The 144,179-nt window shown below is 41.7% G+C and overlaps 1 protein-coding gene across 1 annotated transcript; it reads left to right on the forward strand.

Moving 5' to 3' along the window:
* Nucleotides 1–3,308: 3,308 nt before the first annotated feature.
* EPB41L2 (erythrocyte membrane protein band 4.1 like 2) lies at nucleotides 3,309–108,543 on the forward strand. Its single transcript, XM_084261810.1, has 25 exons — nucleotides 3,309–3,342; nucleotides 7,219–7,300; nucleotides 48,928–49,412; nucleotides 50,787–50,969; nucleotides 60,487–60,591; nucleotides 66,335–66,377; nucleotides 73,664–73,739; nucleotides 75,173–75,391; nucleotides 75,811–75,898; nucleotides 77,239–77,391; nucleotides 78,476–78,573; nucleotides 82,655–82,827; nucleotides 85,328–85,503; nucleotides 87,043–87,690; nucleotides 89,574–89,606; nucleotides 92,705–92,851; nucleotides 94,215–94,319; nucleotides 96,952–97,098; nucleotides 98,116–98,169; nucleotides 98,378–98,920; nucleotides 100,797–100,919; nucleotides 101,447–101,545; nucleotides 103,036–103,116; nucleotides 105,750–105,888; nucleotides 107,313–108,543. The coding sequence occupies exons 3-24, from the start codon at nucleotides 48,942–48,944 to the stop codon at nucleotides 105,855–105,857; spliced, it is 3,873 nt and encodes a 1,290-aa protein (XP_084117936.1). The 5' UTR covers nucleotides 3,309–3,342; nucleotides 7,219–7,300; nucleotides 48,928–48,941; the 3' UTR covers nucleotides 105,858–105,888; nucleotides 107,313–108,543.
* Nucleotides 108,544–144,179: the final 35,636 nt, after the last annotated feature.

The raw sequence follows: 144,179 nt of genomic DNA on the forward strand, positions 1-144,179 counted from the left end.
TGTTTCACTACTGTGCTTATGAAACTGCCCACATCCCTCCACTCCTCAGGCCACGTATGTCCCACAGCAAAGGAGTTAAGCAAAAGCACACACCAAAAATTGATTGTATTACACCCCAAACTGTAGCTTTTTAAACCCATGAAGCTGCTAGACTATTTCCTTTTTCAAAACTGTGTATCAGAGGAGAAGAAAAGTTTGACATAAGGCAACAGATTGTTCCAGAAACAAATAGCCCAAAAACTGTGAGAAGAGACATCAAATTAACCTCTTGGGGGGGGGTTGGGTCGGGCACTGCTAATTGGTGTTCTCAGCAGAGGTGTCTCTCTGAGCAAGGGAGCAAAAAAAAAGCCAAGTCTGAAGAGGTTTCTTTTAAAGTCATCCTGAATTTTCTAAGCTGGGGAAATTTCACTACAGGCATTTCCACTGGTTTCAGCAACATGGAAAACCTTATTGAAGACAAGATTGTTGCAGGCGCAGCTGGTTTTAGTCCTGTGCCAATTAAACTTGCTCAGGCCAATGGTATTAAATACTGGCAGCCACACAAGTACGAGCAATTAGAAAAAACAGTTTGGATGGTGCAAACTTAGGTAGCCTCTGAACGCTGCAGAGACCAAGAGCCTCCCATTATGTCTGTAAATTAAGCTTTTAAAAGCCGTAGTTACTGGTTTTAGGTGGGCATGTGAAGCTGCTGTATCATTTTATTGAGGAACTAGAGCATATTCTGCTATCATTCCTTCAGGCTTCCTTCCTCAGATCTTAGAGCATCTAAGGAATGAATGAAGGCAGATCACAGCGAGTTTTAGACACTGTTCTGCATATAAAAAGTGTCAGAGATAGAATCCTAACCCATTTGGTATCGTGGTAACTGTAGCACTTGCTATGTCAAAGAAAGAACCACAGCCACTAGCTTTCCTGAAAAATAAAACCATATTCTACCTCCTCCTTTGGAGGCTTAGTGCTGGTTTTGAACATGGAACAAGAGACACTGAAAAGACTTCATTAGCTTTATTTAAATCACACACTATAATGAATAATATGTAAAAATTACAACATCAAGCAATATAGCTAGTAAAATTAAAACTGCTTGTGCACATGCATTGTAACTCCTTCTGTGGTTCAGTCCCAACCTTCTTTCACTGGATGCAGAGTGCACAACGCTGAATTAAGCACAGATACCCAATGTTGCTTGCTCTCTATTCATTGCCGACTCGTTGCTCCTCGGCGTGCTTGCATTACTTTCCTATAGCAGCACTTCCATGAACTACAGGGTTGCTTTTACTTCTGAAGCACCAAGATTAAAGATATTCATCAGTGTCTAACAGGACTTGATTTCACATTATGAAATACCCAGAAGATTTATCACATGTTGCCTATTGACTTCATTTTCAGTAGTAACCTACTCTAAACAAGACCCCAGCATTTTAAGATTGGTATCATGAAAACACATCCCTCAATCCCTTCACAAAATCAGATTCAAGTAGTGTGGCACGTGGCATCCCAGAGAAAATTTTGATAAAGAAAATTTATTATCTTCCAATTTCTGTAGAATTCTGCAAAGAACACTCAGCAGCCCCAGTCACGAGACTCTCCCATCTGTAATTTTCTAATTCTAATCCTCTCCCATTCTCATTTTCCTAGAAATGACACAGGGATTACATAGAAAAAACCCTTATTTTATAGCACAGCTCTGCTCCAAAGTAGGAAAATCTATTCTGTGTGCTAAAAAAGGCATGGCTCAGTGTGCTTATGGGGGTGAGGTGGGAAGTCTGTAGTTAACTTTAGGTTATAATGCATGAAAAGGGATGAGCTGAAGGTGTACATGCAGCATATACAGTGTGCTGGATTCTGCAAATTCAGTAGGAGTGCATGGAATGTATGTAATTTTCTTATTGAGAAACGACTCAAAGCTAAAAGAGGCCTTGCTTTCTCAACCAGAGAGCTGTTTTGCTGACTTTTTGTGGGTTTTCGTTGGGGTTTTTTACCCCTGCTAGTGTGTTTACCCCATCTTGCGCTTTCCTTCTTGTATAACTATGCACAAATTACAGGCCAGAGCATCATCCCCTCTTGATCCAAGATCTGACACACCTTTCACATGCTGCAAGAGTTATAAAGGGAATGAAAAGCCTAATACCTGGTTTAAAGGAGAGCCCAAGGGTCACCCTCAGGTGGGGAAGGAGCCACGGGCAGACCACCCACAGCACTCCCTGGGCCTGCAGCCTGGCAGCCCAGCAGCCGCTCCCACACTCCATCCAGGCCTTTCAGCAGCTGCCATCCGCAAAGGCATCGGAAAGACAAGGTGGAGGACAGCCCCCGCCTCGCCTGTGGATCTTTAGGAAATTCAGGCTGTAAGGAGGTCTCCTGACCAGCCTCCTGCTCAGGGCAGGGCCAGCCGCCTGGTCAGGGGGTTACTCCGGGCTGCGTCCATTCGGCACGCCACTCCCCGGCCCCGTCCTCATCCCTCGCACCCGGCCTGAGCCTCCTGTCTCACCTCACGCCCGTTGCCCCTCAGCGCCCCACCGCGCGGAGCCTGGCTGCCGCTCCGCGCCCACCTCCCCACGGGGTCTGTCAGCCCCGGGCGCCGGCCTCTTCCCCAGGCTGAGCCGGCCCCGCCCGCTCGGGCACCCCGCTGAGCCCGCTCCGGCGAGCCCGTCTGCTTCCCCGGCGGGGGCCCAGCCGCCGGCAGCGTCAACGCGGGGTCTGAGCTCTGGGCTTAGAGGGGCAGCCGCCTCCCTCCGCTGCCCGCCCTCCCTCGCGGTCCGACAGGACCTCATTCCGCGTACCACCAGCGGGCTACGAGTCTGCGTGGGGACAGCGCAGCGACAGGCGCTGCGACGGCGGCGACGTGACACGGCCCGCGCGGCCGGCGCTGCGCCCGGCGAGCCTGCGGCACAGCGCGCCGTTAGCCTGGGGCCCGGGCTCGCCACCGGCGCTCCCCGAAACCCGGGTGCCCGCACAACCGCCCAGCTCGCCCAGCCTGTCCCCGCCGCCCGGCTACAACCGCCTGACGGGCCGACCCACCCCAGCCCTGACGGACAGTGGCGCTGGCGGCGGCGCAGGGAGGGGGCGGGGCAAAACTCCCGCTCTGGCGATTGACGGCCGCGTTAGCCAGTGACGGTGGGGTGAGGCGCGGGGGCGGGGGCGGGGGCGGAGCGCGCAGCCGGCGGGCCGGCGCCGGGGAGGACCGGCTGAGGAGGGGCCGGGGGCGGGGCGCGGGGGCGGGCGGGGCGCGGATTGGCCGGGGGGCGGGGCCGGCGGGGGTTTTCTCCCGGGCTGCGCTGACGGCTGCGGTTGGCGAACTTGGGTTCTGTATGTGAGCGGGAGTGGCGGGCGTTTGGCCGGCAGGTACTGGCGGGGGGCTGGAAGCGGGGGGCCGGTCCCTGGCCGTGCGGCCCGGGGCGAGGCCTCCGGCTGGGGAGCGGAGGGGAGGGCGCCGGCAGCCGCCGGGCTGCGGGGGGCTGGGGGTGAGAGGGCTGCGCCCCGCGGGGCGGCCGCTTTGCTCGGGGCCCGCTGGCCTTTTCCCGTACTGCGCTCCGGCCGCCGCGGGTCGCGGAGGCCGCGGGTGGGGCCGGGCCGGGCCGGGTGATCGTCCCGCGGGCAGAGCTGCCCCCTCCCTCCCAGCCTGGAGCGGCTCCTGGGCCGGGAGGTCGGTCGGGGGGGCTGTCAGAGCTGGGGCCGGCCGCGGGAGGAGCGGGGTCGGCAGGGGGCGGCAGCGGCTCCGAGGAAGCGTGTCCGGAGCGCCGGCCGCGGCGGAGATCCCGTCCCCGCTGCCGGACCCGCCGCAGCCCCTCCGCGCAGTGGGGCCTTTCCCCTTCCCGGGCGGGCAGGGCTCTCTGGAGGGGCTGGCTCGTCCCTCGCTCCCCTCTCTTCCCCTTCCCGGCGGGGCCAGCCGCCCCCAGCCGCCCGGTTTCGAATCTCCCTCGCGGGGCCGGCGCTGCCCGCAGCCTCCGGCCGCCGCCCCGCGCGCTCCCCCGGCCCCGGGCGGGGCTGGCCGTGCCCCCGCCGCCCTCCCCGCGTCTGCTGCTGCGCCTGTGGGTCTCCCGCTTCCTGCTCGGGAGCTGCGAGGAAGGAAAGGGGTATTTCTCCGCCGGTAATGCCTCCCGATTTCTGCCGGTGGCTGTCCCGCCCCCGGCCTGCGAGTGCTCCGCGAGGAGAGGGCATCTAGCGCTTGTCAGCACCGCTCCTCGCTGCGGTACCTTCATCCGTCTGTCTGCCTCTGGGGCTGTTTGCTTCTTCCTCGGGGCTGCAAGGGAGAGAGGGCTGAAAGACTGGGCTAAACGGGCCCCCACACTGGAAGCCTTTATCAGTAACTGGCCGGGGGATGGAATCGGGGAAGACTGTACGCTCCTGATGGCCTTTCTCTTCGGGGTCAGGACAAAAATCAGTGTAGACTCCTATGGATCCCAATGGAATCCTAGTATCAGAATAATCCTATTTAAAAAAAAGTCTGTTTGTCAAGATGTGATGAGCTGGCCTCAGTGTGAACATTATGCACTGAAGTCTTCCTAAAAAATTGAGATGTTATTTATAAATTTAAGTCCAAAGTTCTTTTCCTATTACTGTTCTTTGGTAAGGCTCTGATTACAGTACTGTGAACTCTGAATACTCTTGAAAGAGCTATTAACACTGTGGTAACATTTCTAGTGTATCGTTTTTCCACAGGTGATGATCCCACTGAGTTGACGTTAATCCCTTTTGATGTTAATAGTACTGTGTATGCGTGTGTACGGGTAGAATGGGCTTATAGGAGGCTACTGTATGAATGATTGCTGATTGACATCAAGGGAGCTGGTTTGAATGTCTGTCGTCTTAATGATTATGATTTCCAGAAACAGCTTCTGAAATAAATCACTGCCGGGGAACAAGTAATAGCCAGCTAAGGAGTAAACTTAGGTTAAAGTGCTTTGATACCAGTAACGACTAGCAAACAGTTCAATTAGGATGTTTTTTCTTCTTGTAAAGCTGTCTAAGACCCATTTTTAATTAAAAACACGTAATTTATAGCTCTTTCACTGACATATAGTGCTTTGCTTAGCTTTACTGCCTCATTTTCCTGTCTGCTAGCATGGGTGCTTCCAGGGTGTTAGTGAAATGCAGCAAGCACGTAGCTCTGCAAAGCATAGCCTTCAGCAAATTCTCATAAACTCGCATTTTTTCCAGAGCCGGAGAGTTTGAAATGACAAAGTACTACTTTAATGGGAATTAGCTAAAAAAATATAGCTGCATCCTTCGGCATCTTATTTTCAGATTTCAAACGGCAGATAAATCCAGTCCCGAAGCTACAGAGCCAACTGGTTACAGAACAGACCCAGCTCAGAAACAGTTTTGTGGCACCCTGGGTTACGCAGGAATGGCCCTGAAAGGGTGTTTGACCAGAGTGTTCTGCTTCAGCTGCTACTCTCCCCTGTTCCAACAAGTTTTCACTTTTGCTTGCCGTGTTGCTTTGTCTGGTGTTTAACCTCTCTGGTGAAGAGCGGAGCGGCTTGTTCTTGCTTAAATTGCAGCGTTCTGCTGACTTTGATTCCCTTTGGGCTTAGAATGTGACCTTCCCTTCTGCGTTTCCAGAGGGTACAGCTCTCAGTTTGTATCAGCATTTTGTACCCATGGCAGATGAACTTCATTGTGATGATGTCAGTTGGAATGGTCTAGATGAAACCTTGGAAGACATACGTACTCTGTGCGTGCATGTGTTGAAAGTAGAGAAGGACAGTTCAAGCTTCTTAACAGCCAGAGCCATGTAGAATAGACTTCCAGGCTTCATTGCTTTGGAAATACGTCTTTTGTCCCACTTATTTGATAAGTCTCCAGCAATCACAGTCAATTAATGAGAAGAAAAATCTAAATTTATTACTGCTTCTTGATATAACTTGAGTAGGAGCTGGCAGTTCCCTGAAGCCTGTTGGTGTCTGTTAATGGGGCTTCAGTGGAAACATTGTGGACTGAATAGCTCTCACTTAGAGATGGTAACTTGAAGAATGATTGGATTAGTTATGTGTACAATATAATTGGAACCATGTAGTGTGTGTGGATGTAGGCAAAGGACGCATTTCTCATGTGTCATGCATTTAAGGGTGAGGCACGTGGGTTGTAGGTGGAGAATGGGAAAGTGTTCTGTGAAGCACAGACATTTGAAGGAGGTGTCGTGGGTTGTGCTTAATAATAACTTGAACATAAGTTCTATAAGTCATTGTTCAAAAATGAAACTGGGTATATAAACTGCACAGATAATGTGACAGAGCAATCAGATCTTTCTGTAATTGGTGCTTATGGGATTCCTTTCTGAATTCTCTGTTCTCTCTTGGCATTAAGCTTTAGAAAATTGATAGTAATAACCCAAAAGAATTTTAAAAGTTGCAAGGACCAGAAAGGATGCTTATTCCCTTCCTTCTAATCCTCCTTTTGTACTGAAAATACAATGGTGATAGGTGTGTAGCTGTGTTATGGGCAAAAGCAGGTAGTAGTGGCCATGAAAGGTTTCAGTCACAGGAATGGATCTAAATGGTTTACACTCGGAATGGTGTTGGCTGTAGCATACAGCACTTCTCTAATTATTGAAAGAGAATGAATTTTCTACATTTTAGTTTACCCAGTGTAAATTTCAGTAGGGCAGCAATGATCTTACCAAAGGTTGTAGTGTACAGTCTATTTAAATATTTTTAAAGCAAGATTGAATGCTTTCCTGAAAGATTTCAGATGGCAGCTTCATTTTTTAACTGATCTGAACTTGGGGCAGGGGGAGGACAGAGGGGAAAATGGGCATTTGTCCTCATTGCAGGCGAAGTTAACCCAAGAAAAGCAGTGTTGGAAAACAGCACATTGTGTGCTGACACAATGGCTGGACACCAGAAAGGGGATGGAAGCGAGAAAAGAGGATGTGGGAGTGTGTGATTGTGTTATAACCCAGTCTATACAAGAAGTCAAACTGCATCGTAAGGGTTTTGGGATTTTTTTTTTTTGACCTTGTAAATTGAAAGAAAAGCCTCCTCTTGACTTAAGAGTGATAGACTTTAAACTGCCACACTTCTGTTTTTTTTTTTTTGAGGGAAAACTCTAAGTGTAAGTTACATGATTGTGCATTTTCCCCTTCCTATTTGGAAGGGTGTTCACATTTAAAAAATTTCTCATTTAAGCCCAGTTCAATTTCACTTTTCTGACTTTTTTTCATTTACTCTACAGAAAAATTTTGGTGTAATCTGACTGTAAATTTAAACTCTCTTGTAGGTAAAGAAGGTACTGTGCAGTTATCCAGTTGTCATAGTTGGTTGCATTCTACTAATCTTCAGGACTTGTTTTGGAGTTAAAGGTAAATTGAGATTGTATTTCTTTTAATACCAGAAAATTCACAGAAGTTCTGTGTATCTGTGTGGTTGATGTGATAAATTCCCATGGTTGTAGTTGTCAGCTCTTGAATACTGTACAGGGAAGAACATAGTAATGATACGTTGAATATTTTGATTTGTAGCAAATCTTAAGTTCTTAATTGAAAAAAATGCAAAGGTAATTGTACTAGTGACTTGTTTCCTCATACACTTCACCTTGTCTTGGAGTGCTTTGTAAAAATGTACAGACTAAGTGAAGGCCATATCAACAGAGCATTTACTAACTACTACTGGGTTGTTCTGTGTATGGTGTGAGATTAGACTTGAACGTAACACAAGTGGGACAGCTCAGCAAGAGCACATCCTTGTTTACTGTAACAGACCAGGGGGAAAAGTTTCCTTCCCTTGCAGCAGTGTCTGACCACTACAGCAACTCTGCAAGTGCTGCTGCCTGCCCATCAAACTGCATGGGCATTGCTGACATTGATGCTGAATAGCACTCTCTCAGTTCACAGCTCAGGGCTTGGTTCCTCCAGTTCATAGTCTTTATATAGTCCCTTCCATCTGATGTACTACTTGGAAATCAAAACAATCAGAACATACTTATGACTTGATATAAAAAACTTCAACCCCAACAAAGCTCCAATGCTGTTTCCTCTCTCAAATAATCCTCTCTACCTTCTTGCCTTCCACACTCCTACACTCTGTTTTTTTCCTAGCTCTGGAGGAAAGCTGGGGCTGAATCCTCTCATTCTTACAAGAGAAAAGGATGCAATTGCAAGTAATACTTACGAGGTTTCATAATGGAGACCTTTGCATGCCTGCCCTTTGCACATCACAACTTTGATGTCATGATGTTTTGTGACTAGACTTAAGTATGAAATACTTTGACGGCCTGACTTCCATGAAGTTTGTCTCATATAAAACTGATTGGCTGGCTCTGAATGCTCTCCAGAGTGGGGAGTGGTGTTTTGTTGGGCTTTTGTTTGGTTGGTTTTTCCTAATGGAAGTAAGATACTACTGCTGTTAATCTATGTATTGCCTTTATTACTAGTGTCCTGGCTCTTCAGAGCCCGTGTTGTGAGGGAGCGTTGCAGGAATATCCTCTCTGTAACACTGCAGGCTTTTTGTCAGTGTCTGCAGGATTAACTGAGTCTTCCTTGATGCCTACCACAGTGCTCATATTCACCTGTGTCTTGAAGACCCCCTTTGGGTATTATATGGCCATCTTTGACTTGCTGTTACAAATTGGTGAAACCTGTGTGCTCTGTAAGGTTGTTATTAGAAGACTTTGGCATTGAATAATAAAGTAGGGTTAGCTAAGGACAGTTTAAAAGGAACTATGGATTGCCCTGGTGCTCCAGGTTTGAATCTTCCCTTTTACTTCTAACATTGTCCATGTGGTTTTGTGTTTGCAAAGCAGTAGTTCTGGAGAAACGTTCTGTAGGAAAAGATGTTCAGTTACCAGAACATAAAAATAGACTCCAAAAAAAGAAGTGTGGACTCTGAAAGATCAGTTTCATCTTAAATTGCTTGCACTGATGACAAAGCAGAGTTTAACCAAATATTTATTGTCAAAATGACTCTGTAATTAGTAGTGTTGTACAGCTAAATGTAACACCAGATTTTACTGTAAATTACTGCTATCCCATTACTGTGGCTTGAGAAGTATAGACTGTAACTGTGGTATTCTTTTTAGTGGCCTGGACAAGAATTTGACTACAACATTTTAAGAACGTAGTTTTTATTTTTAATAACATTCTTCAGCGTGCATTTAAAATGCATGATGTGATCTCTTACCACAATGGAAAATTAGAACAGCTTTTTCTAATTTGAAATACTTAGTTATCCTGTATATGGGATTTAAAATATATAATACTATTGCAAGCTTTTGGATTGGTAATAGGCAGACCTTTAAATTCTGATTGACTCAGCATGTATCCTACTTCTGAAAATAACACTAAAATCAAAGTCTGATGTTAAAAATACAGGCCTGGGTTTCACATTTGCTGAAACGTTTTTATTGCTTCCAGCTACTCAGAAAAACAAGGATTCATTAATAAAGTATTTTAGAATATACTTAGTATGTTCTGCAAACTCCTTTGAGTGTGACCATTTCAACTGGGGATCTGGTAGCTCTTGTTCGTTTCCCAAATACAGTATTTAGTAGAAACTATTTGTGAATGAACAGTTTGCTGTTTACTCTGTTAAAAGGAGCTGTCTTATCCCCTGTTTGGCTCACAACTTTTTAAAGTTGTGATTAACTAATGCTATGACTGCTGTTGTGACATCATCAATCAATTTTAAAAATTTGGCAGAGTAGTAAGGCTGTGTAGCACTGATCTCCTGGATCCTTTCTCTTGTAGGGCTCTTTGGGTATCTTTCCTGGTAGGATATTGCATTATTGGACAGTGAATCTAAAACAAATCCAGTGTCCAGAGGAAAAGAGGAAGGGGTGGGAAACCCACAACCAAAACCCCAAGACTGCCATAGCATAAACTTCATACTGAAGTAGGTGCTTGGTCTTCGAGCTGCCTTGTCCCCTCAGTGGTCTGTGCTTTTGTGTTGTGCTAGTCCTTGACAAGAGGCTGGCTGCGTAACGGTCAGAAGGGACTGCTCAGATCAAGCCTGGGATTGCTGTGCAGCAATGCTGCTGCTACTTTGCAAACCCCAATTACAAGTGATTTGTAGTACTGAACCTGTTTCAGACCTCTAACCAACTCATGTTAATTAACTGAAGCTCTTTTGATATTTGGGCTGCTTCACTTTTTGTGCTTCAGGATGTTTTATGGAAAGCAGTTAATGTTTAATGAGATTTGTGCACTTGCAGATGTATTTTTCCCCTCTCCTCTGGGTATGATATTTGCTTACATGAGACCACTGTAATGTTTTCCAAATAAACTGAAATGTTTTCATTCAGAGGGGTAAGACACATTTCTGAAGACTGAGTTCCATATTCTCAGTCTTTGTCTTAATTCCATTCAGTAGAAAAAGTGAAGTACAGCCCATAGTGAAACAGTATGTTGTTTTTGTCACAGATGAGTTTAGTCCCAGTGTCATTTCAGAAAGTAAGGATGCTGTATAAGCTCCACAGTGTAACTGTGGAAGAGAAGAATGACTTAGAGACTGAATACTTCAGATGTTGGGTGGAAAAGGTTTACCCTGTTACGAGCTCACTGTTCCTGTACTGTGGCAGAAATGAAACTATACGTATAGGTGAACCTGGGAATACTTCAGTGCTGTGGTCTACGTGGAAGAGTACTTGAAGAAAAGATGTCTCTTCCATAAAAATGCTGTGTGAAGTGGGTTACGTTGCCACAGATATGTGTTTGAAAACCTCATCCAAACACAGGATTAAATCTTGCTATAGAACACAGTAGTGACTGACAGGTTTCTGACTCGGGAAGAGTGCCAGTCTGATATAGTCAAATCCTGTTTTAATAAGCTATATGTAACAAATTTAGTTATTCCTTCTTTTGGAAGACCTGAAGGGACTGCACTGCCCCCTCATACACATTTGCTGTAGCGAATTCAGTGCATACTTCCACACTCTACTTTAATCCTTGGACCATTACAAGCTCAATCCTGACTGAGTATTTGTAGTCCTAACTAGAAACCAGGGAACCAATGTGCAACATCCTTCTGGAACAAAAATCTGTGCAATTTCAGCTCTGATATGAGGATAGTGCTGGAAGCTGAATTACTTCTTGTCTCTTATGTATTCTGTGCTCTTGTGTTTCAGAAAGTGCAATGAAGTTTTATAAAAATACACACAGATTAGCTGAAGTATCTTTTCCTGTGCTGACTTATTTGAAAGTCTAAATGATTTTGCTCTATCTTGGGCCATGGTGAGACTTAAAGCACTGGGCTAAGAATAAAGTGTTCTGCTTACTGCCTGCAAATGTGAAAAACACAAACCATCCTCCTGATGTGCTGGATTCACTTCAGCCATTTTTTGCTTTCATAAATTGCAGCTCCTCTTCAGTTTTCAGCTCCTGTGGTCAGTTTTGTATGATTGTAAACTTTTTCTTTTCATTATCTCACCTCTAATTCCAAAGCAACACCTACTATGAAAATGGTTGGCTTACCATTGAACTCCCTAGCTGTTGGTTCTGTTTGTGTCATTTGCTTTAGGTGAAGGGCAAGACATTTGTCAGATGTAGCAGCATTAAAACTTTGGAGTAGGACCAGATGAAAAGAGTTTTTGTTGGCTGAACTGTTTAGTCACTGTCATGAGCCCTAAATTTCTGGCTGGAAACATTTTGTATCCATAAACTGTTAAATGATGTGGGCAGGCTGTATTTGCCTGGTAAAGCTTCCTTTTTTAAAAAAAAAAGTTAAAAGCTAGTATGTTGCTATTTAGATGCTGAGTTTATTGAAGTTAACATCAACTTGCTGCTTTTTTATGGCTGAATGGTCTTTCCTTGCTTGCAAAGGATACTCTCTAAACATCCAGAGAACTTTTTTCTTGAAAAGCTTGCATGGGTGTTACTATTTTACTTGTTTTAAAAACAAGTAATTTTTTCTTTAATTTTGTTGGTTAAAAGTTTTAAGACTGGTTAGCTGTGTTCAAAGAAATTTTTCTGCAAGTATTATCTCTCAAATTCTAAGTGGGTTTTCATGTTGTATCGTTAACAAGGTTAACAACAGTATATGATGCTGGCTAGAAGGATCACTATATAAGCAGTTAACTGCACAAGACACAAGAAGTGATTTTTACTATTCTGTATATAATATACATATTAAATACAAAATAAATATTCTATATTTTCAGACCTGTGAAGAAGGTAGAAGTGTAGGTATTTCTTTTGGAAGAATGCAGTCTTCCTCTGGCCCATTCTTTTGTTTGGTGATGTGTTTTCTTTCTTGTGGGGTGGGTTGGTTGTTTTGTTTTTTCTTCTCCCTGACTAGAGCTTTGTTTCCAGTGTCTTAGGCAGTATGTCCACAGGTGTCTCTCAGTAAACTAATTGAATAGTAGCAGCTCAAAGTTTGTCCTATTCAATGTGATTTTATTCTTTGCTTACAAAAAAACTCTCTTTGTCCAGACTTTAGCACAATAAAGTGATGGCTACAGCTGTTCCTGGCCAGGAGATACTGTATTCAAGGAATGCTTCTGATTTTTCAGTTAAGTGTCAGGAAGCTGTTAGCGATTCAGAAAAATTCTGGAAGGAAAATTGTCACTTAGGGGTAGGGCAAACAAGTTTTGTGCCATTTGGAGTGAGTGGGAACCTAACAAAAAGCTGATTAATGTATTGTAAACTTTTTGTAATTTCTATTTCATGGGTCATCACTAGGAGTTGGATAACTAATACTTATGTTTAAGACCTATAAGATAGGCTGGTTGGTGTGAAAACAGTGTTGATAGCTGGTAGAAGATACAGGAAACTATATTCAAGTTTTTTTGATGGTGTTTGGGTTTTTGCTTTGTGGTTTGTTTAGCTGCACGCTCATGTTGGAGGGGAGTTCTTTGCTCTCACTGTAGTCCTGTGTTATTGGACTGCTTTTGATCGGCTGCTGTGTCAGAGCTGAAATTGCTGTACGGTCAGCGATGGCAAAAGTTAAAGCAGGACTGGAGTGCTTGGGTTTTGTGTGCCAGAATTTGTACTACACAGTATGTGAAGAAGTTATCCTGGGTCTTGTAATGGGGAAAATGCTCTAAGCTGCAAGCACCAGCAGTGTTATAAAATACATTGATGCTGTCATGGGATGATTTTGGTTGCTTCTAACCTCAGTAAAGTCACGTTGTCTTTAATTAGGAATTCATTGTGTTTTCCTTGAGTGGTATTTTATTTTGGTCTACCTTCTATTTTTTTGTTGACACTCTTCTCTATTAAATTTGAATTTATTTGTAATTAAAAGTGGGAGGGTTTGTGGTGGCTTGTCTTGCATCACAGTGCAAATGGTGGTATTTAAAAGTGGAAAACATTGTTGAATTTTTAATTTATTAAATTATTTTGATCATGTAATTAGTTGATTTGAAACTTAGTAGTGCAGCAGGCACTTAGAGCTTCTTTCAGAAGAATAACCTGCTTTATCAGTCCTCTTGAACTGGGCTTAGGTAGTCCTGCTGTGCTACCCCTGGCTTCTGCAACATGTCCAAACTGGCTCATTTTTTTCCATCAGCCTCACTTTTTTAGTGTAAAATAGAATAATGACAATCCATCTTTTGAGGAAACAAAGTGTTTTATTGTTTGCTTGTATTCATGGGTCTGGAGTCTTTCATTTCTCTGAGAGCAGCTTCTGCTGGCAAGCTTTGGGTTCTATGTCCCACCAGTGTGCTGGAGCCAGTCGCTGCCTTCGGTGTGCGGGGGAGTCTGGATCAGTGCTGTGTTGTGGTGGCATTGGTGATGCTTCAGTTCTTGAAATAACCTCATCCTGATTTGAGGAACTTATTGCACATTGTAATGGTGTTTCATGGCAAATATGACTTGGTTTATCTAGTTTTGCCATGGAAGTGCAAAAATGCCTGCCTTTGTGCAATTAAATATTTTTTCGCTTTCAGAAGGTAACTGATTTCAGTAACTGTGTGGAAATTCTTTTCTAGAAGTTTCTTGGGATTGTAGAGGTTTGAGTAAACTTCTCACAAGAGAACAATGTTTATTTTTTCATGGAAACAAAGTTGGGAAGCTTTGCAATGTATATTTCTTCTATGAAATGAAAGAAACAAAATCATAAAATAGCAACTTTGACATCTGTCAAAACAAAGCTTATTAGAGCCCCAGCACTTTGCTATAGTGGGAATTCCACCTGTGCCGTTTTTCTAGTCGGTGGTGTGCTATTACTAGGGCATTAGTTTTTCATTGTTTTTTTCTAGAAGACAAATCATGCTTTGCCATTGGATTTTTGCATGCTTACTACAATTATTTCTACTTTCTTGTAGCACAAAGTGAAATTACAGAAACTTGTTTCCTTTAAAAATTTTTGTGGAGTGCTTTTAGTCCAAAATACTATGTGAACTATGATGGCATGAAGGGAAAATCTACCACTGTGTAGGAGTGAATTGGAACTTTTGACTATGATTCATTATTTCCTTGTCTGGTTTGGTGAGCTTAGAGTGTGACTTCTGTACTTTTGATCCTGTGTATCTTATCATATTATATGTATGTATATGTATCTTGTATTTTTTCATTAACTGGATTGTAGTTTTTCACTATTAAATTTGAACTTACTAAAGTAGTGATACCAAATACTATGTGTCCATGGATTGTTCAAGGACACTGTTGCTCCTATGATGGGACCTTTAAAACAAGAAGGTACTTAAGTAGATGCCTTTAAATTTTGAGTTTGAGGAGGTTGAGTATTTGTAGTCTGTTTGGAGATTACATTAAGCAGCTGAAGCTGGGTTTTCAGCAGTGGATGTACTGTTTTGAGTATGGTTTCCCACCCCTCCATTTCAGCTTAGAATTCTAAAGGCGGTTCCCTGGGTTTTCTCTCCCTTTCATCTTTTCAACTCCAAGCCCTTTGTAACCTTTTCTTCCCCACTTCATTTTCTTCTGTTCTCTTGGTTTTTTTGTTCTCCCCTTGAATTAACTCTAAAGTAAACACTACTGTTGTTTACCGAGTGCTGTACTACTGAAGAACTGAAGACAGCTTTTGCTCTGCCTGTTGTGGCTAAAGATGAGTAATGGGCTGAGAGTGTTCTGCTGGTGATATGTGGTAAAGGTACACAAAGCTCTTTATCTCTGCAGTGAGCAGTAAAATGTTAGCTGATCCGCAGCTGGGATTTTGAAATGCCATAGCACAGAAGTATGAGATGCTGGTTGTTGCCTTACATGAAGGTGACCACATTCGGGGCTTTAGCTGAAACTGAAACAGCTGCTTTGGTATTCCTTGTTTAAAAATGGGCAACATAACTGTAGGTGCAAGTGAGAGTCTAGTGTAGGTCTTACATCAACGTGATCACAGTATAAAGACTCTTCTTGTGAATCATGTGCTCCCATGCATGGCTTCTGACCACTTGTTCTGAAAACAGTTGATGTTCCTTTCCCTCTACTGAAGGAGAAACCTTGTTGTCTTCTGAGGTGTACCTTCCTTTGCATGAGAAGCCTTCCACTCACTGAGCTGTTCCTGTGCTTGAAAAGCACTGCTGTAGGCTACCCCCTACTTTTCAAGAGTATGCAGTCATGCACATAAAACTGTCTTTGCTCATACCCTGAAGGGATAAAATATTCCACAAGAGTTTTGTCAGCAGCTGAGCGTTTTTCAGCCAGGAGAGCATGTGCCCGTGCTGTCAGTTTTCTGGTTTGATCCACTGATCTGGGTGTTACTCTTTTAATCATTTGTGGTGTTTGTTTTGCTTATTACTCCTCAAAGCATACTTGCAAATTTTAGTGTAGATGTTTTGAGGAACCAAGGGGAAAGGCCAGACTTGAAATCTGTAGCGTGCTGCTGTGCTGGGAGAAGAAATGGCAGGAGAAGAGTCGCTACCACATGTGGAGAGCATAGGTGCAAGCTCCTGGGCCACTGGCTCTCCACTTCTGGCTACTGTACAAAAGAGGGCATAACTTCAGGAGTGAGAGAAAAGAATCATCTAAAATTGTGTGGTGGCTTTTTGTTCTGGTTTGTGGGGATGGTTTTTAATGTTTGCTCGGCTTTCTGTTGTTCCAGAGTCACCTGTGTTGTGGGTTTCTGGTTCTGCAGCCTGTGGTACCCTGTTGGGATAAGGTGTACTTACTCCCACCTCATGGGCAAACGCTGCTCGTCTTTCTTCCTACAGCTAGTGGGCGTTGTGGCTGTTTGTCTTGCATCACAGTGCGAGAGGGAATGTTCAAAGGTCCCTCTACCAGCTACTTCTTAAACAGCGTGAAGTAGAGAAAGTGAGAAGTGCAGAGACTTGCAGTGTGATGTAATGCAGTGACTCTGCATTACTGCAGTTCTGGGCTCACCAGATGTTCGGGTTAGTATCTGACTGGTCATACATTGCTGTGCTGCTTTGTTCCCTGTGCATGGCTTTATTTCCTCTTACGTAGGGATTTTTGATGTAAACATTTGCCTTGGTCTGTGAGGATGTTTTAGAAATATTCAACATTACTAACTGGTTTTGTTGTTGACTTAAAAATGGATAAGGAATAACAGGAGTATTAATTAGCAGAACTGATCTCTTCACTTCTAATACTGTTATTGTCCAAAGTAATATAATAATTTTTAACTGTGTAAGTTCTCAGTTAAAATTCTTGTATCACAATGGTTGGCTGCCAGCAGCTGGCACAAGAGAGGGTGTTGAAATATAGCAATTGATAGACAGGTAGAAAATTTTTGGTGAGAGATATTATAGTGAAAATTAAAATTCTTTTACCACAAATTGAAAAGATGGATGCACTAAGAGATTTCTGAAAGCTCAGTTTTTCTTTTTGTGGTCTTACGACTATTGTATCTGCTTTGTTGTGTAGCTCACCTATTAGAAGGCTAGAGTGCTAAGTATGAGGTATCTCCTGACCTTTCAGAAAAGGTTGAGATGCCCTTATGAGAACTAAAGATCTGATTTCTTGTAAGAACATGCAAAAGACTCTTTACCATTTTTTTTCTTCATAAGTGTCAAGAGAATTGTAACTTGATTTATACTTTCTCTCTTCTTTCAAGTCAAGAAATTTAATTAAGCACCTTAAGTTCTATACAGGCTGCAAATGAACTTCTCTGATGTATTTAGGGAGATACATTTAAGATAGACCGTTGAACTTGTGTATGTGTGTAAACTATCACTGCAGATGTGAAGCTCAGAGCTTGGATCAGAAGTAGATGGACTACCCAGCCATGAGTAAAAGTAACCTTTTGGTTCAGGACATGCCACTTCTGTTGTGCTATACAGTGGTGGTGCTCTCTGCTTCCAGTTTGAAGGTCACCGTGCCCAATAAAGTCATCTGAAACCACATTCTGTGCCCTTGTACTGGAGGTACAGGAATGATGCTTTGAGGGGTTTTTTGGCAGTCTGAGGAATTGCTGCTGCCAAATGGACTGTCTAAAGTTCTGTTTTTGCAGATTCCAGATTGGTCAGGCATTGGAACAGGCTGCCCAGGGAGGTGGGGAGTCACCATCCCTGCAGGTGTTCAAAAAACAAGCAGACATGGCACTTGAGGACATGGTTTAGTTGATGTGATGGTATTGACCTGACAATTGGACTTGATGATCTCAGAGGTCTTTTCCAATCTTCAAGATTCTATGGTTGGTTGGCAGCAACAGTTGAGGTGCATTGATTGTCGGTGTGAGCTAACTCTGTTTTAATACTTGCAAAACCACCATGAGTATTTGACAAAAATGATCGAGCTAGCAATTTGGGAGACTGATTTTTATTTTTATCCACATCATCCTTTCTGTGTAACCAGTTTAAGTACCTGGGGCAGGCAGAGCTTCACAGCACTTTGTTCATGATTTTATGGCCATCTAACTGTCCGTATGTTTTGGAGTGCAAGTTCTTTACTTTAAAGATAACTTAGCTTGTATTTGAAGGGGGGAGGGGGTAAGAAACCCAGAATGCAAAACTCTCATCATGAGTGCAGCGAACTACAGAAATTGAATTTAGAGATCCTATCTATCTAATATCAGTTAAAATTAGCTTATGTTGCTGGATTTGATTCTGCTACTTTCATTAAAAAACATTCTAGTAGCAGTGTAGTAAAAGCAGAAAATTAGCAGTAGAATGGTGGTAATTAAGTTTTCATGTATGTGAAATTTTCACTCATGTTCTTTTTCTTTTTTCCTCTTTTGCTTTGATACTCCACTATTTAATATCCATTAATAATTGGAGATCGTAATATGGGAATACTGAAATGCTTCTCTTAGCTAGTAGTGCCAGATGTTGTTGACATTCTTGCAATTCTCCTCAGAATTCAAGTTTACTTGAAAGCTTCATGACTTTAAATATTTAAAACTGAGTTCTAATGAAAGAGCTTGGGGGTGTTAGTTGATGAAAAGCTTAACATAACCTGGCAATGTGCACTTGTAGCCCAGAAAGCCAACTGTGTCATATTAATTTTAACTAGACTTTAAGTTGTAACAAATCTCAACGTTATCCATATAACACAGGCTAAGTTTGCACATGTACCTAATCCATTCAAAAGAAACTAAAATAATTCCAGGCAGAAGCACACACACTTCCAGGCAAACTTTGCACTGACATTGCTGGGTTTGCAGTTGCATTGCAATTCGTGGGGTGTTTTTACAGAATACAGATGCAGAGTTCCTTACCACTAGTTGCTCCCAAAATTCAATTCCTTTGCAAAGTTCTGGGGCCGGGGAAGGGAAGTTGAGTGACATCATATACTATTCCCTTATGCCAAACCTCCTTCCACTCCTGCCATTTTGAGCTGCCAGGGTGGTAGCAGGAACCCTTGCTGGCAGGGGATGGGGACAAGAAGCCCTGGAGCACTCCCATCTTCCCCACATACACAGGACTCAGTTGTGAATTGGTGTTTCACAATGCCACTTGTGTAACTGTGATCAAACCAAATACCAAAACATCTTCACAATTGTTGCTCAGCTACAAAAATAAAACAAACAGGACAAAAAAAAAACCCAAAATCAAAGAGAAGAGCTAGCAAGACACCCCAGTCTGCTTCCTGCCCCTGTCTGCTGGTTACTGCCGCAGACGTACTGAGTATTTTGTTTCTATAACTTGTGAAACACTGGTTTCTTTTAGTTAGTATTGCTCTTATTTCTAAACAGTGGTAGCTTTTTTCTGTCACTATTCAATGTTTCTGTCCTGTCAGTATCTTTCCTTTGTGCTTTTCTGTTAACACCTAGAAGATGTATATGATGCAGATCCATCCAGTTATCACTAGGTAACTATGTATTTGTTTTGTTGTGAATGCTGACTGTAAAGCTGCTAAGACAAGCAGAGCAAGTTACTTAAGAGTTCATACTAGAGACTCTTCAACAATTTGGTTTTTTTTTCCTGCAAGTTTTGTGACTTCTGTAGGAATTAAGTATTGAGACCTCTGGACAATTGTTAAATTCAGTTAAAATTGACCACTGAACTTAAACAGGTGAACGGGCATTGTAATTGTAGGGGTCTTATTTCTGTAGGAAACCAGGCCAACGTTAATGTTTCAAGAATTCTTGTTGGAGTTCAGAATCACAGAATGGTTAGGTTGGAAGGGACCTTAAAGATCATCAGGTTCCAACCCCCTGCCATGGGCAGGGACACCTCTCACTAGACCAGGCCCCATCCAACCTGGCCTTGAACACTGCCAGGGAGGCTGCAGCCACCACCTGCCTGGGCAACCTGTTCCAGTATCTCACTACCCTTATAGTGAAGAATTTCTTCTTAAAATCCAATCTAAATCTACCACCTCCCAATTTAAAACCATTCCCCCTCATCCGATCGCTACGCGCACTTCTAAAGGCCCTTCCCTTTTCCTTGTAGGCCCCTTCCGGTACTAGAAGGCCACTATAATGTGGTGTTGTCATCCTATTCTGAACACATCTGTTGATGGTTGGTATCTCTTGGTCTTGTTTTGGTTTGAGGTAGGGATACTAGTTTTATTTTTGTGAAGCACTTTGCATGTGTCATAAGAGAATAGAAAGGCAGTATTTTTGGGTTTTTTCCCCGTTTCCTTTGAACACGAATAGTCATTTTATTTGTGCCAGGAGTTACAGAATCACTGAGGTTGGAAGGGGTCTGTGGAGACTGTCCAGTCCACCACAATCTTCTCAGTGTAGGGTCACAGAACCTTGTTTAGTCAGGCTTGAATTCTTCTGCGAATGGAAACTCCAACTTCTTTGGACAACTTTTTGCAGTGTTTGATGACCCTCAGAAAAAAAGATACTTCCCCCCACTGTTATGTTTAAGTGGGATTTCCTGTGTTTTGATTTATTCCCAGTCCCTTGAATTCTTTCTACCAGTGAGGAGCCTGGCTCTTTTTCAATACCTCCATCAGGTATTTTATACACTGGGATAAAATTCCTGACCTCAGGCCTTCTCTTTCCCAGGTCAAGCAATCCCAGCTTTTTCAGCCTCTCATATGGCAGATGCTGCAAGCTTTTGTTAAAAGTCTTTGCTGGACTTGCTTCAGTATGTCCTCAGCTCTCTTGTACTGGGGACCCTAAAACTGGATGAACCTGTAAACCATAATGTGCAGCAGGGGCATGATGCCACAGAACAGTCTACTGTGAATCCATAGGTATCTCTGGGGTATCGGAGAGGGTCCTAATGGTTTGTCCTGTAAAGCTCTGTCACTTATGGTCTGTGTACATTGTGCCAATGATTGCCTTGGCACTCCTTATATGAAAACAGACTTCGTATTTGATTGTGAAGACCTGCTTTCAGGTTTGTATCAGGTATTTCAGAGGGTAGTTATAGGGTAAGAGAAGATTATTTGAAAGAGGATCAGTACTTAGAAGTAAACCCATTCTCAGTATGTATGTACATAAAAAGTGTGACTAGCTCATGTTATGAACTAGTAGCTAAAAATAAAAAGTTACATGCCTCTAAAAGGCAAGATATTTCTTTTTTTTCACTTTGATCATTGTTTCTTTGTACAGATATGTCTTGATGTCTGACAAGGCTTAAACTCTGAGAGACACAGTTGTTAGGCAGTTAGGGAAATCTTATGACTTGGATATTATTTCCAATTTCAGTTGAGAACTCTGATTTTCTTTTGCAAGATTCCCCCCCCCCACTTCTGTAATAGTTTTCCTGCTTTTTACTTCAAGAATAGTTAATAGCTCTGGTGAAACTGAGTATTTGTTGATGGCTTTTTGCTGGCAGGCCAATCTTGCTTCTATACAAACTCACTCTGTATGGTGCTGACTTTTGTCCCAAAAAACCATGTTAACTCTTTTGCCATATCCTCTGCAAACATTTAAGTTCACTCAGCTGAATGTATCTTATTTAGCAACTGAAATCTCTGACAGCTTGTCATGAGTAAAAGGTCTTATTTCCTCCTCTTTTGCAAATAGGAAAATACATTAGCAAGCAGAAGGATGTTGCAAGTTAGGGAAAACACAGTCATTGTTACCTTAGTAACACTTCAGTCATTTGCTGGGCATCTTTCAGTATGTGGACAGCTTTTCTGTTAGAACTGAGTGACAACTGATTCTTCTTTAGAAGCCTTATTATGAAAGTAACATTTTTAAATGTGTTAAGATAATTTTTGACACTGGGTTTTAACATAGAATTACAGAATGGTTTGGGCTGGCAGGTACCTCAAACACCATCTAGTTCCAACCCCCCTGCCTGAGCAAGGACATCCTCCACTAGATTGGGCTGTAGCTCCTTCACATTTGTTCTTCAGCTAGATCTTTTGAATTTATTGTTAGCTACCTTTAGTTTTACTTCAGTATTCTCTTGAAATCCTACCCTTGTTTTTTCTAATATTTTATTGGTATCACTCATGATATAATACTAAATTAATTACTATAACATTACCATGCTATAGTAGTGAAGCAAGCAAAGTGCTTCAATGCTGTAATGCTCTCTGTTACTTGATTCCCTGACCTATTTATTTTGCTTTACATGCTATCTTCCTACTGCACTTTTAAGCATCAGAAACTATCCATCCTCCATCTATATGTATCCTGGTGTTTAATTGAAATCACTGGTATGGAACGTTTGTAGTAAACTGGCCCCCTCTGAAGAGTTTAACCATGGGTAAGCCATAATTCAAGTGTGGGGGTGTTGGTCCTTCAAGTATTGCTTTACTGTCTCAGACCAGTGGAGAACCTACTAGTAGACCACACAGAGTGGGCCAGGCAACAACTGGGGCCATATTCACCAAATAAATCTAGTCCTCCAGCATGTTTTGAGGTGTTGCATGAGTAATGGGAGACAGACTCTGTGCTAGATTCTAAAACTTGTCCTTGTGATTGTCATCCAAGTTGTTAGGAAAATAGAGATTATGATCGATCAAATGAAGCTGAGCGTTCCAGGCAGAGAATTAACTGAGCTTTTCAGATGTGGGTGCTGTGCCATTTCTTTTTCTCTGACCTTAAGCATGTGGGAAAGAAGATAGTTTTTAAGCAAAGGGAAAAGGAAATTGTCTCATATTTATTAAATCCTTTTCCTATCAGGAAGTATGCATCAGGATTATATGCTTGGCAAACAAGAGTACATATTTTGGCACATACTTCTCTCTTTGTAACTTTTAACAGCCTGCCAGCATTGCAGGCAGCACTAGGAGCAGTCTGTGTCCCAGACAGTTTGGATTATAAATCCTAGTGCTTGTGGCAGGGGAAAAAGCTCCATGGGGATGGCTGCTATTTGGTCTCCTTGTCTTCTTTTCCCTGGCTAGTGTGCTGGTCAGAGAATATGAGTGATAGCAGGAGGATGCAAGGTTATGGTTATCCTGGTAGTAACTTGCACTGCATTCTAGTTAAGTATCCTGTGAATACTGCCTAAATTTGAGGATGTTCCATGCTTGTTGTGATGGAACCAATGGTCTGCAATCTAATTGTATCTGAAAGATCTTCTATAAACCATTGTTTGAGTGCACCAACCCCCAGAATTACAAATGGCATTGCCCACACAGACATTCCAGGAATTTTATATACAGTCTTATTTATCAAATGCAAAGTTGATTGTTATTTTCACTTCTTAAATACATGGCTGGATCATAAATGTAGTTTGCTGCCTGAAGACTGAAGTTCCCAATCAGACCTGTATTGACAATCGTACTGTTTGATGTGACAGCAGCTTCCCCCTTTGCACAGGAACAGTGGCAAAAATAGTTGAGCACAGTTATGTTTTCTTTGTGTGATAATGATGATTAAGCTGTTGAAATAGCTTAGATATTTAAAGTAAAACCTCTGAAGTATGAAGAGAATAGATACACTTGTATGGGAAACATTCTGAGGGAAAGGGTTGATGTCCGTTATCCTTTAGTTTTTGGGAAGAGTTTAGTATCTTTTTATGCATTCTATTTTCAGAAACTCCAAATTGTTAATATAAGCATGTTTAAGGCTTCATAAGGTAGCTGAAGTGTTACATTTACAAAGTTTGAATAGTACATGTAAACTTATTCTTTTAAGTAATGTGAATAGAACACAATTCTGAAGTTTTATTGGAACATTCAATCTACAAATACATTTTATCATTGCTTTGTGGAATGAAGAGTACCAAATCACAGAATATCTCTTCAACTGAGGTCTTCAGGCCAATTTTATTGTATTTAAAACTTGTTTAAAAATGTGTAAAGCTCACACTTTAAAATCTAGTATGTTCCCCATACTATGAAAGTTAATTCTTTGGGGGGCTAGAGATAAATGTGAGGAATATTTTGTCTGACTTGTTTGACAGTAATATGGAGCAGTTAAATACATCTTCTGGTTTTAGTTAAGAAGTGAGGGGGTTTTGTTCTGGTTTTTTAGAAGGATTTTTAAAGCCAGTCAGTTTTCTCAAATACTAAGGAGCTATTTAAGTTTTGAATAGCATCTAAACATAAAATGGAAACTTAGGCACTGACATTTTTTTTAACTTCAAATAAGCTATGTATTGTGGTATATTTTTGTGGCATATAAGTTCCCTATCTACTTTTGTGACATGTCTGACAAAAACAAATTGAGCTTTTAGCTCAATTTTATCACATATACCTGTTAGTCTGTGCTTTGATCTCAAACGTAGCTTTTAAAGTCTGCAACAAGGAAAGCCAAAGCTACAAAGAGTGAAAAGTTTGGTTACTGTGCACATAAAACCCGCTCTCCATAATTCAAATGAATTGCATTAACACAACAGTGTATTTGGTTTTCTTCAGGGGAAGAAGGGCTGCCAATAGAAGGACTATTGCAATAACTCTAGGCTTCCATAGTTTGTTACATCTACTGCATGCAAACTGGTTTGTATCTTACTAGAATCAAGGTATTTAACATGACTTAGTCCTGAAGATAAAGGAGGGTTATTTTTTATCTAGTTTGAAGTCTGAAAACTGAGTTTGTAACATCCCTAATATGACTATGGTGCTTCCTGAAGATATTTGTAAGACTAGATGTCTCTGTACAGAGGTTCAAAGGGGATTCCCAAAGCCAATGCCACAGCTTCTAAAGGTTGAACTTTACCTTTGGATATCTCTTGAGTCAAGGATTCTGAGTGTTGTGTCTGAGGACTTGGTATTTCCCAAGAGACTGTAGCCATAGACAAGACAAAGAATACATTGCTACTTGCCTTAACCGTATCCTATAGTTCATTCATTAAGCTGATATTAACTAGCAGCAAAGGGCTATTGTTGATGTTGTGGATTAAGTCTCTATTGTCTTTATAGGATAAAAGCAAAAAGAAATGCTTGGTCAGTTGTTAGAATTCTTTTGGCAGCAGTTCCCATGTAGGAAACTCCTGACACTGTGTACACTTCCTCCTTCCCCCCTCACCACAGAAGAGGCTGCTACTTCACCTTTCCCCACACATCCTATGAAGACAAAGGTATTGTCCCTTGTTTATTTTAGCTAGTTGCTTAGGTGGCTTCTCCATAAACTAGGAATGTGAAATGGGTAATTTTAGATTTCAGCTGGTGAGATGCATCTTAAACCAAAATTGTGGTAGTAGCCTTACGAAGTGGTACCCAACACCCTCCTCCATAAGGAACTGGTGGCCATTTGAACTGTTCAGGTGCTTAGGAATGGGCGTAGTTGATGTGCACTGCAACGAAAAAGCGAATGAAAGAGCAGTTACAGTTTGCTTTAGGGGTATCAGAAGGTGCAAGGTGGATATCATAGTTTAGAAAATGGTGATATTTTACCTACCAGTGCAATTATACACCTGTTCCTTTATTACTGAATGGAAGTAGCAATGGTTATTACTTCAAGACACAAAAGAAGCCCTTTGAAGTTTGTGTTCTGACTAAACTCTGAAGCTCTTGATAACAGATTGTGGAGAATAGTTTTCAAACACTTCAGAAGGCCCATGGCTGGGAAGTGCTGGCAAGGTACAGATACCGCTGATACCAAGATCAGCGTTGAGGGAAAATGCAGGTGTCATACAATAATTCTTACAGTTTATATAGCCCAAGTCTGTAAAATGCAGGTAGCCAATGGCAGCAGTTCAGTTAAGTGTAGCTGTAAATGGAGGGACAGCTGTTATGGGATGAAGAGTTTCTAGTACAGCTTTGTAGAGTAATTGCAACCTGAACACAAAAGAATGTCTCCTGGGGCACTTCAGGAGGTTCCAGTCAATTCACTAACTTAGCTGTAGCTGGATGCAAACTGATTTTGTTTTGTTTCAGCAGCAGTGTTGGGCTGATTTTCTACTCTACCCACTCTCACCCTCCAAAAAATGTTCAACTTACAGGGGTTTAATTTGAACTAAACATTTGAGAGCTGATAGGAATGATCACACAGGAGCTTGCTGAACAGATGTGCTTTTTTTATCAAAAGCTGATGTCAGGGGCAAACTTAGTTTCCAAAACTCTGCCTGGGCATCTTGCTCCATCCTGTGCTGATGTGCATTAGCTCTCTGTGAGAAATGGAGGCACGCTGGAGTGAACCTTAATTGCTGTGGTATCTTTACCTCTGTTTCTGTTCCCCTGGTTGGAACTGGCAGATTTCTGGGAAGCTGTCAAAGGTCAGAAATTTGGAGAGAGAGGAATAAGGAGCACTGTATGAGGGCAGAGGGACTGGAGTCATTCTGTGGTGAGGTCACTGGGGCTCCTGAACTATGGGAGGAAGGACGGAAATGGGAGCTAGTGCTGCTGCAGCACAACTGAGTTGGACTAGAAAAAGTTAGTCTTGTCAGTCAGTACTGCTGAGAAGACTTGAATTTGTGCTGCTCTGTCCCTAAACTTTCAAATTAATTAAATGGTTAATGGGCTTAGTCATGTGACTGGTGCCTTTTAACAGAATAGACAAATCTTGAAAAACTGTGTTAGCCCCATGTTTCTAAGTGTCTTTGATTTTGCTTTTGGAAATGCATTGATAGGAAGTGCTATCACGCTTTAAAATGCTTCACTTCAATTCTGTTTCTAGAATTTTGGTATGTCAAGGTTGCAGGAATCTTGAAAAGCTGTAGTGTGTCATTAACACGTGCAAAACTTAAAGGTAATTTGAGAAACAAGGTGCTTGACCTATGATACTGCACTAGCTTGCTGTTGGAATCAGATGAACTAGCCAAACCAGTAAATCCACTGTGTAGAAAACAGCATTGTGGAAAAAGACCTCCTTCAACAAATATTTTATAAATCAAGTCTGTTAACTAGAATGGAAATCTTTAGTTTCTTGAAAAAAGTCAATGCAGAATAACTAATTTAATACTGGAATGAGGATGGTTGTGCTATGACAATAGAAAACTTTTGCCAAGTGAAATTTCTAGTAGTAATTTGCTACCTCCAGTACTTCTGGAGGTACTGAATGTTCACCTTAAACTGTTTCCTACTTGGTCTATAGTACCATCATTTAAAGAGAATTTCTTATTAGCATTTGTTGTGCCTGATCTATTACTTGCCCCCCCTCCCAATGAGTTCTGAAATGATGAAATGCAGCCAGTAACTTTAATGCATGTAGTGCCACAGAAAGATATTTCCCAGTTTCAGCAATACAGTGTACCTCAAGCTGGAACTGGTTTTATACTGACACTATATTCCAAAGGCTAGAGATACTGACAAGTGAGGCATAGCAAAGTAAGGTGCTATGTGCTGTTCCAGGATAAAAGTTTTCCTTGAAAATTTAATTTTTGTGGAATTACTTGCTCATTGTCCTGTGGAGTCTGATGCAAACATTTGCATTGTGTCAGTCTATTATAATTTTGAAAAGTAGATGAGTAGAATCTTTTATTTCCAATAGCCATCACTTTAAATAGGCATTGAAACAGATCTGTTTAGCAGTAGGAAATGGCTGTCCAGGGCCATCCAAAGTATCACTGCTGGTGAAGCAACAGTGAACTTTGGTGCCATGTGAGTTCACACCAAAATTTTTGCCTGGCTGAGAAGCCAGAGTCCACATCCTGTCTCAGAAGAAGTAACCATCAGCAGGAGCTAATGGGTGGGACTGCTGAGTGCAGTGGATCCACATGGACCCACTGTGCTATTACTGAGTCTCAGGATGATGCTGCAAGGTCCCTATGGCTGTTGGGGATTCAGGTGACCATGTTTGCACCAGACACAGCCTGGTATTGATAGTTAACTCAAAAGGGGAGCCACTTCCAGGCTGCCAGAAGTCATGTTTGCCATAGCTGTGGAGTGGCTGGGACCATGTTCTTGCTTAAGAGTAAAGTGGAGTTAACTAGTTAGGCTCTTACAAATCTTAAGCATAAGACAGCTGTATTTATTGAAATTGAGATGCTTCTCAAAAACAATGAGTTTGAGTTAAATCTGAAACCTGAGACTTCTGTACAAGTGACAACTGTCAGTTTCTGAGAGTTACCAGACACTCTCTATCAAATGCCTGTGTAAGGTGTGTGGAGTGAGGTGCAGAGTCGGGCTGCTGTTGGTGCTGTGTGACATGAAACAACTTGCAGAGCAGGTAGTGGAGGTGCAAAGTTAAAAAGTTAACAACCAAATCCCATCTGGATGGGATTGGTGGGGTAGATTGGTCCCTTTCTTCAAAATTTACATCTATTAACTGACAAGTGACAGACTTGCATTTTCAGTGGATGACACCCAGTCATGAGTATCTTTGAATTAACAATTCTACCCCTGGCAGAGACTTGATGTATTTGCTTGTTGAGGCGGTAGCGTGTCTGACCTAATTGGGTAGTAAATTCCTGCCTTTGTTCTCAGGCTTTTCCAAGTGCTGAGCAGACTTCAAAACTGAATGTTGCATGAAAAATTACATCTCAACTCCTTTGGAAAATTCAACAATAGTAACCTTTGGAGCCTGAAAAGCTTGCCTGTAACATTGTCTTGAATTGAAGTTACTTCAGGTCTTTCAGGTAGTTGCAGGGCTGCTCTATTGTTTTACAGTTTTGACACACAGAAGTAGAATGATACAGTGATTTGTAATTTAGTGAGAAAGTAAGTAGGAGCTTTGCTATATTGGTCTTTTATTTATAAAGAAATAACTCAAAAGTATCTAATTTTCAGTTAACCAGAAAAAGTCCTATTTCATCATCTCAAATACTTCTAGAGGTTAAATTAAATCTCATTAAATGGGAGGGAAGAAGCCCGATGCTCTTGATAACCATCTTGATGCATGTGTATGCTTTCTTAGACATCTCTGATACACTGTGGTTTTCTTATGGAAGCCACTTACTGAATTTCAGTGTGAAAGCAGTTGCATTCACAGCAGGTTTTCTTCTAGAAGCCAAAAAGTCACTTTCCAGACAAGAAATACGTAAGCATCTGCCTAGTACATTTGCTCTATTAATTAACTGGAGTGCATTGTATTAAGTGATTGAGTGTCTGCGTGGAGGATTAATTGCTCTGACTCATGGTCAAATCTTATTGCAATAAACAAGAAACTTCCTTTGATTTGTCTGGGAGTCTTTTCTGGCAAAGTTAGAGGAGTACCCAGTCTCTGTACACTGTGAGAATGCCGTTGCTTTTTTGGTCAGGTACATTGGGGAACGGACACAGCATAATACAAACCAGAGAGCCTTCCACACTGTCAGCATCTGCAGTGTTTCTAGATAGATCTGTGGGGCTCTGGCAGGGTGTCCAGTGGTGTCTGCCATGTCTCCCATGTAGGTCACCCTGTAGCTTCATACTGCTGCCAAAAGGATGGGTGGGTGAGGCTTCTGTAGTTTGCCAAGGGCCTTCTGTGGCTGAGTGCTCACAGCAGAGCACTCTTATTCTTTAGCTGGATTTCTTTTAAAACTTGGTGGTAGACCATTTCTAGATTTTTCTGCATATCCTGACTGAAAATGTTTGGAGGTTTGGGCTTTTTTAGCACTACATTTTTAGTCCTATCCACTTTCTGAAATGGAAGAGGTGAGAGAAATTTGAGTTCTCATGAGAACTGAGATACAATGAGAGTATTGTGCAGGTGTTCTGCATGGTGCACAAACAAGGCAGGATTTAATGAGTTACTGCATGCAAAATTATTTTTTAACCATTCATTTTCAACAATTATCAGTTGAAAATCATTACAAGGCTTTAGGATTTATAATAATCTGAATGATTTTTCTGACTGATCTTTATTGTAATGTGACTTTACATGATGTCTCACGTAGGAGGATATTTTCTGGGGAATCCTTGGCTGGTTGAGAGATCACAGAATCACAGGGGTTGGAAGGGACCTGGAGAGCTCATGGGGTCCAACGCCCCTGCCAGAGCAGCTCCCCAGCTCATATTGCACAGACAGGTGTCCAGACGGGGCTGGAATCTCTCCAGAGATGGAGACTCCACACCCCCTGGGCAGCCTGTCCCAGGGCTCCCTCACCCTCAATGGGAAAAGTTCTTCCCTGTGTTGGTGTGGAACTCCCTGTGCTGCAACTTGCAGCCATTGCCCCTTGTCCTGTCCCCACAGACACTGAAAAGGGGCTGCCCATTCCCCCTGCATCCCATACTGAAGATACTTGACTGTAGTTGAGTCCTTGGTGTGTGTGTGCGCACACATTTGAAGGTGTGTATGCACGTGTTTCTTGTGGAGCTTCTGTGGAACTCCTCAGTCTTAGTTACTAACTACTAATGCATAATGGTGATTCTTAGATTAGCAATATCACTCACAGTACTATCTCATAGCTACTACTGATACTGCTTACATGACTTCATTAAGCTCACTTTGAGTAGTGATTTTAAATGTGTGCGGGTGTATTGGTCTGACTGCTACTTTGCAACTCCTGACTGTTGCACAGCCTGATACCTCCAAGTCTTAGTGTACCTTCTACAGCTCCACACAATTCCAGCTGTGCTGCTTACTCTCAAAGCAAACTGCTTATGTCAGAGGACCTGTCAGCTACTAGGTTATCAAGATGACGTTTTCTTCCATGAGCACCTGACGTGAATGAGATGCTATTATCTATTTAATACTGAACTATAGTTCAGGATTAAAATTTGAGGTTGTAATTAGCCTGCTGTCTTTGAGCACTTGTTGAAGTAAGCAAAAACTATTGCTTGAAGGCTTTCCTTTGTTTCCCTTGTGAGAATGGTACGAAGGACCAGGGGACTTTTAGGTTTAGCCTATGGATAATCAGAGGAAAGCAACTTGTTTGTTCACAAACTCTCTGGCAGCTCTGTAATGGATCTCTCGTGGCTGTTCCATGTGACTATGTTGCTCATAAATTGACCATGCTTGAGCGCACTGATGATAAAATAAATGAGAGGATTATTTTTCACAATAGGCTGTTATGACTGACAGTGATTAAATTATGAGAGATTGCAGAACACATTCTTTGAGTAGCTACAAAGAGAGTTGCCTGTTCAAAGCAGCAGAGAAAGTACACTGCGTTTCTGTGCCCCTGTTCTGAAAGAGGAAAGCGGTGCACAGAGATGCTGAGTGCTCCGACAGCGGTGTAAGTTGACAAAGTCCTAGGTTCAGTTTTGGGAAGTGTTAGGATGTCTGGATTGCTAGCTATTAAAGATTCAGAAAGGGTGCCCTGCGACATGCAGAGTTGGAAGTGAGCTCATTTATTTTGAGACCTTTGTAACTGCCATTGTAAACTTGGTTTGGTTTGTTCACCTTGCTACATTTTAGGGAAAGTGGCCTTAATCTCATTCATCTGATGTATGGAAAACCACTGGTATTTAATACAGTAAGTCCAGAATTTTATACCTATTCATTCTAATATCAGGATTTTACAACTAGGTCATTTACAGTATCTTTCCATTAGTGTTAGTGTATAGTTCAGGTTTCCTTATGCAGTGGGAGGAGAACTCTGAAAGCTCTTCCAGCTTTTGTATTCCAAAAATGTTTGTTTGTGTTTAACATGCTTTTCTTTTATGGCAATATAATTTTTATTCAGAAGTAATGTGATACCAAATATTCTGTAAGTGAAACATGCTTACATGTTTCAGTGGGAATTGGCATTCATCACCTGAAATGTCTTGAGCTGGTTTGGTATTTTTTCCTCATCTTTGCACAAAAAGAATGTGCATGTTATTTTGGGTAGTACAATATATGATCTGTTAATTAATACAGATTGCTGTGATGACTAGTGAAAAAACATGACAGTTACCATTCAGCCTTTATTTGTTGGTTTTTATTCTCTCTTCTCTGGAAACAGAAACAGTGTGAAGTGGGGAAAATACTGCAGTCTGTTAGTACAAAGTATTATGTGCGTTAGAGAGTAGACATCAAGTTAGTTGATATGGTTTCCCTAGAGTGATATTACTAGTACAGGTGTGACTTAGTTTGCCTTCTCAGTAAGTGTTAGTAAATCTCCTTCTGTTTCCACATCTAATTTTTCAATGTAGAAGACAGGGACAAACAGAATGGTGTTTGCATGTGCTTCTCTATCAAAAGGATTGACTGAAACATGAAAAGGTGTTTTAGATTCATGGTAAATCACTTTTAGTGTGCTTTCTGTCAGTGAATTAGCATGTGTTAGGTACAGCTTTCTAACAAATCTTTCTGTTCTTTTTGTATGCTGTTTGAAGTGTCAGGCTTAATATGCTTAGTGAGCTTCATGTATTACTCTCCTTGCACTGGGTCTTGTGTAGGCTGACACAAGATGTCCCTCCTACAATAACTGTTGCAGTTTATGGGTACATGCTCAGTTCAAATGGTGTAGGTCACAGGTATGCACTACCAAACCTGTGTATTGGTTGCTGCTTGGGGTGACCCTGGGGTGGCCTGGCACAGCACTCTGTGGTGCCTTGTTCTGTGTGTCAGCCTCCATCCCCTTTCAGCTCCTGCAGCAGAAGTGATGGAGCAAGAGGTGGGCTGTGCTGTCCTGCACCTTGCCTTTCAACTTACCCTCATTCCTTGGCAGTGGCATCTGTGTGGCACTGGAGCAGGGGCTCAGCTGTGAGGAGAGGGACCTCCAGCCCTCCTTAGGGTTGGATTGGAGTCACTACCTGAGGGTGCTGAAGTGACGTGAATGGAGGGAGTATGGCAAGGAGAAAGAGACACTCACCTTAAACTTATTTGTTTGATGTTATTAATGGATCTGGTGGGTTTGAAATATATTTTGATAGCACTTTTGGAAGCTTTAAATTACATTGCATGTTGCTAATAAGCAGGGACTAGTCTGTCATCTTCTGCACTGTACAGAGCACTAGAACAGGTAGGTTGTTTTTTTACCTGGAACTATTTGATTGGGGAAAAAGAATCTTAACAGTGAGGTATTGAAAAAATGCCAGCTTAAATAAAGGGTTGTTGGTGTTTAGTCATAGTTCATCCTATAGCTCCAATACAGAGTCACGTGTTTGAAGTCTTCTGGCAAGATGGACCTACCATATGTGCTTTGTTATGGATAAAATTGTTCCTGTTTTACTTCTATGCCATTCAGCTGTAGAATTTATATGAAAAGTTTTGCTAGAAGGGTTCATGATCCTAAATTACCAAACCAGTTGACTTTGTGTGATTTGGATGAAGTACACTACCTGGGAAATGAGATAAATGTTCTATTGAAACTCCATCCTGCTCACTAAGATGCTTTCAGGGTGGAGACTGGTTCAGTAAGTGTCTGGTCATTATTTTTCCTTTCACTTTTTTTCTCACTGAAAGTACATACATGATTTAAAGTATGAGAAATCCCTGTATTTAAGGAAGAATCTGAAGTGCTGCTCAACTTATTAAACTTGGATAAGATCGGAATAGGACAATTAGAGCAGTGTTCTGCTAAAGTTGGGGTTAGAGCAGTATGAAGATTTGATAACTTATCCTGTAGGGATCAGAACTTACTGGCATGTGTAACTTCCTACTGGTGATGCCTGTGTTACTAGGGAGGGTGCGTTACCCATCTATGTACTGGTCACACTTCATTGGAAACAGATCTGTTGGCTCACAAAGGGCACCTTTTACTCATGAATGGTGTCAAAATTCCCTTATTTCTGTGTAGAGTTAGTCTCATTGCCTGTTTGTTGATTACATATTTTTAATTTCATAAGGTTAAGGAATATAGCTGTGTAAGTTGACCTCCTCAGGTCCCTTCCAACCCCTACAATTCTATGAAGTTTGTCAAGGTCTCTTTCCAGGGCCAGGTTTATGCTATTTTGGATGTGTTAATGTGGTTATTTTACAGCTAAAAATGTCTGTAGCTGCTACTGATACAGCTAGGTGAATTGGCTGAAATACCAAAAATGCTGCAACTTGGGCTCCTGGACCCAAAATGTAACAGCTGTATCTGAGTTTTACAGTTCTCCCTTTATAATCGTTGCTGGGTTCTGACGTAGTCTGGGTGTACACAGCACACACTTGCTACTTTGAGACACTGGAGAAAGGCAGCTATGAGAACATTAATTTTCTAGAGATACATCATTTTAAAAAGGAAAATTTTGGATAAGAAATCCTTGGTTTTGGCTTAGTTTCAGCAGTAACATTCTTGAGATATGGTTAGGCCAACAGAAAAGTAGGTAAAGTATTGATGTGATTCACTAGGTGCTAATCTAAGTGCAGGTTCATGTGCTAATGGAAGTGACCAGAATTCTGATACAGCATCTTCTGTTTGAAGCTGTATGTAGCTCAGTTTGGGAACTAAAATGCTTGTTGTTAACTAATGACATAAATACAGTTATTTGGGCACAAAGCTTGGCTTTGGAAGAGGGATAGCTCAAATTCCTGTTGGAAAAAGCTGCATTAATAAACCAACCTACGTCAAGCCTCTATCAAGAATCCATAACACCTCATCTCACCCTACACAACAGGGTGACAGGTTGTTAGTGCAGTGTCAGGACTGTAAAGGGCCAGTGAAACTGTCTGAAGGTGTACAGGACACTAGGGAGTAAGAGTGGGAAAAAGACCTTGCTGCTCCTTTGAATCCTGCAAGTGACTGTGTATTAAAATGCTGTTAGCACTTTCACTGTTGACAACTTTTAAAAGCATGCTGAAAAGTGGAGAGAGAAGAAAAATAATCTTAAAGCTCTTACATAATGTATTTTTTTGGATTTTGAGCTGTTAAGTTTTATCAAAAGTAATTTACAAGGGGAAAAATACCTTGGACCTGGAAGCTGCCTAATTCCTGAAAAGTGACGTCCTCAGAGTCTGGTTAGAAGCTGGACTTGACATATTTAACTAAAAATGGTTGCTATTTTTTAGCAAGCATGATTAGCTTTGAAATCAAATTTGAGGATAGCAATGCTTTTTTGTACACACCAAACCTCCAGTCAAACTGTGTATCTTTGCAAAATCTTTTCTCACTGCTGTCACTTTAGTGTACTGTGCTGTGTTTTGAAAACAAATTTCAACTACATCGTAAATAGTATGATCCATTAATCACAGAGAAAAATAACTCTCAACATCATTAAGTTAATAATAAAAATATTATAGGTTAATAACTTGAATGGGTGGCTAACTTTTATCACAATGTTAGCCTTGCATTCTGCTGAAATAAATCCTTTTTAACAGCTACTGAACAAAAGAAATAGATATTGAGAAAAATCATGGAAACATCTATGTGCAGGCAGGTGCACACAGTTTGATAGAGCATTACTCCTAGCCAACTGAAATCGGGGGATGTACTTCAGGTAGTTATTAGCACAACCTGTGTTTTTTTTTAGTCAGTCCTGAGAAATAATTTCTTTCCACAGGCTGTACTGACTTGAGAGATAACAAATTTTTCATACCCTTATTGATGGACTTGATCAATGAATACTGCCTACAGAGCAATTGATTCAAAAGTAGGATGTACAATATACTGGGATACTTATTCTAGTTGTTTAAGAAGTATCACAATAAATTCTGTTTCGGTCCATAAAGTAGGTGGTTTTAGCTCTGTTTAGAACCTAAGTCAGATTTGGCATCTAATCTTGAAGTTTGTGTTGCATTGCCATACATAGAACTTGAGGGTTATCATTTAAAAAAAACCAACCCAAAACAAAACCCAACCAAGCACGCTGCTCCTGAAAGTTCAGAATGAAGGCTTTCAAAGGCCTTTGCAGAGGTCTCAAATGACAATTTCCAACATTTTTAGGAACTGACTTTAGAGAATTTTATAGTCAGCTCATTAAAGAACTTAGAGCTGTCAAGATCTGTTTGAGCACCTGTGGCTAAAGCAAACTGAAACTATTTAAAACACAGTGGTACAAACAGAGCTATTTCTTTACAAAATTACCTACTTTGTTTCTAAACAGTCTTTATAGCTATTAGCTTTTTTCCATTTTTCTCTCTCATCAGAATGCACAGAAGAAGAAGAAAAACTTACTCCAACACAGCTTCTTCAAATTCGTTTGCATTCTTCTGATTCTTGCTGTGCTTTCCTGAAGTGATTAAACACTAAGTGGAAGAAATAGTGTAAAGCTTCCAAGAGACCTCAGTACTTTTTCTTTTTCCACAGACCTGTAACGCTAGGAATTAGTGAGAAGACAAACGGCATCTCTTCCTCTTACTGTTTTTCTTTTTGATAATTGATTTTTGTTCCTGATGGGTTTATTTTCATTTACTAAAGGATATGCTAAGGATTAGTTGGAGCCATATCTTAACATACTGTCATGGTTGAATTGAGAAGAAAGAATGATGTTTCTGCCTCTGCATGAGGTCTGCAAACAATAAAACCTGCTCCAAGTAGTTTTCCTGAAACTTTTATATTCATTCTTTGAGTTGGAAAACTTTACTCCTTAAATAAACACAGTCCTCGTAGAGTGAAGATGAGGGATATTCTTTGTCTGCCTGGTACAAGCAGATAGCAGCTCTGTCTCTTAACTTGTAGACAGATTAACGTAGCCTGTGCAGTACAAAATGCTGCTTAAACCCTGGCTCAGATTGAGCAGTCATAAAATGGATTGGTGACTTAGGCTATTCATCCCAGCCAGGACGGTTTAAAGGAGGTCACTGGCAACGTCAACAGAGCGTACAATCCTTTTCTTCTAGAGAGGCTTTGCCTTGGGTTTTTTGTCAGGCAGATTCTTGCAGAAGTATTGAGGCCCTCCACTTTCATCTCCATTTATCAGGGGCTGTTCTGGAAGAGATTCCCTATGAAAGAAGCTCTAGTGCTGGGTTTTGATGCCTGTAATTCCCTTCAGTTAGGGAATGTAGATGTCTCCATAGACTGCGGATCAAGAACATCATCAGTCCATGTTTTTCAGACCAAGACTCTTTGGGAGATTAGAGCAGAAGTCTTGTGATTTTATACCAATCTTGGAGTTGAAATCTGTTTAAAGAGGATTTCTGCCATTTCCTCAATTACTGGGCATGTTAAGAACACTAACTAGAATATATGTTGTGATACGCGGGAAAGGAACTGAATTTTCTCTGTTCTAGTCTCCTAGGACATCTTTGAGATATTTGCTGTAGTGTTTTCCAGTTGCTTTGGGCAGAAACAGATCCCCAGTACTAGGGACTTGTATAACTGATTTAAAAAAAGAAGAAAATAGCTGCAGAAACTTGTTCTCTGTGAAGCTGTTTCATTCATATTAAAAATTTGCCTGTGGCACAATGTGTGATTAGTTGAACAGCTCCTAAGAACTACATTTGTTTTGATCAGTTAGCAAATACAGGCATACACAAAGTTTTGTGAACAGCTTAAATTGTTTGTTCTCATGTGGATATGATTTGAAAGAAAAATGCAGCTTGCATCTTGAATTGCTTATGTTCTTTTAGCTCAGGTGAGACAGTAAACTGGATGGAAACCAGGCTTTTGGCACTTTGGCACCCTGGCTTTCTAACAATGGTGGTGGAATTAGGAGTGGAAGCCATAAGACTTAATTGATAAACAGGAAGGTTCTAAAAAAAGTAAATAAGATTAAGTGAAGGTACAGGAGGGGAGGGAGAAGAGGATGGAAGAGGTGCTTGTACATGAAGCCAGTATGGAATGAGCAGGGTGTGCTGTGTGTTGCGAACTGTGAAGCCCCCACATCATGGCTTGAAGCAGCCTTGTTGCTGTGTTGGGAATTTCAGGACACCTGTCTCTTGTTACAGGATTGTGGAACATTGTGCTCCAACAAGTCATTTTTCACCATTTCTATTTAAATGTCTCTTTTTTTCATATGGCAATATATAGGTATATTTAAAAGGCTTATCTATGCACCTGAGCATGGGGTAACACAAGCTGATAATACATTTTCAGAATAAGAACTGTATAAAAGCCATTAACTTTTTTGAAACTTTTCTTGATAGATTAGTACACTTTACATTTTATGTATAGGATGGTACAATATTTCAGTACATAACCTGACTTAGTGGAGGGTGTTCCTGCCCATTGCAGGGGGATTGGAACTAGATGAGCTTTGAGGTCCCTTCCAACCCAAACCAGTCTGTGATTCTGTGGTTCTGTAACATTTGTGGGATGAAAAATTACTTTGTCTTTTCAACAATTTGAAACTCTTATTTGGAAATCACATGAAACATGTTATATTACTTCTCCATATTTTTAAAGGAATGCTGTAAACTACACTTCTGTTTCTCTCTTCCTGTAAGCTTACTTTAATCTTTACAGGTTTTATCTCAGGTTTTGCAGTGTGTTTTGTAGCAATGCACACTAAAATCCATGGCCCTTTGTTAAAGACAGCAACATTGTTTTAATTGGCATAAGGAATGTATGAGAAATGCTGCAGTTCTTTGTGGGGAAAAAGGCTGCATACTTGTCTTGGTTCAGGTATCGAATTGTTTCTGTGTTAATGTGGTCATGGTGATTAATGAAGTTGCAGGGAGTCACTTGATGACAGTAGTACCTCAAAGGAATCTGCTGACACACAATGCTTTCTTCACCTGATGTAGATGAGGATTTGGTTCATTTGTGCCTGACTCTGAATTCTAGTTCTGTTGTACTGGAGCCTATGGTCAGTGTATTTGTCTCCTTGGAATTGACCTCAGATCTTTAATGATGTCATAGAAGCATGAATTGGCTTGGATTGTTCGACAGGAAAATGTTATGGCACTGGACAAGAACAAACTTTTAGCTTGTACAATAGTTATTTCAGTTGAAATTGAGCTGGGAATACTTCTGTTCCAGGTTATAATTTTAAAAGCAAAAAAGCTCATTTCATAACTTCTTCTAGCTCTTGGAACTCCCACGTAGCCCAGGACGGGCACTCTGTACACCTGTTGTGCATGCCTAGAGGCTCTAATGATGTAAACAGATGGAAGAGACTTGTCTCCACTTTCTCTCTTCTATATGAAGATTGGGGGTATTAGTGCTGTCTGAGCAAAACCGAACATCTCTGGACTGCTGGCCATGCCTCCAGGTTTCAACTGATCTCTGAAAAATGTCACTTAAAACAAAGACCTAATAATAAAGATGTTCCATGTCTCCTTACATGGAACATACCAAAGCACTTGATGTATCTGTGTAGGAGAGGAGGCCCTGAGACTACTTCTGTTTTTGTTCTGCTACTGTCCTTGTCTCTTGTATGTCACTTTCTCCTTATAGTGCCCAAGTTTCTCTCTGTAAAATTATTTTTTGCTAATATGAGAAATAATTGTATAAATTAATAACTACCACAACACATGTGTTAGAGGTGTTTGAGCGTTGCTACAGAAAGTAAATAATCTATGATGTGTTTTAAAACCAAAAGGAAGCTTACTGTGTAGGGACTGGTGAGCTGAATATGTAGTTAAATGGCTGAAATACTCCCTTTCTATTACTGGATATACAGATATGCCTGAAAACCAAAAGTGAACTAATTGGGAATCTGTCATTGTAGGGATGTGGGGATACATTAACCCTGCTTTTCCAGGAAGTCCAGCTTGTTGCTTCCTCCATTAGACTGTCCAAAGCAAGCATTTGCTGCGGGGAAGCGAAGCGAAGGAAGCAGCACTGTTTAAACCCTACAGCAGAGGAACAGGCCTTGAAACTTGTGATGAAATTAATGTGCAAAAATAAAGAAGCTCCTGGAAAACTGTTAGAGGTATTGCTTCCTGTGAAGTGTTTGATTACACAGGAAAGTGACTCCAAGCTCTTGAAAATAAACTCTTCTGTGGAAACAAAACAGTGTGTCGTAAGGGCAGTGGGTTTAATTTAAGGGGTTTGCTTTTCCCAGTGCTGTAGGTGTTTGTTTACCCTTTCTTGCACAAATTGTTTCTGTGGCTAAGTGCCTTTACTGGGAAGGTTTTTATATCTGAGGATGAAATAACAGTGTCTGGATCTCCTGTGGCCTAGCACTTGAAGGACCACCACCACCACTTGGGCATCTTGTGCTCTGTCCAGTAGCCTCTGTGATGTAGCTCAGCCCATGCTGGGGATTCTGGTGTCTTCCTGTCCTGCCCCCTCTCTGGCCTCACTGCAGTTTTTTGGCTATTACACAAATCATGACATTTTTTCCTGTTTTGTCTTCAGTGTCTGTTTCCTGTTTTTTTCCTTCCCTCCCCCACCCCATTTTTTTTACTCCTGCTTTTCTCTCCAGTGATGTCTGTACTTTCTTCCACTGTTACATTTTTTCCCAAAGTTATTCTTCACAATAAGGAGAGACTTGACAGCTACAGCATGAGTGCTTTCCTCTTACCATGCTTTTGTATCCACACTTCTTAATGAATTATTTGAGCATTCATCTGCATGTTTATTGCTGTTTCCCAGATCTCAAGGCCACCCCAGGGATGTATTTCTTCCATCCTACCACAGGCACACAGATGTACACGTTTTCTAAGTGCTAGAAGTTTTCAGTTGTGTATTTGCTGAGGATGATGTTTAAGCAGACTTAAAGATGCACAGCCCAGACTCCATCCGGACCAGAGCTCCTGGTCTCTGACATCTCATTCTGGAAACTGTTGTTCAACTGTCATCTTGCTTTCTGAGGGAACATTATGTAATCTTAAATAAGAGTCTGAGAGTCTCTTTGTTAGTCTGTGCTTCTTATGGCTTCCACATAGGAATGTGCTCTTGCAAAAAAGAACAGTTGTTAATCAGTCCTCTCTGGTCAGGAGAAGTTTGAAGTGAGTTTTGTCTGTGTCTCTGCTCACACCAGTTTTCCCTGTTGCATTGCTTTGTATTTCAAAGTACTTCGGAGATGAATCCAGAGTTAAGGAAAAATTAGATAAGATGAGGGGATTCCACAACTGTGAAGTCAAACGTGGTCTTGAACTGGAGTTTAAATGCAAGAGCAGCATACCCAGAGAACTGCAGGGGGCTGGGAGCTAAGGAGGCTTTCAAGCATTTGGTCAGTCAGCACCTAAACTGATGGGCCCCAAAGGAGGCAAGGAAACTCCCAACCAAATTCAGATGAGAAATTTCATCCAGACAAGTCTCTTTGGCATGGAGCTTGTAATGTGGTGCTTCTTTGTATAAGAAAACTGTTAAATGATGGATTGCTGTCACCTTGGGTTTGTGTGTTGTGTAGGAATGCTTCAAAACGTTGAAACCTCTCTGGGTATGTGGACGGAGAATGGAGAATGGAGCTGGAGAAGACAGGATAAAACCTCTACTTAATTTGGCCTGAAGACTTACTGTAATAACACACTATCCCCATTTGTATGTGGTCATTAAAAGGCTTTTCTGCTCTGGGTGAGGCTGCTTTGGTGAACTGCAGCTTGATGTATATTTATATGGGAATGTCATTGCAGTGGTGGTTTGGCAAAATCACCCTCTGTTTTTCCTGGTCTGCAGGGCAGTTCTAAATATTCTTCCCCACCCTGTTCTTGGTGTTCACAAATGAATTATTCCTTTAAATCTTTCTTATCTGTTGTCTTTCCCTAACTCTCCAAAGAAAACTTTGTTTAAATAGCTACTCCCTTGGGACTCTCATGCATATCCTGTTATCTGTTTTATATTGCAATCCTTCATGCTGGGAATGTCCTTCCAAAAAGCACAAACAGCTGAAGCGCTTAGATGACAAGGGACATGTTAAGTGCTGAAGTCAGGCACAAAAACAGCATTATTAGCATAAAATAGTCTTTTAACCCCCACCATTAGTATTCTTAGACTTGTTTCTGACCTGCAAGGCATCATTTCACTTTGTCTAGCCCAGAGATGTTGCGGTGGTTGGTATGTTGTTAGCGAAAGCAGGAAGGTTTTAGGAAGTTGCTGATATTTTCACTCTTGTAATCAAATACCAGCACTTAGAAGAGCCTATGGGAGTGATGAAGCTCTGGCGGCCAGTTTTATTTGCTCAGCTAAGAGGCATCTCTCCTTCCCTGTGTTTTGTTTCTCGGGATTGGCAGTGTTACGCTCCCACGGGAGCAGTGGATGCATAGTTTCCCTGAGAGCAGCAGTATCTGTAGTTTCAATATGTTGTTACATATTCAAGTAAACCAAAGTATGTAGGACCATGTTTGCAGTGTCCTGCTTAACATATATAATTTTAGCTGTGTTATAGTTACTCATGGGTGGGGGGAACACTGGGCAAAATGGTTCTGCTCTTTCAAGGGAATCTTTCTGTTCCAGGAGCACGTGGAAGGCGAAGGCTCAGCTAGCTTGTGCAAGCTGCAAACAGAAATCAAATAAAAATTAAAACCATAAAAATTAAAACACCAACACAAGGCATTTTGAGTGGCTATCCTCTGAGGTTCGGGGAGTATGGGGTAGCTGGCACATAGGATGGCATTTACTCATTTCAGGAGCAGTTGTGAATGACTGTGTTTAACTAGTTTTCATCTGTTTCTTTTTGATAGAATACCCCATACAATTAATAGGCTGGACTTACTTGCTAGTTTGTTTCAAGATTTCTGCAGGTCTATCAACAATGGATTGACATGCAGGTAGTAACATACACAGCAAAGACAGCTGCAACTGACCTGGAGAAATCCAGAAATACTTCATTGTGTAGTTTGAAACTTTATTCTTGCTTGGAATTTTTATTGATCTTGTTCAAGTTTAATTGCCAGGCTTGCCATTTAGCATTTGAAACTGACTTCTCCTATATAGTGCTTATAGTTGACAATAGCAACAATGATGTGGAGTTTAAATTTGAAATACAGAACTGGTGTTGCTGCCAAAAAAGGCACTTCTGTGACTGTGTTTACACCCTGAAGCTTTGTAAACAGCATTTGTCTATTGAACTCTCTTCTTGCACATGACAGAGCCAACTGTCTTACTGCATTTGTCAGTTGGTTTCTGGCCATTGTTCATAAGTTGGGTTTGCTGAAATGAAAAGCTAACAGGCATTTTGAATGCAATCTCAGTGTCTGCATCTGTATGACACTCAGCACTGACACACCGCTGAAATAAAGTTACTGGATATATATGCTTATGAAAATGACTTGCAAATGTGTTCTGCTCTTAGGGCTCTACCACTAGTGTTCTACCCAAAGCACAGGTTAGTCGCCTCTCACTTTTTCCTGACCTTGAATCCTGGTATTGCATGTTGTTGTACATTTCCTAAACATGTGAAATGGTAATAATTCTCTGTATGACTTCCACTGAAGAGGAAATGGGTACTTGTCAAAACAATGATGTGCGCCTGCGATTCCAGCATCCAGGAGCTTTATTACTCTCAGTTTGTAGTAAAAGAAAAAAAAGTTCTAGGGTTCTAGTACATTATTTTTCAACCTGAATTAGAAAGAACTTTGATTAATCATGTACTTGTGATGTGCCTTGCAGACATACTTTATGCAAGAGTAAACCTAATGTTGTAAGTATAGAAAGACTCGTTAATCTTGCCAATAAATGGGAAGAATCAAAGTTGGAAATGAAAAATTTGTTTTCATCCAGAAACCAATCACTTCCAAACCAGAACAAGGTAAATAATTTACAGAAGCCATCTATGTTTCACTCACTCCCCAATTTAAGAACAATTGGAAAAAATGAAATGTTTGCCTGTTTCAGTGGAATTGTGGAGCTGTTATGGAAGCAGCCATTTGGTGAGCTGGGATGGAAACACAAAATCAGAGTGGTTTGGTTTGGAAGGGACCTCAAAGGCTGTCTGATTCACCCCCCTGCCATGGGCAGGGACACCCTCCACTAGACCAGGCTGCCCAAAGCCCCATCCAGCCCGGCCTTGGACACTGCCAGGGAGGGGGCAGCCACAGCTGCTCTGGGCAGCCTGTGCCAGGGCCTCACCACTTGCACAGTGAGGACTTTTTTTCCTCTTCTATCTCAGAAATCTACCTTCCTTTTTATTTTTTTGTTTAAAGCCATTCTTCCTTGTCTCATCACTCCATGCCCTTGCAAATAGGCCCTCTCCAGCATTCCTGTAGGCCCTCTTTAAGTACTGGAAGGTTGCAGTAAGGTTCCCCTGGAGCCTTCTCTTCTCCAGGCTGAACAAGCCCAACTCTCTTAGCCTGTCCTCACAGGAGAGGTGCTTCAGCCCTCTGATCACATTCCTGGCCCTGCTCTGGACTTGATCCAACAGATCCATGTCTTTCCTGTACTGGGGACCCCAGAGCTGGATGCAGAACTCCAAGTGGGTCTCAGCAGAGCAGGGGTGAAAAATTGCCTCCCTTGACCTGCTGGTCACACTGCTTTTGATGCAGCCCAGGGTACAGCTGCTTTTCTGGGCTGCAAGCACACACTGCCAGCTCATGTTGAGGTTTACATCCACCAGCACCCCAAGTCTTTCTCCTCAGGGCTGCTCTCAATCCATTCTCTGCCCAGCCTGTAGTTGTGCTTGGGTTTGCCCTGACACATGTGCAGGACCTTGCACTTGGCCTGTTGAACTTCATGAGGTTCCCATGGCCCATGTCTCAAGCCTGTCCCGGTCCCTCTGGATGGCACCTCCTTCCACACGCACAGCTTGGTGTCAGCGCAGACTTGCAGGGGGTGTGCTCGGTCCCACTGCCTGTGTCTAACAGATGTCAAACTGCACTAGTCCCAGTGCTGACCCCCAGGGAATACTGCTCATCACTGCTCTCCCTGCTGCTCAGAACAAGGGAGTGCTCAGTGCTGGTTTTAATCTCTAAAAAATGTGGTTGTCAAGAGGGTTCCATGTGAACAGTCCTAACCCACTGTAAAGTTGCAATGTTGATTTTAGAGATAGGGCAGAGATTTCTCTCAAACCCTTGTACGTACTTCGTTGGAGTGATAACAGGAAGAGAGCTGTCTGTTGACCCACGTTCACTTTCTGGCTGCTGGAATGAATTTGGAACTGCATCCCGGTTTTCCACTGAGCATGCCCTTCTGCAGCAGTGTCAGGGCTCGGGTGGGGTCACTGGGTGGATACAGCTGTTCAGAGGGACGCTTGGGTTCTCCTCGGCTCGCAGGGCGCTTCCAGCACACAGCTAGCTGCATGCACAGATTCTGCACGTGCATGTGTGCTCCTGCAAAGAGTCTTCCTGACTTACGTTGCCCTTTGAGAGTTTTGGGGTTTGTTTTGCCTTGATGTATCAGAGTATTGGTAGACTGGAAATACAGAACAGATTCCTGGTACCTCAGGCTACGTTGCAGACAGCGCTGAGCTGAAGGATGTGTATTTGCTTCAATGTAATATCAGAGAAACTCCAGTGTGGGCATCGTAACGTGGCTTCATGCAGCACTTGAAAGGTATTTGTATTCTGATTTCCTTAAGCTTTGGGGTTGGTTCTTTGGTTTCTGTGATTAACTTCATGTGTAGTATGTGTGCTGTTGTTACCTGGGCCATGCAGTTATCACTGCCTTCCCTTTAGTTTGGGAAGCAGCACATCCTACTACTTGCTCTGTTTTGTTATACATTTTTAGGCTGCTGCACAGTGTCAGGAGACAAATTTTAACGAAATGTTTACAGAAATCTCACTTTTAATTTGCCTGGCAGTGTTATCTTCCCTTTGAAGAGAGTTGTATCCCTTCAACTGAATTACCCTTCACTTTAAGTGAATCCTTAGGTTGTATAAGCATTGCAGTGACCAAGCAGTGCCCCAGCCAAAATATAGCTGGCCTGCAGCAAGTGTTGTGTGAGAAGTTGGGAGCACTTGAGTGAGAGGGAATAGGTGTGTGTTGTGCTGCTTTAGCAGGAGAAAGACTTTGAGAAATAGTCACATTCCCAGATTTTATTTTGGCTTTACAAAGAGGTGAAGTAACTTCCCTAGAATTGCCTTACTGACATTTGTTAGCAAATCCAGACAGCAGAAACTGCTTTTGCAATTTCAGACAAACAGCTGTCTCTCTCACTTAATTTGCTGTCTAAAACCTTGATTCTCTTTTTTTTACTTCACTTGTACTAATTTTGTACCACTACAAAAATTAGTTCTAGAGTCTTGTCTTGATGGTATTTTAGTATTTTATACCAGGACACAACAGTTTTCATCTGAATGCAGGGAGGCGACTGCATTTTGGAGGGAAACATATGCTTGCAAATATTTAGCAGCATGCTGGCATGTGAAGACTAGCAAAATACATGCTATTTTAAATAGTGACTTTGCTATCTCTGTAAAAGAAAGTGTGAGTATTGTTGCCACGGAGGGGCTGGTAGCCACCATGATGCACCTAGAATTCTCTGGAAACTGGGTGTGGTAGTCATATCTGGTTTGTGATGTTTTTGCTCTTGGAGATAAGCTTAGGCACTAAGTGAATATGTGTATCTATTTAAATACACATTTGTTTGTGTACACGTGTAACTCTTAATTTTTCACGGAATGGGTTGGAAGGAACCTTGAAGACCATTCAGCTCCAACCCCCTGCCATGGGCAGGGACAGTCTCCACTGGAGCAGGGTGCCCAAAGCCCCATCCAGCCTGGCCACGGACACAGACAGGGAGGGGGCAGCCACAGCTCTTGTTTTCATGGAGCAGTAATTAGTTGTCTGGCTCTGCAGTTACACTTATTAAATTGCTTATGTTAATATTTGCGTGGAAACTTTCAGTTCCTTATCACAACTTGGAAACTAGTGAAGTTGAAACAGCACCTTTGAAATGTGCCACTGATTTTTAGAACTATTATGGCACCATCTGCTGACCAATACACAGACTGGCAATGACTGTTCGCCCACCTTGTTCCCTCCTTGCAAATAAATCTCCAGTTTTAGGAGGCAGTTGGGGCAAAATCACAAGGAGAAAGGCTGACTTTCTTTTTTTTTTTTCTCCTCATTTGGTTTATGTTTGGTATAAATACTGTTAGGAGGGGATATTATTACAGTGGCAACAGTCAGAACTGTAACACGGCTGTAGTTGTCGAGGCACTTGGATTATTGCTCAAGGCACCTCCGTGCACTGTGAAGCTTTAAGAGAAATAATGTGAAGTTGTGGGGTGGTATTTTTCCATATGTGGGCTGGGATTGTGCTCAGCATTCTGTGTATCCATGCGTTACTTTCCAAGCCTACAAAGAAGAGCTGTGACAGCAGGAGATCATTCCAGGCCCCAGCTTTGGTGGTCTTGTCACAGCGTGGGAAACCGGTGGAGTCTTGCAGGGTTCTGCCCTGTGGCGACTGCTGAGACTCGGAAAGAGCAGAGTGAGTGTGCAGCCTGGCCCCTCAGCCACCTCTGCAGGGTGTGCAGCCTGGCCCCTCAGCCACCTCTGCAGGGTGTGCAGCCTGGCCCCTCAGCCACCTCTGCAGGGTGAGTGAGTGAGTGTGCAGCCTGGCCCCTCAGCCACCTCTGCAGGGTGAGTGAGTGAGTGTGCAGCCTGGCCCCTCAGCCACCTCTGCAGGGTGAGTGAGTGAGTGTGCAGCCTGGCCCCTCAGCCACCTCTGCAGGGTGAGTGAGTGAGTGTGCAGCCTGGCCCCTCAGCCACCTCTGCAGCTGGCCTTGGGTTGTTGTGCACACTGATCATGGAGGAAGGAGGAAACCAAAGCAGTCAGTGTGTAAATACTTGGGTCTGGGCTCAATTGCCAGAGATGATCTTAATTGTTTGAAAACAGGTGATTAGATTTCCCACATACATCATGTTTTCCTGTGGGTTCTCTGCTGTAACTCCTTTTCAATCTGTTCAGTAGTTTTCTGTTGATGTCTGACTTGGTCTCACTTCTTTTCAGGAATATGCTTAAAAATTAACTTAATCTAGGTCATTAGTTCCAGTGGTCAGTGTGTGTCTGTATACATAGTCCTGTGTGTGGACAGATACAGAGAAGGATGCAGGTTCCCGTGGGAGAACCGGGCTTTCCTGAGCTGCTGTTTGGCTGCACACCAGTACAGTGTAAATGTCACAGATCAATGTAACTGAGCCAATTTCAGGGATGGTTTTGCTTCCTTACAGCTGAAAACTGTGTTCTTCAGTGTTTAATTTATTCCTTTGCATTTAGAGAGCTCGGTGTCCTTGCAATTGAAGTGTTCCACCTAAGTAATGACTGAATGGTGAAGTTAGATTTATTTTCCTGGCTTGTCCCCTAACAGAACGTGTACGGGTTACACAGGCATCTTCAGCCGAATGATGCCGCACAGAGGCATGTGATGCCATGAGCTGGCTTGTTTACATACCCATGATAAAATACAGGTTTTAAATTTTAACTTCTCCCCTGCATTCAGCTGAGAACTCTGCACAGCATTAGCTTCTTGGTAGAAGAAAAATGGGGAGGAAGGGATGAATGAAGAGGGGAGTGCTTCCTAGCCAGCCCCCTTGCTTGGGGAAGTTGGTAGAGTTAAGATTAGGGCAGGATATCTTCCCCACCCCCCCACCCCCCCCCATAAGTAAGACCAGTTTTAAAAATCTTAATTCCCCTTCAATTGTGCTGTTTTTCCCAATCCTTTGTGCCCCACTGCTCCCATCTTGGCCCTTGCAGTTTGGGTAGATGCTTTATCTTCATGAGCCCAGTTTTCAGGAGGATTGCAAGAGAGATGGACACTATCACTAGTTCAGTGTGCATGGGTTTAGTGACAACTGGAAAACATGCCAAGATTTTTTCTCTTTATTCAGACCTTGGTAACCCTTCCATTTTGAGCATCTCCCTAAGGTTCTTTCTCTGTTCACTTACAGCAAGATCCTCCCTCTCATTATTCTTTAAAAAAGGAAATATAAATTTCATGTTACCTTGCAATGCAAAAGAGGTGAGGCAAGGAGAACCTTATTGTGCTGCAGCCATTGCAGAGCTCAAAAGTAAATCAAAGGGGCAAAAACACTTATGTGCTTATGTTGTGTAGTAAAAGGAAATGTGAGCTTACAGTGCTTTCTTGGAGAGAGGAGGGGGAGAAAAGATGCAGGTAAAGCTTAGAACTAAATTTTCAACCTAATTTGTTTTCTTTTTTCCTGATCTCGCTTGAGACAAGTTGTCTGCTGCTTATTTCTCTTCTTTCTGATATGTTGTTGGCTGTTAAGACAAAGGGCTGGATGGGATCTTGCAAGGTCTTCCCTCTCAGTCATTCTTGCCTTAGGAGCCTCAGTTAAGAGGTCTATACTGTTAGACCTTGTGTAAGTCTTCCATCCTTATCATCCATACCTTTTCAGCAAAGAAGCTCAAAGGAGGTCTACAGTTAACAGTAGCAGAAGATACTGATTTTTAGTTGGGGAGTCACAGCTTTAGTATTAAAGTTTTACTTTTCAAATGCAACAGATCTGCCTATAATTAAGGGTATATTTTCACAATTCCTTATCTCAGTCCACAGTGAAGTGGAGAAGTGAAGATGACTCCCTGTATAAAACTTCTGTTACAATGATGTGTCACTGAGCAGTAAGGGGGTTGCACCTACCAGTTTAACTAGAGAAAGTGGATGCTCTTCTGAAGCTTCAGCTTCAGGATCAACTGAGGAGCCCAGTAGAAAGAGAACTGGAGTTACTCATGGTACCATCTTGGCTGATAACGGTAGGAGTAGTTTATAATAAAACAAATACATTTCAGGAGCACAACTAAGTTTGTATCAAGGTGATGGAAACTATTGGCAGATCTCTCAAGTACTATTTTTGAAAATCTTTTATCTAGAGAGCAGTGAGTTTTTGCTTACTGGTTTTATGAGCTGAGAGTTTGAAAAGAAGTATTTCTTTTAATGATGTTATAACAAAACTTTTTATTGTTTTTAGTGTAAACTGTGACAATGACAACTGAAGTTGGCTCAGAGACTGAAGTAAAGAAAGGTTCTGAACAGCTGGGATCAGACAAAGCCAAGGACAAGGCCGAAGAAGCATCAGAGACTCCTGAAAATGAAAAGTCCAGGGAAATATCCTCTGAAGATGCTCAAGATTCTTCTTCTGTCCCAGCACCAACTAGCCCAAGCAGTCCAAGTAGCCAGAAGAAGGAAAAACCTTCCCCTGAAAGCAAGGGTATTTCTCGTTTCCTTCCCCCCTGGCTTAAGAAACAAAAGTCATACACCTTGGCAGAGCCCAAAGATGAGACCAGGAAAAGGACCACAGGGGATGAGCGAGTACTTGAAGAAAGTGAATGCCAGACACCAGAGGGGGTGGCTCAGCCAAAAAAGAGCTTAGAAGAAGGAGCAGCTGAAAATCAGCATAATGCTAAAACAGATGACAAAGAAGAAAAATGCTCTGTGAATAGTGCTGAAAGACAGGTACGTGTGGGAAGGCCAAGAGATGCTCTGGAGTAACTTCAATGAGACCTGATTCATAACTTATGTAGTTCATGTACAGCGCTGGTAGGATCAGGTCATGGAAGAAGCGACAGCTGCTATTTGGCATCCTGTGCAGTAGAGTTGATACAGTTAGGAGTAGCATAGCTGGTTTTGAAGATTCCTGCTCTGTGGCAGATCTTTTACTCTAGTTATTCTAGATGTCTAATTTTAGTGTAATCTCACACTTTGGCATAGTTCAAAGGGCCATTAAACTGTATCACTGTGGTAGAAATGAGCAGGGATAAGAGGAGAAGCTCCTTAAGTCTGCTTTGTCTCTGAAGCAGTTGGGTTGCACGAATACCTCCTTAGTGACTTAATCCATTTGTTGTGGTTCTCTCTGAGTCCTTATGATCTCTTTTCTTGTTATCCTTTACCTAGAAACCATGGTCATGGTCACTGTTCTTATTGATTCACTCTGGGAGGTTGGTGCTGACCAACCCCACCTTCTGCAGTGCTTTCTGAAAAGCTGCATGCCAGTTATTAACACCCAAACCTCACATTCTAGAAAACAAATATCTTTAAAGAGAATAGAACATCTTTCACATGAGGAGAGGCTGAGAGCTCTGATGCTATTGTATTGTACACCCCCCTGTAGAGAAGGGGCAGGAGAATATTACAATGTGTATGTACCTGAAGGGAGGGATGGAAAGGAGACAGGCTCTTCAGGGGTGTGCAGTTCAGTGATGAAAGGCAATAGACACAAACTAGAAACCTGGAATTCCATCTCAAATCACACGGGTTTTTATTCTGATGGTGTGTCAAACACTGGAAAAGGCTGCCCAGAGAGGGTGTGAAGTCTCCATCTGTAAAGATATTCAAAACCAAACTGGGCAGAGATCTGGGAAAACTGCTCCAGGTGTTCCTACAGGGGCCTTAGGGGCTTTGGACTGGATGATATCAAGAGGTTCCTTCCAACCTCATGTGATTCTGTATAACTGGAGTTTCATAAGCACTGGTTTTTAGCTTTGTGAAAGTACAGGAGCTTCTTAGGTTTTGGATTTTTGCTTTTGGTTTTTGGGAGGGGAGCGGTAGGTTTCTTGTTTTGGTTTGGTTTTTTTAGGGGAAAAAAGCCAATTAAACATGTAAAATTTATCTCCTTTCACCACGAAAATGCATCTTCTGTGGTTTTCTTCTTTTGGTCCCCAAAGGAAGACCGTAATGTTTACTGTGGTGATTATGCTTTTGTACTTGAAGCATACTTTCATAAATGTAATGAAAGCTCATTGTCTTATTTATTGATAGCTTGTAAAGAGAAATCAAGTTAAAAATAACCACCTTCCAGAGTTTCAGTTATTGTTGAACTGTTTTTCACAGCCTGCCAAAGAAGATGGTAAAGAAACAGAAGTAGAGAAAACTGCAGAAGAAAGAGAGACAAAAGAAGTGCAGACAGCTGAAATTAAACCAGAAAATATTCCTCAGAAGTCTCCCAAGAAAACAAAAACTGTGCAGTGTAAAGTGATGCTTCTAGATGGCACGGAATACAGCTGTGACCTAGAGGTAAGGCAACAACTCTTTTTATAAAGAGGTCTCTTTCTATAGTGAGAGAGAAAATTTGCTTTCATTGCACGGAGTTTAACAAATACATTTTTGTATATCTAGTGAGCTCTTTACAATGTTACATTCACAGTGCTATCTTTGGGGACCAGTCAACACTTCACTTGAAAATCCCATCCTTAAGACCTTATCAGTCTGTAAATACGTATACTTGGTAATAGGAAATAAAAAAATGTCCTTGTTTTCATTGTTGTATTATGAATTCAGCTTTTGGCAGAACCCTGTCTCTTTCTAATTGCTATCTTAAACCTTCATGAGGGTTCAGAATATTTCATACAGTATTTCTTGGAGTGTGTTTTGTTTGAATTGCAATCCCATTCTTTTTTTCTTCCTTGTAGAACTGAATCAATTGGTAGTCAAATAACTTCAAAGGAGTGTGATTAAAAACCATAACATGGCCCAGCATGCCAATTGGTGCTGCAGTTAATGGAAGGTGATGGGATTCTGATCAGTAACTGAATACTGGAAGTTTTGTGACTGGTAGCTACAATACAGCTGTGTAACCATAATATAAAAGGACTTGGTATTTGAGTTCAGATACTGTATACTTTAGATTCACTCAGGTACCAAGTCCTTTTCACTTGTCCATCTTGTTCATCTCATCAGTAAAAACCTGAAGATGAAATACAGAAATGAACAGAGGAATGGAGGGTTAGGTTGTAGCACTGAGGTGAAACGCTGCTTCTGACTGAAGTACTTTGGTGCAGTACTATTCCTCACAGCTGTGCTCTACAATTGGCACTTCAAAGATACTTTTGCAATGATTTGGAGCTTGCTGAGAATGTGCTATTGCTGGAAAAATGCAAATGTGAGAACAACATCAAATGAAGTTCAAAATATTTTGAAAAGCTGATTAGGTTCTGGAGGGAAACTCCACTATTTCTTCTCCATATCTTCTGAGGGTCTCAAAATAGTGTTGTATGTGGCCCCTGTCTCACAACGGTCACTCCTCACGTCTCCACTTGCAGGAAAACACAGTTCCACAACATTTGAGCTGTTTATCATTGTTGCCCAACTGCTGTTTCTCTCTAACTTTCCTAAGTAGGACAAGAAATCTCTAAATAATGAAGAACTTCCTCAGGCTTGCCTGACACTGGTACGATTTGAAGACTAGACTTTGAGACTTCACTGCCTGGGAGCAGAGGAGTTCAAGCATAACATCCCTCACAGTCCCATTAAAAAGCTTCTAAAACAGCATCTCTCCCTTGTTACTGCTCACTGAATTCCATGATCTAGGCCAGTTGTTTAGGCTGAAACCTGTCTTTATTTCCCTCTAATTTCATTTATTTTAAAAGGTAATCTTAGTATAGCTGAAGATGTAGCTGGCTGCCCATTCCTCAGGTCTGACAGCTGTTTACTCATTTCCATTCTTTTTTTTTCTGTCCATCTTGTTTATTTCCCTGACAGAACAGAATATCCACTGACAATAGTCTGTGTGCTCAGGGTGAAATGCAATTTCAGTAGACTAGAAACTGCTCTCTAAGCTGCTGTCCACGTGGTACTTAGATTTCTATCCTGCTTATGTTCCCTTTTGCTTTGTGAGCTTAATTTAGCTCTAGACATACTTGTGGCCACACTTCTGCAGCTCCACTGCTTAAAAACCGTTCTAACATAGTTAATTTTTTATAATATAGATTTTGAATTTCAGATATTAAAAGAATTAAACCTTTTTCATATAACACCATGTACAGAAAAAGCTGCCTTGTTTGTTTTTTTAACTGTTGAAGCTTGTTTCTTCATTTTGCAAAGTGACATTTGGTACAAATTAAAATAAAATGAATTAATCAAAATTGGTTGGATGTAGAAGAATTTTTTCAGACTTAAAAAATTGGTATTTCAGTTCAATACGATGCTAGTGCCAAATTTGGCCATTAAACTGTCTCAGATTCTTTGACTGCAATTCTTTAAGTCAGCCAGTGATCATTTAGCTCAGGTGAAACAGCTTTATTCTGCTCTCTTGATTTTTTTTTTTTCTTATGAAAGATGCCAAGATGAGAGTCCTTGAGAGGGAAAAAAGTCAGGAACAGCATAAGCTTGTATTGCACTGAGTTAAGGATATTTTTTTAAAGCCTTATCCCACTGAATAGCTTGTCTGTGTGTTTTCTGGTGTATTTGAATGGACAACACCACAGGTTGTTTTAAATGCTACTTTTTGTTTTTTGAACCCTAAGAAAAGTGAGAGTTGTTCCTCGTCTGAGGAAGAGCTGTGCTCCCCACTTAATGATGGGCATTGCTTGTCCCATGCCATCCTCTCAGGGAGGAGCTGTGTGTATAAACTAAATATCATTGTTTGCTTTGCAGGAAAAAACCCCAAACATTCCAAACTTTGCCTTTTAATTTTTGTTGTTGCTGACGACTTACAAGGGCTGGAATAGGAGACGTACAACTGAGGTGCAAACAGCGTTTGTCTGTGGCAGCAACCAGCAGACAGGGGCAGGAAGCAGACTGGGGTGTCTTGCTAGCTCTTCTCTTTGATTTTGGTTTTTTTTTTTTTGTCCTGTTTGTTTTGTTTTTGTAGCTGAGCAACAATTGTGAAGATGTTCTGGTATTTGGTTTGATCACAGTTACACAAGTGGCATTGTGAAACACCAATTCACAACTGAGTCCTATGTATGTGGGGAAAATGGGAGTGCTCCAGGGCTTCTTGTCCCCATCCCCTGCCAGCAAGGGTTCCTGCTACCACCCTGGCAGCTCAAAATGGCAGGAGTGGAAGGAGGTTTGGCATAAGGGAATAGTATATGATGTCACTCAACTTCCCTTCCCCGGCCCCAGAACTTTGCAAAGGAATTGAATTTTGGGAGCAACTAGTGGTAAGGAACTCTGCATCTGTATTCTGTAAAAACACCCCACGAATTGCAATGCAACTGCAAACCCAGCAATGTCAGTGCAAAGTTTGCCTGGAAGTGTGTGTGCTTCTGCCTGGAATTATTTTAGTTTCTTTTGAATGGATTAGGTACATGTGCAAACTTAGCCTGTGTTATATGGATAACGTTGGGATTTGTTACAACTTAAAGTCTAGTTAAAATTAAATTGATGTAACATCTGCCTAACAAGGTATTTTCTCAGAATCTATACTTGGTCAAACCACAGTTTGGAACAAAACCTGGTGTATCTCCATGTGCCATGCAGAAAACATTGAGAGAACTCAGCATAAACAAACCCACAGCCTGTAGCTGTGCTTGGGATTGCCCTGACACATGTGCAGGACCTCACACGTGGCCTTCCTGAACTTCATGAGGTTCCCATGGCCCATGTCTCAAGCCTGTCCCGGTCCCTCTGGATGGCACCTCCTCCCACACGCACAGCTTGGTGTCAGCGCAGACTTTCGGGGGTGCGCTCGGTCCCACGGTCAGTAGGTGTTGCTGCAGGAGTGCAGATACATTCACACTCTTCTTCCTTTGCCACTGGTGTGTTTTCTGTATTGATAATAACTTTCTTGCAGCCAGCTGGTGTTGTGGCTGCAAAATTCCATTTGATTCTGGAATTTTCTGGCTTGTTTTACAGGTCTTTCCCGTTGCCCGGGGCACACCTGACATCCTTGATTTTTGGCTTTCAGTATAAAGCACATCTCAGATATTTCTCTCTTGAGGCTTACTTTGTAAATTAATCTGTCACCTCTGAGTCAGTTATTTGTTCTTTTGCCCTTAGAACTCTTTATTTTGACTTAAAATCCAAACTTCAAGTTCATACCAGTCAGAAAGCCTATTAAGTCAAGAACTCTTTTCCTTCAGAACTGTTTAAACATTATTTCAGGTTCTTGATGATTTCATTTTTTTCTCATCAACTTTTGATTTGCTTTGATAGATGCAAATTTGAAGGACATGGCTTGTAGGCAGCTTCTTGAGTATAGTTCCTCAAATATGCTTCTCTTAATGCCAGTGTAGATACAACACTTCAGGTATTGAACTCTTGCTCAAAGTAGTCCATGACCTGTCTGCATAACGAATCCAAGCCTTGTACAAGGTGAAATCTATACCTCAGTTCACTGTAATTTGAATTTCTTATTCTCTAGTTTTTGAGTCTGACTTCATTTTTTTTTACCCACCCTCTACCCTGATATTATCTCCAGTTGGTTCTACTGCCAGCATCTGTACTCACTAGTACCATGGATAGTTTATAAAGTGTGTCCCTGTGGCCTGTAAAGGATTGCTCTGCATCTTGGCTGCTTGCTCTAAGGAATTAAAAACTTCCAGTGGGATTAGTGTTAGGAACTTTCCTCTCAAGCACCCTTCAAGCTTGTTTTATTTTGGTTTTTTGGGATCTCTGAAAGTTTTGTAAGGAAGAAAAGTAGCCTCTACTTAAATGTTATGTTTAAGCCCTTTAACATGTGGCCTGAAAAGTATAAACTTTAAGTCCACAGGTACCATATTAACAAACTGAATCTATTTTATGTGTTCTGAGGCTTTAATGTAAGAAGGTCCAAAGCTCTCTCTCTGGGGAACTTCTGATGATTTGTGTAATGAAATATTATGATAAACAAGATTAGTTACATACACAATATGCACATACATGAATAATTAATTTATTGTTACCTTAAGTCTGTTGTAATTCTTAGAGATAGCATCCATGTTGGCTCTTCAGAGTTAAGTGTGAATGCCTGGAGAAGAGGAAAGAGGAAGAAGCTATTGTTGGAATAGTTCTGGAGGAGTGTGACTTCAGACAACTTTCCCAGCCTGTGAAAGTTAGGGACTTTCAGTCAGCTCTTACTATTTTCTTTAAAGAGAGTTCAGTTTGCTTCTAGGGATAAGAACACGCAAGTGTATCAGACTTGTCAGAGGGAGTGTTGTGTGGCACTTGCCAAAAATTGTAAATGGCTTTGAGCTGACTGGAAATGACAGGACTGTATTAAAGGGTAAGATAGCTGATGTTCAAATGGCAGTGGAGTTTTAACAGCTTCAGTGAGCAGACTGCTGGGACGTTTGAGACTTAATTTCTATAAGCAATTTTAAGTTTTTGTAGCACAGTGCAAACGACCAATTTTGACTCTTTCTGGATAGCTGTTCCCACAGCTGTCAGTTCATCTCCTGGGGTGATCTACATGTGCCTCTGGCTTTCATGGAGGGAGGAAAACCCAACCTTTTTCCTGTTCTGTCATGTCTTAAGCAGTTGTGAAGACATTTTGCTATTAATTCTGGGATCTTGCTTTGGAGCACAGGAAGTTCCACACCAACATGGGGAAGAACTTTTCCCCAGTGAGGGTGAGGGAGCCCTGGGACAGGCTGCCCAGGGGGTGTGGAGTCTCCATCTCTGGAGAGATTCCAGCCCCGTCTGGACGCCGCCCTGTGCAATATGAGCTGGGGAGCTGCTTTGGCAGGGGGGTTGGACCCGATGAGCTCTGGAGGTCCCTTCCAACCCCTGTGATTCTGTGATTCTATGATTCTATGATCTGTGACAGACTTGTCTCAATATTCTGTGTTAAATATAATCTGGGGTTTAGTAGAGGATAATGCAGTTTAAACAAATAAAGTGCTAGCTGCATAATGATTACTAGTTAGCAGCAAATGAAGATCCTATTGGGTTTGTTTACTGCATTCAATCAGTGGTCTAATTAAATATTTATAACAAATGGCTTTTAAAGGATGCCAGCATTGGCTGTATTTTATGCATGTATGAACAAATGAAATATATTGGGGTTGACACAGGTTTTATGGTTACTTAGTTTGCTAAAACAAAATAAAAATACATTTGCTTACTCTGCAATTGAGATCAGTTTTTAACCCTGAATTAAGAAATGTCTGAATGAACTTGATACAGAACAGATGTTTAATTGTAGTTGAGTTTTGATTTGCAAATCTTTATTTCCTGATTGGTAAGATGTGTGGACTAGTGTGTAAGTAAGCAGTGGTCTGTTTAAAGTATGATCTCTTCTAATGAAAGTGTCACACCTATTTTCATTTTTCTGTGTGACACATGTTAAAAATACTGGTCTGGATTCAACAGACACCACTGGAAGTGATGTTTGTGAGAAGTCCTCTCAAATCCAAAAGGTTCTCTCTACGTCTCTAAGTTCATGCAGAGGGAACCAAACCCTTTTCTTTCACCTCTGACATCACCACAACCACATTAATGTGCTATAAATGCCTTTACATAGTCTGAGTGTACATGTAATTTTGTATGTTAGTGCCATTTGGTAAGAGTGGTACCTTTCCTGCTCTTTCAGTACTCCAGATACTACTGAAGGAAAAAGATTTCCTGGGGTTTACATGGGATCTGAACATCTGCCCACGAATGGAAGTAGACACTCTCAGGTTCAAGTCACAAATCAGGTCTAAAAGTTTTACCCTGTGCCTGAAATGGTTTTGTGTCAGACTCACAGAACAGGAGGGGTTAGAAGGGACCTCTGGAGATCATCTAGTCCAACCCCACTGCTAAGCACGGCCACCTGCCCAGCTTGGTTTCAGTGACAGCAGCAATGGGCTGTTAGCACAGTTTGGGAAGAGTCATCCTTCACCTCACTGCTTTGGGCACAGATCCAAGTGTTACAGGTCTGAAAATGACCAACCCTTTCACCACACCAGTGGAACTTCTGCTTCTTGCTTCTCAAAGCTTGTGCTGTTTCTGTGGAGGTCTGTTCACACTGTCCATCACGAACTATGGCTCTCCTTACACTGTGGCTTTCCTCCAGGCTTTGGCTGTGAAAATCCCCTCCCTTACACCCCCAGGAGGGAGAGGGTTTGTGTCCTTGGCCCTTCTCATTGTGACACCGGTGTATGTGAGCTGTGGTGTGGACAGAAGACAGCTAATAAGGGTGGTCTCTGACTTTTGCCATGGCCCAGAAGACTAGTAACAGCATGATGCTTCTCCATGGGAGCTGAGTTGCAGAGCGTGCACTGGGGATGCCTGGCAGCTGTGCCCAGTGCATGGCCACCAAGGGCAGGGCAGCACTCCAAAGGCCTTCCTCTGAAGGGATGCTGGGGGTAGGGAGAGGTTTGCAGGTAAGGCTGGACACAGGGGCCCGGTTGCCCTCTGTCACACTGCTCTTGGAAGCCCCTGAGATGGCTCCAGGTTGAGGGAGAATTGGGCTTGGGCATCTCCTGGGAGGTGTGACCAGAATGAGGCATCTTGCTCATATTTAGGGAACAGCTGATTGTTAGTTCTGGGATCAGAAAAGACTTTTCCCCTGGGACAGATTGGCACTGGTCCCCAGGGGTGTTTTGCCTTTCTCTGCAGCATTGAGCGTGGCCTATTGCCAGGGTTCCTTTGAGCCACTGTGGTTAGGTTCTTGCCTGCTACTCTTGCACATCCAAGGTGTTGCTGGTGCCCTGGCACACTCAGGCTCTCTGCCATTTCAGGTTTGTAGCAGGAGTGAACTCTGGTATTCCTTTAGGTAGCAATCCATTTCCCCAGGGCTTCTTGCCCATGCTAAACAGCTCCTGCTGGAAGGGCTCCAGACTTGCTGCACCATCAGGAGCTGCTGCTTCTTGGGGCTCCAAGTGTGTAATACAACTTGATGAACTTTCATGAACTTGATGAAAAACTACATAATTAGCAGTGGATTCCAGATACGGACTTGATGATAGCATGTACTATTTCTGCACTATCTATAGATTTCCTTGACAAACTTGCCTTTGCAAGGTACTGATGGATACCGTGATTCAGGGAGAAAAATGTTATCTATTACATGCATTTAAGCAGGCTAAGGTTCTTCAAACTCTGTCTTGCTTATACTTTTCCTACTTTTGATTTAGCTCTTCTCTATATAATTGACTTTTTTATCAAGCTGAAGGTGAGGCTGTTGAGAAAATGAAGTGGCTGTTTCAGTCTGCTGGGGGAAACAGGCACCTGTCTTTCTGAAGGGTATTTCTGAATGCACCAGACAGCTCCCCATTTCACAAGTGCCGGTGACTTCCAAGTCCCTCTGCCTTGCTGTGATGCCTGGGCTACTAAATGTGCTTGTTTGATAAGCGTTTATTTGAATGTTTTTCTGATCTTTGGGACTGTAATATCTGCTGAACAATGAGGTCTTGAATAAATAAAGCTTTGGATTTTTGGGAAATAAAAGTACACTGTCTTCACTGTTTGCCTAGTGTGTATCTTTTCTCCCTGCTCCCTCCTATCCTGGTCTTAATGTTCTGTGCTGTGGAGCTGAGCTCCAGGCAAGGGCCAAGCTGGGACTCCTTGTGATGGCTTTGCCACTGTCTGCCACAGACAATGGCTGCAGTGTCCCCAGGGCCTACACAGGGCAGATGATGGCATTTCTCTGGAATGGCAGTGGTGTGTGGCATCCACTGAAAGCTGTAGGATAAGCAAATGCAAAAAATTCTTTGAAGCTTGCAGGCCTCTGAAAATGCTGTGTTGTGGCCTCATGGACGAGTGCCACAAATAGCAGAACAGGCACGAAGGGCTTGGTTCAAGCAGGGAGCCTGCATGCCATTCATGTTCAGATCCTAACTGTGGAGGGAAATGGTCATCCTCCCTTCCCCTGTGTGTGTGCTGGGAGCTGTCTGCTCTGGAACTTTGTCCCCTCTCAGCTGCCATTGCCAGCACAACAAAGCTTCTCCCTGAACCTTGGTGCACAGAAGCAGGGCCTGGGCCAGCTTTTCCCGGGCAGCGCTAGGAAGGTACAGGCCGCCCTTGTGAATGTACCAGTCCCAGGAACAATCAGAACAGGTCAAACTTCAGGACTAGTTGCCATTTGCTTAAAGCTTCAGTAATGCTGAGCTGCAGCACACAACCTTTTGGGGAGTATCTTTGACTAGCTCTATAATGTAACAGCCTTTGTTGTTACAGAGCTCTACAAATGCTACTTTTAGGGGGAATTAAATTCTTCAGGACTGGTTTTTATTTTTTGAATATCCAGTGGATTTGTTGGGTGCTGAGGGAATTCAGACCTGCAGAGAGGAGGCCAGCCTCGTGTTTCTGCCCCTCAAAACCCCTGCGGTGTAGACAGCTAGACACGTTGCCTGTCCTCTGATTACACTTGTGTGCCAACTCTGCTGCTCCAGTCATCAACTTCTAGAGGTCTCTGGAAAATAACATGCTTTCTTTTTTCCTGAGTTCATGTAATGTGATTTGTGTACATCATTGAGAGGCATGCCAAAACGCTAGAAATGCAGAAAAGAACAGACATTAACACTGTTGGAACTATACTCATTTTTAGAAGATAATAGTATAGAAAAAGATGGCTCACATGAAGTCTTCCATTATTTTCAAAACAAAGATCCAGGAAAACCCAAGAACTAGTTAGTGACATATAACCCTGCAAAATATTTAAGTAAATGTAGGTGCTGAATTTCCCTTCTGCAATCAGGGCAACTTTTGTGATAAACTGAAAAAAAAAATCTAAATGTCTTCATTTCTGTGAGTGATATGTATAGATTTCAAAATATGGTGAACAGTGTATTTCAAGAAAGCTGCAGCTTTATAATCAGTTTTAATAATATTTTAAATCTTCCTAATACTGTCTAATTGAAGTACTATAATTAAGGGTTTACTTACAGCACTTTTTTTCCCCCCCTAGAAAAAAGCAAAAGGCCAAGTCCTGTTTGACAAAGTTTGTGAACATCTCAATTTACTGGAAAAGGACTATTTTGGGCTGCTGTTTTATGAGAATTCAGAACAGAAGGTAAGCCTGTATGGGGTTTTTGTTTGATTTTCTACATTGCTACTAACTTTAGTAGTTTAGTGACATATGCTGTATTAAATGTATATGCAACTAGAAACATCTGAGTAAACATTGCTGTAAACTTGCAGTGTATCCAAGATACTGACTGGTAGGTTGAGATAACAGATGAGCACTTTGTTAGATATTTAGTTTGGGGGAACATTTGAAATATCTGCATTTTTGGAAGGCTAATTGAGTAATTGCTTGTCTTTATAGTACAGCAGACAGTATGCCATCCTTGCAAGTGGTTTTGCCTTAAACATCTGACAAGTCTCCAAAGTTTTAAATGGTTTTTTTTTCCACTTTTACTAAAGAAACAAAACTTTGGATGGTAAATAACACAAAAATATTTTCTACTTGACTTTCCAATGATCAATGATTTCACTGCCTTTTCTCATGTATGTTTAAGAAGAAAAGCATAAAGGAAACCTTGCCCCTCAGTCTATAGCTATGAGGCTTCAGATTTCCTTTTTTATTAATTCTAAGTTTAAAGAAATGTTGGTATTTGTAAGGATAAAAGCCTGGATTAGTGCCCAGTTTGTATCTTTTTTTTTATTTTCCTCTTTTATAAGTATCCTAATGTACTTCTAGTTTCCTTGGTCTTTCTCAGTCTGTTAATAGAGGCACAGAGCACCACACCTTAGAGTCCATCACTTCTTTCTTTTGTGCATCTACACGTATGCATGCAGCTGCCATTGATACCAAGCTATAGTGTATGTACTGCAGGAAGTATAGTAGTGTACTTCACTCAAATGCCCTTCAAAGTCTGAGAAGGAAAAGGAAGGAACATGTAGTTGTGGGTAGGGAAAAGGGGATTCTCTACCTAAATGCACCAGTTTAAATGGGTTTAGCTTTTTTGTTCTTTCAGTCTCTACAACATTTGATACCTGTTAAACAGGGAATGTCTGTGTGCCCATTGTTGAATGATTTGTGAACTTTTCATTGTAATTTGATTTCCAGAGCTATTGCAGCAGCTCATGTTTTATGCAAGGTATATGTATTTTACAGATTTAGATATGTGCATGTGATGATAACTGTTGCATTCTTCATTAGTGTTTTGGTTTTGTTGAACTTTAATTGGAACTGACTGTCTGGTCTTGTGTTATTTCTGCAGTACTTCACATTCTGAGATCACTAGAAATATAAGCAGCAATGAAATAATTAAAAGTTGAAGCTGTTTATTGGATCTGGCTGCTGTGCAACATATGACTGTGTCTAGATAATGGGCTCTAAGTCTGGCATACACTTTAAATGAAGAGTAGACCACTTGTCACCTAAATGATGGATAGCTGTAGGCTTTTAGCTGGTTTGGGGTTTTTTTGAGAAATCTGAACCAGTTTGTTTTGAAGACTGAAAATAAGCACAGTTGTTGGCTTTTGTCATCTTCAGTAAGTTCTTCATGTTATTTGGAGAAAGATAAATTCCTGGCAGGTATGCATTTACTGCCTCCAACTTTCTGTTGCAGGTTTAAGTTTAATTTATGTTGAACTGCAGGAGCTACAAGACTTTGAATGCCAATGGGTAACAGTGAAGGGGACTTTCACTTTAGGTACTTCCTAACTGGATGCCCATATGCTCTAGATTGTAACCAAAGTGACACTACGTGATGGGCCTGGGGGAACCTAATGAGGTTCAACACTGCCAAGTGTCAGGTCTTGCACTTGGGCTGGAGGAATCCCAGCCACAGATACAGACTGGGAGAAGAGCTGCTGGAGAGCAGCCCTGCTGAGAAGGACCTGGGGGTCATGTGGGATGAGAAACTTAACATGAGCCAGCAGTGGCTCTGGCAGCTGGGAAGGGTGATGGTATCCTGGGCTCCATCAGCAGAGGGGTGGCAGCAGGGACAGGGAGGGGATTGTCTCTCTCTGCTCTGCCCTCCCCAGCTGGAGTCCTGTGCCCAGAGCTGGGGCCCAACACAAGGAAGATGTGGGGCTGTTGGAGAGGGGTCAGAGGAGCCATGGAGATGCTCAGAGGGCTGGAGCAGCTCCCCTATGGAGAGAGGCTGAGGGAGCTGGGCTGGGTCAGCCTGGAGAAGAGAAGGCTGTGGGGGGACCTCACTGCAGCCTCCCAGTCCCTGAAGGGAGCAGAGGAACAGGAGGGGAATGGGCTTGTTAAAGGGTAGATGATGGCAAGACAAGGGGGAATGGATTAAAACTAAAGGAAGGAAGGTTCAGATTAGATATTAGGGGGAAGTTTTTTCCAAAGAGAGTGGTGAGGGGCTGGAACAGGCTGCCCAGAGAGGTGGTGGATACCACATCCCTAGTTTTCAAGGCCAGGTTGGCTGGGGCCCTGGGCAGCTTTGTGCAGCTCCAGGCCTGGAGGTTGGTGTCCCTGCCTGTGGCAGGGGGGTTGGAGCTCTGTGACCCTTGGGGTCCCTCCAACCCATGCCATTCTAAGATGGTACTATGCCTGTGATGCAGCTTTAAGTTGTGATTGCCAAATGAGTGGGAATAACCCACGTTTTCAAAGAATTTGAAAACATGGGCTTTGGCATGACCCAGTCACCTGGCGCAGCACTCCCAGGCTCTGACAGGCTGGGCAGTCTGTACTGTAACATGTGCATGGTTGTATAGGGTGTTTATTGTTACTGCTAGGGTCACTCAGGTTCCCAGAATCACTAGGTTAGAAAAGACCTTTGAAATCATTAAGTCCAACCATCTAATGTAAAGCTACTGCTTTTTTACACCACCATGTTTGGGAGTTATGGTATGAGCTGATACTGTGAACTGCAGCTACTACTACTAGTGTTTAATTTGGCAAAATTACTGGCTGTCTGCTGAGAGTTCCCCTTCTCCAGCTGCCTTTGCTCTCATGCTGATAAGTTTGAAATTGTATAGCTAAGCACAGTCTGTGCTCAGTAAGATTGCAGTGTTCATTTTTGTTATTAAAGGGGTTTTTTTAATAGATGGATGAAGAGTGTTTGAATTGTTTTCAGTATGTTAAATATTTGTGGTATGTTTTTAATGAATCCTGGGACTTGTGTCTCAACTTGCTCTCATTCTTTTTCATTTTTTAAAGTAAAGATTTATGTTTTGATTTGGCTAATAGAGTTGTGTAGAATCATAGAATGTGTTAGCTTGGAAGGGACCTTTAAAGGTCATCTAGTCCAACCCCTTTGCAGTGAGCAGGGACATCTTCACTAGATCAGGTTGCTCAGAGCCCCATCCAGCCTGACCTTGAATATCTATATCTTGAGTATTTATGTTCAGCAGTAGCTGCTAAAGAAAGAACTTTGACTGGCTTTAGGGCCTTCTCCTTTGTTCACCTCTGTAGTAGTAAGGGTGAATTTTTTCCATCTCAGTATCAGTTCTTTCTGATGCATTTTTTTCTTCTGTTATGACTGTTGTCTCTTCAGATTAAAATGCCACAAATCTCTGACCTCCAGGCCAGTCAGTACTAAATACTGAATGATGTGTTTTTTCTCATTCTTGTTTACTCATCACAGCCACCCATTTATGAGCCAGCTGTTGAACTCAATGACAGCTGTAGGGCGTGGAAACTGAATGCCAGATACTCTTCTGAATTAGAGCTGCTCCCTAATGCACTGTCAGGGTACCATTGGAGGAGGAGGCCCATTAACTTTTTCTCTATGGATGTTCTGTGCAGGGGCAGAGATCTTATGTCTTCAAATCAGACTGATTTTTTTCTTTTTTAGCTTTAATACTCATTTTAAAGCTATTTAGGTCAAATTACTCACTAATGATTTAGTTCATAGTTTTGCAAATGTTAAATTTATTGGTCTAGAGTTTAGTTAGTGATTTCATTGCACTGAACCCTCCAAAGTTGATGAATGCTCCATTCACACTGTAGTTGGTCTACAGAAGTGTTAGAAAGCGTCTGCTCTTGTGTTCTGGGCACCAGCTGGAAATGCTGTTTTTCTGCATTTGTACAAAATACTTTTGTGCTGGTACAGAACATCTTGTTGTTCCTTGACAATTCGTTATTTTGTCTCATCTATAACCTTACCATTCACACATTAACCAAATAGATTTCTGCCTACTGCAGCAAAATAATTCAGATACACTTTGTCTTTTGTGCTGAAAGACAGACCTGTCTGTTCTGCATTAAGAGGTCTGTTGCAGGGAAGATTCCTTCAGTAGTTTGTTTTTCATCCTTAACAAAAGGCAGAGCTGCAAAAAGCCACCAGTCCTGTAATTATGCATATAAGTGGAATATCAGCATGTGATTTCATTTGACAGAACAGTAATGAAAGTTGGTGGCAAAGTCTGCTTCTAACAAGTTTACTTCAGGTTTGGGAAATCAGAAAATGAACTGCAAAAGTTCTGTAAAGAAAGGATTATTCTTCTCATCTTGCAGCACATTCTGTATTGTATATTCTTTTCTCCTACTTTATAATGATAAAAGATAAAGCACTGAAAGTAACATATACTCACAAATCCTAGTTTTCTGCTGTAGTTAAGCCATACTGTATTCTGTGCTCACTTTACTTTATCTCACATTTAAGAGTTTAAACTACTTCTAGCTATCTCTGTAATTGGAAGAATATGGCTGTGTATCATTTTGGAATGGAATTCATGCCAAAACTGAAAGCCTGGGATGATAACTGTAACTGAATTGAGTCTCAGCAAAAGTTATTTGGAGACTTCTGTTGTCTTCTCAAGCCTTTCCCAGTCAAGGCTTTTGTAATAGATAGCAGTTTTCTAATGTAAGCAGAATAAATAGTATCCAGATCTTCCAGAGAAGTGGTTCATTTATCTCTTATGCACAGTCCATAACAGTGTTACAAACTGGAAGAATTACAATAGTTATGAAATCTAGAGGTTGTAGGCTGCTTTAAGCAAGAAATGTGGTTTTTTTTTATTACATCTTTAAAAATAACAAAAAAGCTTCCATTTAATGTGTAAACAGTATTTGTCTTGCATATGCAGGCTGCATTTGTGACAAAATCAACTTTGATCAAGGTCACTTACAACAGAGAATTTAGTATTTTGTGACATTCATAGAAGCCACATCCTTTGTCACCAGAGGTGATCTAAGTTAAGGATTTGCACGAGTTCAAAAAGATAGTTCCACATTCTCCTAAGCTATACAGACCCATAACCCTGTAGCCTAGCATGCTTGTCTCCTTGGAAAAAGATTCTTGTCTCTGGAGTTTGGTACCACAGGCTGGAAGGTGAGCAGCGTTATACTGGGTATCCATTACTCGGCTAGGTTAGGCAGGAAACATGGGTGCAGATGTGCCTTCAGCAACATCAGTGTGGGCACTGGAGTCCCCTCTGACTTTAAAGCAACCAATATGTGCAGTGGCTTGTGGAAATGTAAGTGCTGTCCTTGGCTTTACAAGGGAGTTGCTAATCCTTACACTGCACATCTCGCTTCCTGGCTGGCAGGCTGGTTGTGTGTATGTGTCTGTCCCATGTATATGCTTGTGTATAGGTATCTGCTATGGGATGTCAGGGTTTAAATGCTGTAGAAAGTAAATTCTCAGTAACTGCAGTCAAAAGGCTTGTGTTTCTAGTCTCTCATTCAGTTTACTTTCTAACACCTAAGGGTAAAAGTTAGTAAACAGGATAGTCTGAGTAACTGATGAATGCTACCAAATCACAAGTGCAATTTTAGAACTTTCTTGCTTATTTTAAAGTAGAACAGATGTCTGAACAATACAAACTTTAACTGCACGGGATGAAATCACTTCATGTTCAGTGTGAGATGGTCTTTAACTGCTGGTTGTGTTTTTTCCCAGAACTGGCTAGATTCTTCGAAGGAAATCAAGAGACAAATTCGAAGTAAGTACTTCAGATGTTGTCATTCTTTTATTTCCTCATAGAAATACTTTTCATAAGCTTAGTAGCCTGGATGTCAACTAAATTGTATGCTCACAGGATTAAAATAATTTATATCTGATAATGATATATCCAGCCTTGCAACAGAAAGCAAAGCTGTTTCTGTCCACTGCCCAAGGAGAGAAGGAATCACTTGGCCTTGTGTTGTAGAAGTTAATCATTATACTAGCTGCTGCTCTAAAATTTTCCTGTGTTGTATGTGACTAATAGTTGATCTTTTTGCAAGCAGTAGATGTTTTTCTACTTGGTGTTGATATATTTGGGTTATGGGATGGAGAATGGAAAGATGATCATGGTTGTTACTATAGGACTTTAACTTCAAAGAGTCACCAGCAGAAGAAGGAACTACAGAAGGAGAATCAGTGTCATACAGGAAATGTGTGTCGTTCCTGATCAGTCCAGCACTTGCTTTCTTGATGTGTCCTATCATTTCCAGAATGGAAATGGAATAGAAAGCATAATCTTTGAATGCCTCACTACAGTGATTTTCAGACTGAATCCATATGAGAAGTTGTTCTACTTTATAGACTCAATACACAAGGAGTAATTTGTTTTACTCAGTTGGCATAAAAGTGTCAAAAGTCTTCAGCAGCTATGTAGCTCTTGTAGCAGATGGGGGAGTGTGTGGAGAGTCCATTCAGAAAATACCCTTCATATACATGTCTGAAAATAAGTGGCCACTAAGCAGTGCCAGACAGCCCTTTCTCTTACTGAAATTCTTCTAATGTTTTACTCATTTCTGGCCAATGCAGCAGGTTTTTTGTTTGGGTTTTGATGGAAACCTTCTTTTAGTGCCTGATAGGAAGTGGAACCAGGAGGTGATGATTGAGATTCACATGTGAACACAAGAAGAATTTAAGTTCTTTCAGAACCTGATTTTGGTCTCTCTTGGGCAATGTGATCCAGTGGAAGCACTTGTGACTAAGAACAGGAGTGTGTTATTTACAATGATAAACAGTTGTTGTCTTTACTGTTGTTAACTTCCTGTTTTAAGGCAACAGCCATGTTTTTCCAGAAATCATACTGGTCTTAATTCTGCTTCCTTTGGTTCTTTCCCAGTTGATGAATCCCTTACTAGAAAGGTGTGATTTATATTTTCAGTGAAGACACCAAAGTTACAGAAGCTTCTTTAGAAGAGTTTTTCATTAACATGCTGTCATATAAACAAAGCAGACACTAAAATAGAAAATGTGATAATATCCTTTTGCAAATAGAGCCCGTCTGTTTAATTAAAGTTACTGATACTGGAGCTTCTTTTTCTGGGGGTCTTCAGTAAAAACCTGTTAGTTGTCCAAGTGGGCTAAAGGTGGGGATTTTTTGGCTTTAATATTTGATACGTTTTGTTGTTGTCTTCTGTAGTGCTGTGCATGCTCCATAGCCTGTAAATATCATGAATCTGAAGCCTAGGAACTGATCTGACCTACACAATATTTCTTAATACTGTATAATACACACTAGAAAAAATACAAGGGGATGTGATTTTTCATGAAGCCTGAAGAGCTCCACTTTGTTTTGGAGACCAAGTCCAGTTTCTTGAATTAAGCATTATGAGTGGAATTTTTCCTCTGGCCTACAGCACTTCAGAGTTGGTAGGTGTAGTGTATAATGCAAACCACCAAGTAAGAACACCATTTTAATGATTTTTAAATAAAATTTGGTTACAATAATTTGCAAGTAATGAGCATACTCTCACTTGTTCCTCATAATCCTTGTGCTAGAGTTTCTAGATATTGGGCTGTACTGCAAAACAGATTTTATCCCTCAGTGACATAAGTATTAAATACATGAGTAATGAGGAACTACATGAGTAATGGAAATCTTAAGTACAAAAATACCCCATTATAGTAAAACTTACTAGTCTATTTGAACATTTGAAATAAAGAAAATGTCTTTTTTGTCTTGTGCAGCACACACTGAAGCACTGGCATGCTAGATAAGTGAATCTAGGCAGATGCACTGATGGAACACACAAATAAGTCAAACTTGGAAGTAGAGTTCAGCATAGCTGTTTGTGTCTTAATATTTATAACAATCTCTTTCTCTTGCATGTGAGCAAATCCAGTACTCTGCACACTGGGCATGTCTGTGCCACCTGTGCCTGGGGAGACGAAACAAGGATCCTGTAGTCTCCCCCAAATCCCATTCTGCATCAGGCTGTCTCTTGCTAAGTCAGGCTCTTAAGGCCTCCTATATGATCTCTCATTTGTTCAGGCTGGCCTTTGGCTGGGCAATTATGTTGGATCTTGGCAATTACTGATGTTACTTCAGCTAATGAACTTAGTCCACAAATCACTGGCTCTGTTCTCAGGGCCACAAAGGTGGCAAGAGGCTTGTTTGCCTTCAGCCTGCCTATTCTCTTCAGGAAAATTAATTCTTGACTTTTTTCAACTCATGTAATTGGATATCCACAGGCATGTAAAACCTCTAATTAATTCAATCAGGGACAGGTAGGGTAATTAAATTTCTGTCACTTTCTTCCTGAAAATTGCTGCACCTGAAGTGTATTCAGCCTTTTGCAAAATTGAGCTTGAGCTTGGATATGGGGATGGCACAGGCAGTAGCAATTGACCTTGGAAGTCAATATAGTGAAATCCCAGACTTCCACAGAGAGTGTGGTGGATCACTCCTGTATAGAAACTTAATTTGAGACATTATCTGTTCCCACACTACACATGATCCACTCAGCTTTGTAGATATTTTCATTAGTGTAATTGTAACTTGGTTGAATGAGTAAACTCACAATCCTGGTTTCATCATATCATTAATTGTAGTTTAAGACCAATCTTTTGTCTGCAATTCTTATGTTCACAGTTATATCATGAGCAGACATTAGAAATGTAACTATAAGCCACCACTTTTGGGAAGCCTCGTTATTTGCTCTTGTTTGTGTAATTGAAGTAAAGCAGAATCAGGTAATCTTTCACAAATTGTGCAACTGTAATTTCTGCTCTTCCAAACAGTTATTTAATTTCCACGCTGTGTGAAATAGTGCTTAAATTGAAGGTAATGTGTTATCAATTGAACCTGTTTCTAGTCTGCATCATGCTTGGTATTTTTATTGCAAAATTCTGTGATGCAATATAGAAACTTCCATATCACACATCCTGTCTTTATCTTTCAAGAAATGGGGAGGATTTGGGTGTCCTGAGAGCAGACTGGATTGGTGTAGGGGTGTGTTTTGTGCATTCTCAGCTGATAAAGGATGCATCTATGCTGTTTTGTTACTGCAGTGAATTGTGAAGATGTCTTTTGTCAGGAGAATGCTTACTTAGCTAGCAAGATTCTAGAAGCTCATTGCTGTACCTAGATTATGATAGGCTAGCTATGTCCATCTAAGGAAATGACTCTGCTGTTGTGAAGGAACCAGGCGCTTTCAGGAGAGGAGTGAGTGCATTCTGAAATGGGTGCCTGAGAGGGGAGCCATCAAGCAAATACCTGTTACCTTTTTTCTGTTGGCCATTAAGGGAGTCAGTGGTGTTGTATGTAGAGGAATAAACTTCAGCAGTGTATGAAACAATGTCCACTGGCATAAAATATACCAAATCTTAATGTTATAGTGATGAAATAATTATTTTCCTTTCTAAAAAGCTAGATTAGCTCAAGGAGTGAATGCAAAACAATTTTTTTGATTCAGTTTAATTGTTGAGGGGGTGAGGCAAAACCTCTGTGATTCTGGGGAAGTGGATTAGAAGAGATGAAATCCTGCAGTAGGTAAGGCAGCTGGTGGCATATCTTGGGCTGCAAGTTTAAACCTTGCTCCTTATTTATGTTGAAGACTGTTCTCGACATCCTTTTCTTTGTGGGCATCCAGTCATTCCGATTGGAGAACTTAGACAAATGAAATATTGGCCTTGTCTTTGAGACATGTAACCAGCAGTTAAGGTAATTAAAGGAATGTCATGGGGTTGAAATACATTTTTGACCTTAGTCCTGTAGTATGTTCTGCAATACAGCCTAAACATCTTAACTGCCCAGGAAAGAGATGATGTGGAAGGTCAGTGATGTAGTTGAATATCTGTGTTTTCAAATTATGCAGTAGGCCAAATGCTGATAAATTGATAAATACAGTTCTGTGAGAGTAATATCTCCTGAGTTCACAACATTACAAGTGTACTAAATGAGTTTAAAAAATACTTTTTAAAAGTTTGTGTTCAGGATGCAAAGGAAAGCCAGACATCGTCAAGGAACAGGCGTGGACTTGAAACCTACAGCGCGAGCCGTCGGGCTTTAACACCAATGAAAACGTTAAGCTCGGGCATCAAAATACAGGGGTGATCGTTTCATTTTACCCATCTCTTTAATCTAAATAGCTACAACTTTTACAGGTAGATAATTAATTTGAAACTAAGCTAGTTACACTAGAGTCTAGCTTGTAGTTGGTGAGGAGAAATAGGCACCTCTGCCAGGGAGGGGTTGTCCTGCAGAAGTGCTCCTGTAAGTCTGCTAGTTATAAAGAATGATTCTGTGTTTTGGAGATGTCTGAGTTGGAGCTGAATGTTGTTAGTCCAGCAAGGGCTGGCTGGACTCAGGGGTCTTTGTAAAACATTATTTAAATATTTATTAATATTAATACTATTATTTAAATATTTTTGGAAGCAGGGACTGGATAGAGATTTTACCTTCAAGAAAACTAGAGAAATAACTTAAGCAAAATCATAGAAGTAGTAATTTTCTTATTTTTATAGGGCTTTTTTGCATTGGTTGAGAGCAGCGTATCTCTCCTAGTCACACAGTACCCAAAACATGCTAGCTGAGACACAGAAGCATCATTAGTAAAAGCCAGGAAAAGCCTTTACTGAGGGGTGGGGGACACAAAAAAACCCCAACCAAAACCAAACAGCCCCTACTGACTTTTCAGTTTGAATGGGATGAATCATGTTAATTGTATGCTGCTGGTTGGTTTTATTGCATTCTTTTCTCTAAGAATGTGCCTAAAGTTGCAGCAGAAGCATTTTTGAGGTACCAAGTTGGCTAGAAAAATTTTTGACATTTCTATAGTCCATATTATTAAACATCAAAACAGAGAGCCTTATCAGGGACAGAATAGTAATTATCATTTTAAATATCAGAGTATTTTTTCTTTGTCATGGCCACCAATTGAAAGCACCAGCAATAGTGTCTGTTATTGTGTGAAGACAATTACATTTGTATGTGACCATTGTGTGGCTGTAAACAGTATGCTGTAGTGTGAAGTATAAATATAGACTGTGCACACTGCAATGTACTTGCCAGTCTATAGTCAGGGGATAAATGTGCTTTCAGTAATCAGGCAAAATATAAGGTCACCAACTGTCCAGAAAACATCTAGTAGAAAGTCAACTACAGCATTTTTTTCCTATGGATTAGCAATGGGAAGTAGTATGAATAGATGCTGACATTTTTCACATGGACTCAGAGGATTTATGTTCTTTTTAGCTTTTTATAAAAAAATGCAGTTAGTTTGTTTGGGTTTTTGAATTCAAACAGTGTCTGGGTGTCTGGCTGCAGTGCTCTCTGAAAGCAAACTGCAGCACGCTGACAAAAGAGAAATAGGTTAAGCGGAAATTCATCTGTGAGTACTTTCATGGTAGCTTGAGAACAGGAAACATTGCTCCATTCCAGGAAAATCTGAAGGCTGGGTCAGTACCTGTGTGGAAAGACTCATTCTTCAGCTCTACCTCTCACAGCCTGTTCCACAGCCCTGTTAACACGACAACGTTTTTCCCTGAGAACTTTTTGCATCAACTTTTTGGCCCAATTGCTTCTCTTCATCAGTTTGGATTTCTCAGTATCAGCAACTTCTCATTAAATGATGCTGATTTTGTGGGAGAGAAATGATGGAAGTGGTCTGAAGTCTGGCTTGAATGTGTGTTAGTGTTAGAGAGATTTGTGTCATAATTCTGTCTGGCACTGGATTGCAGTAGATGAGGCAGTGAGGCACATTGTACCTACCAGAGTTCTGTGTGTACAGCTGATAATTCAGACTTTCTCATTTAAGGAGTCCTGCCTTATTTTGTAAGTAAAGTTGTTATTCTAATAAATAACTGGGAACTGGGAACACTAAGATATGCTAAGCCCCTGAGCTCTCAAAAGGAAATGACTTAACAGCCAGGTAGAGGATGAGGTTCACACTGAAGCAGAAATTGAAGTGCTGCAATGAACAGTCATGTCTGGAAAACTGAAATAATTTTGACAGGAAGGACCTCATCACCTTTAATAGCTGAGAAAAACTTATAGTAAGGCTGTGCTGAGAAAATAAACAAATGTCAGCACTCTCTTTTTCTCCATCACAGTGTAACACTACATTGTAGTGTTCCTTAGTCAAGATTTGATAAAGCTCAGCTGCATCTGCTTTCAAGGAGCCTGAAAACCAAACTATGACATTCTTTTCCTAGGCTCTTATTTTGGGATTTTTCTATTACATACATATGCCTGCATTGTACTTAATAATGTCTGTTTGATTTAGAGTTGTGCATTTTGTCGAGTTACTAGTGCTTTACAAGGAATGTATTCTCTTGTACTTAGTGTTACAATACTGGTAGAGTCACATTTTGAGACTGTGTTGTCATTATTGATGAGTGACTTCAGCTTTCAAATCCAAAGACATTATTTCCAACTAGAGCTATGACTTAAGGCAGCATCTTATGTCATGCCAAATTAGGAATCCAATTTTAAGTGTACTTTTGCTTAAAAAATGCACGTGGTGTTAACAGTTACAATGTGAGGATTTAAACCTAAACCAGCAGTGCTATTGTAGTTACTAAAGGTGTTGTTTCTCAAAAATTTTCAAGTGGGAATAGCTAATATTTTTTGGTTTCCATGTATTCTGGATGAATAGAAATAAAGTACTTGTCTTTCTGTTGTATTGTTCTTGTCCAGTCTCTGAGACTAAAAGTCAGTTTAAACAGGAGGAATGGGAAATCAACAGCAATTCAGTACAAGTGTCTTTGCACACAGTATATCTCTGAAGTGCTAGTACAGTAGCTTTCAAATACACAAACATCAGAAGGCATTTTAAAACTTACTGTAACATGTGCTTTAAAAATAATTTGCAACATGCTAATCTGCCACTGTGTATGTGTTACTGCCTGAGCATGAAAATAATCTAGGCTGCTTACTACTATACTAGACAACTTTCTTCAGGATTTCAGTGTTCTAAGATTTAAATGATTGCCTAAAAATTTTCAGTAAGGTTTTTTTGTTTGCTTCAGTCTGTCTGAAATTAACAATCAAGTATTTCCCATGTTTAGGTTTACCTTGGGTATTCACATTTAATGTGAAGTTTTATCCCCCTGATCCTTCGCAGTTGACTGAAGACATCACTAGGTATGCATGTTTTCTGATTTTAAATTTAGAAATGATGTGAGTCTTAATTTGAAGGCCATGTGAAATTTATTCAGTTTCTGGATGCCAGAACAAGTTTAGCTGTTACTCTAGAGCACTGCAGATGTTCTTCTGTCAACTTGGAGCAAGGTTGAAAAGGCAAAGTGAAAACTTCTGTAAGAAACCTGAGGAAGTAGAATTCAATGATAAGTGGGGTATGATTTGATGCAAATAAAAGAAGCCAGTGGTTTATTGTTGGGCAGCTGCTTTATTACATGGCAAATGAGGCCATGGTGGTGTCCACATTAACAGCAACGCTCCAGTGATCCAAGGTGTTTCAGTGATCAGCTAGGCTAGGTTGGCAAAAATGTGAGTTTATACATCTGCATTCAATAAAACCCTAAAGCATAATACACCCTGAAAATAATACTTTTCCATAGTTCTCAGATTAAAAAACCACTTAGAATGCAGAGGATGCTAGGCACCCAAAGAGTGCCATTGCAAGACTAATGTAAGCAGTGGGTGGAGTGCAGGGAGGTGATGCTCAGGTATTACAGAAGACCTGAACACTCTTGTTCTGGGGCTGGCTGACTCTGCTGAGGCAGGATATATGTTGCTACACATCACATCCTATCAGTGCTCTGCACAAAACAGGGTAGCTACACAACTGTGTAGCTGATACATTGCTACAAGCAGCCCAAGCCGCTTAGTACACAGAGTATTCAAAAGACGCTGTCTTTGTTTTCTGTGTACATTTTCAGTGAGTTGGCTGGCTTTTCAATTGTGGTTACAGCCTAAAGCTAAATTTGTTAAAATTCAGGCTTCACTTGTAAACTTTGTTTTTATTTCTGTTAAAAACCTGTGCTGGGGTGTGATGCCTGCTTAATGTGAACTTGTTACATTTGGTAGAAGACAGTGTGCAGTACCTGAAATATTAAATGTTAATGCATGCGTGGCTTGAAGAAAGCAATTATGGGTTCAGAACCAACCCAGATTTCTTTTGTGTATTACAAGACTTCATTAGCTTGTGAACTGCAAGGGATAGAATAGTTTGAATTGTAAAGCCAAAGGGAAATGTCAAAGGAAATGCAGGCATCTGTATTAGTAAGCTGTAGAATTCTGCTGACTGCAGTGTGAAATGAAGGAGTTCTTAAGTCAGCTTTTGGTGAACGATACTGCTTTTCATCCATTTATTTTGGAAAACAGAAGTTTTCTTGCTCTTTACATTATCTATGGAAATAATGTCACCTCTTAAAAATGGAAGTGAAATGTGTTGTGTGGCAACAACGCTTAAAGAGTGTACAGTGGAGCACGTTGTTAATGCCACCTTGACTTCTTCTAAGATATGCTTACACAGTTAGGTGCACCTTGATAAACTTGTCCATATCTCTCATAAGCTTGCTGTTGGTAGCTTTGTTCTTGTCTTTGTCTTGCAGATACTTCTTGTGCCTGCAGCTTCGTCAGGACATTGCCTCTGGCCGACTGCCCTGCTCCTTCGTGACTCACGCCCTCCTTGGTTCATACACCCTCCAGGCCGAGCTGGGTGACCATGACCCCGAGGAGCACCGCAGGGACTATATCAGGGAGTTCCAGTTTGCACCCAATCAGACTCAAGAAATGGAAGAGAAGGTAGCTGAGCTGCACAAAACACACAGGTGTGTCAGACCTGCTGGGGCTGTATGAGATCATGTGTCTTGTCACTGTTGTGTCAGCTCTCTGAAGAGAATGGGTAAAACTGCTAAGCTGTTAGTGTTACTTTGGGAATCATCTGCTAAGGAACAAGAACCTCAGTTTGAAATATTAGCTTCATGAAGATCTCAGAAGGGAACTTCTGGAGAAAATATTTTTATCTGAGCATGTGAATTAGTGTTTAAGCAACATAGAGCCAAAATATTTTGCAAGAGTGAAGGTGGAAATCCCTGCTGCTCTGGAAGAACACTTTCCCTTTAGGCCAAAAATGCTATTGATACCTTACAATCTGAGGCTTCTCTGTGTGTCTGAATTCCAAGATTCCACTCACTTTTGATTCTCAGTTCTTTTGTCAATAAACTTAAGACTTGTTCAATGGTTTTAGGGGCTTGACTCCAGCACAGGCGGATTCCCAGTTCCTAGAAAATGCTAAGAGACTCTCCATGTATGGAGTGGATTTGCATCATGCCAAGGTATTGGGGATTTTTTTTGTTTGTTATTTAATACTAAGCATTTCTATCCTAAAATGTAGTAGTATATAGAAATTATTTAAAAAATTTTATACTTTCAGTGCTGAGATATAAGCCTTTTATCTCTTTGTCATGATAACTACTCAGTTTACAGCTCTAACATCTTTAGAATTTATTTTAAATTTAGGTTTATTTAATGCATAGATATATTTGCAGGTTGGAGGAAACACATTATTCAGAAGAGCTGCTAAATATGTTTAAATGTCAGGGGTTTGATACCAAGGAGATGTGAGGCTATAAAGTAAAGTGTTAAAGAACACATTGTTTTTGTAATACCAATACACATAAAACCAGAACGGGGTGGGGAGGAGGAGGATGGTTGGTGCTTTTTCCAGTCCTCTGGGTAGGTCAAACCAAAGTTGCATTTCTAGTGGGAGGGGTTTTTTTATTTAAAGACCCAACTTGTTTCTGCAATTTTCCATAGACTTTCTTTTCTGTTCTGTTAGAAACACTTGAAAGATTTATACTTCAATTTCTCACCTGTGTTAACTGTGTCTGTCACATTTCATTCTCTAATACGTGTGGCATGGCAGCTCACTTGGTCTGTAGTTTTAAGGAACTTCAGTTTGTAGATCCTTAGTGCAGCTTTCTTTCACCATGGTGAAGTAACTGCAACTGTTAGAACTGCTCTTGGCCAGAATCTGCCTGTAGCTGCTAGAAGAAACTTTCTTATGGTAGTGACAGCATTTTCAGCAGTTGATTTTCTGTTGACATGAGATTCTGCTGTGTTGCAGAAGCCTTATCAGTAAGTGATGAGTTTTATAGCCTGTAAAACTTGCATCAAACACTGATGCCACAGAAACCTGGCCTACCAGAACTTTGAAACCGTTGTGTTGACATTTTCAGCCAACTACCCATTACTCTGTTGGATTAGTAGGTGATCGTGATCACCAGCTTATTCAGCCTTTCATTGGCTTTTAAGTTGAAAAGGCCTGGTTTTAATTTTTCTTCTTTTAATACTCATTGAAATTACTGGCAGAGTACCCACCATACCTCTCCTTGCTTCTAAGTTATTGGCTTTGTCCCTGTTGCCAGAATATTGAAGAATTTCCAAGAACTGTGGCATATGCAGATAGAAGCCTGCCAAAGGCATTACTTTAAGGTTTTCCAGTAAAAATAATCTACTGGGCTATTTCTGTTTTAAGAATCTCATTGTCAAGGACTTTCAGGTTTCACTATGAAACAAGTCCTCGTTGCGTTGCTCCCTCAGGGTGTGCCAGCAATAACTGCTTGTTTGGAATGTTGCTAAACTGATTTTTATGAAATTGTCTCATACGTGATAGGATTCTGAAGGTGTGGATATCATGCTGGGTGTGTGTGCTAACGGGCTGCTCATTTACAAAGATAGACTCCGGATCAACCGCTTCGCTTGGCCCAAAATTCTGAAGATTTCCTATAAGCGAAGTAATTTCTACATCAAAGTCAGGCCAGCAGAAGTAAGTAGCACTTCTGTCTTGTGAGATCATTTGCTTGGTGCTTAGATAGAAGTGTCCTCATTTTTGTCCCCAGATGTCCTCACAGGCTTATATTGGATTCAAGCATAAAATAAGAACACTTTATTTTCCTCTTCAGACTTTACTGCTTGTGTTAAACACTTCCCTTTTGTTAAGAGATGCCATCTTGTAGTTTCTAATATATTTTTTTACAGGGAAAGCTATTGTACTGGTCGTGTTCTTACTGTCCATACAAACTTGCAGTCCTGGGAGAGAACAAGCTTCTCTTCCTCTTTGGGTTATTCATTAAAGGTCAATGCATGTAATTGTATAGGTGTAACCAAAGGCTTGAGACAACTCTCTGTTGGTTGTCATGGAAATAGTGGATCCAACTTTTTTCAAATACAGTTATAAGTTTGTGGACGTTGTGTTTTGAACACAATGTCACTGGAAATCTAACAAACCCCAAAATGTTAAACACTAATGGTTTGGGTTTTTTAGATCATACCCTAAAATATTTAAGGTGGCTTTTAATGTGTGAACAAATAAAACAAAAGAGAAGTCTGAACACCAACAGTACAATACCAGCATTGTAGTTTTATAAGTTTTGAAACACAGTTGTAGTGTTCTTGTACTCACTGATGATGCATAGGTGTAATATTTTTGCTGAGAAAGCTGTTATAGTGAAATGGTTAAGATAAGCTGAGCTGCAGTCTGTGTTTCAGGCTCGTTGGATCCCAGGGAAGTGTGCAGCACAACCTGCAGTGTAATCGCTTCATGCAGTTCAAAAATAAATACATTGGGCAGCCAGTCAGAAAATCAGCAAGGAACAATAAAGTATTGAATTTCTCAAAAGAGTCATTACTACAGATAGGAAGTGATAATGTGATAATTACCAATCATTACTAGCTTGCCAAGTATAATTTTATTAAAAGGCTGGAAATTCTGATTATTCTTTTTTAAGTCCTATGAAGTCTTATGGCAGGAGAATTACAGCTTGTTACAGCAGTGGAACTATCTGAACTCTGCCTGCTAGTTAATAGCTAGCTTAAGGAAATGGGTTAATTTGTTTGTGGATTCTTTCCAGCTGGAACAGTTTGAGAGCACTATTGGGTTCAAGCTGCCAAACCATCGGGCTGCTAAAAGGTTATGGAAGGTTTGTGTGGAGCACCATACTTTCTTCAGGTAAATGGTAATTCTCTGCTTCCTCACTTAGCCCAGTATGCTCGTGTCTTTCTTTTAAGGGATACAAGGAAAGTAGAGATTTCCCTCTCCTTGCCCTTGATTTCTTATCCTCTTGCACAGAAGAGGCCCTAAATCATTGACTCCAACCTACCAATTCAGAAAGCTTCAAGTACAGTTAACTGCTTTATTTAAACTTTGAGTGGTTGGAGCTAACTAGTGATCATATGTACGACTTGCTGAGAGATCAACTCTTCAGAGTGAGGATCTGGAAAACCACTGTACTCCACAAGAAGCTCCCAGGGCTTGACAGTAATCTTCATTCACTTCACATTTCAGAATGTTCTGAGTGCAAATGCTTATAGTGGAATTTTTCCTTATTTATATAGCAGGCTGAGTTCACAGTCATTCTTGAAAGAACAGAGACTCAGTTTAAAAACAGACTGGTGTTTGTTTATGTAATAATCCTTAACTTTCTCTGCATTTTTTCACCAGTAACTGGTAAACATGTAAAATTCTGAATTGGTCATTGAAATTATGATCTGTTGGTAAACACTCACTTTAACAACAGGCCACAGAGTGGTTTCTCTTTCTACTTTATCCATTGAAAATGAAATTGAAAAATCTTCAGTTGACATTTATAGTGGCACGAACTCCAAGAGGGAGTCATATGCCCTGTGCAGCTTGAGAGCCACTGATTTAGGTTGAATCTCCTGGGCATTGAATAGTCATTGAATCTGAGTGTCTTGCTTCAAATGAGCAGAGTGGGGTTTTTATTTGGAAGAAAAAAGAAAAAGAGGTGTTTTAAGGTGGTTGCCTCCTGTTGCTGCATGCCAGCCTAAGATGAGTGTACTTGCTAGACTGAGGTCTTCAGAGAACTTGGAGGTGGTGAGACCTAAGCAGTTTGTTACTGCAACTGTCTCACTGGATGGCTGTCAGTGTTTTTGATGAAAGTAGAATATTCTAGAATGCAATGTTAGAATTTGTGCAGAGATTAACAATCAGTCTCAAAATGCATAATTTAAAAGGATTTTATTAAATCCTGATCAGAGATATTTTTTCATGTTTTTAATAAAATTAGTTAAGTTTAGGATACATACTGCACCATTCAGTTGCTCCAAGATCCATTACCACAAATAGCATGCAGTTCTGTCTGCAGTGGGAAGTTTATCAGTGTGTATTGAATAACTTAAGCAGTGATCTGCCTTCCTCTGAAACTGTAGTTCTTTGTAGTAATAAAATGGACCTGAATAGGGAAAAAATAAATATCTTATGGAAGTAAAAAAATTCTAAACTGAGTACTGCCATTTGGAAAGGCAAAAGTATTGAATATGTATTAACACTTCTCAAAAATGTTTCCCCAGAACTTCTGGCATAATAAAAATAATTGGATTTTATTCCAATCAGAAGTGGCTTTTTCTAACCAGGAATGACATTGTAACAAGAATTATGTAACACATACTTGAAGCGTTCTGTAAAATCCATATACTCCACTGATGTCGTCAGACAGAAAATCCTCCAACCCTTTCATCCTGATTTAAAAACAGTAAAATAAATCCAGCTCAATTTTTCTCCAAAGATAAAAAGCAGAAAGAAATTGTTACAGTCCAAGAGACTGTAGCTCATTCAGGGCATGTGTAAAACTTGTATGCGATGCCACAGTAGACTGTATTCAATCTCAATGTACAGATTTAGCTCCCAGATCTCTTAACATGCCCTATATAACATTGTACGGTCCCTTCTGTTATCTCCTCAAATAATTACATTAAGACCCATTTTCCTGTGATTTAAGGGAAATTCAGATAGTATATAAAGTGTTTTATAAATATTTGTAATGAACAATATTGAAAATGACAGTCACAAGGCATTGGATTCACTTGTATCAGCTCAGCCTTACGGGTTTCCAGTACCATGGAGCAACAATCTGCTTTAAGAAATGTAGTCAGACTAGGTACCTATATTAATCTTTTGAGGTAAGCTTAGTCTGTAGCTCGGGGTCTTAACCAATGGCTTCAGAAACCTGCTTATAATTCTGCTTTATGATGTTTCACTTGAAATTTTCATGATTGTCTCCATGTCTCCGCAGAATGTCTTAAAACAGTAAAAGCAGTGTCTTTAGTTATTTTATATAATTTAGCTTGTAATGCCAAAAAAACCCCCAAACCCCAAACAAATCAACCCCCAAAACTGTCCATTCAAATGCCCGTAATCAGGGAGTAATTAGTTTTCTTGTTTTTTCCACATTAAAAGATTAAAAGTTTATCTCAGCAGGGTGGAAGAGAAAAAGTGGCAGTTAGTGCTGTAGCCTTGCCAAGATTGGAAAATAAAGAACAGAAAGAACCTTGGAAAAACCCTCTCAGCCTTCTTCCTCTTAATATATAATGAACTCTCTCTTGGAAATAATGTGGAGGAATAAATTGTCACAAAGATCTCATGAGGCTTTTTTATAGAAATACTGAAAGTGAAGCTCCAGATACTTGTGACTTTAAAAAACAGCCATTGGTGTAGAAGGGTGGATTAGTCTGTCTTAATTCTGTTTTCTTTCAAAATGTGCTGGGACGGATCAGGATTGAGGTGCGTGCATCTTTGGTGCGCAGGATTGGGTATTTCTGGCTAGCAGTCTGACAAAGCCATGAACATCTTCCCTTAGAGAACCTTTTACCTAGCCCACCCTTCTTTTTGCTAGGTATCTGAAAATTCTTCAGTTTTGCTGAAATACCTTTGAAATGACTTCAGGTTTTCAAAACCTGCCACTGGATACTGCTGTAACACACGTTGGATCAGATTCCACTAAAACACACATTCCCTGTGCAAATGCTTCAGGAGAGTAGGACAGAGTCAGCATACTGTTAACATTCACCTGTCCATCTGTACCACCCTAAGGACAAAGGACACAATACTTGCTGGTTCTGCTTGAAACCAGCCAGTGTTCAGTGAACTTATTGTTCTTTGCACATCCTCAAATCAAAAAGCTCTGTCTAATAGTCTGATGGTTTTCTACAGAGGGAGACTAGGCCATGGAGATGGCCATGCTGGGTGAGCATATATTTTAACACTACTTTGGTCCAGGAAGCAACATCAAAGACCTTTCTAGAGAAGCTGGGAGTGGGAAGACTTCTGTGGTGGTATCCGTTCCAGTGCCATCCTTGCTGATGGGACAAAGAATACCCGTCAGTATTGAAGCTTGACAGCTCAGGTTGCAAGAACAAAGAACAAGCATCGAGGGTTATATGAATAAGAGTTTGAAGCTGTCAAACTGAAGGAAACTGAGGGAGGTGTAGGGACCTGGTCTCTTCAAATTCATGTGATGTTAAAACTGATGAACAAAGCAGAATCCCTCGTAGCAGATTCTGCCGTGTTGCTGCTTGGGCTTTCCGACAGTCTCCAACATCTGTAGCCAGCATTAATAGAGCTCATAACTCAATCTCTTGTTCGTCCTTTTCACAGTGTGCTTTTTTTCACATTCCCTTACATCCTGCAAACATCAACTTCTATAGTAAATCTATAAATGACATTTTAAAGAGTCTGGTGTCTGAATGTAGTTTGTTAAAATGCTTGCTGTTGGCGTAAAGCTGTCTGGCCTTCTCTGTCTCTTTTTTTCACTTTTGTTGTGGGTTTTTTTTTGATAAAGCCCTCTATGCAGCTTTTGGATGCCATTCCCCAACTTTGAGGAATAGCAGCTGCCGTATCAGTACATTAGTATAAAGGAAAGACAGCAGAAGTAGGATGTATAGTTTGTACTACACATTCTAAGGTGAGAGGTCTGAGAGGTATTCTACATTGGCCTATAAAGGCCTCAGCTTGCTACAAAAAATGCAGTTTAACCAAGATGGCACCTAAAGGTAAGGATGCTTAACCATCACATTTCCCACAGCATGACTATCCGATCACTTCAACTCCAATTGCAAATAAAGGACACGTGTTGGTTCAGAAGTTCTCAGAGCTTATGGCAGAACCCTTTCTTGGAGTGCACAAATCACTCATGGTGAACTGAAGATGAAATAAAATAAGTAGCTGTGAAGTACCTCGTTAAATACCTAAAATAGAGCCTTTTTAACGGACTTTCCTCATATTTACTTTCCAGACTTGTATCACCAGAACAGCCTCCAAAAGCAAAGTTTCTCACCTTGGGTTCCAAGTTCCGCTACAGCGGGCGCACGCAAGCCCAGACGCGCCAGGCCAGCAACCTGATAGACAGACCAGCGCCCTACTTCGAGCGCACTTCAAGCAAGCGCGTTTCCAGGAGCCTTGATGGAGGTGTGACATTTAACTTGCCTCTCAGCGCCGTGGTTACCCTGTATGTTGCTACTCTCACGTGGAAAGCACTGAAAAACGTTGCCGTTACGGATGGCCAGAAGCTGTCTGACAATTGATGAATTCAGTTTCTGATAGGTGATAGGAGGAGCAGCCACGCCAGTTACTGGTCAGTTTTAAGTGACCAGAACAGTAAGGGGCTGCCTAAGTTGTATGGCAGCACTGGGGATGTCTGGAGGATTCTTTACTGGACGTGCATCATCTGTGTTCACTGCTGTCTGTTTTACGAGACAGGAATGCACTGCGTGCTGTTGGTTAGAACTGGTTGGTGAGTGGCATCTTTTGGTGCCTGGGTTGGCCTGAGTGCCCCTCTCTGCACCAAATACAGAAGGGTGAATTATTTTTTTCTTCCAGCTTTGCATCATTTTCATTCAGTCTATTACTATACTAGTTTATTTATTAGTTGCTTCTGTGTTGAGTTTAAAAGCGTTACGTTGAAGCTGTTTGAATAGCTAAAATTTTTGTGTGATTGCTGGTGTTTGGTCTCTTTGAGCAGAAATACCTTCTGTTTTCCTTTGGAAACAGCCGTGTTTTCAAACAGCGGATATAGCAGCAGCATGTGTGAGAGAGATAGAACCATGTTTTACTTTTAAATCAGCTCTGGAATAAAAACAAAGTAGAAAAATGATGTGAAGCTTGATTTGGATTCAGGCATACACAGCTTCAGTAGAGTAAGTCAACTGTGACAGTGACGAGAGTTTAGCTACAATTCAGCTGGTAACTATAAATTATTTTCTAAAATAATGGAAGACTTTTACATTTGCAAATATTCATTCTTCTATACTGGGACAAATGAGAAAACTGTGACACTTGCTTGGGAAACCCATAGCCCTACCTTCTGAGAACCAAGGCAAAAATAAGAAGCAAAAGAGCTTGTGCTGGTAGCATGTAATGTGCCCTCATGGCAACCACAAGACTCGTCGCTACATCAGTGTTACCATCTGACTCTAGTTTAGTTACTGTACTACTTGTGGTTAGAAACAATTTGAATTCTTGCCAACTCTGAGATTGTGTCAGAAAGCCTTCCTGGGACCCCTTGTGCATCATCTGCAGAACACAGATGTGTATGCATCTATGTTCAGGTCCAAAATTCCAGTCTGGCAGAATGGTCACAGACAGAACTTTGAGCATGGTGAGACACTGCTCTTGCTTTTCCTGCTCTTGCTTTTCCTTTTTTGTTTTGGCTTTTGGGGGGCTTTTTTTGGTTCGTTTGTTTCATCTCAAATGAAACTAGCAATTCCTGGCAGCATTTAAGGCAGTTTGCTGGTGTTGCCATCTGCAGGCTGTAATACTGTTAAACTGCGTTCCTTTTGAGTCAAACTCAACATATTGTTTGCTCTTCAGGCAGTTGTCCTGATGTAGGTTCACACTGTGAATGTACCCTTGAAACGAGAAATTCCATAGAGGGTGACCTCTCTGCCTCTCCTTTGTGAACAGGGTGCTCCATGCCACTGTTCTCCCCCCAAATACCTAGAGTTGTGTACTCATCCTTGCAAGGGTTACTCTTGTGCCACCCCATACCTTGCCCTCACTAGAGGGGCCACCCCATGCTAGTGACGTGGGCTGAGAGGAACCTTGTGAAATTCAGTAGAAGGACATGCAAAGTCCTGCACCTGAGGTGGAGGAGTAATACTGCACACAGATAGGTGCTGGTGGGGGGCTGGCTGCACTGCAAGCAGCTCTGCACAAAAGGATGTGCAGACTCCTGCTGGAAACGTTGCAAATGAGTCAGCAGTGTGTCCCCCCAGCAAAGAACGACGACAGCATGTGCACAGCCAGCACGGTAGAAGACATTATTACTCCTGTCTGTCCAGTACCTTCCTAAGGCCATGTCTGGAGTACTGTGTTCACCTTTGGGCTCCCCAATAGAAGATGGACATTGACATATTGCAGTGAGCCCAGTAAGGGGCCACCAAATATACCCACTCAGGATTTCCCTCTTTCATTTTTTGCAAGCATATAGGGAAGAAAAGTCTTACTTTCCCTGAGCTGTTGTTTCCACGGCAGCACTTCTGATAAGGTTCCCGAATAAAAATTCTGTGACAGTTTTATCTGTAGCTATATTGCACTATATTGTATTAAAACTATCCCTTCAAAATACTGAATTTTCACAAAACACTGTTGTCTGGTTCTCTTTTGTATGGTCATTTACACAGTCACAAGAAGACTACCTTCAATTTGCCTCCCAAGACTAAGCAGAACCTTACTGTGAGGCTTTCTCCTCTGCTATAGCAGAGGACAGGGGTATGTTGCTGTTCACGTCAGTGCAGTGAGAACCACAGACTTCTTGCAAGACCAAGAAACTGAAAAAAACAGTATTGCTCAGTAACTAACCTGTATTGCTCATTGCTGACATCACCATGAAGTTATTTTGCTAAGAAGTCTTATTAAAAAAATACTCCAACTTTCCCAAATTAACCAAAATTATTCTGTTTTCACATAGCTCCCATGGGTATCTCAGACCAAAGTCTAAGAGACTTCCCTGCTGCTGGAGGGCAGGCTTCTGGAGATAAATTTATTGACCTTGAAGCTGCTGCTCAGGCCAAGCTAAAAGAAGGTGGCAAAGAAGATGTAAGCCCAGTCAAAACTCCGCAATTAGAGTTGACTCCGGATGGGAAGGTATGGCTGGCTTTCACACCCAAACTATTTGTTCGTTTAATGTGTGTCCCATTTGTGTTTGTTCAGCGCTGATCACTTTTGAGCATCACACAGAACACCATGTTACAAGAAAATTGTCAAGTGCTTTCTACAGGTTTAACTGAGTGTAGGTGCACATAACCAGAAGTGAGCACAAGCTGTTGAATGGCATTGATCTGGGGTTTCTTTTATTGCTGCAAAGTTAACCTGAGTTTCCAGCTTGCATGAATTCTTGAAAACAATGTTCCAAAGGATAAGTGATGTTTATTTGTTACCTTAGTTTGCTTGCAGTTTAAAAAAATGCTGTTAGTATATCCACAGCTGTGTATGTTCCACAAAGTTGGGTGTGTTGTGAGTGTGTTTAATTACCATAGGTAACCGTATTGTTCTAGTAGCCATTGCAGAGTTACTGCATCCTTTAAGACCTTGTATGTTGACAGAGGTGTTGACATCTGTGAAATGTTGAGTACTTTGGTCTGTTCCTGTTGCAAACAACCATTTATTTGTCTTGTTTGTTTGAGTTGCTGGGTGAAGAGGTCAGAAAATTAAATTCAGATCTTGTATGATTTGATGTAAAAATTTCCTTCCAGAGTGTCAGCTAAAATCTGCTGCTCTTCTCTTTTGGGCATCATTTCTTTTTCTAGCAGTTCTTCAGAACATTCTTACATATTTACAGAGTAATTTTGTTTTCAAACATTTTTACAAGTGAGCTACCCATTTGATTCCTAGAGGGACTGCTGACTTTCTCTGCACAGTTCACATGTTCCCACTGCATTCAAGTGTAGGAAGGGAACAAATACCAACAGTTGCATTTTTCTTGTTTGCTGGCAAGTGAAGTAGTTTGGAATTAGCTTAGGAAAAAGACACACACAGAGTTTCTTTATTGGAGGAAAATGGTAAAATGAATTCCTATGTCTTGACTTTGAGCTTGGTAAAATGGTGATAAGTCCCTTGTTTTTCACGTGGCAGCATCTTCCAATGTTGTACCAAAAGAAGGAGAAAATCCCCCGCAGTATTTTGGGAAGTCATTCCAGGAAGCTGTTCAGTAAGGTTTTGTTACACGTGCCAATTCTGTGAACAGCTTTCTTTCCCCCCAGCGCAGATACTTCTTTTCCTTTCTGGCTCTCTCCAAGTCATAGAGGAAATGGTTATAAAGTCAAGAATCAGAGTGCCAGCTTGTCTTTCGTGTACTGTACTGTCCCCTGACCTTTCTGCCAAAGCTTTGAGTGTCTGTCCGCTTCCATCTGTTGTAAGTAACTCTTACAGTTCAGAAGTGCACAGCTCGTTACAGCCTGAGAACAAAACGTTTGTAATGGGTTCCGTTTCATAAGAGAAGTAAACAAGTTGGCTGCTTGTAAAGCACATGGGGATTTCTGGTTTTCTTTGGCACTTCTGATGCATTAGTAGAGCTATCCCTAGTTCTAAGTAAAAATTTTCACTAACTAGTAATTTCTTTTTTTTCCCCTCTTCTTGTGCCTTCAAACTTGCATTCTGTTGTGCTTTCATTTTTTCACTGCACAGAGTTTATTTCTTCAGCTCACTCACGTACACCTGCCATCACTGCCCATCCATTCTGTGTCATCCCACCTCACAGACCTGTCACCTGTCCCTGAGATAGACATGCTTTCAGATATTTCAGAGGAAGACCCCTTTGGAGAGCCCCTCCTTACCATCCCAGACATCTCAGAGTGCAATTCCATGAAAGGATCACCGGATCATAATAAAAATGAGATAGCTTCACCGAATAACACCTTTGAATCTATGAGACCCCTAGCTTGTTCAGTCTCCCCTGCTGTGGAGGGAAAAGTCTGTACAGATGACTACAAAAGCGCTGAGTTGCGTGTTTCATTCAGCTTTATCAGATGCTTTTCTTTTCGTTTCCGTTCACTGCTTGACGAGGATGGTTACATTACTTTTCCTAGCCTTCCTGATGTTTGCATCTCTTTCCTCCCTCCTGGCCTTCAGCACTATGTTCCCATTACTTCTCCTTCCTTCATCCCCTCTTTTCTCCTTATCTTCGTGCTGCTTCTGTCTGCTTTCCAGTCTATTCCTTTTTCACTCACATTTTCCCTTCCTCTCGCTCTGTCCCTCTGCTACCTGGAGCCTAAGGTGACTTCCTTTAGTGCCTCTAATGACAATGACCTGAATGACAAAGCAGAGGAAGAGGAGGTGTGTAATTTTGTTGCTTAAATGTTGACACTTGCACATAGCTTATGCTAGTTCCCCCCAGGCTTGCTCAGTTTTGCACACTTCCTAGTTTAGGATATGTTTGTGTACATGCCTGTGTGTATATATGTGTAAACACAGACACACACGTGTATCTGCATCTTTCTAACTTTTCTCATTTGTGAAAGATTGCTCTTGAGGGATTTTTAGTCAGGAGATAGCTGGTGGCTTTTCTGCCTAAATGCCTATACAGCATGGCACAGTTTCACTAGGTTCCACAGATACTACAGGTAAAGCTGCTCTGCAGTTCAGAATGTTTATGAGCACGCAAGTCTGAACACAGAAAGTGCTGTATGAGAATAGATAAGAATACTTAATATTGCTGGCAAGTTGTGCTGTGTGCACTACCAGTTTGTGTTGCCATGTGCATCTGCTGTGCGCTAGCTGAGATGTTGTGTTTAGACCTGAATTCAGGATCCTGTGAGCACGTTACAATCAGCTCTTCTGTTATTCCAGATTTCAGATGTTTCTGTTCTACAAGGGTGTGTGCAAAGTTGAGTCTGTCCAAGGCACCTTTTTTTAAGTGCTTTCATTAATGTCTGGCAGCAGTTAAGGCGGAGACTGATCTCATTCATTAGCTGGGATTGCAGGCTGTGTCAGACTCCAATCAATCTTGAACAATCTTTCAGACATGTAGTTAAAATTGCTGTACAGAAGCTTCAGTCACACTAATACGTTGCTCTGATCATCTGGAGAAGCTGACAAAATGTCTCCTTTCCTTATGTCTGCTGTGCATGTTGCAGCAATAATACTAAGAAAAAACGGTTTATTTTGATCTTCCAAAGAAATACAAAATCAAATATTATAAAATCAAAAAGGGGGAGGGTTTCAAGGTTACGTTTAACCAAGTTTGTAAAGCTGCTTAAATCAATACCATGTACTTATTAAAAACATGCTAAATTCAGATGTCATTAAAACCACCAATCTAAGCTTAAAATAATGGAAACCGTGACTTTAAAGACTTTCTCAATTTTTCTGTAACCTAATTCAATCCATTTGTAACAGAGCTGCAGAAAATAGACCCCTAGATAAGCAAGAAATTAATTAAAAAGTGGTATGTAACACATCCTGTGTGCATTCACACAGAATCCACAGTGCAAGGGTATGTGCAATAAACAAACCCCTCTTCAGACTTACCTACTTGCAGGATGTTGACTTGTAAATTAATTTTTTCCTAAGGTTAGAAGTTGATATTTAGACTTGCAGAGAGACTGGGAAATGGTTTGCTTTTTAGAGGGGGCTGTTTCTTTGGGTGTTCAGAACACTCGTAGGGAAGATAGGAAGATTAGCTGTTGTTTCTAATGGAATGCATTGCAGTTTGAGGAAGAATATTTTCACCTAAACAGGGATCTGGGGTGCAAATAACTCATCCCAAGGCAGCAACATTCTTAAAATAAGTTAGACAGTTTGTAAATATAGTATTGAGGCGTTTGACTTGAATCCTAGACTCTCTCACCAAAAGAACTCATACATTAGATTCCATCTTCTCATCAGCTTGTTGTGGAGCTTAAGGTGCTTTTTTTTTTGGCTCATTTCCTAAAGTTCCATCTGGGAAAAGACTGACAAGTACAGCAAGGCAGGGGGGTAGTATGAAACTTCCATTTTTTCATGCCACTTACGCCAAGTACTACTTCAGCCATTCTGCAGCAATGTAGGTGAAGGAAGACCAAAGTCGCTCTAATTGCAACACCATCCGGGGCCGAAACAGAGAAGGTCTGTGAACACTGCGCGCGGGGCAGCACTGCGAAGCCGTGAAGCCTCTGTGTTAGTCTGTCAGCCTATGCTAACGGTGCCTTTCCTTGATAATTTGCCACGTGCTCACATAGGTGGACTCTGAAGAGGAGGAAGCACAGCAGAAGGTGCATGGTTGGTTTCTTACAATTGAATCTGGCTGTCGCTGCCTGCCTTGTTAGCACCCTAAACTTTGTGTGGATTGAGTCTGAATAGTGCCTTTTCACCGTACCATTTGATTTCCTGTAGTTAACTGTTTGGTTCTAAGGGTCTGTTTTTATTTACTTGCTGGTATATTTTGTGTTCATTTTGGGTTTTGTTTTCTTTTGTTTTCTTTTTTCTGTATGGCTTAATTTCACAGAGCAATTCCTTGAGAGTAGACGGGGAAAATATTTATGTCAGACATAGCAATTTAATGTTGGAGGTTTGTATCTAATAAGAAACACTTTCCCTTCTTACGGGCTGCCAGGCTGCATGGGATGGGAGGTCACTTGCAGGCTGTTATGGACACAGTGCATGAAGTGCATGGGGGAAACGCAGCTTGGAGATGTTGCATGTCACAATTCTAGTTTCTGAGTTTGAATGGAGAGAAATACCAAAAAAACCCCACAACCCCAAACCAGAAAAAAAATCTGAATGAACAAAAACCCCTCAGCTTGAATGGTGAATGTACGTTTTGTGTATTTTTGCTAGACGTTTTCAAGGTGGCAACTGGGAATAATAGCCCTATTTAGATAAAGCAAACACCTGGGTCCGAGTTGTAATCCTAAATGGGATTTTATACATTGCTTCTCAGTGTGTGCATCTTCTGTTGAGCAAGGTTTCTAGTTATCACCAGTTTAATCAACCTTCATCAAATACAATATCCAAATAAATGGGTATTAGTTCGTAAGGAACAAGCAGAGATAGAAGTATGGAAAAACCAGCTGTGGTGCTGATGGTTGTTGATTTTAGGAGCTTTGAGAAAAGTACGTGAGGATCAGATTTTTAAAGGGGCTGTACAGATAGGCTTCTGAAGTCTGTGCCTTTTTCACGTTTTAAATGGAAGTAATTCTTGCTTCCTGAAAGTTGGTTCTCATTGAAGATGAGGAACAGCAAAGAGCTTTGAACAGTATGTTAATGTGTAGTGCTTTGTCACTGGAGATTTTTATTCTAAGAATTCCCATATAATTGGTTAATCTGGACTATTTTACCAGAGACTGTATTTATCAGTGTCATTTAACTTGTCATTAATAACATATACTAGTAACTGAAGAAATTTTAGAAAATCCTACTGCTGTCTTTAACTTATTTTATGCATCCAGATGGGGCTGTAAATAATTCCCTTTGTCACAAAAACTGTCTTTTAAAAAATCACCAGTTTTGTTCAGTAGTAAGGAGGTGTATGGATCACAGTAACCCAACTAATATGTTTGTGGCTTTTTGCAGCTTTTGATCACTATTGAAACTCTGCTGGTGTGTAACTTACTAAAGCACTGAAAGTGTGCACTGCATAACTGTGCTTTGATCAAGCCCAAGAAACGTGCCTTGTGTCAAGCCAAGACAGGTTTTTAAATTGCAAAGTGATTGTTAGGAGCTTCAGTTGTGTAATGGGATGCCTTTGGCATAAGGTTTTACTTAGGAAATGCATGCTGTACGGGGACATATTTAATGTCCCCTTTGTCCCTGTGAGGTTAAAAGTGAAGCATTGGTCCTGGACCGTATGAACCTGCTGAGCTGCCCAGAGGGGAGAGGTTCTTAGAGTTCAGAGTGCACGTGTGAACATCCACAGATTTAGGAAACAGCTGTGCAGCACCCACTGTTACTGGGCTGAACATGCAAGTGAAAAGAAATCAGAAACTAATGACTTTGTATGGGACTTGGATTTTCATGGCTGGAGACAGGCTGTCTTTGCATTGAGAGCACCGACTGTAAAATCTTAAAGTCAAACTTGAAACTGTTCTGTTACAAAGCATACAAAATCATTGTATAAAACACAGATGCTTTACCTAAATTGTTGTATCTGATGATATTATTTTGATAAAACTTCATTACTAACCAGGACTACATTGGCGATATTCCATTTTAATTTTCAGTCTCTTAATTCTGGACTAAAAATGGATCTGAGGCTTAAATTTTAATTTTACTGGAGAATACTGAAACAACGTTCTGGTGTTACGAGTGTGCATAACCAACATAGGCTTTCCTCAAGACCTGGCATGCTGGAAGGAGGACAGATTATGAAAACAGAGTGAAATCTGCTCTTTCCACCATCCCACCAAAGGATAATGAATTTCAAGACACTTAAATAATGTGATTAGGCAGATATATTTTTGCCTACCTACCAGAACAGTTATGTATCTGCATAGCTCCTGATTCTTATGTCTGCCTCTCTATCTGTCACAAAGTGAATAGTTCATTTGATCTGAGGTGCTGCAGCTCTTGGCCTCAGTGGGTCATCATAAAATCTAATTTGATGTTCATGCTGTGGTGGCCCTTTTGCCTGTGTAGGTGCAATTTTGAGAGAACGTCTTTGTGGTTTTGATGTGCACAAAAACTATCCCTACCTGAAGTGCTGCGTCTGCTGTCAGATTCTTAAACGTGGATTGGCAGTTATCAGGCTTTGAGTCTTTAAATCTGACTCTTTCATTAAGTTTAAGCCTACCTGGTGAGCACAGTGAGTAGTCCCTCTGAAGTTAAGCAGGTGTCAGTTGCTTGCATATTCGGCCCTGTAGTATCATTTTCACAAAAGTAAGTGTGTTTCATGAAGCATCAAGAAATATGCTTTCTTGTAATGCTTCTTGGTTTAGACTGCTCTTTCTTACAGCTGTCTTCAGTAACGTTAGCTGTGTGATATCCAAAAAGCTTGCTTCTGTGCTTACAAATCTTTGATGAAAGCAAAGCACCTACTGGAAACCATAGTTTCAAAGGGCTAGTACTCATGTTTTGGATGAAAATAGCCCTCTGTTACATAACCATGCACAGCATTGTTTTTCCTTTGCCTTAAAACGTGGAAGCAGCAGCGTAAGAGTGGCCCTTCATTACAGAAACAAAATCTGAGTTACTTCAGAGCCTTAAACTGTTTTGATTTCAAGGCCCTCCAGAGAAGAATAGCCCTTCAGACACAAGGCACTTTCTTTGGTTTGGTTTCCTTTGTTTGGTTGGTTTTTATTTGCTTTTTTCCCCAGTGAAGTTTGCCTTTGTTGTCGTGTTTTGTCCTACTTTGTTTTACGTTGTGGGTTGCTAGGACCTGGATAAGACCCAGGACGACTTACTGAAACACCAGGCTAGCATTAGTGAGCTCAAGCGCAATTTCATGGAGTCCACACCTGAGCCACGCCCAAACGAGTGGGAAAAGCGGCGTATCACACCTCTGTCCCTACAGACACAAGGGGTATGTCACTGCCCATGCCTGTCTGCATGCACTCCCCTGCAGCCCTCTGCGTGATAAATGCAGTTTGTCCTGTAGAGTAACGCTGTCTTTGCTAATGTGATACTCGTTTGTACTAAGTGTACATTAACTTTTTACCTCTCACCACTGGACCTGACCTGGAATAATGTGCAGAACTGTGGTCTTCAAGAACTGAATTATAGTCATTAGAAGAAAACTGAGATGATGTCAGTGTTTTTCTGTGTTAAGAACAGCTTAAATTTCATGCCAATGTACACAGACTGATGTCTTTTCAGTTACAGTAGAGTTTTTCTCTCCTTTTCCCTCTATTTAACTCTTCACAGGTAGTTTATGCCTAAATACACACAGAGCCCGTGTCGTGTTTCAGAAAGACTTTACGTGATGGGTTGTTTCCAGTGCTGACTTCATCGGGTTGCATTTCATGTTGTTGCTTTCCTCGCCTTTATCTCCAAAAGTCTCTAAAATAAATTTATCTACTTTTTCCTCTATGCCTGCTTCCTTAAAGGACAGAAGGTACAGAGGCAGAATATTCACTGTACCTTACAACAGCACCTTAAGACAGCAGTTTGGAAAATTTATTTTCTAGAAGTATCATCCTGAATGTTTGTGCCAAGAAAACTACATAATAACGTTCTCTTGCCGTTGTGAAACTTAGTTTTATGAGGAGTAGTTGCTGCTTCTTTCATAGGGTAGAAGAGTAAATAACTCTTTGGAAGTGAACAGTTTGACTTTGGTTGTTATCCTTTTCTTTCACCATCATTCTTACCCTTCCCTCCTAAAAGTATTGTCCTTTCCCATTAAATTCTTAAGCATTCTTTCTAGTCCCCAGTGAGGTCAACGTTAAGCTTGCTTGATGATAGCAAATAACTTTGTTAATAGGACATTATCTCAGTAAGATACTTAAGCAATCTGAACTGTGAATATATGCATACAGATAATAGTCACAGACTGTATGGGTCACCTCTCTACTGACTATTTGTTCATTTATGGCTACTGCCATGAAATTAGTCCTCAAATTTCTGAGTGGTATCTGAATATTTCTACACATAGTCATATATGCACAGGTACAAATGCTGGTCCATGACATATTGGTTTAATGGCTTTATTTTTTTTTATCAAAATAGATGTTTATGTAAAAGTATAATTTGATTTTCATTATATGGTTGGTGTATTTTCTGTGTTGATTTTGTGTTGAGACCCTTATAAGTGTTTATATGTAATTCCCCCCCCCCCATCTAGTATGTTCTGTCGGTTTCAGATGGTTTGGTTTTATGTTTATGTATAGTGTGTGTCTGTCTCATTGCTTCTTGATTTACATTGGTTTTATAAAATGAAAACCAAATAGAAAAAAGGAGACAACATTTTCCAAGTGAAAACCCTGCCTGGGAAGGAGAAGCAATGGACCCCGATGCCATGGATTGCTGGAGCAAAACCAGAGGAAACCGATAAGGTGGCTGCCCTGAAACCTACTGCCTTTTTGCTGTCTGCTGTGGGCTAGCTTGGGCACTTCTTTCCTCTTCTTTTTTTCTCCAATAGAGATACTTTTTTTTGTAAGCTGGTACTGAAAGGAGAAGGTTCAGTTGTGAACTCAGACCTGCTGCTTGTGTGTGTGTATATATACACACGTGTGTGTATGAACGTCAGCAACATCATGCTTAAGTACCAAACTAGCTGTGCTAGTGCTGAATGGCTACTGCTTGAAAAGAAAACCAGTCTTCTCACTGGAAAATTACTGTATTTTATGTGACAGGGTAACAGGAAAAGACATATTTCTATTCCAGATGGAAATAATTGTTTGCAGTTGACACTTCACACAAGAGCTTTTTGTTTTCCATGTTCACTGTGTAATCATTGTTCAAATCGATAATGCTCCAGAAGCAGCTTTATTTCAAAGTCAGTCTGGTTCTGAGCTGATCCGTGCTTCTGCAGCTCCTTTTTCATCCAGGAAAAGAGGGAAGTTTCCTCCCCCATAAGCTGGTTTAACATCTATGCGGTGGAAAGCACACTATAACTGGTGGGACTACCAGTGGTGTGACAGTGATGATGGTCAGCAATTGTGATGTTGCTGTTACACATCACTTCTGGACTATTTTCTACCACCTAGAAACTGGAACAAAAGTAGGTTAATGTAGAGCAGTTAGTTACTCCTGTTTGGGTAGCACATATCAACACAAGATTTGAGAATGGGTGTATTTCCATCCTGAATTATTTGTTGATGGAAATGGAGAAGGTTGTGTTCAAGTGGGATTTATTTTTTTCCCCCCACTTGCTGGGTATTGTTAGGCTAATACACTGCTCAGGTCTATTCCTGGACTGTGTATTTCCTTGCCTGTCTTCTAGGGTAGCTGGACAATAGATGAGAATAAAGACAGGATACCACTGATACTATTCTTTCTTTTCTCCATTCTTTTGCTCTGGTGAAAATACTTGCAAATAAGTAATTTTCTGTGTATGAGAAATGTTATTTTGGTACGTCTCGTTTGTGCCACTATACTTCTGTATCACCATGCTCCCACAAACACACAGCATCTGTGACTTAATTACAACAGAAATTGTGACACATTGATATGTGTATCACAAATAAATACGCAAAATGTTTTTATATTATGGATACCCAGAATCTTCCTAATCCATTCCATGCCCCCATGCTTCTTGTAAACAGTATTTCATTTTAGTGTATATGACTATGTACCAGAAGGAATTTTCCAGGAATTTAAATATCTTCACAGACTTATACATTATTGTAACTATTTGGTGAAGAGTGCCAAGTCTATCTATACACTTAATCATTTTTACTGAATGCCTCGTTGGGGAACAGGTGTTACGTTATCAAGTAAATTGTGTGATGCAGATTTTCCTTTTAAAAAATTAGAAGACATAAAATGTTGAAGGTAGTAAAATGCAAAAAGATGGGGGCATGTGCCTATCTTTAATTGCTTACATATGTGGGGGGAGAGAGATATACAGGCAGTCTGACCACATACCACATAAAGATTCCCCTTCCCCCTCTTTTTTTACTACTTTGGTTAGAAAAAATGTGGTACCAGAGTACAGTAGAAGGAGCATCAGGAGCATTTTTGCCTTTTGATGTAATCTCTTCATTGGTAATTTTCTTGGTCACTACTGAAATATACTTTAAATTTTATTGTAGGGGAAAAAATACAGGGTTTCTTTCTTCTTTCTCCTTCTCTGTTCTTCTGCATGTCGGATGTGGTGCTGCATATGCACAGTAGCATGGTGTAACTTGTGTTGGTTCAGATTCTACGTTGCTGCTCCAGTGGCAAGTCCACAGGGACTGCAGTTGTCTGCATGACACTTCAGCTTTCCTCTGGCGCCTGCTTCTGCCAGGATCCTCTGTGGTACTGCTTCCTAAGACACAGATGTTCCTGCATGTTGTCAAAATGTGTGTGCGAGTTTTGTTTGCTTCATGCAGATTGATAGTATTACAGAAAGTAGACTGGCATGTGAACATAAGTTATGCTTTAATGCAACGTACCCTTTTATCTAAGTTTGAATACAACAAGTTTTCCCAGTAGAATGGGAGATGCTTTTAAAAAACACGTTCTTTAATAGAAGAGAATGTGCAAAGGTTATTTAAGCATTTGAAAAATGCATAGAGACCACGTATTATAAAGAAAACCTTATTTCAGTGCTGTGGGTATGTATTGTTCCAACCTAACGCATGTGGCTACCGCAGAGCTCTGAGGCAGCTGCGCATGTGCTGTTAAGAATGGATTTGTAAAAGGGAACAATCCCAACCGTTAATACGGAGTAACTGCCTCACGTAAACGGTTCAGTTCGGCACCTCCGTGGAAGTGTCCGTGATGTGAACTCTGACCCCGTGGAACGCGCGGGGCAGAGATGCGGTGGGAGCGCGGCAGTGCTGTGCTGACAGCCCGGCTGGCTGGCCTCGTGTCGCCTCACGGGGAGTCCCTGCGCCCGCTCCCCGCGCCCATCGCGCCCTCCCGGCCGAATCCTCCTCTCTGTCGCGCCTCGCTCTTGCCAAATCTTCCCTCGGTAGGTCGCTGCCGCTCCATTCGTCACTGTCTAATTCTTTGCTTTCCCTTTTCTAACTCGTCTAGAGCCTAGAAGAGGAGATCACGTCCATTTTGTTTAGTAAGGAGGGCTTTTGCGCGGGCACGGGAGCGCCCTTCGCCGCCGCCAGCCTGGGGCCAGCAGATGGCGCTGCGGGGGAAGACACCGCCGCTTCGGCCGCGCCGCCCCCCCAGGTGCTTTCTCGCCCCCCCCCGCCCCGCCCTCGGAGCTGCCGGGCCGGCTCGCAGCCCGCCTAGAGATCAGCCACCCGCCCCTGACAACCCGAAAACGCCGGGCAGGCGGCTCCCAGCTTGCTTCCCGTGAACTGGTTGCTTGGGTCGGAGGGGAGAGGAGCCGGCTGTAGAGCATTAAGCGGTATTTGCAGCGCTCGGCCGGTATTGGCGCTTAGTTCAGGTCTCACCAGGGACGCTGGTTTAGGCTCTGTGGGCCCTTGGCTTGAAGGGCAATAGAAGCTAGGATTAAGTCACAGATGATGTGTTGATTTCTTGTATTCTTATCATATGAACTAATTTTGAAGTAAACCATTTGCTAAAAATGCATTAGATGAAAAAATTTACCTGGTAGGTAATTCATAGCAAGCTGCCTGGGCTGTCCATCGCCCATCATCCTGTTATGCCACAGATACTAACAGAACTGCTTTAATCTCATCATCTTGGCACCCAAACCGAATCCCACTGCAGGACTTGTTAGCCATGTATTGCTAGTCTGACACCACACCATCCTAAACAGTCTCCCTCTTGTTACCTGTTAAGTTTCATAAAGTAACAGACCAACTATGAACAGCTAATAAAATCTCACAGCAAAGGCTTTATTTTGCATGATGATAAACCAATAGCAGAATGCTAAATAGGTGTTTGGTTTATTTTCCCTTATTTATTCTTGATTCCTGATTTAACAGAGAGAAATAACTGGTAGCATCACTGGCCTGTGTATTCGTGCTTTCATTTTTAGGCTTTCATAATTAACTTCTTATCCTAGTTAATAATGACCACAATTCTTACCTACTTTGAATGGAGTATTTCAGTGAAGTGGAAGGAAAAGAGCATAGTTCTATGTGAATCTTGTAGTGAACACACAGTATCTGTCTTGTATTGTGTACGTACATTCTTAAAAGCTCATGTGGAGGATGTTGCACTGTTGAAAAGGGTTATGCATTGATTTTTGTCCTCTGATTGCTTTTTGTTTCACAGAGACATGCTTCCAGAGCAGAGGGGCCTTGTACTGGAGTCAGCGATGCTGATAAGGTTCTACTGATTTTTTCCATAGTTAAATTTGGCTCTAATGCTTCCAATCCATCTTCACTCTTTCTTTCCTTCCTTTTTCAGTTAACCATCACAACCATCTTTAGTCTTCTACATGACACGAACCAGCCATCAGCTAATTTTGTTTCCATCATTTTAATTTATTCATATATTCTACTTTTGTTTTCCCTCATCCGTGTTTTTTGTGCAGAGTTCACATGAGACTCTGGACATAGTGGAGGAGAAGAAGCAGGCAGAGGTTGGGATAGAAGAAACACTAGTCGTAGACGAAACCAACAAAGGGAAAATGCAAGTTGCCACTGATGCTGGGGAAACATGTAAGGTGGAGCATCTGTCAAAAAAAGACTCTTCATCATTGCCATCAGATAGTAGCAGCAGCAGCAGCAGTAGTAGTGAGAGTGAGGATGAAGAGGTGGGAGAATACCAGCCACATCATAGGGCAATTGAGGAAGTCATCAGGGAAGAACAGGAAGAAGAAGAAGACGACATGAAGAGGAAAGAATGTGAAGAAAAAATACAGCATCTTGAAGCCACGCCAGTTGAGCCCACAAAAGTTACAGCTGAAGGTTTGGTCCAGGAAAATGCAGTTACCATAGCTACACACGAGAAGAATTTGTCAGAGGAAGTTAAGCAAGATTTAGGTGAAGAAAAAGAGGAAGAACCGCTCAAACTCAATGGAGATGTGTCTCATGTTGACATTGATGTTGCATCACAAATAATTTGTTGTTCTGAGGTAAATGGTAGAACAGTTTGACAACTAGAATAAGCAGAGGTATTTCTGGGGGTGAAAATTACCTGCCTTTCTTCTTCTCCTATTCCTCCAGCTCTTCAGGCATCCAACAAGGTTCCGATCATTTGGAAGGGGAAACCATTGATGAGCAGTGAAATTCTGTCTCCTTCAGTTATGGTTTCTGACTTTTTTGCTAGAACTGAGTGAGAATCACCAGTCAGGCAAACCTTCCGAAGACTGACATCTCCTTTTTATCCCCCCTTATTTTATATGCATATACATAATGCATATTTATTATTTGCATGTTTCCAGTGTTTTAAGTCTCGTCTTGTCTATTTGTGAATTGTTTTTGACACGTCCATGGCATGTAATTGTGATTGGAAAACTATTGGTAATTGAAATCAGCAAACACCCAAACCAAATTTTTGTTCCTTCCCCCCGCCCCATTACTCACTGCTTTTCTTGCCTTTTTTTTAGTTCTCTTTTCTTTTAAAATAAGTTATGACTTGTTAGACTAGAATAAGCATGGCTAGAGATTGCCTGGGTGAGTGCAGGGCATTGTAAAGGGATGAGGTGTGTATCACGATCTTCCCACGAAGTCTTCTAGTGCAGGTGATATTTAGGGAAGCGTGTGTGGGTTCTGGTCACAAACAGTTGTTTTAGGCTGACCAAGGTTGAAATGTTGGTTACTGGGCAAGCTTTATAAAAGAAGCAGAAAGGGGGGAAATGAAGCGCAGGGATGCTCATGAAGTCGGCATGCTCATCATCAGCTGGGGTTTTCAGCCATTGGGTGGGGGTTTTCTTAGCTGTCTGCCTGCTTGATCCTGTAATGGTGGCACACCTTTTCCTCTCTGAACTCGGATCCAAACAACTTGCCTTCTTTTCTTGTCTTCTGCTTACCTGGGTGTTCTGATTAATGATAAGAAAGAACTAGTTCATGAGACCTTTAGAAGTTGAAGGCACTCGCACTTCCTGAAAAGCATACTGGAGGAAGGGGAGAAGGGCAGCTCCATGTGCGTGTGAGGGGGAGAGAGGATTTTTGTTCTTTTCTGGGAATTTTCCCCCCATGTGCATCCAAAATCAATGGGAGATAGCAACTGATGCATCTCCAAATATTGAGAGCCTTTACTAGATCATTTTTTTTTTCAGCTCTTAAATATATGGAAAATGTGCTCCAATCAAATAAGTCACAAATTTGCTGGCTTTCAGAGCCCTGGTTAATTGCCTTCTTTGTGACATTGCAGAGAATGCCATTAGCTAACTCTGAAATGGTTAAAATGCCTTTTTTTGGATCGTTGTCAAAAGAAGCCATTGACTTCCAGAATTATTACACTGAATGAAGGCTACTTAAAGTCCAATTGTCAAAGTTGGTTTTCTGTTCCAAAAGTAGCCCACATTAAAAATTCAAACTTTTATGTCATTTCCTTGGAATTTCTAGTCTTTACTTGCAGTTGGACTGAGTAGGTTTCTTTTTTCCAGATTAATTCAAACATGAAGCTTACCCATCTGAGCTAGCTATCAGCTGCTTTATGCAACTGAAGGATTATTTTTTTCCTAGTGAACCTCATGTTCTCTATACCCATGTTGCAGCTTGGTTTTAGCAGTTGCCTTTTTTGATGTGTACTCTTGGGTGAAACACAGAACTTTGGCAAGGTTATTAGCAGATTAGCTTTTCCTACCGTGTTATGTAGGTACTAGAGGGCTGGTGTAATCGCCTTCATTTCACTTGGCTTATTTATCGTGTGCTTTTTAATTGGGAAGGTAGCTGGGTACTTATCTTACTGTTATGCTTTTCTTGAGCTTTTAGTTGTGTTCTCTTGGTCCACTTTACAAACCACCTTCTGTCTTTTCAATTGATTGGTTATTTCTTGCACCGCAGCCTCCAGTAGTGAAAACAGAGATGGTAACCATTTCAGATGCCACACAGAGAACTGAAATCTCCACTAAAGAAGTTCCCATTGTTCAAACAGAAACTAAAACTATCACATATGAATCTCCACAGGTATGGTGGCTGGGTTATTGTGTTGTTTCCGGGCTGGTTTTTATTCCAGTTACTTGTAAATCAAAATAGACAATGTCCAAAAATGCTTTTCAAAAACCTGTAGTTTTTTCTAGCAGCTAAGATTTTACTTTGGCTATGAATTAGGTAAGTGGAATGTGTGTAGACAAAGCAGTATTACTCCTAAAGCTCTGGGTGTTTGGGTTTGGGGTTTTTTTTATATAAAGACTTAGTTGCTGTCTGCAAGTGTACAATTCATTTTTAGTAGTGGAAACTTGATTAAAATATCTCATTGCTCCTAAAAGGAACATGTAGCTTTGACTCTAAATTTTCCACAAGAATGAACCATAACAACAGGCTTACGTGGCTCAGTAAACTTGGATGGCTTCTGTTTAGATTTCAATTCTAACTGAACTGAAGAACGTGTTTAGTAAGAAAAACCAGCCTTTTCTTCTGGGGGTGGGAAAGGGGGTGAGGGCAGAAGCTATTTAAATGCCAAAATACAAAAATACCATTTTTATTCCTTGCAGTTTGATGGCACTGCTGGTGGCAATGCTGGTGTGCTGCTGAGTGCACAGACAATTACATCAGAGTCCATTTCAACTACCACAACTACACACATCACGAAGGTAAAATATCATAATCTGTATGAACTAAAAAACAAGCAAACAAAAACACAAAACAAAACAGTCCTTCCCCCCCCAAAAAGCCAAACCCATACCAAAACAAAACCAAACACCTCAAAATAAGGTGGTATATCAGCTTTCTCATGTATCTGCTTGAAGAAAGCTGACTTGAAATGGAATGGATTTATGCCAGGCATGTGTGAGAGCTAATCTTTCTGTACGTGAATTGTGTACAGAGAAGCTCTAATGAATAAGCAGGAATATCTGGGAACAGAACAGGCAAAGGGAGAAAAATACTATTGTTCTTTTAAATACTCCATACAGGTCTTATTACTGTGTTTGACAGATGAGTAGGTACCTAAATTTTTAGTTCCAGTCCTGTCATCACTCACTGATGTCTTCCAGAATCCTTGTTAATGTAATGGATTTGTCTGAGGTCTGCAGGAGCTCTGGTAGTGGTATCTGTTATAAGAATGAACTGAAACAATGTTCTCAGCCTTACTGTTGATGAGCCTATTTTAAAACAGATCATTCCACTTTGCAAGCATATTTTGGTGCTGAATTCTGTGCTCTGCATTCCATGCTTGAAAAGGAAAGGAAAACCCAGTGTTAACAGGGCAGGCATCAGGGCAGTTTGTCGCATATAATGTTTCATGACACTGGTGATGATGATGGTTGTTATTGTTGGTGTCACCATTAAATTATGTGAATAATGATCAAATTTTAGGTGTGCACCAACAACATTGGGAATTACAGTAATGCAGAAGATCCTTATCCTTTCTTACTGTCTGCTTATATCAATTCAAAAGACTATTTGAATTTCCTAAACTAACTTTCCATTTTACATCTCAAATTGTTCATTAATGATAAAGAAACCTTAAAATAGTTCTAATATCCTGATGGTGTTCTTAACAGAATCATCTTGGATCTTTTCCAATATGGTCAGTATATCTTTAGTAGTTTATATTTTCTCTCACACCGGCTGATTTTAAAACATCCAAACACGTAATGTTACTTCTGTGAGACTTCCTATAAGCTGAAATGCTTTAATCACTAGAGTAGGAAATAAAGAAACAGAGCATAAAATTATTTCCATCAGCAGCAGTAACCTCACTAAGATCTATGAATGGCAGAGCTTAAAGCCAGATCATCGTTTGCATTTAATGGCATAGGATTCTTCAGAGACTGAGAAGAACCCCACGATGATAGATTTACGTGGTGGAAGAAGCTGCAATTTCAGTTTGTGCCTGTGAGTCCAAATCTGTTCAAACCTGGGCTCCTGTAATAGAAGGAATTCTCTCTCAGTGGGGTTTATCAAGTTTAGCAACTGCTAGAATGTGACTAAGTGCATCCCAGAAAGAGGAAAAGATGATTTTGCTAATAATTGCAGCTCAGTCAGAAATTTATTTGCTTTGGTGCAGCAGAAAGGAGCTTTGTGGCATTATGGAAGAATTACAAGGATGTTTTCTTCTTTTTCCTTGTGCCACCTGTAGATGGTAAAAGGTGGGGTTTCAGAAACCAGGATTGAGAAGCGCATTGTCATTACTGGAGATGCAGACATTGACCATGATGAGGTGAGTGTGTAAGATGTTAACACTTAAAATGTGGGCTGTTTAGGTGATATTTCAGAAACCAGAAATAAGAGAAAGGTAGAAAAGTTGGGTAAGAGGAGACACAAATACCCTGAGACTGACTGTGGCAAAGATGTTAAGCGATCGTGTGTTGTGACTAAGAAGCCTGTAGAACATAACCCAAAGGAAAACAGCTTCTGTAACACTACGTCATGTAGATCACGTGAAGGGATTTCTTACTATTTTTAAAGGGATTGTGTAGTGCTGCTTTTGCCATTTGGGAGGAGAAGCATTACTATAATAATCTTACTTTAATATGTAATCTGGATAGATGGCAGTCTCTACTGCATTGTGCCAGCAACATCTGAGTGCAGCACTCAACTTTGACTGAAAGCCTTGAAATACATTACACCATAAACTGCTCACATTTAGAAAATAGTTTTTGACTTGTGTTTATAGAATTCTGTGTAACAAAAGTAATTGTTGGTCTTCTGGAGTCCTGTGTGAGAGCCACTCACCTCTATCAGTACCAAAGCTGTACTTTACAATGCCTCAGAAGTGGTGTTAACCTTCGCTTGTACCTGCCCAGTTAACAAGGCTGAATTTCAGCAGTATGCAGGAAAATAATGGAGAGGGAATTTATCTCTTCTTTGCACTGATGATATATTTTTATTGGTTTTCACCTAAGAAACTACAGTAACCAAGTCAACCAGCGGTCCCTGGATAACACAACTGGAAAAGCCTCCCTTCTACATACAGCTGCAGTGAATCCATTTCCATGAAAACCATACAAATTAACATAACAGGATTTAGATTAAAGAGCCTTACAGAATTTACTTTCACATTTTGATCTGTCTCCAAAAAGTGGCTCTTGACAAGCTGAAACTCTTGTTGAAACTTGTCATCATCAGGCATGGCTCTTGTTTGCCTTGCCATGCCTGCTTTCAGTGCACTTTGGACATCTGGAAAGGTCACACAATACCTTCAGTATACCAGCCAGTGCTTTAGGAAAACCATTCTTTACACCCTTCTTTGTTTTGAGAGAAATAGGTAATGAAGTAAAAAGTTAAATGATGACAAAAGGAATAGGAATTGCTGAAGTTTGAAGCAGCAGTCAGCAGCTTGTAGCAGGTTTAAGAAACATCTTCCACCTTTTTGTCAGGGGATGTGGAGCGCTCTAGAGACACAAACTACATGCTGGATGTTTATTCTTCTCTCTCTTAGCTCCCTACATCACTAAATGTGTTTTCATTAGAAAAACAATATTTTAAGTTGGAGTTTCAGAATACAAATGCTTGTATTATGTGTTGTAATTTAACAGTTGGACACTTAAGGATTTTTCATTGTTTATGGTTTGATTACAAACACTGATCCCTAAATCTCAAAAGCCACTTTCTTTAAGTCCTCTTCATACTACAGAGATGAAACTTGGCGTGTTGTAACAGACAGACAGCTAGGGAAATGGGTAGGCAAACAGCAGCACTGCATCAGCACACACTCTGTCCTCCTGAACATATTTCCTTAATAAGACTTCAGGTTCTGTTTCACAGGATAGCTTTGGCAGCTGATGTCAGTGCTGCCAGTGTCTCGTCAGAGGAAGCTATTTCTTCTCCCACTCACTACCTATAGCCCAGGAAATTGTCGCTTTTCGAAATCAAGATAAACCTTTTTGTTGCCTTACATGTTTTTTGCTGCTTCTAGTATATTGAGGCTTTTTTAGTTGTGATTGATGGTAAGGTGAATGGTAAGCTTACTGTTGTCCCAGAATGCCTTCCAGTTTCTTTTTTTTCCACTTGTGTTGGGTTGCAAAAGTAATCTGAAATAAGATTCAGATTTAGGGGAAGGCATAGAAAGCCCCAGATGCTTTTCCATCTCTTCTGCTTGAGAGGGTGCTCTTACATAGTTGACTGCAAAGCCCTGTGTAGAATAGAGTATTTCATTTGGAAGGGATCTACAATGATCATCTAGTCCAGCTGCAAGCTATGTATGATGGTACTTTTCAAGAAGGTAACATTTCTTAAAATCCTAGAGAAAGTTCTCTTAAACTAGTAAAAGGAGAAAAAGGAGATTCTTGTGTGGAGAGAAAAAAACATTTCTGTTTTCCTCCAGAGTTCCAGTACCACACTTAGTACACATTCCAAAGTATCTTTCCATTTTGCTGAGGAAACAAAAGATGTCTCTAGTTTTTCTGTACTGTGTATATTCTCATTAAGTCTTTGTTTCTTAGATCTGTTGCAAGAATTCAAAAGCTTCTGGGGTATAAGAGTGCTTTTTGTCTCCTGGAATGAGCTAGAAAAGTTACAGCATAACTTTATGGTTATTTGTTACTTCCTGGAAATTTTGGTAAACTTTTAGCATAGTGGGGTTTGGTTTGTTTTGGGAGTATTTTGTAGGGTTTTGGGGGAGTATGGAGGGTTAGAGGGTTATTTTGGGGTTGGTTGGGTTTGGGTTTGGTTTGGTTTGGGGGGGGGGGGTTGTGGCTGGTTTTCTTGTTGGGTTTTTTTTTTTTTACCCCCAGCCCTCTCAATTCAGTAACTAGAGTTCAAAGCCATTGCAGCCAAAACTTCTGAGACAACTCCCCCTTTCTCTGCCCCCCTTTGTCCTTGCTGAGTTGTGTGTTTTGAATACATTTTCAGGCCCTGGCACAGGCAATCAAAGAAGCCAAAGAGCAGCACCCTGACATGTCTGTCACAAGAGTAGTGGTGCACAAAGAAACTGAACTTGCTGAGGAAGATGAAGAGTGAAATCAAAAATGCCCTCAAGCAAATACTTCAGGTGAGCTTATGTATATGATTAACATAGGGAAAGGTGGCATCATGGTGAGCTGACACAGGCGCTCATCATACAATGTTTGGGTCAGAATCTTCTCTTAAATCCAATCTGACATAAATTTTAATTGCAAGTTTTCCTGTGTCTCCCACATATTATTCTCATGGCTTTTCCTGCAATGTTTGGTCAAGTTGTTGTAGTTTATATTGAATGAGGTTGGACAAATTCTGTGAAATATGAAGGATGTGTCACATTTCTCTGTTTACCTGTACTGCTACAGTCCTGCCTCACATCTCGCTGTGAAGCTGTGGCTGCCCCCTCCCTGGCAGTGCTCAAGGCCAGTTTGGATGGGGCTTTGGGCAACTTGGTCTAGTGGACGGTGTCCCTGCCTATGGCAGGAGGGTTGGAACTAGATGATCCTTGAGGTACCTTCCAACCCAAACCAGTTTGTGATGCTGTGATAATCTGTCCCATCAGAGGAAGAAACAATTTTGGCAGTTTTGCAGCTCATTTCTATTTAGTGTCTTACTGCAAAGTTGTTTCTGTTTCTTCATAAAATATTTCACTACTTTGTAAAAATGTTATTCAGAAAAAAACACTCAAATAATTCCTTCTGTCTGCTGAGGGTGGCGCTTGGTTTGGGATTTTCTTTCTTTTTTGAGAAATATATACCTTGTGGAGTTGTGCTTGCAATGTGTGAGAGAGTGTCAGATGTTCCTGTCCGAGTCTGCCAATTGCTCTTGGTCTTGGAATGCTTGTGAGAGAGTAAGAGAGGACTAATATGAAGATGTCTCACCATACTGCTCCTCTGTTTGAGAGCTGGGGACTTGTTTGAGTGCTGATGCCTTTCAGTTCAACGTTAAGGAAAAAATGTAGTTGTTTAAGGACGGGCCACCTGAAGTGCCTTGAACATTTCTGTGCAGCTTGGATCAAGATAGCTGTGCCCTCATGCAGCAGCAACTGAAGGGCAGGTGGGCCTGCAGGAACAGCAGTTGTGCTTAGTCAGTGAAATCATGCCAGGAGTCTTGCTCAGTTGTTTACAAGGTGGTGAAAGCTCTGCTTTGATAGCTACAGCAGTATTCTTTATGTAGCCTTGCTTCCTCTAATAAAAGTGGGAGATAGAGCACTCTGATTGTGAAGGATTGTAAATTTAACAAATACCTCCAATTTTCATTTGTGAACTCGGTTGTGGATTAAAATTGTCAAATTAATTGTGCAAGATGTGACTTAAAATACCACGAGAATTTTGGGGAGGGAGAAGCATTGATAGAATTACCATTTAACTCATGATTGAAGGGGTTTAGTTAATGCAACAGTTTTTAATGAAATAAACTTTCACAAAAATACATGGGGATAAAAGTCTTTGTAACTGTGACATTCCCATAGTAGCCATTGTGCTGATGTAATCTCCCCCCTCCTTCTTCCTCCAGATACTGCCTGCGATCCTGACCAGGAAGAACTGTAACCATTCCAACTCATCGCTACTCAGCTGAATTCACCGAGCCTAGCAATGGTGACCAGATGTTCAAGACTTAAATGCCAATACCAAACTCCATTTTAACATCTTTGGTCTATATTCCCTTGCAACTTTTTTTTTTTTTGTATAACCACTTAACAATCTTAGATTTATTTTTTTTAAAAGAGGTTTTAGAGAGTATGATCTTCTTTTGCACAAACACTTGTATTTTTGAAGATGATTCTGTATTATATGAAAGTGAGCAAAAACTGTCTGGAAAGCTTTGTTCACTGGAGCAGGTGGTAATTGTGCAGGAGGGATGATCTTAATTACTTTAGCTAGAGTTTTTTCCAAATATTTCAAGTGAAATCTCTTACTGGCTAAGTTACAGATTTTTTTTTTCTGATAATTCAGGTAAATTTATGGTATCACACATAACAAAGATTTTATAAAAATACATTTCCTAGAATTTGAAAAAATACATTTCTTGGGGTAAATTTTATACTCATGTGTCTGTAACTCTTCCTGTTCTAAGGCTCTTCTCTCTGTGAGGCAGGGGTGGTGTGGCAGCCTGTAGAGGAGGAGGAGTTGCAGGCACATTTCTTCTGACTGAGCACTGTGTTCTTTTTGCACTTTGGTGCCAATGCTCATTTTTTTGCAGACGTTTTGCTGTCTGCAGCATTCCAGATAAGGAAAGAAGGAGGAACAAAATGTGTTTCTCTTCTTCCTACAAGAGATGATCTAGGCAGCTTAAAACCTTAGTGCTTTCTTTCTTACTGTGTCCAAACTCCAGCACTTCCATTATTTGAATACATGTGTAGAATGCTCACTGTCTATTAAACCTCGCTGTCTCCATGTTAGAACTGACATTTCTGTTACTGAGAAGGTCTGTCTTCTGGATGCTTCATCTAATGGTTAATGCAGGTTTTTAGGATACTGAGTAAGTGTACGATGGACTCCATACATAAAGGAATGAGACAGGACCATCATTTGAGATTGCCATTGAGAAAACCTGTTAATTATTTGGGATTTTATTTTTATGTTGTTCTTGCAAGGGGGGGGGTTGTTTGTTCAAGGGTTTTTTTGCTGTTGACTCTGTGTATAGTTAAAATGCCAAATTAGATATATAGCAGCTTGAAGTTGTATTAAGTGATATTTTTCTTTCTGTAATTCTGTTATAAAATAAAGTTGTTTATTCTCTGTAAGACTTTTGGCACTCAGACATAAACTTGGAAGATACTTAAAGTGAGATAGTTATGAGGACTGCCACGCTAGAGGCCACAGAACCTTGAAAAGCAGGGGTTAGTATGAGTAGTCTCACAGGTTACCGGAAGGCTGGCACAGTTATCTGGCTCCTAATACTGATACTAAAGTATCAGTGGGGGTTTTTTTTAAGATCTTCCAATAAGCATCCCAGTTTCTGTGGTTCAGAGAAGAAAGATTCAGATGCCAAAAAGATGAGATTTGGACAGCACAGCACAAGTTAAAATGCCCCTCAGTCTGCAGGTGGTTATGCTGAGTTCATTGAGTTAGGATGTAGATCTTCAGGTTAAAAGCATGATGCTCATCAGTTCATTGTGCTTCACTTGAGCAGTGTATTTTTGGTGCTATTGCCAGTTCAGATTGGTGCTGCCTGTCGGCGTGCTCACTAACACCAATTCCTGCTGGCTTTGCCTCCCTACGCTGTGGACAGCAGGAGTCAGTTGTAACCCAGACGCTGGTCTGTGTCTCTGGTGTCTCTACAGGTGTTCCCTGTTACGCCCCATGTTATGGCCCTGAAGGAAAATAGCAGGTAACATTCAGACCTGCTGCTCTGCAAAACCAGAGACATTCTGCCTTTCAAAAAGGGGGAAGAGAACCCCACCCAACCTAACAGTGCCCCAGCACCGTGTCCGTGTAGGCAGCCTGTCAAGGAAGGGGCAAGTTCCGGATCTGTCAGTGAAGGTCAGAATGGAGATAAATGCATTTAGGGGGATGTCTTAAAAGATTTTTCATACAAAAGTGTGTAGGAAGCAGCTTTATAAAATCTTTGAGGCATTTCTGATATGATGGTGTAGCAGTTGCGGAATAGCGGAAGGTGTGTTGCTTCAATTCCTTCTTGAGTTGATCTTTTGAATTTGTTAGATGCTAGATCAATATTGGGTTTAATTGCAATTGTACTTAATCCTTAAAACTGCAAATATAATATTCTTGAAAACAGTATTACTTTCACTGAGAGCTGGATTTCTTCAAATGGTAACTGGAAACTTTTTTCTGGGGGAAAAAAAGTGCTGCCAGATCTACATAGCTTGTACGTAGTTATTGCTTCCATTGATTAGACACAGGCTAATTAAGCAACTTCCTTCACGCAGAAAAATGTAAACCCCAAGTGTGATGGGTATTAAAAACAGTCAGGTTTTACAGATTCAGGTTATAGGCCATTATTCAAATGTTCTGGAATATTGTGCAGGTCTGAGTTCTCATTGTTGCTGTTTTTCATATAATATAGCTGTAGCAAAACCTGCAACATGCAACAAAAGGAAATTGCTCTCAAGGCACTTCACAAGCTGGCTTTATAATACATGGGCAATTTTAAATACAATTATGGCCCATTTAATGAGAAGATATTTCAGTAACTAATTCTGCTTAAGTACTGAGAAAAGGGAGTCGTGAATCCTACACAAAAACATTTAACGTGTGTTCCTTTTGAATCGTGATCACCTTATGGGCTCCTAATAAATGCTGGAGTTCTACAGATTGCTTCTTTGATTAAAGTTTCGTAAAGGACAAGCAAGCAACTCTGGTGACAGTCTGCTTTTAAAAAATACCTCCAAGATTCATTGCTCAAAGCGGTGAGAAGCTGCAGCACAAAGCGTTTCTCTACATATTCTGTTTGACAGCTCAAGCTGAACGGCAGCATTTAGCTGGGCCACAAAAGAAATCGGGGAGATTACTTGGGTTACTAACACTAGTACAATTTACAGGCATTAGAAATGCTGCTAGTACCTGTAGCATGAAGTTACTCAGTTTGGCATGAAGCAAATCCTACAAGGGTTTTTGGAGGTAAGTACATCCCAATGGCCACACTGGGCCAGGGAAATGGCTTGCCCCACCCCAGGCACCTGTGTGTGCTGCTGGTTGTTGCCTCGAGGTGTGTGTAGGAAAAAGCACTGCACTGGGGAGAAGCACGCTCCCAAATACACTTCCAGCTTCCAGCAGTTTTCAAAGATGTACTGGTCTGTCAGTCTCAGGTATTTATCTGGTTTTCTGGATTTTGTGGATAACTGCTTTTTGAAAAATTCCTCTGGCAGGCATTTTCATCAGTCCATGTGTCTTCAGAACAAAACCTTCCTCCTTTTGCTGCTTTTGAACCTGCCCTGGCTAGCTGCCTTCCCCAGCAACACTGCACATACCAGAAGAGACACCAACAGCCATTCTCTCTTAAGTCATTCCCCAGCCAGAAGCTATTCCACAATTTTTATCATTCTTACCACCTTTATCCATGCCTTTCCTACCTAAAAGTTCAGGCTTTAACATCCATTTGGGGAAGTGAATAGGAAGCAATCATAGAGGGGCAGGAAGGTTTTAAACAGGAGTGGGATTCTAGCTTCCTGTTATTGCTGGGGACTAGGAGATGGTGCTCCTCAGTGGCAAGCCTTGGGGACAAATTCTGTTTCCTTGTAATTGTTCTTTTTATATGTTTATAGAGGATGCTTTGATAGTTTGTCTTGCCAAAGGTGGAACAGTGTTTTTCCTTTTCAAAGGAATTATGTAAGATGCCGTGATGTGTTTCATGCTGGTAGCATGAAAAGAGCGATAGTTCTTGACACTGTTCAGTAATGGAAGTGAAAACAGCAAGGCCAGAGGATTTCATGACAAGTTACTGGGTCTTCAATGTCAGATCCTCCTTCGTGTTAGCAATCACAGTTCAATAAGCATCTATGTCAAAGGCATCCAGCATCCTCCTTTTGTAATTACCCAGTAGCTGTATAATAGTGTTCTTCTCAGTATCCACACCACCTAGCTTGAAGAGTGATCTCACTTTTCAACATTTTAAATCTATTACTACTCATTCTGTCAATTTTATGTTGTGGTGAGGCTTGTCTTTACATTTGGACCAGGCCAATCTTTTCTTGAGTGGTGGAGGAATGGGTGTTTGGAATTGGAGCGGGGGGGTGTTACAATTCCTTAACCTCTGGTTGGTATCCCAAATCACTGCTTTTCTATTGGCAGCATCTTTCTTGCTGGTAAAAAGCCAATTCCTTGCAGTGATTATTGTCTCAACTTCCCTGCAGGGGATTGTGTAGACTGTAGTTAATAAAAGAGGAGGAAGCAATGTGTTACAGAGAGTAGTTAAAGGTTTTCTTGAAGACACCCGTATCACAGAAGTTTATGTACTCAGGTAAATGGTCATTTTAACTGCTGGAGCTGAAGAATGTTTCTTTTCCACTTCAAGGCTGTGTGTCTTAGAAAGCAAAGATGTGTTCTCTAAGGATGACGTAGGGACAGGAACTCTTCCGTAGAGCAGGATACTGAATCAGTTGGCAGCGTGTCCTGTGCGTTGCTGTACCAGCTGCTTCTGAGGAAACTACCGGACACTTCAATACCAAATGATCAAAGAACACACATACCTCTGGAGAGGTCCAGAGCAGAGTCATGGCCTGAGGCCAGCAGGTCAGGCTCGTGGATCACATACCATGTGTTTTTATGTGAGAGCTGTAAGCTGAGGTGGATCATTAGAACGAACTTTCAGATCTCTTTCCTTAGGCATCACATTATACCTGGCTTTAACCTTTGGATCTTTACGGCTTGTGGTGTGTTTAACCTTTAACATTGTAGCCTCCGGGAGCACTGATGCTAATGAAACCATTACCTCTGTAACCAGGAAAGCAGATCTTTTTATCTCTGTTAATAAATAATAGCAGCTATATGGGCTAAGACCACTTTTCTTCAGAATATGTATGTATTATATCTTGTCTCAATCTCTGTGTATTCAAAAATGCACATCTGACACCACGTTATGACTGGTTTTTTGTTTGGGTTTTTTTTAGGGAGCCTTATTACTTTACATAATAACACAGATCTAAGCTTAGAAGCATTAAAAATTAAACCAAGCATCACATTGTTTCCTATCATCACTGCTTTCTGGGGACCGTGATGGATGACAGCAGCATGACTTTGCTTTCTTAGTTCCAGCATTTAAGGAACAAGAGTGGACTTGACTAGAGGTAGGAGTAGGCCAATACTGAGACCTTTCGAGACGCTCTGCCCTTGCAGAGGTACTGGGTGTAAAGGAAGTGGTCGCTGCTTCGGACTCCATTGTACTAGGCCTGCCAGGCAAGGTTAAAAGTCCAGGTATGAGACAAAGTGCCCAGCAGCTGTGAATAAGGTCCACTCACCAGCTGGGTGACAGGGAGCTACTGCGATCTCCTACCAGAGAGCTGCCTCTGGGATGCTGTTGTGGTTTTGCATGGGGGAGTTCTGGTGAAGGGGGGTGCAGGGGTGGCTTCTGCAAGGGGCAGCCAGAAGCTCTCTGCAGGCCCGACAGAGCGAACCCCAGCCGGCTCAAGGCCAGAGCCACTGCTGACCAAGAGCCCATCAGCGATGGCCACAGCGCCTCTGGGAACCACATTTAGGAGAAAAGACCCTCAAGCAGCTGCTTTTTGCAACTGGAGAAGATGTAAGAAACTCTGCAAACACTAAGGTCAGTGAAGAGGGGGGGAGGAGGTGGCCCAGGTGCTGGAGAGAAAGATGCCTTTGCAGCCTGTGGGGACCACCATGGTGAAGTAGGTGTCCCCTCGCAGCCCATGGAAGATTATGGGGAGCAGAGACCCCACACTGGAGCAGATGGAGACATATGGAGGACTCTGTGACCAGCACTGGAGCTTGCACAAAAAAAGAAACTCCACACTCATGGGTTTTTTATTTGAAAAATCCATTTGTCCTTAAACTAGAATAGCAACGGGTTTACAGAATGTGAACAATCTTTTCATGGTGTCAAAATTGGCATGGTCAGTCAGCAGAGAGAAGTCTTTTTGTTTCCCACCACTGTTATATCTCCTTTCCAAGTTCTACTGCAAATGTATTTTAAAAAGCATATTCTCTTTCCCAAAGTGTACAAGCTAATAATAATAATAATTAAAAAATAACCAAATCAGTTCCCCTGCATCACCCTTCTCAATTTCCTAGACACCAGTGCTTGATACCAGCTTGCTATTTACGCATCTTCAATTTAATCAGGCTGCCTTCCTTGCCTCTGCCAGCTCAGCTCTCTCAGGAGCTTGTTACGTAGTTTTCTTCTCCGTGTGCTAGAGAAAGGCCAGTGAGCAGGGGGCTTGCTCCCTTCCCCTCCCAGCCCCCAGATCCTGCACCATGCAAGGGAACTGATGCAGAACATTGCAGGGGGTCTCTGGTGCCCAGTGAGCTGCAGTAAGTACTGCTTACTTGGCCTTGTGTGAGGAAGCAAAACTGTTCCAAGACCTTTTTGAGCAGCAGCAGCTGTTCCATTCGTACAGCACAGCATAATTTCTTCTCTCAGTTTTGTTTTCCCCCGTGGCATTTATCTGCAGCTGGTTATTTTTCAACTTGCAGAGCAGCGTTCTGGGTTTAAGCCTTCTTCACTAGACGTGAGACTTTCTTAGGAGTTCTGCAGTTCTTGCATTTGCTCTCTTTTTGTCTGGATTTCTGGGGTTTCTGCCCCTGGCTGTAGTAGTTCAGGAGGACCTCTGTGGGGTCTTGTGCCATGGCCAGTTCCTCGTTGACTGAAAAATAAACCAAACACAAAAGTCCATAAAGATGTGCTAATTTGCAGTGGTGAAGTTTTATGAAGAAGAGCTGCTGGCCCCTATCAGTAAGAACTGGTCTTACTAGATTAAAGGTCCCCAAGTAGCACATTAGCTATTGGTTTGCCTGTGCTCCTAGAAGAAAGGTCTCTTGAGTGTGATGTGGAGACTGTGCCTGTGCCCAGTGAAACACTGACATAAACTCTATTGACATCAACAGGAATACTCTGTTCTCATTTGCCACCATCAGCTTTCAATCAGAATAAAATCCTTAAACAACAGCAAGGAGAGCAGTTACGTTTTACTGGCAACTCGTGTTGTGCTTTAGTGTGGCAGCACCACGGGGCCTCAGGTGGCCTGATCCTCCTGATGCTGCCAGTGGAGCAAACCGAACAGAAAAGTGATCTCTGCCCCCACAACCTGGCACCTTCCTAACAGGACAGTGTTGTCAGGAAATATTTAGAGTGGGATGGGACAAATAGAGAAAAGGGAGGAAATAAAAAAAACGGGAATGAAAATAAAATAAGAGCCCAGTTAGCATAAAGCACTTTGTCACAGCCATTAGCGTCCCTTGTCATTGGTAGCTGTTCAGGGGACAGGTAAGCTGGCTTGTTCATTAGCTTCAGTTTTATCTTTAAGGAGTCTTGAAGGGATTATTTTGAGGTGGTTTTAATATATTTACATGGAGCTTCTCTCTTGCTGCAGAGAGAAAAACAAGGTGACTATTTGACAGTGAAACAAGGCAGCCTTGCTTGTCATGATGCAAATGTGATTATTCCTTTTTTTTGAGGTCTAAAGAAACGGGCACCTGAAGTGTGCTGAATTTTCGAGGTTGTGTCAGAGAGGGAGTGTTGGCATTTGGAGTGAGCCAGTCGTCAGGCTCATCGGTGCCTAGCTGCTTCGCTCACCTGATGGTCTGAAGCTGAAGCTGGCTCTGCTGGCCTGTACAGTGAGAGCTGCTTGGCAGGATGATTTGTGGGTGTTGGCTGGAGGCCTAAGTGATAGGTTGGTCTCTGGCAGTCTCTGATTAAGCAAAGGAAGGGCTTGGAGATAGAGCTGAGACACTGGTACTCAAAGTATTAAGGAGATAGGAATTCATTTCCCGTCCTCCTGAGAATCCCAGACAGAACACCTGTGATCTGCAATCTGAGAATCTCCTTCCCTGAGGCACTGAACACCCAGGTGATTCTCTTCAAGCATCCTTCTCAGTTATGAAAGGGTACTGAAGCAATATTCCTTTGGCTAATTAGTCTGCCAGCTACTTCATTCATCTCTCTCCTAGAGCTTTGATTGCTAATCTCCACACATTTAGGAAATAGTTACTTATTTAAACTCACTACAAACCCAAAGCTAAAAATTCTGTGCTTTAAAATAAGCAGGATTTAACATCTGGTTCTGCAGATTACTTACAGCCCTGCAGAAGTCTGCAGCTGAGGAGGGTATGGGCACTGTGGAAGTGAGCAGGCCAGTTGGGTTCATCAGTCCCTCACACAGCATGAATGCAAACATCTGTGGGGTTTTCAGATGGGGTTTTTTGGTGTAAGGAAAGTGGTGTCTGCACCTCAGCAAAATACCTCAACTGATGGGATCTTAACCCACCTGCTTTTCCTGTTTTGCTTGATCCTAGCTGGCGTAGAAAAGCAAGAGCATCACCAAGAAAGAATGACTCAGTAGTATCTCAGTATCGTTTCATAATAACTATCACAGATAGACACAGAGATGGTTATTTGCTTGAAAGGGGGAATCCCTGTTTTTATCTGAAGTCTAATGCACTAATTTAATTAGCTTCCATTTCAGCGGTTTTCAAGAAAGCTCTCAATACTCAGCCTTCCTATTCCCTCATAGATAGCAAATTGTTGTGGCCCCACACCATTTTTTGGTGGTTGTTTACTAGCAAGTGAAAACAGTCAGCACCTTGCTCTCAGGACAATTGATAAGCAAAGGCAGAGCTGGGTTAGGTGTGTGGGGCTGGTGGCCCTAGTTGCTTAATTCAGCCTCTGGAAAGCACATCTTGAAAAGGAAATGTTTGAGTTTTAACAGCCTGGAGGCAACTCGTGGTGTAGGCTTGTATGCAAACAAACAGCCTTCCTCTCTGTTAAAGCCTTGGGTGTAAATGTCTGGAGACGTGGACAAAGCACGTTGTGAATTTGTTCTGCGTTTCTGGGTATGTGTGACCTTTCTTACTTCTAGAACTGTGTTAAACTGCCCAGTTTTCAGGATTTCAGAAGGCTGAAGGATAGAGCAAGCTTAAGGAATGGTCCAGTTACAGTGCTTGATCTGGTGTCTAGGTAAGGGTTCTTCCCAAGTTGCGCACCAGTGGGTAAATCTAACCTTGTCCTGTTGGGCTGAGGCACCTGGAGCCAGCGCTGGGCGAATGTCTCCATCTGCAGAGCCCTGTGGTTGGGATTGTCCTGTCTGCCCTGTCCTAGACACTGCTTTACACATCACAGGAGAGCTGCTAGAGCTGCAATGTGCAGTGTGTGCATTGAGGACTGCTGTCCCAGGCAGGGAGTTCTCACCAAGAAGTGCTGGAAGTTTACAAAGGAAATCTAGGATGGCATCTTAGCTCCCTCAGTGCTCCCTGTGGAGAAAAGGTTCAAAAGGCAGATAATTTGAGGAACAAGCTTAGCCCAGAGTCTGCAAGAACATGTTTTGGAATGGCTGAAAGAAAGAAGAGGACTCTGATCTGAACGTATGCTGGGGCTAGCCTTGGTACCTGGAAGACTAAAATGAGAGCAGCAGCACACATGTGGATCTGCTGCTGCACCGCAGGGTGAGCTTGTGGCTGGGACCCTCACAGACCCAAACCTGGAAGGCACAAAGATCATCCTATTGAGACTGGATGGTCTGACATACAGGAATTTTCCCTTCTAAAAGGAACTCCCTCCCTGCTACGATTGTAACCCAGAGTCTTTCCTGTGCAGGACCAGCCAGGCTCCGTGAGCAGCCTCAGTTTGCAGTGCCTGGGTGTGTTGTGCTGACTCTGCATCTTCTGGGATGGGAGAGGTTCTACTTTTGGTTTTAGTCTGAAGGTAGATTGTTGAAGTGAGTATAAGCTGATTTTAAAATAGAAAAGGTAATGTGGAAAATATGCTTTTAGGTAGAAAGTAAAAGTAAATATATACCTTCGAAAGAACTCAGACATACTCAATAACCAACAAGTTACAGGGTGTAATTGCTGTTACTCATCCCAGAGAAGACTTGCACAGTGAAAGCACAGAGGAAAATTACTTTTACTTTAGCCTTCCTATTCTTTTTCTCTATTTTCATTGCCTCTTTTATGGTGCAGAATAGTAAAATCTTCTCTAGTATGGTGTGTGAAACTAGGGAGTTTTGCATGTAGGTTCAGTCCAAGTTCTAAACAAATTCTTGTAACATTTCAAATAGAAAATGGCCTGTGAAATGCAGTACAGCTTCAGAACGCTGCTTATGATCACAGCTCTCTTCAGGTTCCTTAATGGCACAAGCCTAACAGCATCCTGTTGAATGGTAAGTTTTGTCTGCCTACCCACTCATTGCCCCCGAGCCCCAACTCACCTTCCAACAGCTTGATCCTGAAGTAGGCGATTACCAGCAGCAGGAGTAAAGCCACTGGCAGGAAGATCCCAGCCAAGAGAAGGCCGCCAGGCAGCTCCTTCATGAACACTGAAAATATGTAACTCACGCTCATTTTCACCCACGGCAACTGGCTGAGCAAGATCCTTCAGGTGTCCAAGTGTGGATCTTATTTGTCCTGCTCGCTTCCTTTTTTACCTGAATCCACATTCTGCCCTTTGCCCAGACTATTATCTCTTTGTGGACTTTGATTTGTTTGTGTAGGCCTGTGATTCCTACTAGGACTGCAGTTCACTTGCACAATTAGTCAAGCACAAAGCTGAAAAGCGTGTGTTGAGGTAATGTAGAGCTTTGAAACCTTTGGATTTGTTGTGCTGGGCAGGGCTTGGGATGTCTTCTGAGCAGTGTGGGTTCTGTCATCTGCTGGTGTTGTACAGGCCATTCTAACAACAAGCACCTACTTTCTTCTGGACTGTTGTTAATTGTACAGCTGATCTCAAAAGCTCACTCAGGGTGAAGGCCCTGTTATACGTGCCACACAGGCATGCATATGGTCTCTGCTCTGGCGAGTTTTCAGACTAGACCGCAGAGGCAAGCAGCAAGTGGCCCGGTGGATGCTGTGCCCAGCAGCACTTTCAGAGAGCAGCTGCAGGATCGTGACACTCAGGAAGGTTTTGTCTTCAGAAAAGTTGAAAAGTTTGTGATGGGGGGAGGTATGGGGCAGGAATGCCAAAGAATTCCAGAACTTTTTAAATGTGCAAGTGAACTGGGTTTGAGGTGTTCAGTGTGTTCAAGTTTTTTCCCATTTGGTCACAGGCCCATGGCAGAATTGTGTCCAGGATGCATTGAGCGGTTCAAAAAGGTTTTAAAAACCTCTGGTCAGTAGACTTGATATCTTGGAAGTGCTTTTGCACACAGGTAACATTGACTTCACTTGGGGCCAAGGCAGAACCTTGCTGTGTGATCTGTCCTTGTGCTTGGATTCCAGCAGAGATGTTGCTCTGGTTGCTGAGCAGGTGAGTCTACCTGAACGCTGGGTCTTTGGCTTGTCATATCTGATGCACCGGGTAGCAGTAAGTATTGTGGGTGAGTCTGTGGCATCAGCAGCTCGTTATGACATAGACGTAAAAATGTGACTCTTCATATGCACTTGAGAGATAAGAAGGATTTTATGTGTTTAATATCTGCCGGATCTAAAACAGGCCTAGAAGCTCAAGGTAAAAACTATCATGACAGCAGCTCTCTCTGGGCTTCCAGAAAGAGTATTTGACTAATTTAGGTAGGTGAGCAGGCTGCAGCTAACGGGGAATGGATTTGTAGACTTTCAGAGGAAGGGGGTATTTCTACATTCACATTATTTTCTTCATCTTCTGTGTTCAAAAAGCAACCAACCTTACTTAATTACTTGCATTTTGTGATTTTATTTGAACTGTAACATACTTGCATGAGTTCCTGCCTTTGTGACAGGAAGTAATGGAGAATATCATGTTTGCAGGGAAATTCCTGCTTTTGTTAATCACCTGCAGTTGCAATTGATAAAAGAATAAATGGAGTATGCCTTATTTCTTGCTTATATTTGTTTGGCATCAGCTTGTAACCATTACTTTTCATTCTGCCTGGGTGTTTGACCTCGTTTGTAAAGTGCTTTATGATCTACTGAAGAAAAGCATGGATTAAAAACCAGGTGGTAAAGATATTATTATTATTATAGGCACACCTGTTGCCAGATAATTCCTTCCTTGCATAGATACCTGTCAGCTGTGATCAATAATTCTTAAACTTTCTTTTTTTGGCACCTGTAAAGCTAATTCAGATTTTTTTTAAGCTGTTGTGAATGTTAGTGTTTCGGTCTGCAGAACAATTGAAATATTTTGATGAACTCTCTTCTGGATCCTTTTTAAAATTCCTTCCTAGCTGGTGCTCTTTAAAAAAAAATAATAGCCTTGGACAGTCTGAGGGTTCAGTCTGCAAGAGTAAAGACTGAATTCTGACTGCTGTGACATTACAAAATGAGCCAGGGGGGTATTTCTCTTTGATACATGTGCATGGCTCATGGTGATGGTAATGGGAACTAAATACCTGCACACAAGGGCAAAACAGTCCCTTAGATTTTTAATTGGTTTTCCTGTGAGCCTGAGATATTAGTTCTTTCTGTCAAATGTAAGCCAGGGGAGATGATGACATACGTAGCTGCCTTGCTTGTCACACCTGGCTGTCATGGGGCCAGACAGCTGACAGGCGCAGAGCCGGCAGCTCAGAAGCAGCTCGTTTCTGCCCAGGAAGAATGAGAAAATTCTCAGCCCTCCATATTTGCAGGACGTGCTGGTGAAACGGCAGGTGCCAGCTCTGGCTGCAGCGGCTGGGCGAGGAACAAGACTTGGCTACTGGCTTCTCGGTGCAGCAGGCCTGTAAAGCAAGCTGCCATGCTGAAGCAGGACGAATGCAGGTGGAAACAAGGTTGAACCTATTTTTACCATGAAGGCAGTTCATTTTCTACCTGAGTTGGACAGAATGGCGGCGAGTGTGTGTGAAGCCAAGGGGGGGCTCAGCTCCTGCATGGGCAGCGGTGTCTGGTAGACCAGGGTTTCCTCGGCCCAGCAAGGCCTGGTCTGCACTGGCAACGCCTCGTGTGCCGGCCTGCGATCACGTCTACCTCCGTCAAACTGGGAAATGCGGGCCAGGCATGGATTAGCGACTCAAGAGCATCTGTTTTCCTGGATGATCCATGAAGCTTGGGTGTTTTTGGGAAAATAGATGGATTCACAAGCTCTGCAAAAATGTCCCTGAGTACTTAGCAGAAATAAACACACGGTTGCTTGTCACTCCCCCTCGGTGCTGCCAGCAGATCTGCCAAAAGCTCACTTTCTGGCTCATGGGAATTTTGGCTATTTCAAAGTTTTCCTTTTGGCTTGAATCAGAAACTTAATTTCCTGTGAAATAGAATTTAAGGAACATTAATTTTAGAGCCACTAAAACTCTTATATCAGCTGTATCATTTTGATTATTTACGTAAAATATGAACACAAATGAATTCGTTCAAACTTTAAATGATTTTTGTTTCCAAAACCTGCCAACTGACTGTAGAAATGGGGAATCTCAGGCCTACCTAAGTTGGAAGAAATTCCTTTAATTTCTTATCTTTTTTGTATGACTGCGTGTGTTAAGTAACATGTTGTCATTGATTTTGATGCAATCACAGTTTCCAAAAGAAAACTCTCTTAAAATTTCTAGATAGCTCTATAAAGGAATATGAAAAGGCCAAGCAATACTGCCTGGAACTGAGGGGAAGGCATAAGGTCCGTCTGAGGACTCAACCACAAAATATAAAAATACCCCTGTTTTTTGCAGATGGTGATGAAATGAGGGGGCCGCAGCTCAGTCTGGGCTCAGTAAGGACAGAGCCTTCAGGCACAGACCCCTGGGTTGGGTGCTGACTCCTGTTTCTCCCTGAGCCAGGGTCAAAAATGGTCCCATGAGGCTGGATATTCCCACATGTCCCCAGGCCCAGGAGGGGTGTTGGTAAACTGGATCCACTGGTCAGGAGACACATTTTAAATGGAAAAAGTTTATTAGTTTCCTGAGCTACCAAGATAAAATGCTTCATGATAAATATATTAATTGTATTAAAGTGCTAGATGAGCATTTAGAGCTCATATTTCTCCTGGATCTTCTACCAGAACACCAAAATCCTTTATTCTCCTGTTCAACCTAAATTGGATAAAGGCCATTAGGTCGGGTAGTTTGATATCTTTATTACTACAGGCAATTTCATTTCCTCCATGTCCTTTGTAGAATCCAATAAAGTGATCATTTAAGGCTTATTTTTCGAAAAGCATTTATCCTTCATTTGAAAACATGAGGAGATGGAGAATCATCCGTCCCTTTCCATGATGTAAAACATGTCTAGTTTAGAGCTTGCCCCTTCTGCTCCCAGCTGGCTGTTCTGCTTGGCCCTTCCTCTGTGGGTCAGGGACACTAGTATTTTTTCCCCATGGAAGTAGTCACACCTTGTAATGTCACTGCTCAATCTCTTTCCTGTTAAACTACACACTTAATTCTTATAGTAGGACTTTTTTGCCCATCCTTGCAGGTTTTCTACGTTTAATTTTTAAAGATATCCTTTGAAATGTGGGCATACCAAAGGCTGCAACCTTGTAACAGTGTCACCTGTGGCACTCCTAAAGGCAAGACCGTGTCTTTATCCCCACTTCCCACTCTGCTGCTCACGCATGGGACAGGCTTATTCGCCCTGACTGCAAGAGCATTCGGAGGCACTTGCTGCGTTGCTGCTCTTGACCTGGGTCTCAGTCATATTCAGGGATGTGGTTTCCCAGGACATTCTTTTGGGATGACCTCTGAATTATGTTGCTAGATGTCAAGCTTTGCTTTTCTCTGTCATAAACCCAGTCTTTCACAAACGATCCAGGTCACACAGCCTAGCTGCTATGTTCTCCTAACTACTACAACAGGCCTTTGATCATCTGCACTTGTTAGGAGTGGTGATACTATATCAATTTCTACTTTGGGTTGTTTTTTTTCCCCTCCTGCTTTGCCTATATTCTTCTTTGTTGCTTTTCCAGTAGAAGTGTTTGTGCCTTCACGTGGTAAATTGCTTCAAGTTATCGATCCATCTGAAAACGCTGCGTGAGCTGTTTCTCGGCTTTGAGGGAAAGGTATTAACCGGAATATTCTTAAATTGGATCCGTTTTCTGACGGAGCTGATTGTGTGATCATCCACCAGGGGATGCTGGCACAGCCTGTAAGTCGTACAGACGTGGTGATGAGCAGCCATTTAGGAAGGAGCCCCTTCCCCAAGCGAGGCAGCAGATGGACGTGGCTGTGCTGCCAGATGCCTAGCTATGGCCTCACCAGAAGCACTGCTTGCAGTGGCTCCCCTGCGGGTATGACTTTTAAGATCCCTGAAGCAATTCCTAATCCTTTACTTGTGTGCTTTATTGGTACAGAACAGTGTTTACATTTTAACGAGTGCATTGTCTTACTAATTCGAGTGCCTTAGGACATCTAAGTGTATTGAAGCTGTGGTTGCCTTTAGCAAACAAACTTGTAATCTCATTAACAAAGTAACAGCTATTTTACATAAACCAGGTGAAGTAACTTATTTATATTCCATTTCCCTATCTGTTTGAAAAGTCTTTGCATCCTTCCTGCCTTGCATTTGTTTGTCTTACCTGTAACCAGGCCAGATCATTTGAACATTATTTAATCTTAATATTATTCAGTCTCTTCAATATTATGCTTAAGATTTATGGAAAGTTAGCATAAGCAAAATTAAAACCTGCTTGAACAAGTCCTCTTCCAGACTTCTTGATTTTCCAAGTGTTTCTGTTCAGTACAGGTTATTTCATTCAACTTTGTTATTAATTGCCTGTACAGGTGAATATTAATCTACCTGCGCAGAAGGGTCTGGCAGTGGTACCAGGGGATGAACCTTCTTTTCGAGTACAAACCAAACTATTTATTGAGCAGCAATATTTCCTATACACTGTTATTTAAACTATCTAACTTCGGCTGCTGTGAACATCTCTCTTGCTTTCAGTATAATTTTAAAAGAATGAATGGAAAAAAAAAATCCAGTTGTTCCTAACCTTTTGACCACAGTATATCCATGGTGAAAGGAGCTCACAGTGTCCATTTTCTATATTCATGGCTTCAGATGTGTTGATTGCAATCCTATTTTTTTCTTCTTTTTTGTCTTTTTAATAACTCATAGCCAACTTTAAAAAAAAAAAAAAAGGAAAAAAGTTAGGAAGGCTAGGAAACTCCAAGCCAGTTACTTACCAGCACTGTGAAAATTAGTGTCTCCATTGAAAAACTGCAGCTAGGGCCCAAATGAAGGGGGAAGGAAAGCAGAGCTCGGCTTCCACATGTTCAGTTTGGGAAAAGGACATCAGCTGCTGCCTCGGTACCTGTCTGCCACAGCCTGACGGTGTGTGTGTGGAGCTACTCACTCCCTAACGGTTCACAAGAGTGAACTTGTTACGATGGCAAGGGCTAGCAAAGGGTACAAGCTCATAGTAAACTAGGCTTTGCTGTTTGTGCTGCTTGTGGGTAAAAGTGATTTCTAGCTGCTGCCTTTCCCATGTAACCAATGGGGAATTTTATTCAAAGTCATGCTTGCCTGGGAATATGGCAGAGAGTCAGTAAATGTTTCTTTAGGAGTTCTTATTTGTATGTTAAATTCAAATTTATAAAGTATGTTGGATGTTTTATTAAGTTGATAAATACTTATTCTTTTCCATCAAGTAATTTTGCTAAAAAGATTGGAAATGGTTTAATTTCTAATACATATTTTATTGTGTGTGTAGTTTCTTGTTAGAGTTGCCCACTGTTCATCTGTATCATATAAGACCAGTTCCCAGAGACCATTCTGTAAACAGCTGCTCTTCACCAGTCCCAGCACAGGGATATTTTCATCTGCATCTGGCATAACCCAGTCCTACAGGGCCCTCCCTGCCGCTGAATCCCGTCTCTGTTAGATCACAGGTCTTCAGCAGCCATATGATGAATGCTCTCCGCATGAGTCTTCAAGCAGCAGCGTGTTAAATGGAAGGGTACCTTTATCTTTTTAAATAAACACTGCAAAATAAACCCAATCTCTTCCCATCCCACCTCTTGGACATCTCACAGCTGCCTCCCAGTATGCTTTTCTCCTTGATTAGTAAAGGGGAAGTTAATGTAACATTTAGACAGTGTAGATAAGTGAGTGATGAAAAAAATGTGCTGCGCTCGTACCCCTGAAGGCAGTGCAAGGTTGAAGTGGGAAGAGTTGTGCGGCGGTAGCGCAGTGCTGTCTTCCTGTCTTACCCGTAACTCACAGTCCCAGCTCTGATGGCAGTCTGCTGTATTAGCGTTTGCTCACTGACAGGTCATTTTTCACCTAGCAACAAATGAAGCAGAAAGATGCGTTTCTAGAAGCTGGGACAGATTCAGCGTTCGTCTGGTGCCTCAACTTGTAACTGATCCTGAAACCGCTGCATAAAGGTCCGTAGAAGTAATCAGAACACTTGTGAGCTGTATTTTTGTTTGGTTTAGCTGGCCTGGTTTCAAATGTGCCATTTATTGCCTCACGGTTAGCTAATGCTTATATCAATTTGCAGCATCACTGCTGCCCCGGTGTCACTCCCTGCCATGCCTCGGGCAGCAATGAGTTGTCATACAGCTGCAGGGCAATGCATGCTTTTCTCTTCCCACTTCCCTGCTGCAAAAGAGGATGGGGAGCAGGCGGCATGCCAGGTGTACAGTGGTGCCCTGTTAGCTCAGGAGGCTGAACGGGAAATGCCCCAGGCATCCCCACACCTCTCCTCAGGCGGCCTCACCCCAGCCCCAGCTAATCCAGCGCAGGGCTGAGCTGCTGCAGTGGCACCTGTCCCGGGCAGCCACAGCACGGGCGAGGAGAAAGGCTGCTCAGCACCCCAGGTCGTTTGTCACCCCTGTGAACAAAGTCCACCCAGTGGCACTAATGCAAGATCTGTGTTTTATGCACTGGCTGGGTGTGCAAGGTAGTAGTAGCCCTGTTAGATTTGAGGCACAGCTCTGCACAGTAAAAAGGTGGCATCTTCCAAATCAGAGTGCTTTAGCTTATTTGTTCTTACTAGTGTGGCATGAAAAGTGACTTGAGCCATGATAGCTCAGCTGGTTTTCAGGACAGCCAAGGATTTTGCAGTATCTCAGTTTTGAGGTCCTTGTTAGACATACTTGGAAAAAAGCCTAGGCTTTCATAGAGCAGTAGAAAACTCCACATTAGAAGCGTCTGTGTCACTGCTGCCAGTAACCCAGTTCTCTTCAAGTTATTCATTAAAGGTCCAGCAGGCATTTTATGTAGAGTTTCCCTGAGAGACTGACTCCCTAGCAAGTTGAACCATGATCCCTCTCCCATCACCCATCCCCTGGAGAAAGAGGGCTCCTCTGTGAAGCCGAATGCCAGGGAGACAAGCTACTGGTTAAACTGGGCTGAGCTACCACTTCATCAGAATCTTACTGGGTTAAGGCCTGCTGCAGCTTTGGGTGAGGTAATTTATGGGGGCACGGTGAGTTAGCAAGCAATGCTGGAGAGGTGCGTGTGTGCCCACAGCCACCTCCTTTGTCACGGTGTCTGTGAGGAAATAAAATCTCTGTAGGAGAGAAATTTTCAGCTTACCCTCTCCTGCTAGGAAAAGCTATGGTTAGTTTAACGCATTTTGTCAGTTATCTAGTACTCGATTAATGTGACATGAAATAAAATGGCAAGAGCACATATCATTCTCTGTTATGCATTCCTAGTGAAGGCTAATTAATTTGTCATTCCACTTTCCATGCTGTACATTTACACAGTAATGAGTTGTAGCCATCTGCTGGCATGAAATTATCTTCTTTTTCCCCTCCCCAGAAAGGAGAGAGGCAGACGGCCCTTCGTGTTTTTCCTTATACTGTAACATACCCAGAAAACCTTATGTTTCACCTTGACACTGGCATCAACAAATGCTAATTTACACATGCAGCTATGAAAGACCGAGGAAAGAGTTTTTAACCCTGCATTGTTCAGTGGTTTCAAATAGTTGCTGTGAATGCTTTGCCAGGGGGAGCTACGTGTAGTGTTTTAGGAAGGCAACATCTGCATTTTTTTCCCTGAATAAGGAATGCACTCTGGGGTCTTTTATTCATTAGAGAGGTGAGGTAAATGACTTCATCCTCTTCAGAAAACTGCCTGATAGGTAGCTGCTTCTCGAGCATGAACGTTAAACCACGTAGAGCTGGAGGGTAAAGGAGCTGCAAGGTGATAAAGCAGAAAGGGGAAATAATTGACACAAATGTTTCTTGTTTGCAAAAGGCTCATCTGCTTTGTGGGTCTAGTGCCCCGATCTGCTGACTTTACAGATTATGGGCCTGATTTATATGGAAAATGCTGACAGGCCCTGCAAGACCCGATTGATATAATAGCAAATATATTTGTAATGACACGTAGGACTATTAAGCTGATTTGTACAGGTACTTCAAGACATTGATTGACCCTGAAGAATGAGAGTGAGGGGAAATGAGATCTCTTTTGCTTTAAATTGCAATAAAATGCTTAATGAGTCAGGACTAGCAGATGGCGAGGACATAGTTTTCTTATCTTGTAAAATCTGAAGCTCATAAATGCTCTTTTTTTCCTCTCTTTTTAATGTGAATTTTGGAGTAGAAATAAGCAGTAATGTAATGGTGCCATGAGCATTCATTTGTGATAAAATGGTGAGACGTTTTATGTTGACCAGAAACTCAACCTGTGAGGCTTCAGAACCTATTGTAAAAACCTTCCACGGAGTTGCATTTGGCTTTGGCAAATTGGCATTTTCCATGAAATAATGTTTTGACTACAAAATTGCCATCCACCCCTATTTTGGTCCTTCTTCATCCCCTTCATGACCTCCTACTGTTGCTAAGTTAGATACTCAGAGAGACTGACTTTGCAGATCAAGGAGAAACCACAGGGTATTTGTTTTGCCACTTCAGAAGTTTGTAAGAGAACATGTCCCTCTGTAGAGGCTGTGTTGGGTCTTTCAAATTAGGTTGTATTTATCCAGGAACTGAGTGATCCTGTCCTTTATTAGTGATTCTACCAACAGACATTGGCTTTCACCAGTTCTTTTACCCCGAGTTCCCAAGGTCTCGCTTAAAACTCAGCATCTTCTTTACGCCACCAGGGCCTGAGATACCAAGACACTTTTAACAAGTCACTGGCCACTTCTGGTACCTCACCTATTTCATCCTTGATTTCTCTCAGAACTTCTCAGGGAATAATAGGGATGTGTTAGCATTCTTTTTCACAGTTTGTTCAGTAACTTCTTCTGCAGTCACTCAAAATTTCAGGTATTTCCTGTCCCCTTACTCTCCACCAAGGAGCTCCAGCATGGGAGTCTGTCCTGTTTCTTCCAGAGTGGGTACTGACAAAAGGAATTCACTTAGCTTCCCTGCAGTGGCTTGGCCAGGGGCTGCCCTCGTGGACATGTCTGATCTTTATTTTAAAGTACCTGAAGTTCTTTGACTTCCCTGAGGAATGGAAGTCACAAATGTCAAGAATATCAAGCAAAAAAGGATGGGCAGGAAGAACTGTGGGTATGTTTAATGCACTAAGGACTCCAACTCACAGCGCGCTATCAAGCAGACCTTCGTTCATTAGAAAAGGCTATGAGCACAGAGTAGTGCACTGGCTACTCAGTGGGTATGTGCTCCCAGGCAGATTTTTCTACCTGCCTTATCCACATGTGGTGGCTAATCACTCTGCTGGTGACCATACGTCTGGGTAGTAATCCGAGAGTAGTTGTGACTTCATAGCCTGCTCTGCCTGGAGACCTATTTTTGTGTACGTATGTATGCCTGCGTGGATCTGAGGGCCATGATTTATCAAGCTTGAGTGTCTGGGAAGTTTTATTGTTTACAAAAAACAGGAACGACGTGGCTTCTGCAGAGCTACAGTCATCTATAACTATTGTTGCAGCGCGCTGCTTCTCTGGTAGATTCGAAGGCCAGAGAGAAATTAGCGACAATACAAATTTTAGGTTCTCTGATTCATTTTCCTCACCCATCACCTATACAGATGTCTCTCCCACATATTGTTTCTTCCATTCGTGCTGTTTTTATCTTGGTATCATTATCTGTTTTCACTTAGAGTTAGTCGTGTGACAGCAACCTGCTGATTTTTCAATGGCTTCCAACAGCATTTATTATCTAGCACTCTTCTTCAATCAGTGGATGGCAGAGGCACAGTGCACTCAGGGATACTCAGATAATGGGTTACAATCAGCGACATTACAGAGATGTGTTCTCCTGTCTTTCTGTAGTGCTTACTTGTTCATTTGGCAGAGAGTCATAATACCAACATTTGAAGCTGTAATAGGGCTTTCTATGTAAGTGTCCCAAAGTGCTGTGCAGAGCACTGATAGATTCGCTCTCTTAGATGTGCTGGAGACTTCAGCGTGTCCTGGGAACAGTGGGATTAGTGATTCCTATTTTACAGCCACAAAACTACCTTGTCTTAATAAATTCATAGTAAGAAAACGGCTGCTTTATCTTCTAAGCTCTTCCCGAGGTTCCCTTGATGGAGGACACACGGGAAGCCCATAGCTGGCAGATTTCCCTGGAGCTGGTTGGAGGCTGGGATGAATCTCATTTAATCAGAGTGGCAGAGTAACTTGGTGTATCTTTATTTGGTCATACCCAAAGAATGTCTCCTCTATCACAAATTGGTGTGGAAAAGCTGTGACAGCACATTGTGAGAAGATAAGAGGGGCTCTCTCTGGGCTCTGAACACAATGGCTGTAGTTTAATGGGCCTGTCTGTCTGAGGGAGGAAGAAGCAAAAGCAGCAGAGAGAAGTCAGTGCAGGGAGATGGAGGCTCATGTCTGAGAGAAATTGTGTTAATGCCATTGTTGGCTACTGAGAAGCTGGAAAAGCAAAGAAGGGTACTATTGCTTGATTACTAAGCAGACTCATGTTTCTCAGACATAAATAGGCACTCCTCTCACTATTCCACTTCTCTAGATAGTAACGTAGGTTGGATGTGTTCACTATCAGGTGAAATGGGAAGGGGGCAAAAGAACGGCTCCCACAATCTGCTGTGGTAAAAGATGGTGAAGAGCTGCTTCCACTAAGCCAACTCTCTGCTTGCTGGGAGTAAGAAAGCTAAGTTTAAATTCCAGTAGCCAAAATTACAAGGAGTTCATTGTGAAGGCAAATCTGAAGTGCTCATCTTACTGCTATAGACATAATTTGACATTACTGTCAAATAAGAAGTAGTATTAAAAATAACACAGGTGGACTAATCTGTCTCAGATATTAGCAGTATTCCAGCACAATTTAGGGAAATTTACCTAAATACCAAGTCTTCTGTCACTTTTGATTATATTTAATGAAACCAAGTTATCAATGTCAGGCTAAAAAAAAAAAAAAGACTTAATTGAAGTAATTTGTTGTACCTTTATAAAAGTTCACAATGTACCAATAAGCTTTCAGGCTAGAAGTGTACCTTACAGGAAAATTGTACTCAGAAAAGTTAGGATTATTTTATAACACTGTTAAAAGGTGATACTGTGCCCTTCTTGCTGCTTTGTCATCTCGGGGAATGTGAAATGCTCCTCTCTGTTTATACATTCATTGTTTGTACTGAAGTGCAGAGGAAGGACTCCTTCCCTTATTGCATAGACCATTTTATGCAAGTATCTGCTGAAGGGAGGCTGAGGTGGACATTCAGTTTCTCTCGGGAACATCTGAAGGTCTGCTGGTTTTGTTTGGGGAATTACTATTTACCTCTGCCTAAACCCATTTATTTCTTTAGCTCCCTGTCTCCCCCAGCCTTACAGCCTTTGGCACTCACTGTCACTGTGCTCTTACGATTGTTTAGATACAATCATTAGGTACAAATAGTGGTGCCCAGTGACAGGCAAGGGACATCAGGCACAAACTACAGCACGGGAAGTTCTGTCTGAACATGAGGAAGAAAACCTACTTTGCTCTGAGGGTGGCAGAGCCCTGGGACAGGCTGCCCAGGGAGACTGTGGAGTCTCCTTCACTGGAGATATTCAAGACCCGTCTGGACACTGTCCTGTGCAACCTGCTCTAGGTGATCCTGTTTCAGCAGGGGGTTTGGACTAGATGATTTCCAGAGGGCCCTGGCGATCAACAGTGGAAAATTGTTGTCTGTGAGAGAATTCATAGAGTTGAGCCTACAGAACATGCTGGAGAAGAAACAGCAGGTGGGAAAGGCTGGAAGAAGAGCCAAGCATATTGCCACTATCCTCATAACTAAGGGAAGGAAAGGTGGTGCTGGTGACTTTAGTAAATCCTTTTTTGCAACAGTTTTCCCTTCTCTTTCAGTTTTTGAGCCACAAAATACCCCAATGCTAGAAGGTAACTTGTCTGTTCCCCATTTGTATGTGTGTCTTTGAGTTTTGCTTCCAGCTTGGTCCTTTGAACTTTGAATTTTATTCCTCCAATGGTTTAAATTAATTTTAAATGCTAATCTTCTCATCTTGGCATGACCTACATGCTAACCCATCACCCATGTCATTGATAAAGACATGAAATAGATTGGTCTTGGGACAGACTACGTGACCTGACTCGAATGACCTTCTCATTTGAAGCAGATAGGCTGACATGTTAATGTGCATCTACCTTACAGGGTTTCTTTCAAGGTCTTTTCTGAGAACAGAAATGGAGCTGTATCAAAGGCTTACTTAACATCAAGATGTGGCGCATCGGTAGTTTCTTCCTCTACATGAGACTAGTCATCTTTTCAGAGAAAGAGATGAAAAGATTTCTTACAGCTTGTTCCTGACAAATACAGCCTTGCCGAGGAAGGACCTGCTTTCAGGGCTGGAAGCTCTGCAATGACAGCAGTCCAAATGGTGGGCATCACTTTTCTTGATAAAAAGTTAGTGGCTTTTTTCCCCTCATATCTTTGAACAGATGTGTTTTTGACATCCTCTTTCAGCTTAATTTCTGGTCAAACATGTATACTAGCTGAACTACAACCATTTTCTGAATATATTAGCTAGCCCAGAGACATTAATGGGTGATTTTCTATTGCCTTAATTGGCCAGGGCCCTAACTGACTGCAGCCAAAAGCAGCTGAAAGCATGTTTCCATGCCAGCAGGAAAGAATAATTTTGCTCAGCAAATATTACATCCTGGCAGTTGCAGCTGACAATCTCTGGACACCGTAGCACAAGTCTATTTTTGCCTATATTGATTCAGTTAACTGTTGTTTTATCTTACAGTAACTCAGGTGCTCATAAAGCTATTTTATTCATGATATGAAACTGCATAAATAATAAAAATGTGCCAAATATTTTTTTATATTCTAGCAATAAAAGCAAGTAAGGAAGGAGTTGAAGCATCTTTACATGCCTGTCCTGTTTTCCATTACCACATACACACAATAGCACGTGCTGTCCAGCTCACTTGGCAAGACGTAACATTAAAGCTCATGCAGCTGTTAAATAATTTCCCAATATGCTTTCTTTCTCATTTTTTTCCCTTTCACCTTTCCCTTATTTTGTTTCATTTTCTTTCTACTATTTTTCTCATCCTCATGGTTTCCAGTTAAATAGTTCAGCTGTGGTCCATTCCCAGTTTGGCACAGTGAAAGAAAGGAATTACCAGGAGCTGGAGGAATGGCTCACCTGATGGTAAAATAGTGGGGTTTATTCTACACCCAGTGGCTTAAGGAAAAGCCCCAGTGCTCTTGTACATGATGGTGACTGCCTGCTGCAGCTCCTTCCTGTTCCTCGCGCAGGAACCGGCTTCTAGTAGGACATTTCTCATTGCTGGCAGACGCAGGAGCCAGCTGGGCAGGAGTCCGTCTTGCAAGGGTGAGGGAGTGGGTTTGGAAGTATCTCATACAGGTCATTTGCCACTTAAAGTCAATTGTACTTCTGCCCAATATCATTCTGAGGAAAATGATAAAGCCTGAGTAGCATGTTTGTGTGCTTTGAAGGGTAGCAATGTATATTTTCAAGATAAATCAAAGGGATAAAGCCCGAGTAGCTCATGAGCTGTTCTATGCAAGCCCGAAAGGTAGGTATTTTCCAGAGCAAGCCTATATTCTGGCCTATCAGCACACTGCTGCTTAGAGCCGCTTTCGTATCAGTAGGTTTCTTGTTTCCCGATGGGCTGTGCTACTATTATGTCTTCCTGCATAATATTTACCCTTTGTCTGTAATCACATCTGTTAGAAGGGACGTTACCCAGCCAACAATACTTTTGATAGCATATGGTGCTCTTTAATTAAATGTAAGTATTCACAAAAGCATAGAGTGTGCTCTAGTTTTTAGGCCTCCAGCTATCCCCCATGGCTCCCTTTATTCATTTAAATTCATCATCAGATAGTCAGAAGTCTTTTTTTCTGATACAGTAGGCATAAAAAAATGGAACCTGGAAATGTAATATTGGAACTACATGGTGCAGCTTGCAAAGATCAGTGAATTTGAATCTTGGAGTGCAAACCTGCCTTCCCTTGTAAATAAAAAAAAATTATCAGTTAGGTACTTCGATATAAACAGATGATTGCCTTCTACTAACAGCCAGGTATGAGACTGTTGTGATCTGAGTAATGGGCATGATATCCAACATCTGGTATAACTGTGAGCAGTAATGTAGTCATTGTTTAGTGTTTAATTTTCTTTCCTGGGTTCTTTTATGTGCATGGGGTGATTCCCTTCTCAGTTCTTACTTTCATCTCTCCTTGAAATACCTGCTGTGGAAAATGAAGTGTGTTAGGTCTGCTGTCTAGTATTGCAAAGAGGAGTATTACCAAAAACCAGCAAAGCTTTACTTTTTAAAAAACATCATACACGGGTCATGCTGCTCTCTTACACCAGCGCCTCCAGCACAGCATGCACTGTTACTTGAGAAGATTTCACTGTGTGGCATTAATCTACTGCCCATCGTGGAGTACACACACAGTGTTCTGGAAGCTTCAGAGCCTGCCTCTGAGACTGCGTAACCTGGGTACACAGCAAGGCACCCACCAGCTATGTGTAGACAAAGAAACAAAAGGCCACGTTAGTCAGTGTGCTAAACAACAGACTGGGCCCAGTGACCATGACTTTTGGTAGCCACCACAGCAAGGAAAGCTTTAAGAAATAATCTGAATGCAGTTGCTGAGGTAGTAAGGAGAATTCCATACATACAGTGTGGCCACTCGAAACTCCACGGGTATGTGATGCGAACTGGCACCAGAATCTCTTGGTATTGTTCAGAGAATCACCCAGAACCACAGAATGACTTGGTTGGAAAAGACCTTTAAGCTCATAGAGTCCAACCATTCCTGTCCTCTACGATGAAGTGGGACAGAAGATTGGAAGAGAACAGATGCAGCCTAGACTGGATGCACTATAGGAAGAAGCGACGTGGGTCGACTGCAAGATGAGATGGCAAATTGGAGGTCTAGAAAAGCACTGGCTGTGGGTGTGCTCTGAATGGATGAGTGCAGACAGGGGAGAGGGCACAGTTGTGCCTGTCAGAGTCAGGGAGGAGGATGCTACAGAAACAGATGCATGGAGTTAAAAGCCTCTCACTTCAATCCTGCACACACACTCACAACTGCCTTGTTAGATTGTCATGGCTTAACGTGCAGACTTGAGCTGTCTCAGTAATCTTTCACGGCTTGGCTGTCACCAGAGGGACCATTAAGGACAAGATGAGCTCACAATGTTAGCTTACACTTTACTGTTAAATCATGTAAAAGTTGAGATCTTACAGTGGCATATTTTATACTTTACCCTTGATCCTAAGGGATTCACAAAAACAAATTCTCTTGAAAAATTTAAATTATGTCCAGTCTCTAAATTGTTCTGCAAAGGAAATTGCAAAGTTTATACTAGCTTACATCCTTAGTTTTCCTCATAAGGTGCAAAGTATTCTGGATGAAGTATAATAACAAGATGGGGTTTGTTCCCTGAGGAATGAGAGGGGTTAATTCCTTATTGCATTTGTCCCATGAAAATTCACCAAGTACCATGCTGTTCAGTAGGAGGTAACAGAGCACTCCACCTCTGCCTGCTTATTTGTACTGCCCAGTCTGTGAAAACAAAACAACTCTTTCAAATGCTTTGGAAATAAGAACCTGATAATTAGAAGAAATTTGTGTTAAATAGAATTTCTATTTTAATTCTCATTTTTTTGTTTTTATTTGGGTAACTTTGTCAGGTTCCACATGATGTTCATATTGCTTTCAACCACCAGCAGAGCTTTCCATCGCCATGCAAAGAACCTGGCAGTAAATTACAGCTCTCTGACAAGGTGCTTTTTTTCTTTATCCCAGTGACAACAACCTACTTCACTATCTCTAAGTGAAAAGTGCACCACACAGTACAGAAATTCATCTTGATGCTTGTAATTGGTAACGAGCTGTTTGGTTGGGTTGGTAAGAGGTTGTTTATTATTATTATTATTTTGCTTTTTTAAGGTCAAGCATCTCTGAAGATCTGCATCGACTGCATCCCAAGGAAGGGAATGGGTTTGAAATATCCAGCACTACTAGCTAATTAGGATTTTAATGTTAGAACAACGTCTCGGGTCCAACTGAGTTAGGGAACTCTCCATATTAAGCAGTTAACAGCTGTCCCCATTCTGGCTGCATTAGGAACAGGCAGCAGAGACCAGTATTTGAAGGAAGAGGCAGTATTGCTATCTCTGTTTCACAGGCGGTGGATGGGTGGAGGGAGGCTAAATGACTGGACAAAGGTCAGATGGATGGACTTTTTGTTAGTCAGAAATAGAAACGTGATGGCTGGAGCACTTAGTCCCAAAACCAGCCCCACACTCTTACATCTCTGATCGTAGTTAAGATGCTTGTTTATAACATGAAAAAACTTCAGAAAGTTTGGTGCAGATAAGCATTCATTCTTCTGAGTGCTTATCTTAGCTGGACTTGCTCTCTCTCTCTGAGCCTGCAAAGTGGATGTCTTACAAAACCTTTTTTAAAATATGGTTCTGTATTTTAAATTGCAGTTAGAAGCAAGCACGAAGAGGGATGAGGATGGAAGATAACATGAAGCGAATAAAGTAACTTGCAAATCCCAGCGTGATTTGATCTGGCTGGCTTTGGTGAGAGTCACTCTGGTTCAGCTTTTTCACTCCCCCTTGCATTGGAAAAAAACAAATTCAATTACTTCCATGTATACTAGAATTAAAACAATCAAAAAGGAGAATGGTTGCATGGACTGGGTGCCTAAAAAACTGCTGGCAAAGAGCTCCAGTCCCCATAATCTCTGAAGCAACTGAAGTGCTTGTTTGTGAATGTGTTATAAAACCATTTGAAGTGGTATGTTTATGATAATAGATACAGTAAATCGTGTGTAATGTTTAATAAGTAGTGAGGTTGGGTTTGGCAGTGGAAAAGACACAGCACTCCTGTTAGCAGCACAGAGGCCGTAGTGAGTCTGATTTGGCTCTGGCTTCTGGGAAGGTTTATTTTAAACTGGGTGTGCTTAGAGGTCAGTGCAGGTATTCGCAGGCTGTCTCCATGCTAAGTTGTAAGAGGCTGGTGCTGCTGTTCACTGCTAACCTCACTGAGACCTGCCCCTTACACAGACCCTGCTGTCACCTGCTTAAACTTCACAAGCCTGAAATGGTTTGGGCCATAGATGTCAGTCTCAAATGGAATTGCATATGGAAAGAAAAAAACCTTTAAGAGGTCTGGAGAGGGTCAGGCTGTACGAGTTGGTCTTCAGAAGAAGGAGTGGAGGAGCCTCTGCCTGCTTGAGCTGCCCTCTCCCACAGTGGAAATGAAGCCTGAGATTCCCAGTCCGCAGCTATTTGAGCCGTGGCCGGCTCAGTGTCCCTCTGGGAGGCCACATGTCTGTTCCCATTTGACTCCCCAGCAGAAGCAGAAGGGGTTGTGTGCGTGGTAACCTGCCCATATGATGACCACATGGAAGTAAGACTGCAGCTCCAAAACACAGCCCATTTTTTATAAAAGGGAGATACCATTTATCTGCACCACATGAATGCACAGCTGTACACAGAACAGAAGAGTTACAAAATCTAATGGGAAAGAATGAAGATTTCCATGGAATCATAATTAATCCCTCTGCATCCATTATAGTAATCTCTAGTTGCTAGAATTCTGAATCTTCCTGAGCTTGGTAAAACAGTGCAAAGGTACTTCTTGATCTTAGAATTTCTCTTGGGGCAAATATGTTGTGCTTGAGGATTCCAAAACAAAACCTATATACATCCAGTGAGTTTTAAATGTAGGTTCATGTGCCAAGCCTATGTGTACAATACATCAATACAACAGTTTCACTCTGTCCAAGCATGTTAAAAAATTCTTCTCTATTACTGCATATGGAATTTAAATGCACTTTAAGAGTTTAAGTCATGAAACTGTCAGACTTTCAAGCAGCATTTTTACTAATACAAAAGTTTTTGCAAATTTTGGGTTTTTTTTTTTTATCTTTACAAAACACTTTACTATCCAGCCAAGATTTAGGGAATTACATTCACAAGGGCTTTTGGCACCACTTTGTTACTAGAGCTGCAAATAATCCACTATTCAGACCATGCCAAGAATGTAATCCTCAATGCTTTGGAGTTAGTTGTCTGCTTCTGTTTCCTCACTGCATTCCTTCCCCAAAAAAAATTGTTGTACTGCTCTCATTAACCAAAACCACTATGCCGTGCAATAAAATAGAGTTTAAGAGTTTTTTCTTCCCCTTGAAAGTCAATACAGATAAAATAATTTCAGCTGTTTGGCTCTTGATTAAGTTCATGGGGATGCAAAGTTACCCTGTTTATTTAGGTGGGGTAAATCTGGACATATTCAAGAGCAATTCTGAGCAGAACATAAGTCCCTAACTTCAGCAGGTCTAGATTCTCTCTTCAATTTTGACAACTTTCTGGTTGTGTGTGTGTATTCTGTATTATGTATGTACACATGTACATACATATATAGGACTATTATACATATTATGTATGTACACATGTACATACATATATAGGACTATTGGATACTGACGTCTAGTTGGTTTGAGCGTAGTTACAGCTTTGTTAGGACTTGGAGCAACCTCTTGTTGCAAGCTTGTAAGTGCAATGTCCTTGAAATTCCTTCACTGGCATTTTAGGGAAAATTACCATTTTATTTGTCTAAGACAATGAATTAGTCCATGTGCCTCTATGAAAATAAAAGGTGTGGAGATTATCTGTCAAATAGCATTAAATACTTGTCATAATCGTTACATATTGTTAGGAAGAGCTGTTGCTGGGTGTCTTGGATGCTTCCAGGTAGTTAAATAGAGATTGTTGAATTCTAAATGGTGACAAACATTTGTCCACAACTTGGATTTATGAATTACATGTTGGAGAGCAACATCAGAGACCTTAGAAAAAAGGGGGGTGGGGGTGTTGGAATTTCTGGAAGCTGTGCAGAAAATCTGATCCATGTTCTAATATATTTTATTTTTCGTATTTTTGTGATTTTTGAAAGGACTAAAATGTTAGACATTTCTGCCTCTGTGCTTCTAACTCCCCCCATTCTTGGCCTTGGGCTCCAGTGACTGGAGTTATGGCAATATAAGAATGAGTAAAAGCCCTGGTGAGATTTATTTAGGCTTTCTTCGTCAGCAGTTAAAGCAGCCAGAAGCATTTCAATGTTTCTGGAGCTTTGACACAAAACAGTTTGGGTAACTGCGAGAACTGTTGGGCCTTCAAAGGATACTTCTCATCACACACAGAGGAAAGGAATGCATATATTAAAGGAAGATCTTATGCCAGTTCAAGTTCATCTGGAAAATTACAATTTTTGTGCTGCTACAGAGGCTGGTGCACCAGCAAATTGGCCTTGGGGCCAGGCAAATCCTTTCAGTCAGCCTCCATTTCTGTGGTTTATGATGTGTGCACTCAGCTTTTTCCCAACTTGTACCCACAAAGCAGTGGCAAAGCAGAGAAAAGGTGCTCCATACAGAGTAACTCGGACTCTGCTCTGGCTCTTGAAACCCTCTCGGTCTTTAAGTACGGTCAGTGAGCCACGTGAGTCTCTCATCCAACCCTTTTCCCTAAGGGAAATCACATCCCAGCCAAAATTGTGAGCACTTCCCCTGGCCCAGAAACTCTTTGGTGAGCTGTTACCCTCCTTGGCTTGCTGTTGTTGAAGATGTCCAGATGGTTTGAGGGAGGAAAGGTTATTTCACCCCACTAAATTCTCTGTTGCAGGCCAGCCTGAGTTTGCAAGCTGCCGGATTCAGGAACCAGAGACCATTATTTGCCAAAACAGTTTTGTGCTGTCCCAGGACAAAGGAAAAGCTCTGAGCTCGTTGGCAGGCCTCACCTCAGCTTTCCTATCTTGTCTCAAAACATCCTCACCCCTCTTGCTAGGCATCAGAAATGCCACAGCAGGTCTGGAAAGTAATTTCAAGGCAGACTGGTTCTCCAGAGGGACAAGATGAAGGGCAAAAAGCCAATTATGAGAGAGATGTACAGATGAGCTGGTATGTTTGAGAGCAGCATCTGCTGTGAAAAGCTACTGTCCAATATTGGCTATTCATTTACCATTCCTGTTGATCCTTTTCAGCTGAGCTGTTCCTGGCAAGACTTCCCTAAGGGCTGGAGCATGACAGCGTGCGTTTCTTCTCTCGCAAGCAAACTGCACGAAGAAGAACTGAGTATCACTCTGTATTTTTGGGGTAACATTAGCCCTGAAACTTTCCTGTAGTCTCCTGGGGTTTGTCCAGTTTTTATAGACCTTTTCCTCTTCAACCACACTTTGCCTTTTGCATGATGTTACATGACAGCCAGTGGAATGCTGTGTGGGTTCCTGGGTAGGGGTGAGACACAGATTTACCTTGGTCAGGTGTAGTTTCTGTAGGTACAGGACAAGAACCTTCCTCCACAAAGCCTTTGAGTATCTAGAGTTGAGATGTGTTCTAATCATTGCTTTGTCTTTACTGTCGATGGTGGGCACTAACCTTAATATTAACATCAAGACACTAATGCAGAGTGTCTCATACCTTTGTCCTTATCACATTTATCTACAACTTCCTTACCTTTTCTGTCATTTAAATGACAAGATCTGCTTTCATTGTCTCTGAAACATCTTATTTACTTCACAGTTGTATTTCGGGGTACAGATATGTGGCCTGTTAAACGTTCTTGCTCTGTGATCCAGACCCCCTAGGTTGCTGAAATGCAAGTAGGTAGAAATGAATAAAACCATAAATTCAGGCCATTGACACTGTATGAATATAATTTATTAGGTGACTGTTTACATGGAGTCAGTTGCCAAGAGTAGCCAGCCCAGCCCACAGGAGAGCAGCACACCTTGACACACCAAGGGTTTCCTGAGACTGGGAAGCACCAGGGGAGCAGAGAGAGACCTGCCAGGAACAGGCAGCTCTCGTGGGAGATGCTGACACGGCCTGGGTCTTGGCAGAGCCCCAGTGGCCACCCCACACCAACACAAGGCAGCCCAGGGAGCAGGAGAGCCTCTTCAAAGGGGGACGCTGCACTGGCCAAGTGGAGTCCTGAAATGCACATAGCCCTGCACCCAGCTCTGGCATCCCCAGTATAAGAAGGAAATGGAGTTGTTGGAGTGAGTCCAGAGGAGTGACGAAAAAGATCAGAGGGCTGGAGCACCTCTCTTATAAAGACAGGCTGAGAGAGTTGGGTTTGTTCAGCCTGGAGAAGAGAAGGCCCCAGGAGGACCTTACAGCAGTCTTCAAGTACCTAATGGGGGCCCAGAGGAAATTAATCAAGGTTAATTAATATTCCTTGCCTTGGATAGGTGTTAACCATGAAACTATTATCACAGAATATCCCAAGTTGGAAGGGACCCACAAGGATCATGGAATCCAATTCCTGGCTCCACACAGGGCCAGCCAGGCCAGAGTATGGTACTGAGGTCATCGTCCAGATGCTTCTTGAACTCAGTCAAGCTCAGTGCTGTGACCACTTCCCTGGGCAGCCTGTTCCAGTGCCCAAACACCCCCTCAGTAAAGAACCTCTTCCTAATATCCAACCTGAACCTCCCCTCTTCCAGCTTTATACCGTTACTATTATTAGCATATCTCATTCTTCTGGAATATGTCCTCAATAGCAAGCAAGGTTATTCACAGACAATTAAGTAATCATGGAGTGGAGTTTGTCTTATAAAAGAGATTTATTTTGCTTAATAACTTGTTATTAGATAGATGCTTCCTGAATCAGTGAATAATCCCTTTGATTTTGTCATGACTGCAATGAACATTCAAGCTCATCAGCCCTAAATAAATCGTAGGCCTGCAGAGGTCTGCTCTACTAGAAAGTCTGCAATGTGAGTGTCAGCTTCCCAAGAGGAAGCTCTGCATTGTCCTGTTCCAGTGCCCGACTAAGTGTTGTCCTATCCAAGAGAGAAGCTCCCTCCTCTGTTCTAACAGTTGTCAGCTGAACTACTTGGAAAGTTAGTCTTTGAAATCACATGCTTTGGCAAGACTGTATGATAAAGCTCTTGAAACTGTATTTATTGCTAATGAATAGGTTTTTTTATGTCCATATCTGCAGAAATAATTTCTTATTACATGTTCCTCCAGTTTCTATTCAGATTTTTTTTCATTTACATCAGTGTTAGAAATGCAGGCTGACAAGAAGGCAGGCTAATTATGTGCAAGGCAATTCCAGCTTAATGAACCCTTGAAACACTATTGGGGAACAAGTTCCCTTAAGTTATAACCTAGGAATGCAATGCAGAATGTCATGTTTAGACAGTGATAATGAAATATGTTCATGTTATCCTTTGAATGTGTTTCAGGTGTCTACTGTCAAAACTCAGAGTGGTGCTAGTTGTTCTTACTTAGCCTGCTGCATGTGCTGAGAAATAGGGCTGAAGTGAGGGGAAATGTGATTTCCTCTGTGCTCAGTCCACTTTGACCATTAACATCCAAGGCTTTGCTTCCTTTGTGTACCTTCTTTGTGTCCCTGCCCGCACAGTCTGTGTCTTAATGTGACAGCGTACAGAGATGTGACATGGGATCTTGGACATCTGCCCTTTAGAGCTGCTGAGGGGAAATACTTTCAGCCTGCTGGGAGCTGGATGTAGTGAGTCCTCCGTGGCCCACATTTGACCCAGCTCCAAATCCATGGCTCTTACAGCAAAGCTTCTTCTCACTCCCCCCTCACTTCATATCTCTTCCTCTCATGGGCAGATCCCTGAGAAGGTGCTTTCTTTGGCTATTTTCAGGCCCAAGCTGAAAGCTGAGACCAAACTCAGCATATCCAACACCTCGCCATACAAGTGAACCTGTCCTGCACTACTTCAGTGGCAGCTGCGGCCCTGGAGGTTCCCTTGCATCCCCTTCCTCAGATAGCCTTCTCTTGGCATCTTAATTGCCTGGAGGAAAAGGTCCGCTTAATTTGCCCATTCCTTTCATTTAATTCGCCCAGCAGCTCTCCATGTTGAGGACGCATTTCTGTACAGCAGAGGGTATTTACTGCCACAGAAAAATGGGATAGCTCATCTCTGGGGTCTCTGGGGTCTCTTTACGAAGCAGAGATGCTGCATGGCATGGGGGCTTGGGGGCAAGACGTGAGCAATAACTCTCCACTCTCTTTAAAAAGTTCTTGCTCAGAAGGATCAGACCCCGAGAGGAATCTGAGTGACCTTACAGATCCATCAGGATATTGGCTCAGCGAGGAGATGAGTCTCACGCTGTGCTCTGAAAACTGAGGAAGGGGAATTTATTCTGCTGCTGTCACCAGTGAGTGCCCAAAATAGCAATGGACACTTGAACTGGTGAGAATAGCTCTAACTTTTTCCACAAAGTATTTATGGCCCTGTCTTTAGAAAACCACTGTGTATCTCCAGCATGTTTGTGCTCTGAGTTGCCAAGTTTTTGCCTGGCCTGAGAGTGCAGGAGTGTGTCTTCTGGGCGTGCTGCTGGCCGTGGTGGCTTCAGGGGTTGGTGTCATCTGCCAGTGTGAAGCGGCACAAGGACTGAATGGTGTCACCCTTTCCTTGCAGTGATCACACTGCAAATTTTCCTTTAGTGTTTCTGGGCAAACAAGTCACGACACCTGGAGCGGTTCATAGAGCTGTAATGACTGCGCATCACGGTGTTATTAGCACGTTGGTAGCCTAGTGCTGGTGTGAGCTGGGCAATTTGCCGTGCGTATGTGTGTGATCCAGTGCAGCCACAGAGCAGTGAGAAACCTGGGGCTGCATCAGAAGATGCTCATTCTGACACCTGTGAGGAACACTTCCACAGAGGACCTTTCTGGCTGGGCTCTCTATTGCAGATCCAGTTGTGAACCAGTTGTGTCAGGAGCCTTGTGTGTCAACTCAACAAGAAGGACTGAACAAACAGTGTGCATGTACGTTCCCAAGCCATGAGCCCTAGATCTGAGCCAAGAGCAGGGATAGAGAAGTTCCTGTGGCCATCAAAGAGCCGAAGGGAGATGCCCCCATTAGGCCAGCTGAGCTCCCTTACAGTTCCTGTTCCTCTTGGTGGAACAACGTCAGGTGCAGTCATGGTACAGCTCTGCTTCTCAAACTGCTTTCCTTCTTCTCAAGATATAATTTCAAGATATCACAGTGCAACCACAGATACTCAGTCTTCTGAGCGAGTTTTAAAAATAAATTATTAAATTAGCATAAATCTCAGGGCTAAAAAAAGCTGCTCTTGGATTAAATCTGCACAGCTGTTTAGTCTGTTTGTAACCAGTTTTCCCTGTGGTATCTGGCAGTCAGAGCATAAATAGGCATTCTTGAAATTAAATTATTTCTAGGACTTCTATATACAAAAGCATCTGGATGCTTAGGAGAAAAAAGAGGGAAAAGGAACATTGTTCAGACATTGCAGTGTTTATTAAGAGATAAATGCTTTCCAGGGGTGTGTTTTTGGTTAATATAATCTTGAAAAACCTTCAGAAGACAATAGATGTAGAGAATGAACACAGCACGTGTGGCACAACAGCTCCTTGCAACCCACCCCTGCTTGAAGCAAGAGGAGTATTTTAAGTCACCAATTCCAACCAGTTTTCTTGGAAGTCAGACTTCAATTTACATTTACAATGGCCTGAAGCTATTTTGGGGAATCCAAATAAAAGAATAGCCAGTCTTCAAAGCTGTCTCAGAGATGACACAGAAAATGTTAAGCATACCTGTGGCTTGCACTTCTGTTGTTTGTTATTATCTAACTTGTACTGTTTCTGGTTTTGAAATCTCAAGGGGACATTTTCCCTGCAAAGCGGAGCCTGAACATGTAAATGTGTTTTCTGAAATGCATTTTGTTACAATTTCTGAAATAGTTTTGATCTTTTTGATATTCCTGCTTTGAAAAAACCCAAAACTCTATAGAAAACACACATGTTCTTTGTCCTTACAGCAACAGAGAGGAAGGAAGGAAAGGAAGGGAAGGAAGGGAAGGGAGGGAGGGAGGAAGTTGAAGTTATTGTCATAGTAGCCCTTCAGAAATGGCAGATTTTGGAGAATTTCAGATAGAGGAACTTTTTTGTCTGTTTTTTTAATATGCTGTAAAACTGCAGCTGCTCTCACGCTATGTCCAGGTGACAGGGACTGGTCCTGGTCACCAGATCAGCAGCCATGCACCAGCACTGCCCCCAGCACACACTAAGTATAAGTGGACCTGGACCTCTCAAGGCAGCAGCACCTCCCTCACCTTTGCCACAGAACTGCTACTGAGGTACCGGCCCATGAAGTGCCCACAGCTGCCCAGAGCACCCGCTCCAGGAGCCAGGGTTCTGAGAGGATAACCTCTGCCCTGCTGAAGTGCTTCAGTGCAAATACCTGCTGAGTGGTGTGAAAACAGCATTTACTGCATATTCCTGGTGTAATTCACTTGAAGGGGTGGAATTTCTGTCAGGTCTGGGAAGGGTTGGACAGCGCTTTCCACTGAAATTGCCTGTGCCTCCTGGTGCTGAGAGAATCCCTAAAAGATCCAAAAGATTTCAAGCTTCAACAAGCCAGGTGCTATTAGGAAACCTTTTGTTTAGAGAAAACTCAGCAGCTAGGGAAGAGGTAAGATGAAAGGTTTGTAAGCCACTGTCTCCCTGCCTTTTGC

This window comes from Gallinula chloropus (assembly GCF_964237585.1).
Source record: "Gallinula chloropus genome assembly, chromosome: 3".
Lineage (NCBI taxonomy): Eukaryota > Metazoa > Chordata > Aves > Gruiformes > Rallidae > Gallinula > Gallinula chloropus.

Coding starts and splice junctions, on each gene's coding strand:
- EPB41L2 (XM_084261810.1), top strand. CDS start 48,942: ATGACAACTGAAGTTGGCTCAGAGACTGAAGTAAAGAAAGGTTCTGAA. Junction 92,852..94,214: donor TGTCCCTACAGACACAAGGG/GTATGTCACTGC, acceptor AAAACCAAATAG/AAAAAAGGAGACAACATTTT. Junction 98,170..98,377: donor GAGTCAGCGATGCTGATAAG/GTTCTACTGATT, acceptor TTTTTTGTGCAG/AGTTCACATGAGACTCTGGA.